We start from the raw sequence: 144,179 nt of genomic DNA, 5'->3' as shown, positions 1-144,179 counted from the left end.
TTTTTGAGGCTCCAAACATCATTTTTTTTATGGATAACACATGATTCAAGTGTGGATTCTTAGTAAATGGAGCATACCCAACACATTTATGGGGCTGAAACCGCGTAAAAAGGACCGAAGAAGCTGAAAACCGCATTTAGCATGCGGTTTAGCACTAAATAGGTTTAGCACAGACCCATTTTTGTATATATATAAAGAGAGATACGTGCTAAATAGGTTTTTCGGCCCTTTCAGTGTTTTTTTTACAGTTTTGACCCCATAAATGTGTTGGCCATGATCGATTTACGAGGAATCCACACCTGGATCATGTGTTTTCAATGAAAAAATGATATTTGGAGTTTCAAAAATTTACAAAGATTTGGGACCTTTAATTCTTTGAAACTTATAAAAACTCACCCATATGTAGAAATCGAACACTTCAAGAGCTAATCCCTATAAAATCAATTACATAAATCATATCTGTACCGTCAGAATTTAAAAATAAAATAAAATAACCCTGAAAAACTCATTTAACACTTATCATTTTACACCTATATATATATATATATATATATATATATATATATATATATATATATATAAGAGAGAGAGAGAGAGAGAGAGACCTTTGCATTTAGTAGGGAAACAACCTTTGGTGTATAGTAGAGGCTTCCAACGCCTCTCAGCTGGCACTTCTCATAGATGGTCCCCTAGGGGTCCTCAGAGCATTTCTCATTCAACATCCCGTTTCCAAAAAACTCTAAATATATTTAGAAATTTTATTTTTCTTACAAAATTTAAGAAAATATCAATATAATATGAACAATGTAAAAATACTCCAAAATTGTTTCTATTGCATTAATATCTTGATAAAAGTTATCACCGGCATATATAAAAAATTTTGCAAACCTGCGATACGCCAGACTGCCCAATCTAAGCCTAACTACCAAAAGCTCGGTCCAGAACAAAAGCATTACATCTTAAAAATAAGTCCCGTGAGTCCAACCTATATTTACATCACCAGGGATCTAGAGCGCGGCTAACAGCTATGACTATTCGACAGCCAATCACACGACAGCATTTCATGTGAGGCATGCACTGTGTAGCTGTGGGCCCTATACAATGTTATCATGTGATTGGCTATGGCACTTAGCGGCTCCTTTGATCTCATCTCATGTTTACATAGGCTTCAAAAGGTTTCAAATCTAAGCAAAGTTAGAGATGCTCAAAAAGCTCATGAAGGCTGCGCGTGGGCTCACCATCGGATCGGATGATACCCCCCTGGTTTTTGGCGCTTTAAATGTTGCATGCAATCAATCTTAAACGGTCAGCGCAAAAAGTTTGGTGCGTACTTATATTCTACACATGAAATGCTGCGCGTGGGCTCACCAAGAAGCAACCGATGAATCCGTTTTGAAGTTGGTGCAAGAAAACATAAAGGAAAAAAAAAACGCCAACAGAAGTTTTCATGCACCTCTCTCTCTCTCTCTCTCATAACTCCCCTGTTTTTTTCCTTCTATATTTTGTCCTTTATACTGTTTTACTGGCGATCCCAATGATGGCTCATGGGTTGCTTCCTTCACCCATCATCTATTACTCATTCCCTATTCTTCTCACTCTTATATATGCGAGCGTGTGGATTTCTTGGTTGTTTCTGGTTGGAGAGGGTGGTGAGGCACCATGGGGATTTTTGTGTCCAAAGGGAGAGTTTACAAACCCATGGAGGACGTGGACCTCACTGCCGATAGCAAGGAACCGTACATGAGATGCAATGTGAAAGGCAAGCAGCGGCTTTCCCTCTATGGCTCTGCTTCACCTTCAGTTTTGCTATGCACGAACTCTGTAAATTGGGTCTCTCGATGGTTGCATGATTCAAATGCATGTGAAATTCCAGACTGTTTTATGCGTAGATGCTATTGTTTGTTGTTGGTGGTACTGCTGCTGGAAGTGGCATTTAGGAGTTGTAGATTGGGAGATGTTATAAATTGTGTAACATATATATTGATTAGGCCATTCCTTTGTTTTTTTTAAAGTTTTGCATGGATGGTTTCATGCAATCTTTCTTTTCACAAAATTCTGACATCACAGTCAGAAGAGAATTGTCCCTAATCAGGAAATGGGAGAAAAAAAAGAAGCACCACTAGAATTTTCAATTTGTAAGGAAGATGAACAATTTCAATTATAGTGTTAGTCTAGTAAGCATGAAACAGAAGGGTTTTCATCTGTTCAACGGACAATGTAGCTTAAGTGAAGGCGATTTTATTGACAAGCCTTCTACCTAAAACTCCTAACCCACACTTCTAATATCTTGTAACTTACAAAGAGACAACAAAGAGATAAAGTATGGTTTATAAGGCTGCTGCTACTGTGTGTGTGTGTGTTTTTGGCATCCAGACATTTAGCAGTTCGTGTATGTTCATAATTAACAATTGAAAAACAAGGTGCACCAAGAATCTTCCAGTTGAACTGTACTCTGTTGGTGGTGTTGGTGTTGGTGTCATCGCTGCTTTTACTGTTCCGTGTTCTGATCTAAGATTTTAGTTGTTAATGTTGTGAATTTTATCTTTTTATAGCTCCAATCATGGATGGGCTCCTGATTCGGATTTTTGCTTGGAGTTTGGAATTAAAGATAGTTGGTTCGATTATGTTGTATATATTGAAAGAGCTGAATCTAATTCATAAGGTATGCTGACCAAATATGATTAGCCATTTAATTGTGCATATTGTAGTGATTAGAGTATTATATATTATTCTTTATTTTCCCTTTTAATAAGTTTGGTGATCTGAAATTTGTATCTCTTTATACACCTCCCTTTGTTTATATTAATGAAATTAAATTGGTAGAATGTGATCGGTGGATAAATTTTATGCTTCATGTTTTTCTTGTATTTTTTTTTCATATCAAATACAGGTTATTTTTCTGTTGCTGTGGAAAATAGGCAAAAGGATGATCATTATTAATCACTGTTTTTGAGTTTTTCAATTTGTCTTTCTTTTCCATCATCATGTTATAGAATTGTACTCTAGATTATTTTGGAATTCTTTGAGCCATTTCAGTTGAGTTTGTAACATCATTGTAATGCTGTCTATTGTGCTACAGCATCATAATCATCACTTAGAAAGTCCCTTGGATTGCTCAAAGCATAACAAACTTCAACCATGTGGAAGTGTAGATTGCCTAAGCCAAGTTCTGTTATGCCGGAATGTTTTGTGCTGTTTCAGTTGAGTTTGTGACATATTTGTGATGTTTCCTATTGTGCTACAGTGTCGTAATCATCAAATAGAAACACACTTTCGTTGTTCCAACCATGTGGAAGTTTAGATTGTCTGGGCCAAGTTAACTTGTCAGTTTTTCTCAATTGATCAGGAGAGCCATTTTCAATAGCTAAGCAAATAAGCTACTTTTGGAACTGTAAAGCTTGTAACATAATGGAACTTGTAACATAATGCTGGTAGCACATAATGAATTCTAAAGGTTTCACCGACTGTCAAATGATTTAGTATGATCTCTTGGATTCCTTTTGCATATTCACTTGTATTGATTACATATCTGTTTTTTTCATCCATCTGATTGCTATTATGTGCTTTTTATAGTTTGCTAATTAAGTTCCCCTTTCCCTTTGTTACAGCTTTTTACATTTGCAGAACTAAAGGAACAGCCAATGTACTTTCCAAACTATACTAATAATGGTAAATCTATTTTACAATGAAAGAATAAGAGTGGATACAGTTGCATAAACTTCCTCAACTTATAAGAAGAAAGTCAGTTTTGTTTTGATAGCCACATTCTTCTTTGAGATGATGTCTTCCTTCTTTTATGTACTATATACTATAATTGTTTCAATTATAACCATTGAGACTGTTTCAGAGCTTAAAGAGAAGGAAGTTAAATCGATAAATTTTAAACTGCCACCACATGAACGAGTCTGTCAAGCCATAGATTGCCTTCCCCAGAAATCATTGCACAAAGCCAGTTGTGAATTTCCTGATTTCCAGTGGTGGACCATAAGGGACTTCTCAAGCGCATACTTATCTGGAGAAATCACTCCACTTTTGGTATTTCATTTCTTTGTTGGTCTTATTTCTCACCTGCATATGTAAAAGTTTCCTATCAATGGATTGACTCCCTATCACTTTTATTTTATTACTTTATGATCACAATCTGAACTATAGTATATGATGGTTTCGTGTTTATTCCATCCTAAGGAATGGTGGCACATTTGATTTGCTATGCCTTGATATCTGATGCCATCATTGTATAGGTAGCAGAACGATTTATTGCTGCAGTGAAAGAGTCTTCAGAGCCTCCTTACCAAATGTCATTCTTTATAAATTATGTCTGTGATGATATTCTAAGAGAAGCTGCAATTTCAACATCCCGATATGAGAAAGGTATATATATAGTTAATTGCAATTCTGAAATCATCACCATTTTGTAATGGCTTCCTTGTTTTACATTTTATGTTACTTTCTTATTTACTAATTCATGGTAACAACTGTCATGAGAATGGCATGAATCCCGATGCACTCCGGAATGGATTCCAAGAACCAAAAATACAATGTATTTGAATACATACTCACCATAGAAGTAACAATGAAACATAAGAATTATAAAATGAATAATTTCATTAATGAAATTCAAATAATAGAAAAAGGAAATGCATAATTACAAAGAGCCTCACTACAAAGACATTCAAATACACTCAACCCTAAAACTACCCATCACTCTCTCAAACCCCACACATACACTCACCCATGCATTTATAGAGTGAGGAGGAGAGAAAAGGGAATAAGTGGATTCCCTTCTAGACGTTGGAGAGTGTCCAATGGCTAGAAATCTATCCGTTGGACAGCCTCTCCAATGGCTAGAGAAGTCAACCTAAGTTGACTTTAGTCAGCATATGTTGACTAACCAATATAATATATAAATATATTTTATATGCAAATATGTATATATACATGAAAAAATTACATTTATCTTAACATCCTCTCTCAAATTTACAGTGACTCACTGTAAGTTTGAAAATAAAAAAGGAATCCCATTACACAAGATATCATGTTCTTCCATAATATAACTTCTTGAAAGGGCTTCTAGATCTTCCTTGATATGCTTGAAAGGTCTCTAGAATCATCAATTACGCCAATACATGTAAATAGAGCAAAAGAACAATCCAACTAGAAATAACTATACTTATATATATATATATATATATTATAAAGAGAGGATGACCAAACACACAAATACAATGTATAGAAAATATCTTAATAAGGCAATTTAAAAATTTTCAAAATCAAGATCATTTAAAAGAAGAAATAATCTTGAAAAATCATTAATTTCAAATACAATAGTCATTTGAGAGTCTCATCTCAATAGATAATTTTAAGAAATCATAGTTCTTAAATCATAATTGCATATTATCAAAAGGGGAGATTCATGCATAAAATATCTCAAGGATAAGTTCATAAATCATTAATTACTTAATACATTCATGAAAATAAATGCATCTATCACGAAAAATTCATTAATGCATAAAAGGTATGAAATATGGATTTTCAAACAATACCGTGAATACATAACGCACAAAGGAGTACAAATTATGAATCATTTTTACACAGCGAAAGATATAGAAAATGATTTTAATCATTCAATAAAGATTTAGGAAAGGACAAATGCACATAGATCAATTAATTATTACATTTTTAGAAGCAGTATTAACCATACAACTAAGAAAGACACTTATGGACCAATTTTAAGAGATAACAATGAAAATCTTTCAAGTAAACATGCTTAGAAAAATGAAACCAACAATATCTCAAAAAAATGTCACAAAGGCTACAATGAGATATCAATACAATAGTGGTCACTTATGGACCAACGGAATACACATAATGAAAATACACATCAACTCACAAGGTAAAAATGATATATCCTTCATTAACAAATACTTAGAAAGCATTAATTAAACTTATGTAAAATACGCAAGATCATGGAACATATTTAAAATATCTTTGATCATGCAACTAAAGCATATTCAATGCAAAATGCATGAACATAATTCAATAACCATTTTTCATACAAGGGCAAATGAGTTTAGAAAAATTGCGAAGAGACTTAAAAATCCCATATAACACAATGAATGATATATGTAAATTTCAACAATAGTTCGTCCATCACAAGCAATCACCTCACTAAACCTTCAAACCTCAAAAATCAAGTATATCAACTACTAGAACAAGAGCATAACGACAATGCCACTAAAGAGTTAAAAAATATACAAAAAGTGCAAATAACCAACATCTTTTGTCTACATATAATGGCACTTAAAAACAAGTGCATCAGCAACTAGATCAAGAGTATAATGGGTACACATAACTCACCACATTAAAGAACAATATCTTTTATTTACATAAAATGATACTTAAAACAAATGTATCAGCGACTAGAATAAGAGTATAATCTCAATGTCACTTACGGACAAAACAAACACACAAAAGTATGGATAAACATCTCTTGTCTACATATAATGACGCTAAAAATGAATGTATCAGCTACTAGAACAAGAGTATAATCTTAATGTCACTTATGGACTAAACAAACATACAAAAGTGTGAATAAACATCTCTTGTCTATATATAATGACACTCAAAATGAATGTATCAGCTACTAAAACAAGGGTATAATCACAATGCCACTTTTGGGCTAAACAAACACATAAAAGTATGAATAAACATCTCTTGTCTACGTATAATGATAATCAGATAAGAGGCATAACAGTAAGAAACACTAGACGTAATGAGAGCTTGTAATAAAAAATAAACTAATGCCATCAAGAAGAATAAAAATATCAATCTTTTGAAACATTTAAAAAACGTAACTACTATTAAAGGAAAAAACAAGATATCAAGCATCTAATAGTGTAACAATGGTTCTACAAACAAATGAGTGGTAAAACACACTCATAGAAATCGAGGTCAATCACCTACAGTTAAACACATACCTATACTGACAAGATAACATGAGGTTCACACACAACTCACCCCAACGACCAACTCAGATTTCCAATAACAATGAGTTCAGAGGCCAATCATCCATCAATCAGACCCAAGACAAATGACAATACGCCATTTATAAACTTGAGAATCTAGATTGATAGGATGACATGAGGTGTACATATAACTCACCTCAACGGCTAACCCTGACCCAATAACAAGGCGAAGAATAAATGATGCATTAGATAAAATTCAGTGATGGACAATCCAAAAGTCATAAAAAAGCAATACATACTCATGAAAATCAATTTTCAAATAGTTGAGTTCATAAAAAATGAACTGATTTGAAAAGACAGTTTTAAATCAAATCCAATAAAGGAGATGAAATCTTAGAATAAATATAGTGAAATCATATGCACAACAATATGTCACATGACAATTTTACAACCTTGAATAAGTAAATAAGAATCATGCTCAATATAAGCAATCTACATAGAGAAAATGAAATCATAAATCAACCAATCAAGAAACAAGTGAACTAAGGCACATCACGCGCCAAAGATCCAATAACTCTCTACAAAAACAATATATATAATCTTATTAAAAAGAAGCTTTTAAGAAGTTAGATTAAATCATGAGTCTACTATGAGACACTTGAAGACATACAACATTAAAGAGGGCTAAAACATGTATAGAGATTCTCAAAGAATAAATAAATCACCATAATGCACAAGAATCTTCTAAGGGTTACAAAAGTGCACAAGCACTCACACACCTCAAACAAGAGGCAAAAAACAAACCCACAAATAGGGTGCAAGTATAATAACCACTTAGGGGCTTAGAGAAACACTCACAACATGAAAAAATAATCTTTATTCACTTAACAAATGCACACAAAATGCATAATACGTTCAAAATTATTTTATGTATGCATGGTGACAAATCATAATTATTCCATCCAATAATCATATAGACTACTTGTGGTATAGACCTAAGAATATAATGCAATAATTCCTTAAATCAACATTATACACAAGCCATCAACTTGAAAATAATTTTTACTCAATAAGATATTTTTCAAAAAAAAAGAAATATCACTTAAACACACATGGAATAATACATTCACATGATGATAGAAGGACCTTATAAACTCATGAAAAATATCCATGTTATCACTAAAGACAATACTATGCAAAAAAAATCTAAGATTCATAATCTTAAGTTCACAAAAAATTCATGCTTGGTCACATAATTAAAATTATTAATTTAACATCATGATACACCAAAAATCCCAAAGATAGGCCATGTATACACATATATGAGCATAAGAACAAGCATACACATACATTAAGAGACATTCAAGGTAGAAATACAACAGTATTTTGAAAAACATGAGACACATATAAGAAAGTGCATACTTTTGTAAGATAAAAATTTTCAACGTTGTTATCCATAATCTAAAATATATACTTTATATATCAAAAGACAACAAATTCTAATTTAAAAAAAATATTTTAATATAATCTTTTAAAAATACCTACCATACATATGAAACCAAAAGAGCCAAAGATACGTATTGGAATGCGAAGACCTTGAATCCATACCATACAAATCTTTTCTAAGACCATGATGCCTTGCTTTGATGCCATGAGAATGGCACGAATCCCGATGCACTCCAGAATGGATACCAATAACCAGAAATACAATGTATTTGAATACATACTCTCCATAGAAGTAACAATGGAACACAAGAATTATAAAATGAATAATTTCATTAAGAATGAAATTCAAATCATACAAAAAAATGCAAAATTATAAAGAGCCTCACTACAATTACTGTAAGACCCATAATTTTTCAGTATCTTTCTGAAGAAATTCACGAGGCATTTTCAAGTAAAAATAGCATCTGAACCCGAAATACGAATCAGATCGATTTGTACGAGCCAGTTACACTTAGGATATTCGTCGAATCGTGAATATATGCTCAAACACTCTGGAAGCCATAACTTCCTATCTGAACAAAATCAAAGGATTCCTGCGAGCCAACTTTCTTAGTGGCATCAATACGAAGATAATGGCGTACTCAGAATTTTTCGGAAAAAAATCGCCGAAAACCCGAAATTCTTGCGGGACCCACAGAAATATGGGTGGGACCCACAGAAATATTTCTCAGAAAATATTCTAGAAGATTCTAGAATATTCCAGCACCTTCCAGAGCCTTCCAGCTCCTTCCAGCACCTTCCATGGAAGGGATTTCTGAAAAGCCAAGGGGTAAAGAGGGGATTCTGAAACTTGGGGCCCAAGTTTCAGAACCTATAAATAGAGGACCCCCCTCCTTTAGAAAATCGCCAACCCCTCTCTCTCTCCTCCTTTTTTCAAACCTCCCCTACCTAGCCTAGCCCACCTGAGCCCACCTGACCTGGTCTGAGCCTGCCTGACTTAGCCTGAGCCTGCTTTGTAATAACCGCAAACTTTATGCAGCATAAAGAAATTATATTTATATATATATATATAAATATATATATATTTAGTTAATTAACGCGAATTGGGCCTGGGATCCGTTAGCGGATCCAGAAGGAAAATGTGCATATTTGAGTATTTTAGTAATATGATATAAATAAATAAATAATAATAATATTTTTTTTCTTCAAACCCACTGTTGGACCCAAGTGGATCCAACCCTTGGATCCACTGCTAGCCATACAACCCGGATCCAAACCGCAATCGGATCCAGCATCGCGGGTCGTGGTTCGGACCCGGATCCGACCCACACCCTGTTAAGAAAATAAAGAGGGGTTAATAGGGGGGGGGGGGCAACCCGATATGGGTTGCCCGATAAAAGTTTGGAGAGGGGAAACCCTCTCCCCTGAGATTACGGGTGTTAGGGTTCAGCCGAACCCTAACACATAAAGAGATGGGAGGTGGGGGGAGCACACCGCAGCCGCCGTGGGGAGAAGGAGCTCCTTCCTTTTCGGGAGGCTACTCACCTACAAAGGAGGGACCCCGAACCCTCTTTCTTCTCTCTCCCTCTCTCACTCTCTTCTACCTCTCTTCCTCCGATCGCAGGCCTGCAACTCGAGAACTTGAAGAGAAGAGCCGACCCCTTTCGGTGGTGGTGCTGTCCGGACCGACTGCCCCTCTCGTGGATGCCGCAACACCCTCGCCGGATAATGGTAGGGTTTCTCTAATTTCTTCTTCAGGTCGATTATGGATTGGGTGGGTTGTCCAAAACCAATTGGGTCGACTAGCAAAGAGGGGGGGGGGGGTCCAGGTTATAAAAAAAAAAAAAAAAAAAAAGATAAATAACATACAATAAAATAATAATAATCATGATAAAATAGATAAAGATAAAGAGGGGACTGTCCGTGTTTCACAGTTTTTGTAAAGCGATGATTTTTGAAGTAGCAGGGGATAAAACTAAATTTAGAGGGGTTGTTTCCAGATTTGTGATGATGCAGGCTGAATTTTTTTTTAGTAATGCTGTATTACAAATTGGGCTTAGAAAGATCTTGTTTAACATATCATATTTTCTTATTCTGAAACCTATATCATGCTTGTACTGATGTATGCTGGCCGATTAGCACAGCTATTGCTTTGTGATTACAAGTTGTCCATATTAAATTCTGACCATCCACTTGATATTCTGGTTATTGCTCAATGTTGATGGTTTAGTCGGTAAAGCTATGCTGAAATATCATAGTTTATGATTTTCTGATGTTGATTATTGTATTCTGTAAAGTTATGTTGAACTTAGCATAGTTTATAATCAGCCCATGTTGATTAAATTATTATGAAAACCTAAGCTAAACATAATATAATTTAGGTGAACAGATGCTATGGTTTCATCCTGTGAAATACAGCATACTTATGCTGGCCGATTAGCACAGCTATTGCTTGGTGATTATCAGTTGTCCATGTTAATTCTGACCAGCCACTTGATATTTTTGTTATTGCTCAATGTTGATGGTTTAGTCTGTAAAGCTATGTTGAACTATCATAGTTATGATTAGCTGAGGTTGAATGTGTTATCCTGTAAAGCTATGCTGAACCATCATAGTTTATGATTGACTGATATTGATTACTTTATTCTGTAAAAGTTATGCTGAATGTAGCATAGTTTACAATCAGCCTATGTTGACTAAATCATTATTTAAACCTATGTTAAACATAACATAATTTATGTGGAGAGATGTTAAGGGTTTCATCCTGTAAAATTACAGCATGTTTGTGCTGGCCGATTGACACTCTCATTATGTAAACCCTAATTTGTCTAGGTAAATTCCTGTTAACCTATTTTGTCTATGTATTATGTTGGGATATATGGCATGCTTATGATAAATCATGTTAACTATTGAAGATATGGGTAGTTACCATGGTTGTGGGGAATTTTCATATTGAGACCCTACATGATAATAAATTATGCTGAACATACATAGAAGTTGTTACACATTAAATGTTGATTCAACACATAACTTGATGAACACTGAAATCTTTAGACCTGTACCTTGCCTAATGGGCAAGACAGATTGGACCACCCGATACGGGCTGAGTACCTAATGAAGGTGGGTGGTCTGATTCTAGTATATTGGTAAGGAAATTAAATAATAAATTGTGTGCTTGATTGGTTTAAAGGCACCGGAGCACTGTGGGTGGGTTATGCAATTAAAATGACAAATGACTAAGACTGGTATATACACCTGGGTAGAATGACTAAGGTTGAGAATCCTACTACTATGATAGTAGAAAGAAGTTGGGGAAAGGCCCCATACTTCGGGGAATTAACTAGATGAAAAAATAAACCCACCCAGTTCTTGGGCTTACCTTAGAGAGGGTAAGTGGTACAAAACTCTGGGGACACGTGTTTTGGTTTCGAGCGTAAAGCGACTCGTTGGTCCCAGTCCTCAGAGTTGGGGGACCCAGACTACCAATTTATCCTAGGTGGTAGTTCTTTTGTTCTTCTGCAGAAGTGAGGGATGCATCCTGTTTTGGTTTTGGCCTTTGGGAGTTTCTCTCGGTCACTGGTCGCTCCCTTGGGATTTCAGTCACAGTTAGAATGTTCGGGTAAATAAACCCACCCTGAATAATATACCCCCGGACATTCTCTTCTGTGATGGTTGCCTTGGCCCGTGTGTACCCGCGGGATAAGAAAAGATAAACACTAACTAGAACAGTTAGGTATCACTGTGTGGGAGTCATTAAAGAGACCATTGCTTACTCTTTCATCATGTTTTATATTTAGTGCTTATGATGAAACGACATCCTAATTTGTGTATTTATTAGTTAATTGACTTCATATTATGGATGTTGTTCATGTTAGTGTAAATTCTGCTTTAATTGCTTAATACCTTACTTGCTCCATTGGCGAAGATGCCTAAAATGCTTTTTGTGCTTAAGTATAGCTGTTACATAATTTACCTTTTTATATAGGTCTGTTATTGCTGTTACATCGAATTACTTATGTGTTTATATTTAGACTGAAATTCAACCACGACACCCACATCACACACCTGACACATGATCCACTTGCAAGAATAATTACAGTTTTCCTACTTAGACGTGGTAGTCTAATTCCTATAATTTCTATTATTTTCAGGAGAAGAATAGTTCTATGAGCGATGCGGGATGAGGCGCTGACCGAGACTTGATCCATTTGTTCCCTGGCGGTTCTGCTTACTTTCAGATTGAGATTTTTGTTTTGAGACTAAATGTGAAAACTCTGATGTTGGACTTTATTATTATTAAAGTGAAAATAAATGGTGTGGTTTGCTTTTACCTCCCTGTATCGTTCTGAAATGCTTAACCCGAGAATTTTTAGTGGTTTCCGCTTGGAAAAAAAAAAGAAAAAAAAAGAAAAAAAAATCCTACAAATTTGGGTTAAATTTCGGGGCGTTACAGTTATGGTATCAGAGCCTGGGAACAATAAATCAGAGTTCACGGTCATGCCACATCCTGAGATCGCTCTGTGAGTATATTTTTATCATTCCTACTTTATTAGGCATGATAATTGCATTGTTTTCTATATAAGTATAGATATATACATATGATGATTTTAGGGACACTACAATTTAAAGATAGTAAAACTGTGTGTATTGAAATGATTATTAGATGTATCGTCGATCCCAAGCTAGTTCGAGCACGGCGAACGAATGGCAGGACCAAAGGGGTTTCGTGATGGAAACTCTCGGTAATCTGGCTCAAACCATGGACACTCAGATGCGCCATCAGGCGGAGTTAGCCGCAGCCATAAGTGAAAGGCATAATACAAACACAATCACCTATGAGAAGTTCTTGAAGTTGAACCCGCCTACCTTCTCAGGCAAGGCTGATCCTGAATTAGCTGAGAGTTGGATTGCCGAGACAGAACGAGCTTTTCGGGTTCTGTCTGTTCCTGATGATAAGCAAACGGACTTCGGCACATACCGCTTGACGGAAGATGCACAGAAATGGTGGGACACAACCCGAACCATCCACTTTGCTGGAGTGGATACTATTCCATGGGAAGATTTCAAACGAACATTTCTCGAGACATATTTCCCCCAGTACGCTCGTGATCAGAAGCATCAGGAGTTCTTGGAGCTTACCCAAGGAAATATGAATTTGGTGGAATACACTACCAAATTTCGGACCTTGGAGCGGTATTGCCCAAATTTGTTCGCGAATGATAAAGCCAGAGCAACTAGGTATGTCCGCGGACTCAAGGACGGATTGCGACCACGAGTGATGATAAATCTTCCATCTACCCTCGCACAAGCCATTGAAGTGGCTACTATGCTGAATGAAGAATGGGAGAGATCAAGGAAGAGTCAAAAAGACACACCGGGGAAACGGGGAGCCGGTCCGCCGCAGCATCACAGTGGCAAGAAGTACCAGCCACCTTACAAGAAGCAAAAGTACAATGGTGGAAATCGTCCTCCGCAGCATCAAGGACAAAATCGGGTGTGCCAGAAGTGCAACCGGTCCCATTATGGACAACCTTGCCCTAGAGACACAGGAGCATGTCTTTACTGTGGAAAGATGGGTCACTATGCCCGTCAGTGCCACAAGAAGATGGCGGATATGCAGAAACGAAATGCCGGGGGAGGACAGCAACACCAACCATCTCAGCCGCAGCAAAATGCACAGAAGAGGGTGCCGGGACGAGTATATGCCACCACTGCGGAAGAGTTGGAGAAAGGAAATCTGGTACAAGGTACGGTATTTGTCAATGGCTGTGCTGCACTTGTTCTATTTGACTGTGGTGCCACACATTCGTTCATATCCGTAGAATTTGCAAAATTACTTGGTGCACATACTGAATCTCTGAAACATGAATTATATGTGTACAATCCGATAGGATATAATTCGATATGTGTAAACTACATCCCTGATGTCATAATTATACTTGAAGGGCAGAACTTACCTGCTGACCTAATCTTGCTCGATATGACTGAATATGATGTCATTTTGGGGATGGATTGGTTATATGAACATTATGCCAACGTTCTCTGTCGACAAGGGAAAGTGGTTTCGTCCCGACCAGGATTGCCAAAGGTTGAGTTTCGACTCTCTAGACCTACAGGGAAGGGCCGAATTGTATCGATATTAAAGGTTCAGAAGTATATGCGACAGGGGTGTCGAGCATTCCTAGTAAATGTATTCTCCGGCGAGTCGAAAGTCACACCATTAGAAGAACTTGAAGTGGTTCGTGAATTCCCGGAAGTATTTCCGGATGAGTTGCCTGGACTACCTCCACAGCGTGAGGTGGATTTTCATATCGAGTTGGTGCCTGGGACGGCACCGATCTCGAAAGCGCCTTATCGTATAGCCCCGGTAGAATTGGAGGAGCTGAAGAAACAACTCCAGGAGTTGATGGAGCAAGGTTTCATTAGACCGAGCGTATCACCATGGGGAGCACCAGTTCTTTTTGTGAAAAAGAAAGATGGTTCTATGAGGCTGTGTATAGACTATCGGATGTTGAATCAAGCAACAGTCAAAAATAAGTATCCCTTACCTCGTATTGAAGACTTGTTCGACCAATTGCAAAAGGCTAAAGTGTTTTCAAAAATCGATCTTAGATCTGGTTATCACCAACTCCGGATAAATGACGATGATATTCCTAAGACAGCCTTTAGAACAAGGTACGGTCACTACGAGTTCGTAGTTATGCCATTCGGACTGACAAATGCTCCTGCAGCATTCATGGACTTGATGAATCGAGTATTCAGAGCATACTTGGATACGTTTGTAATTGTCTTTATTGATGATATACTCATATACTCAGAAAGCATAGAGCAACATCGTGAACATTTGAGGATCGTATTGGGGACTCTCAAGGAACACCAGTTGTTCGCCAAATTCTCCAAGTGCGAATTCTGGCTCGAGAAGGTCATGTTCTTGGGTCATGTCATATCGCGAGACGGAGTCGCTGTAGACCCGGCTAAGGTTGAAGCTGTATTAAATTGGGGTCAACCGAGGAATATCAGTGATATCAGGAGTTTTCTGGGATTAGCAGGCTATTATAGAAGATTCATTCAGGACTTTTCACGAATCGCCATGCCCATGACCAAACTTCTAAGGAAAGGAATCAAGTTCGAATGGACGGATAAGTGTGAGGAGAGTTTCCAAATCTTAAAGAAGAAGCTTACCACCGCACCAGTGTTGGCTTTACCTTCAGGTCATGGTGGTTTTGTGGTCTACTCAGACGCATCAGGTACTGGGTTAGGATGTGTTTTAATGCAGAATGGTAAGGTGATAGCGTACGCCTCTCGCCAATTAAAGATTCATGAGCGAAACTATCCAACTCATGATCTCGAATTGGCAGCCGTAGTGTTCGCTTTGAAAATATGGCGACATTACCTGTATGGGGAACAATTCGAGGTATTTACTGATCACAAGAGTCTCAAGTACCTGTTTTCCCAGAAAGAGTTGAACATGCGACAACGACGATGGTTGGAGTTTATAAAGGATTACGATTTTACCATTTCCTATCACCCAGGAAAGGCAAATGTGGTAGCTGACTCTCTCAGTCGCAAAGCTGGTTGCAGTTTGTCCAGTCTATTGACAAAAGGGTGGAATTTGGTGGAGGAATTCATGGATTGGAAACCGTTTTCAGATGTCGTGGGGAGTATCAAGTTATCTAATTTATCTGCTCATCCGGAGATCCTTACAAAGATTATTGAAGGTCAAAAAGAGGATCCCCAATATGAGAAATTGAAGTCACTAGCCCAACAAGGGAAGTCACATTTCTCACTCAAGGAAGATGGCAGTATTTGGATGAAAAAGCGACTTTGGGTCCCTAGTGATCCCAAGTTGAAGGAAGAACTATTGGGGGAAGCACATAGGTCCAAATACACCATACACCCAGGAGGCACGAAAATGTTTAAAGATTTACAACGTGGGTATTGGTGGAATGGAATGAAGCGTGAGGTCGCAAGTTATGTCTCGAAGTGTTTGACTTGTCAGCAAGTCAAGGTAGAACATCAGAAACCTGGTGGAATGATGCAGCAAATGGAGATTCCACAGTGGAAATGGGAAGAAATCACCATGGACTTCGTGGTGGGTTTGCCCAAAACACGGAAACAACATGACGCTATATGGGTAATAGTGGATCGACTAACCAAATCGGCTCACTTTCTACCCATACGAATAAATCAATCCCTCGAGAGCTTAGCAGACTTATACATCAGAGAGGTTGTTCGACTGCATGGAGTACCAGTTTCTATTATCTCAGATCGAGATCCTCGATTTACTTCTCGGTTTTGGGGTCAGTTGCAACAGGCTTTGGGTACGAAACTGAAGCTGAGTACTGCTTTTCATCCCCAGACTGACGGACAATCAGAGAGGACTATCCAGACACTAGAAGATATGCTGCGAGCATGTATGCTGGATTGGAAAGGTGAGTGGGATAAGCATGTTATTTTAGCCGAATATGCTTACAATAACAGTTACCATGCGAGTAACGGCATGGCTCCTTTCGAAGCTCTGTACGGAAGACCCTGTAGATCGTCGGTGTATTGGGACGAAATTGGAGAACGGTCGATAGAATCACCAATCGTGTTACAACATTACACCCAACAGATCAAGATGATAAGAGATAGACTGCTCACAGCCCAGAGTCGACAAAAGAGTTATGCAGATCAAAGGCGCAGAGAACTCACTTTTGAGGTGGGGGATAGGGTATTTGTGAAAGTATCACCCACCAAAAGTGTGTTTCGTTTTGGTAAGAAAGGAAAATTGAGTCCCAGATATGTCGGACCTTTTGAGATTTTGGAACGGATTGGAGAAACGGCCTATAGTATAGCCCTACCTCCCCAGTATGCTCAGATACATAACGTATTCCATGTATCTATGTTAAGAAAATATCTTCAAGACCCGTCACATGTCATCCAATATGAGGACGTAAATATAAGGGAAGACCTAACCATGGAAGAAAAACCAGTGGAGATATTGGAACGAAGTGAGCGAGTCTTGAGATCAAAGACCATTCCTCTCGTTAAGGTGAGATGGAAACACCATGGCATCGATGAAAGCACGTGGGAACCGGAGGCTAATATGCGGGAGAAGTACCCCAACCTTTTCAAGTAAGCACCTACAGGTAAATTTCGAGGACGAAATTCTTCTTTAGGAGGAAAGGATGTAATAACCGCAAACTTTATGCAGCATAAAGAAATTATATTTATATATATATATATATATAAATATATATATATTTAGTTAATTAACGCGAATTGGGCCTGGGATCCGTTAGCGGATCCAGAAGGAAAATGTGCATATTTGAGTATTTTAGTAATATGATATAAATAAATAAATAATAATAATATTTTTTTTCTTCAAACCCACTGTTGGACCCAAGTGGATCCAACCCTTGGATCCACTGCTAGCCATACAACCCGGATCCAAACCGCAATCGGATCCAGCATCGCGGGTCGTGGTTCGGACCCGGATCCGACCCACACCCTGTTAAGAAAATAAAGAGGGGTTAATAGGGGGGGGGGCAACCCGATATGGGTTGCCCGATAAAAGTTTGGAGAGGGGAAACCCTCTCCCCTGAGATTACGGGTGTTAGGGTTCAGCCGAACCCTAACACATAAAGAGATGGGAGGTGGGGGGAGCACACCGCAGCCGCCGTGGGGAGAAGGAGCTCCTTCCTTTTCGGGAGGCTACTCACCTACAAAGGAGGGACCCCGAACCCTCTTTCTTCTCTCTCCCTCTCTCACTCTCTTCTACCTCTCTTCCTCCGATCGCAGGCCTGCAACTCGAGAACTTGAAGAGAAGAGCCGACCCCTTTCGGTGGTGGTGCTGTCCGGACCGACTGCCCCTCTCGTGGATGCCGCAACACCCTCGCCGGATAATGGTAGGGTTTCTCTAATTTCTTCTTCAGGTCGATTATGGATTGGGTGGGTTGTCCAAAACCAATTGGGTCGACTAGCAAAGAGGGGGGGGGGGGTCCAGGTTATAAAAAAAAAAAAAAAAAAAAAGATAAATAACATACAATAAAATAATAATAATCATGATAAAATAGATAAAGATAAAGAGGGGACTGTCCGTGTTTCACAGTTTTTGTAAAGCGATGATTTTTGAAGTAGCAGGGGATAAAACTAAATTTAGAGGGGTTGTTTCCAGATTTGTGATGATGCAGGCTGAATTTTTTTTTAGTAATGCTGTATTACAAATTGGGCTTAGAAAGATCTTGTTTAACATATCATATTTTCTTATTCTGAAACCTATATCATGCTTGTACTGATGTATGCTGGCCGATTAGCACAGCTATTGCTTTGTGATTACAAGTTGTCCATATTAAATTCTGACCATCCACTTGATATTCTGGTTATTGCTCAATGTTGATGGTTTAGTCGGTAAAGCTATGCTGAAATATCATAGTTTATGATTTTCTGATGTTGATTATTGTATTCTGTAAAGTTATGTTGAACTTAGCATAGTTTATAATCAGCCCATGTTGATTAAATTATTATGAAAACCTAAGCTAAACATAATATAATTTAGGTGAACAGATGCTATGGTTTCATCCTGTGAAATACAGCATACTTATGCTGGCCGATTAGCACAGCTATTGCTTGGTGATTATCAGTTGTCCATGTTAATTCTGACCAGCCACTTGATATTTTTGTTATTGCTCAATGTTGATGGTTTAGTCTGTAAAGCTATGTTGAACTATCATAGTTATGATTAGCTGAGGTTGAATGTGTTATCCTGTAAAGCTATGCTGAACCATCATAGTTTATGATTGACTGATATTGATTACTTTATTCTGTAAAAGTTATGCTGAATGTAGCATAGTTTACAATCAGCCTATGTTGACTAAATCATTATTTAAACCTATGTTAAACATAACATAATTTATGTGGAGAGATGTTAAGGGTTTCATCCTGTAAAATTACAGCATGTTTGTGCTGGCCGATTGACACTCTCATTATGTAAACCCTAATTTGTCTAGGTAAATTCCTGTTAACCTATTTTGTCTATGTATTATGTTGGGATATATGGCATGCTTATGATAAATCATGTTAACTATTGAAGATATGGGTAGTTACCATGGTTGTGGGGAATTTTCATATTGAGACCCTACATGATAATAAATTATGCTGAACATACATAGAAGTTGTTACACATTAAATGTTGATTCAACACATAACTTGATGAACACTGAAATCTTTAGACCTGTACCTTGCCTAATGGGCAAGACAGATTGGACCACCCGATACGGGCTGAGTACCTAATGAAGGTGGGTGGTCTGATTCTAGTATATTGGTAAGGAAATTAAATAATAAATTGTGTGCTTGATTGGTTTAAAGGCACCGGAGCACTGTGGGTGGGTTATGCAATTAAAATGACAAATGACTAAGACTGGTATATACACCTGGGTAGAATGACTAAGGTTGAGAATCCTACTACTATGATAGTAGAAAGAAGTTGGGGAAAGGCCCCATACTTCGGGGAATTAACTAGATGAAAAAATAAACCCACCCAGTTCTTGGGCTTACCTTAGAGAGGGTAAGTGGTACAAAACTCTGGGGACACGTGTTTTGGTTTCGAGCGTAAAGCGACTCGTTGGTCCCAGTCCTCAGAGTTGGGGGACCCAGACTACCAATTTATCCTAGGTGGTAGTTCTTTTGTTCTTCTGCAGAAGTGAGGGATGCATCCTGTTTTGGTTTTGGCCTTTGGGAGTTTCTCTCGGTCACTGGTCGCTCCCTTGGGATTTCAGTCACAGTTAGAATGTTCGGGTAAATAAACCCACCCTGAATAATATACCCCCGGACATTCTCTTCTGTGATGGTTGCCTTGGCCCGTGTGTACCCGCGGGATAAGAAAAGATAAACACTAACTAGAACAGTTAGGTATCACTGTGTGGGAGTCATTAAAGAGACCATTGCTTACTCTTTCATCATGTTTTATATTTAGTGCTTATGATGAAACGACATCCTAATTTGTGTATTTATTAGTTAATTGACTTCATATTATGGATGTTGTTCATGTTAGTGTAAATTCTGCTTTAATTGCTTAATACCTTACTTGCTCCATTGGCGAAGATGCCTAAAATGCTTTTTGTGCTTAAGTATAGCTGTTACATAATTTACCTTTTTATATAGGTCTGTTATTGCTGTTACATCGAATTACTTATGTGTTTATATTTAGACTGAAATTCAACCACGACACCCACATCACACACCTGACACATGATCCACTTGCAAGAATAATTACAGTTTTCCTACTTAGACGTGGTAGTCTAATTCCTATAATTTCTATTATTTTCAGGAGAAGAATAGTTCTATGAGCGATGCGGGATGAGGCGCTGACCGAGACTTGATCCATTTGTTCCCTGGCGGTTCTGCTTACTTTCAGATTGAGATTTTTGTTTTGAGACTAAATGTGAAAACTCTGATGTTGGACTTTATTATTATTAAAGTGAAAATAAATGGTGTGGTTTGCTTTTACCTCCCTGTATCGTTCTGAAATGCTTAACCCGAGAATTTTTAGTGGTTTCCGCTTGGAAAAAAAAAGAAAAAAAAAGAAAAAAAAATCCTACAAATTTGGGTTAAATTTCGGGGCGTTACATGCTTGACCTGGTCTGAGCCTGCCTGACCTGGTCCTAACCCACCTGACCTAGGTCTGAACCTACTTGACCTAAGTCTGAACCCAGTTGACTTGACTTGAACCTGGTTTGGTTCAAAGTCAAAGTCCAAGTCCTTTTTCGTCCGAAGTTCGAAGTTGATCCTTTTTCGAAGTCGAGCCTCGTTCGAAGCGTTTGAAGCAATCGGAGTCGTTTCTTCCTCAAATTGAAGTAAGTTCGCTTCATTAAACCATCTCTCTCAAGTATTTGATTGTTTGTATATAGCATATACTTTCTGAAGTAGTATCTTGCTTTAGTTCTTGGTTGAGCCCTCTAGGACACTTCGGTGTTCACTCGCTCGCCTCGTAACTATCGTCGGATATATATGTTCGAATACGCAGTATATGCGTTCTTCAAAATAGTATCTCACCCTAGTTCTTGGTTGAGCCCTCTAGGACACTTCGGTGTTCACTCGCTCGCCTCGTAACTATCGTTGGATACAGATCTAGGTGTATATCTGTTGATTCTGTCGACGCGTCTTATATCGCACAGGCTATGTAATTTACCTTTGTCGTCGCGTCGTATGATGCCAAGGCTCCTTGCTTTCTGTACTTCCGATTAAAGTACTTTCGATTATGCATTTACTTACGCCGTCGCGTCGAACGATGCCAAGGCTTCTGCTTTCTGCAATGTATTTACTTACGCCGCCGCGTCGAACGATGCCAAGGCTCCTGTTTTGTTATATATGTAGAATATTTCGTTCAGTTACACACCCTGAACAATAGTATATGCATTTTCTTTACGCCGCCGTTGTATAAAGCACAGGCTTCTGCTTATATTACATATATGGCGCGTAAGTGAGCGTTCAAATGGAGATCAACTCCAAAATCGCCCATGCGATTCCCTTACCGCTCCTCGTACAAGATTCTGCTTGACGAATGAAGCCCCTATTGGAAAGGCTTCGCCTTTTTGGCAAAATGTTCTTTACGTAAAGACTAAATCAATTACGTATGGCCTGGCTATGGCCCAAGGTTCCTGTAACCTTGATGGATGCAAAGTACGCACAACGGTGCGCATCCATTTCCCGAGTTAAGCGTAGCGATTTCCCACCAAAGAGGGGAGATGCCGCTGAAATGGATAAAAGAAACGCACGCTTTCTCCGTAAAAGAGAGGAAGTGCTGCTGAAATTCCTGAAGGAGCTAAGAATGGCTCAGAAAGAACGTAGCAGAAGTGCTACTCAGTTATGGAACGCCTTCTACGATGTAGAAAGGTTCGTCGCACCACTGCCGGTAGAGCAGAGAAGGTGTTGACAGAATGGTTGGCAGAAGAGCTGCCAGAACCAGTTAAGTGGCACAATGATGTCCTTTGTTGGAACGATGTCAGAATGACTCGTCTCTCTAGCACCTGCAAGGGCACCATACTTGTAAGAGCCGTTGCGCCAAAGTAGTGGTGGCACCTTGACGAGGTCCTGAGCTCGTTGCGTAAAAATACGCCGAGTAGCCGATCCATAGAGATCGAGTCATGTGCATGCTCATTGAGAATTATCAGACAACCAGACTCGTAAGGGCCGCTGAGCCGGAGTGTGTTGTTTCCACCGAAAGAGGTGAAGTGCTCGTCAAGGCCGAAGTGCCGAGAGCAGAGTTAAGCATGCATATGAATAAAACCTTTGTTCCACGGTGAAAACTGTGTGGTTGATTGGGGTCGGGTACATACTTCTCAAAGGCTGCCCTATAGGCATGCAATGTTCGTCAAGTAATTGTAAGACCGGCAGGCCCCTTTCAGAATTTCTCACCAAGGAAGATGGTGATGGCGCAGCCTTGAGTGACATATATTTCACCCGAACCTGATAGAGTTCATTGATGGCCTTCGTCACTCAGAGGTATGGAGGTCGTGGTTATCCTTAAATATCTAAGGATTGAACCCAACTACTGCAGTAGCAGAATGCATTCGGATACCTAGTAAGGATCTCTTCCGGTATGCTGTACCGTCCTACTAGGGGCATGGGGTCAACAGGCCTCTGGGGTATCTAAAATACATAGAATAATCAACCCCCAGATCGTCGCGTTGTCGCCCAGATATGAGTCCCCTAAGCCCAGGGGGAGGTGCAATTATCGAAACAAAGCATTAGCTTAGGTACAGCGCTACTTTGAATGTATGAGTGGATAACGTTGTTGAGTCAGTCCTGCATAACCTTTGTGAATGTGTCATGGTCGGTATACTACTGGACCGATTGGGAAAGAACCCCATTGATATCTGTACGACTAAGTGAAGCTCGGAGAGCTGTCCTTAGATTCGTAGGATACGGATGTGCCAAGCATAAAGGCTTGAGCTAGACATCCATTCGTGACTCTAAGGAAGTCAAGGCTAAGTCGTAGAGACTTAAGAGGTTATTCTAACTCACAGCCCTGAAGAGGCTTATGCGAAGTCATGAAGACTTGCGTGGATGTTCAACTCATAGCCCTGATGAGGCTTTTGCGATATACGCTAAGTCATGGAGGCTTGAGCGTCGTATTACGAACTGCGACCCTGAGTGGTCCATGCATTTACTTGAGTTGAATAGATAGGTGTTTGCCTACTTACCAGACCATCAGTGGTTCTGACCCCGTTTAATGGGGATTTCAGGTGTTGAACCTGCGTGGCGATATGCGGAGCAAGGCGGCATCGAGTTCCAGGGTTTCTCTAGACAGAGTTGTACTGCTTTCTTTTTATTGAACCTTCACTGTTTTTCTAAGCAGTAGTGTTGTAATAAACATGTGCTTTCGATAAAATGGAACACTTTGGTGGTCAATGAGTTGCTTGGCCACATACCTGCAACGTGCTCGGAGTTTTCTAAAACCGACGACTCATTATCGTCTTATTCCGCTGCTAAAAGCTTTTCTAAGTTCCGCTGCAAAGAAAAAAAAAAGAAATTCATGAAAATTTTAACTTAGCTTTGTTTTGGAAATCCGGGGCGTTACAATTACACTCAAACACACTCAACCATAAAACTACCCATCACTCTCTAAAACCCCACACGTACACTCACCCATGCATTTATAGAGAGAGGAGGAGAGAAAAGTGAATAAGTGGATTCCCTTCTAGCCGTTGGAAAGGGTCCAACTACTAGAAATCTAGCAGTTGGATGGCCTCTCCAATGGCTAGAGAAAGTCAACCTAAGTTGACTTTAGTCAACATATGTTGACTAACCAATATATATTTATATATATATTATATATATGCATACAAATATAATATATATAAATATATATTATATATATAAATATATATAATATATATAAATACATATATATACATATGTATATATATAAAAAGATTACATCTATCTAAACAACAACAACCATATTAGAAATATAAGATATACTTGCAATTAATGCTTACCTCAAAGTCTGGTATCCTATTTAAACTAGTTTGATGTCTCAGGTTATTTATTACTCTAGCTAAAGTGTCGATCATTGGTTTTATTTCTGTAGGTTGAGCGGATCATTTCATTCATATGTGTGAGAGTGTCACCAATTACTAAATTATTAGGTCTGTGTAATTTCTAAACTAGGTCATTCTAGCATTTCTAAATTATCCAAAATAATCTGTTATTTCTACCTTTATTTGAATCCAAATCAAGCACTGCATATTTTGTTTATCATCTGCAGATTTTCACAGATTTGCAAAGTTCCTTCTTGGTTTCATGTATCACGTCACCTATATTGAAAGTTCATAAAAGATTTTTTCAGAAACATCCAGTTTCTGATCAAGCTTATGCTAGTCCTTGCTTGCTATGACATACCGACCTTAAAAAAAATAAGTCAGCAAATTTTTTTTTGCATGATACTCTAAATATTCCATTTTTTTCCTTCTCTTATTTCTTCTATTATTCTTATTATTCTTTTATTCATGGATCCAAACCCATATTTGTCCCTATCTTTGAACTTTTTACCCCAATTAGTCTTTGAAAAATTGAACAATTCCAATTTCCTAACTTGGAAGGGGCAAATAACTCCTTTTATTAGGAGTCAAGATCTCTCTGGACATCTTTATGGGTCCATCGTCCCTCCACCAGAGTATATTCTTAAAGAGGAAAGGGGTGACAAAGGAGTTGTTATTTCTTTTGTCTGCATCATAAATCCATATTTGATTTCATGGATGAAGCGAGATCAGGCATCAATCGCCTATATCATCTCCACTGTCTAAGGAGGTGCTAATTAGAGTGTTTAATGATTGCATTGCATTGCAACTCTAGACTAGACTGTTAAAATATATGTAATTCATATATATGTATATGTTTATATACATATATATATATATATGTATTATCTAAAATACCCGATATGGGTATTTTAGTCATTTCACAAGTACCCGATAGGGGTACTTGTTTTTCTTTTCTTTATTTTTGTAAATTCTTTTTTTCTTTTTACTTTTTATTTTTTGTATTTTTGCCCACCTAAAAGGGCCCCACCATGGAGTCGATGGGGCCCCCAACGACTCCATGGGAGCCCCTAGGTGGCTCTTCTTTTAAGGCCATAAGGCCACTCCTCCTCTCCTTCTTTTGTGTATAAATAGGGGTGAACCCCTCTTGTATTCTTCACTCTTGAGAGCTCTCTCTCTTTTCAATAAAAGGCATTTATATTTTTATGTTGTGTTGTCTCTTGTGGGTTTGGGTGTTTGCCCTTTTGTTTGTTCATTAGTGGATGTTGTAAGTGCTTAATGCACTCTTTGCTTTTCCGCATATTTCATTACATGGTATCAGAGCCTGTGTATGCTCTTCTTCTTAATATAGCTAGTTGTGTAGCTATATTTTTTTCTTGTTGTAGCTCTCTTAATTTATCCTCTTGTGAGTGATTAAAATGGAAGGAGAACAAAAAATTGATCTCTCCTTCAAGCTCAATGGCTCCAACTACATGATGTGGGCCGCCGCCATGGAGAACAACCTCAAAGGTAAAAAACTTTGGGGATACGTTATGGGCACCATTCCGGAACCACAACTCCAACTAACTAAGATGTATGGTGATCAAGAAAAAGCTCTTGAAGGAAATGCCCGCATGAAGGCCATTGAAGATCACCAATCTAAAGTGGAAGATTGGGAAAGTAAGCATGCCAAGATTCTTGCTTGGTTCATGAACAATGTGGAGCTCAAGATTTGCGCCAACATTGCCAAGTTTCGGATGGCTAATGAAGCATGGTTCTTTATGAAAGGTATGTTTACTCAAAAAGACCTTGCTCGTCAATTCTTTCTTCAAGAAAAAATCTGAACTATCAAGCAAGGAGAAATGAGTGTAAGGGATTACTTTAGCACTCTTGGTCCCCTATGGGATGAACTATCTTTACTAGAACCAAAATGGGTTTCTAGTGTGGATGTGGAATTAAGGAGAAAACAAATGGAAAATGAGCACTTTTTCCAATTTTTACATGGGCTTAGGCCCAAATATGAACAAGTTAGATCTTCCCTCCTACATAGATCTAAGCTTCTTCCTTTGGAAGATGCCATAGCCGAAATATGCCAAGAAGAAACTCGTCTTGGCATGATTAAAGGAGGAGATGATGTCTTGGCCGTATCAAAACCCGACAACCATATGAAAGCTTACAAACCTCCACATTTTGGAAGGCAAAATAACTATAATGGCAACTATAGAAAAGCCATTTGCCATCATTGTCAAGAGCCGGGTCATATAAGACCTAATTGCCCTAAGTTGAATGAAGCACCTAAAAATAAGGTTGCTTCCGTTGAAGAAGCTACTCAAAAGAAAGAGGAAACCATAAAAGGGAAGGAATCTTTTTCTCTTGCTAAACTATCGGAAGCACTACAAACTCTACTCAAGATACCATCAACCTCGTGTGCCGCCATAGCTTCTTCCTCTCCTCCAGGTATGTCTTCTTGGATCCTTGACTCTGGAGCTTCCTTTCATATGACCCCACTTGAAAATGAGCTTTCCGATTTGTGTAATAATTATAAAAACTCCTATGTTTCAACAGCCGATGGTACATCTTTACAAGTAAAAAGTTTTGGAACTTTAAACTTTTCAAAAGATTTCTTTGTGCCAAACGTGAGAGTTGTACCTCAACTTAATTTAAACCTCCTCTCTGTTGCTCAAATATGTGATCATGGATGTGAAATCTCCTTCTCAACTAAGGATTGCTCTATACAGGATCTCCGGTCCGGGAAGTAGATTGGGCAAGGCCATAGGAGGGGAGATCTCTATTACATGAGCAACTTGAAACTCCCCACTAACTCTTTTTGTAACCATGTCCAAGATAAAAATATTGAAATTTGGCATCAAAGACTTGGACATCCAAGTTTCTAAAAAATGTACTCCTTTCCATTTGGAAAGAAATTTTGTAATGAGAAACATTTTGTTTGCAAGAATTGCATTTTTGGCAAAATGAAATCCACTCCTTTTCCAAACCGAACTTTTGTGTCCAAAAGACCTTTTGAGTTAGTCCATTCGGACGTTTGGGGTCCTTCCCCGGTTATGTCTAAAGGAGGGTACTCCTATTACGTTACTTTCATTGATGACTACATTAGGTATGTATGGATCTACTTTCTTAATTTAAAATCTGAAGTCTTTGACTTCTTCAAAAAATTTCATATGATAGTTAAAAATCAATTTTCAAGTAATATCTCTACTCTTAGATCCGATTTGGGTGGAGAATATTTATCAAATGAATTTCAAAATTATTTAGAAGTAAATGGAATTTGTCATCAAAGATCGTGTCCTAGGACTCCCCAATAAAACGGCTTGGCCGAAAGAAAGCATAGACACATCATGGAAACCACTAGGACAGTCCTTATTTCCAAAGAAATTTTGAAGAGTTTTTGGGCCGAAGCGGCCTTAACCTCAACTTACTTAATAAATAGAATAATATCTTCATCGTTACAAAATACATCTCCATATGAAAAACTATTTGAAAGAACACCCGATTTCAATAGATTAAGAATTTTTGGATGTAAATGTTTTGTCCTTACACATAAACGGGACAAATTATCTCCTAAAGCTATTGAATGTGTTTTCTTGGGATATGGAGAAAATCAAAAGGGTTTTAGATGTTTTGACTTGAAAAATAACAAACTCTATGTATCCAAAGATGTAACCTTTTTGGAAAATGAAAATGGTTTTGTGAAAACTAAAGATATTGACGAAAGTGAATATGCTTTTTTATTTGATCTTCTATCTCAAGAAGATGAGACTCCTCAAGAAGAGGAAATCTCTAATGAGTCTTTGAATGACCTAGAGGATATTCCTCTTGACAATGTTGTAGATGAAAGTGATAGACCAATCCAAACCTATGTTAGGCGTGGTCAACAAACTCAAATGAGCGCCTTAGAAAAAAACTCTCAAGGATCCAACATAGAAGAAACCTCTTTAAGGAGATCCGGTCGGATCTCCAATCCTCCTAATAGGTTTGTTTCCTATGAGTCCCTAACTCCAAGGTATAGAGCGTGTCTAATTGCGTTGCACTCATTTCATGAACCATCACACTATAATAAGGCCAAAAACATTCCCCAATGGGTTGAAGCCATGAACTTAGAGTTTAGTGTCCTTGAGAAGGCAAAAACTTGGGAAATAACTTCGTTACCCACTGGAAAGAAATCAATTGGATGTAGATGGGTCTTCAAAATTAAAACTAAGAGTGATGGTTCATTAGAATGTTATAAAGCCCGGTTAGTAGCTAAAGGATATGCTCAAGAATATGGTATAGATTATGAAGAAACTTTCGCACCTGTTGCTAGAATGACTAGTGTTAGGACTCTTATTGCTATTGCGTCAGTGAAAAAATGACCTATCTATCAACTAGATGTTAAGAACGCATTTCTAAATGGCGAATTAAATGAAGAAGTTTACATGGATCCCCCACCAGGAGTATGTATTGGTAAAAATAAAATTCTCAAACTTAAAAAGGCATTATATGGTTTAAAACAAGCCCCAAAGGCTTGGCATGATAGATTTAGTAATGTAATGATAAGTTTGAATTTTCATTCATGTTATACTGACACTGTTTTGTTTGTGAAAAGTGCATGGTCTTCAGTAGTTATTTTACTACTTTATGTTGATGATATGATCATCACTGGAAGTGATGAGCAAGGAATTTATGATATTAAGAAAGTTTTAAAAGAACATTTTGACATGTCTGATCTTGGTTTCTTAAGATACTTTTTAGGGATTGAAGTGGCGTACTCTCCTCGAGGGTACATTCTCTCTCAGATGAAACTGGTTGCTGACATTTGTTCCAAATCTGGTATCTCCGATGATAAGAAGACAGAAACCCCTGAAGTCATCAATACAAAATTAAGGTTGGAAGATGGAACACCTCTCGAGGATCTTATTCCCTACCGACAACTTGTTGGGTCTCTAACCTACTTATCCATTACTCGGTCAGACATAGCTCATGTTGTTCACTCTGTCAGTCAGTTTCAACATGCACCTACAACCGTGCACATGAGTGCAGTCTTAAGGATCGTCAGATATATCAAAAACACCATAACTAAGGGAGTTTTTTTTCCTCCTCCTCATCACTTGATTTAATTGCTTATACTGATGCTGATTGGGGAGGAAAACCCAATGACTGAGTCTCAACTACGGGATTTTGTGTTTTCTTAGGTGACTCTATGATTTCTTAGAGATGCATGAAGCAGCACAAAGTATCCTTGTCCTCAACGGAAGCGGAATATCGTGCTATGGCCACCACAACCATGGAACTTGTATGGCTAAGAAGTCTTCTCAGTGATATGGGCATTGTCATCTCTACTCCTTCGAAGATGTGTTGTGACAACAAAAGTGCAATTTATATTGCAAGCAATCACACCTTCCATGAGCGTACTAAGCATATTGAGATGGACTGCCATTACGTACGTGATAAATACCTGAGAGGAACCATAACACTACCTTACGTTACATCTGAGTACCAGTTGGCGGACTTCTTCACTAAGGCCCTTGCTGCTCTTCGTTGTTTGTTTCTCCTTAACAACCTTTCGGTTATATCCCCGTAAAGCTTGAGGGAGGGTGTTAAAATATATGTAATTCATATATATGTATATGTTTATATACATATATATATATATTATCTAAAATACCCGATAGGGGTATTTTAGTCATTTCACAAGTATCCGATAGGGGTACTTGTTTTTCTTTTCTTTATTTTTTTAAATTATTTTTTTCTTTTTACTTTTTATTTTTTGTATTTTGCCCACCTAAAAGGGGCCCCACCATGGAGTCGATGGGCCCCCCAACAGTCACATTTGTGACCATTGGGGGCTCCCAAAGACTCTATGGGAGCCCCTAGGTGGCTCTTCTTTTAAGGCCATAAGGCCACTCCTCCTCTCTTTCTTTTGTGTATAAATAGGGGTGAACCTCTCTTGTATTCTTCACTCTTGAGAGCTCTCTCTCTTTTCAATAAGAGACATTTATATTTTTATGTTGTGTTGTCTCTTGTGGGTTTGGGTGTTTGCCCTTTTGTTTGTTCATTAGTGGATGTTGTAAGTGCTTAATGCACTCTTTGCTTTTCCGCATATTTCATTACATAGACTAGTCCAGACATATTCGCAAATTTCAGAATCCAAGATAATGTTTTTGAAGCAGGAATTTTAGAATTTGAAGAAAGGATCCATGTCAATCATGGAGTATCTGAACAAGATGAAGTGCATCATTGATCAACTTGTTATGGTTGGATACGAAGTATCGAATAAGGATATGGTTTAACAAGCTCTCAACGGTCTTGGTCTTGTTGTATATTTGAGAATTTGAGGGCCAAATCATTACATTATGAGATGACTCTTTCGGCTGATGCAGATGCCTCTAGTGAAACTCAAGAAATTCTTGTCACTAATGTTTCACGAGGCCGTGGAAGAGGTAGATACTTTAGAGGAGGCAGGGGATGTAACGACCCCAATTCATCCCCGTTGAAAAGTGAAATTTTTTTTTAAACAATTGCGAAAACAATCACAGAGACTCGGGGTCTTACAGTCATAACCACATCTACAACCACACAGGATCTTATACTACCATCAACGAAACCAAAACAACTTTATTCATTAAAACCATAATGTCTAGGAACAATGAATATTAATAAAAACAACTCCAAAAGTGGAGCCTCTCTGTCTAAAGTAAAAATTGTTAAGCAGTTGTGCAACCCTCGTAGCTCCCCAAAGCAGTAAGTCTCATCACTGGGTCTCATAGGCTGTACAAAACACAAAAAGTAGGGTGTCAGTATCATAGATCTTACGTATGAGCCCCTCTAATGAATCAAATAAGTAAAAAAAACATAAATAAGATTCAAGCAACATTTTAGAGGGATGCAATTACAACAAATTCATTATCCAATTAACCATTCATGCAATAAAAAATATTCATTATGCAATAGAGAATAATTATTAAGCAATAGGGAGCAATCATTATGCATTAGGGAACAATTATCATACAACCATCAATATAACACAAGAAAGCAGGTAAATATGCATGATCTAATGCATAGTAGGAATATGCATGATATCAATGCACATGCATGAGTAATTTATTATCTTTTATCAGAGTTCTCTTTTGTATACATGTTCCTATTAAATGCACACAATTTTAGTTTTACTTTTCATTAAAACCCGCCGATACTCAAAAATGGGCACAACAATTCTCGAGGTAAAGTTAGGTTCCCAGTTGTAGCTTAACACACAATTTGTATTTTATTACTGGGTTTCACCCTTAGCCCTCGATCTATATGAGGAATCAACACCATCCATCGGAACATTAGAAATCAACATCTAATGTCGGGATATGAGGAAAATCAACATTCATTGATGCCACTTTCTTGGTATACCAATAACAACAGTTGTATCTACACACCACCCCAAGCAAAATGACAGAATCTCTCTAAAACCATGGTCGGGAGGTGAACCACCTAGTTGAGTTCAGGGGCACAAACGCACATGAAGTTTTAGTATCCTCACGGTTCTCCAAAATCGCAGTCCAGGATTCCCACACTAAAGAAACGACATCCAAGAAAACATTAATTACATTATTCTCTTCTTTTTATCTTTTTATTAAAAGAATGACTTATTTCAATTCTTTATTTTGTAAATCAACATGCAAAACATAACAACATCCATTTCGCAAATCAACATGTGAAATACATTACGGGACCACAGTCTATGGCAACAGTGCAATTAGTTTAATAAATATTAAATTGATTTTTGTAATGCATAAGAAAAAGCTAAACATGGAGCAACTCCTGCTCAAGGCCCACACGGCCTACGGTGATCCACTTTTGACCACCGATACATCTAATGCAAAAATCATAATGAGCATGCTACTTGTGCAATCATTTAACATGCTCTCAAATGCACATTCATACATTCTAAACAAGAATTTACATAAATAACAAGTTTCACATGCATATGATCACATGAATATACAAGAATACATTTTTCTTTTCATGGTTCATCTCATGCTCAGTATGCTAACATGCATGTGATCATGCGAGTGAAACAACAATAGATATTTTAAGATTGCACGTGTTCACTATATGCATAACCGACAATTCTTTTGCCATTTCAGCAAACTTGGGGTACAATACTTACCCACCGAGTCCAACCCATGCTGCCCGCACACGGGACAACATTAGTGGTCACATACCACTGTTCCAATGCTCATATAAGTCATGCATAACAATTCAGTCATGAGCACGCATAATCTAAACATTTAACAAGCATGCAGTCCGAACATGTATCTTATGTACATCTGTCAATAAACACGAGCAATTTACATACAACCTGAACTTAACTATGAGCATTTACATACATGAATCTAGACAAAAATCATGAGCATTCAACATACACTCAGCATACATATGTAAATCTGATCCTACTTGAAAAGTAATCTGGACATACATAATATGTAAACTTGAACATACATTACATGTGATTCCAAGCATCCCTGAAGTGTTTATTACATATATATATATATATATATATATATATATATATATATATATATATATATATATTTGTTGAAATCTGCCCAGAATTTCTTGTTAAGTTTCTATTTAACATATATTGTTTATTTTCGGTTTTGTCTTAGTTCTACCTAGCCAACAGCCGGCTGGGCTCTATCAGTCATATGACTGCCTTCTTAAGGGTGCTGCCCAGCCGACAGTCGGCTGGGCTTTACAAGGTGCAATTTGCTCGCCCTTTGCATTCAAATGTAAGGTGACATCCTCATGTGTGTCAGACAAAGCTTGGGGGCCAGCTCCAAGTGAAAGTCGAGTCTGAAGGACATAGCATGACTTTATCCGGCTTTCATATGAGTCCCCACTTGGAGTGGTTGGTACTTTGCACCAAAAAGAAAATACACTCATGTGAATAAGGCCAACAGACCACTTGTCAAGAACCCAACTAGGCATGCACAGACCAATAGACACACACTAAGCCCCATGCATGAGTTACTGTTTGAACGACCCCCTTTCCTTGATGGTCCCCACTTGGAGAGCTCAAGTGGACCCACATGGATGTGCATGGGTCTAAACATGCACCTTTTGCTATTGCTTTTTAACTGTTTTATTGTCTCACCTTTAAAAGAGAGAATGAAGATGCAAGGTAGTACTTGATTCAATAGATTTGGTGCACATGGGATTGGATGGCTGGTCTAGGTCAGTCCCACTTCAGGCTGACTTGTGACCTAATGCTTGGCTCAATGATCTGAGTTGGGTCTAATCTTTGGGAATATTATGGCCATCCTTACATTTTCAAAATATCAGAATGGCATGCAATGAGACATCTAATGGGCCAGGCTCACTTTTAAGTTCTACCGTGCACCACAAATTCTTAAAACACCTTTTAAGCTTTATACATGGAAAGATAAGCTGCTCATGGATACATGCCAACTACAGCTGTTGTGATGCTAACACCATGAGATGCTGGGCATAGAAGAAAAGTGGCTAACAATAACACCAACTTGAACAAGTTATGTAGGAGTCAAACTAAATAATATAGTTGTATCGTTTCTTTTACGAAAACAATGGAGTTGAGGTTTTTTTTGAGAAACCAATACCCCTCTCATCGTAGTCGTACATTTAGACAGACACGACATGTTAATACTATGATGATTGGATGAGAGGTTTGGGGTAACCTCGAAGTGTGCAAATGACACATTATTGAAATCACATAATGGTGATGATCGCTTTCATAGGAAAGATCCTCGAGCGGGTTTGAAAGACCAGAGCATGCATAATGGGTCTTCAATTAAATAAAACCTGACGCACTCATTTGCCCCGCTGTTTTTTGTCAAGGGTGTAACGCCCCAAAAATTCAGGACTTGTAACTTTTTGAATAGTTTAGAAAGCTTTGAAATCATACAATAATCAGAGTTCAAATAGTACTTCAGCGGAAAATGATACTTTTAAAACAAGTCGATGGACCTTGAGCGCATTACAGCGTAAACTTTGCTTTGTCAAATTCCGCACAACTATTGAAATCAAATGGTTTCGAAATGCATTTTCAATAATTGAGAATTTGTTCATGGGATTTTACAACTCGTTATATTTGTTGAAACCAGAAGTTTACTAAAACAGTTTTAGTAACTCAAGGTTTAATAAAAAGAGAAATTTTGAAATACACTTTATACCAAATTTACCAACATGTCCTCAGGAGCGAAACGTCAGGGAAAGAGCTCTATCTTGATCTCATCACGCCATCGTGCCATCGCAGAGTGTATCACCTATACATCACCTGCCCATAAAATGGGTCAGTTTCACTAAAAACTGGTAGGTGCACAGACAAGACAATATAGAACATAATTAAGCAGAATAATTTAATATGTCAAGTAAACAGGCAATTAAATAGCAATTTGCTTTCAGCAGAGTCATAGAGCAAACTATCATGAGCACAATGCTAAAATTATTACAAGCATTTTACTGGCATAAGTAGGCTAACTATTACAAGCAAAGAACTGCATAAGAAATTTAACTAGCAAAGTACAATGCTTCATCAACCACACACACAATTCCATAACTTTCATACGCGCATAACTCAGCAAATTGTGTGATCGGATTTAAATTATGTTTCGATATTAACTGGCCAAGTGGGTACGCACAAGGCACGACTCTAGAAACAACCTAGACTGATCCGGGGGTTTATTATGCTATGTATTTTATGATAACCCAGATAGCTGATTGAGTCCGCACCTAAGGGGACGGTCGGTGACCAAGAGAGAAATCCTCAAAGCAGCATAAACAATGGATGCATCCCAAACATGGAGAGCTACCACCTAGAATAATTATGGTAGTCCCATTCCCCTAACTCCGATGACTGGGGAAGCCGAGTCTTTTGCTCGTAACTGCCATTAATGGCCTGTCCATCAAAGTTTTGTACCTTCCTGTCCTTTCTCCTGACAGGAGTCAGCGATTCGAATGAGTACATCAGGGGTAGTTAACTGAAGACCCATTCTACATACTCTGGTCTTTCGACCAACTCGAGTATCTTGCCGGTGAAGGCGAAAACATCACTTATTTAGGTGATCTCAGCATTTTGTTATTTGCACTCATCAAGGTTGCCACAACCTACTCATCCAATCATCGCAACGTAAGAAGACGTACTTGTCAAAAAGTATGGACGTACTTGTCAAAAGTACGACTACGATAAAAAGGATATGGTTTCACCAAAGAAACCCCAACAGATATTATCTGCATAAGAAGTAACACAACACAATTTGACAAGATAAGTCTTGAATTCATTTCAACAATATTTTGCATATTTCATGATACAAGGTCGTCTCGGATCTCTCGTCCGATCAACAAAGTACTTAACATGTTGTGCATGTCTAAAAGTACGCTATACTGAACCAGGGAGGTGTGTGGGCTTCTAAAAAGGAACACCCAACACACAACTTCATAACGATCCAAAGAATATAGGAGTGCTCATTTGGCACGATTCATCCTTAAAAGCCATAATGTCACATTAAGTCATTCATGCAAGGCACAACACTATCAATCTTACATCCAAAATTTATCTTAGTATCGACATGTGACACTAGATTGATAAATAAAGAATGGGTTCTTCAACAGAACCCCACTCATTCATATGCCCATGCCTCTGATCGGGGTTATTCGAATTGGGTCGCAACTCGAATCGGGGTTATAAAATATTTCTCCCAAGTGTGTGGACCTGGGAGGGCCTATATGTGACTTCGAAATCCGACAGGACTTAAAACTTAACTTTGCAAAAGTTGTGCACTTTGAAGAGCCCTGGGTTTGCAGAAGGAAATCCTCTTTAAAAGAACTATAGCGCACAAGTGCAACTTCTAGTGTTTTGAAAACAAGTGATAACATGATCGGCACAAGACTACATTTATGTAAGTACATATTTACCATGAGTGTGAGCATATGCAGGTTATAACATGTCAACAAATAACTCTCAACTTGCGATGCCGCACATCGAGGGAAAAACGCATAAGTAACACACGAGGTGCCAAAACCATACCTTGACCACTTAGATAGGCAAACACATAAGGTCATAAGTAATTCATGAGACACAAAGTCGTACCTCACTAAAAGGAAACATGCAGGCAAAAATGTATACAAGCAAACAAGGGCATAGGTATTGCACGAAGTACGAAACCACACCTCAAACTCATAAGCAACTATGCAAAATAATGATCGAAGAATGAAATTGTACCTCGACCCATGAGCATGCAAACTAGAAAATACGCAATGCAGAAGCAATATAACTCTAAGCATGTCTAGCATGGGCATCTTAATTATTTCAACATAAATAGGTTTATTTATTACCCTTTGTGCGACTTTACCCTACCTCGGAATGTTATGCAGTTGCGTACGCCTACGCGTGAGGATAATACGAGAGTTGGGCCACGGAACACGAACGGGACCTGTTGCAAAAATCTGCAAGAGTGTGAAATATTCAATTATGCTAATATAATTAATGGTGTGACGGGGGCAAGGGTAGGATTAGGCGGCAGGGAGTGATCCCCCGACTGCCGACGACAACGGGGCGACAGGGAATGAGCCACTGTCAAAAACAGCGAGGCGGCAGGGGGCGAGCCCCCTCAGACAGCACTGAAGCGGCAGGGGTCGCACCCCTGCAGACGACTGCGAAACGGCAGGGGACTAGCCCCTGCCGACAGTAGCGAAGCGGCAGGGGGCTAGCCCTTGCCGACAACACTGAAGCGGCAGGGGTCGCACCCCTGCCGACGACAGCGAATCGGCAAGGGTCGAGCCCCTGCCGACGACAGCGAATCGGCAGGGGTCGAGCCTCTGCCGCCAATAGCGAATCGGCAGGGGCCGAGCCCCTGCCGTCCGGCGAAAGGACGATGGCAGGGGGACAAACCCCTGCCGAAGAGAGAGAGAGATCGGGGCGAGGGGGTGTCGCAGGGGCCATTGGCCCCCTGTCGGCACTCCGGCGAACCCCCATGGAGGAAAAGGGGACGACAGGGGCCCGTAGGCCACCTGTCGAGCCTCCGATGGGCATAGGGGAAGTGAGAGGCATGGCAAGGGTCGTGTGCCGCCTGTCGGCCTTCCGGCGAGGTGATAGAGAGAGAGGCGAAGAGGGAGGAGAAGAGGGAAAAACATACATTCGAGATCGCCAGCGGTGGTCGCAGCGTCGGCGGCGATCGAACCAGCAGGAGGAGGCGTCGGCAGGCAGACGAGGGAAGAGGGCGCGAGGGGGAGGAGGCGTCGGTCGGGGTTGTCGGCGAGGCTGTCGCCTGTAGGGAACGAGAAGGGGGGCGGGGCATCGATCCTCCCCTCCCGCAACACTCTTAAAGAGCTCGGGAAGGGGCGACAAATGGGGAAACCCCGATGGGTTTCCCTTATCGGGTCGAAGGCGCGGTGGGGTGCGGTGCATAGGAGAAAGACCTCCTGTGTTGGGTTTTTAAAAAACCCTAACGACGATGGGCCTGGGTCGGGTCCGGACCCGACCCGGCCCGGGTCCGATAATTTTTTTTTTTTAAGTTTTTATTTTTTTTTAAATGCGGGTTTTACAAAGGGAGAGGGTGGGATGGTACAAAAGCTCTGATTGACAGGTTGTTAACAACCACCCCTCTGGCAAATGACTCAGTGTCCCCAGTCATCGGAGTTAGGGGACAAGACTACAAAAAATTATCTTAAGTAGTAGATCCCATGGACTTCTGCAAAAGTTGGATGCATCCCTTGAACGAGTGGTCTTTGGAAAATTCTCTCTCGGTCACCGACTGTCCCCTTAGTCACGGACTCAGCTAGCTACCCGGGGTATAAAAAATACATGGCATAATAAACCCCCAGATTAGTCTTAATTGTTTCTATGTTTCGCGCCTGTGCGTACCCGTAGGACAACTAATATCGAAACAAAGTTGTCTTGCTCATATCACATGTTGAATTGCGTATCATGTATGAATTAAATGCATATGCTAGAATTGTCTACATTACTTGTTGAATTACGTATCATGTATGAATTAAATGTTTATGCTAGATTTGATCTATATTGTCATACTTGTGCACCTATCAGTTTTTCATGAAACTGGCCCGTCTTATGGGTACAAGTGATGATTAGGTCTGTACGGCAAGCGATGGCACGATGGTGTGATGGTATCAAGATGAGACTCTTTCCCTGACGTTTCGCTCTTGAGGATATTTTTGTAATTTTGCATAAGGGTTTCCTAAAAAATTCTTCTTTTGTATAAACTATAAATTACTAAAACTACATTTTTACTCTATTTGGTTTTGAATGTACGGAGTTTTAAATCCGTTGTGTAAAGGAAAGGTTTTGCAAGTAATGCACTCAAGGTCCATTGACTTGTTATTTTAAAAACACCATTTTCTGCTGAATTGCTATTAAAAAATCTGATAAATGATCGATTACAAGGCTTTCAAAAAAAATCTAAAAAATTACAAGTCCAGGATTTTGGGGGCGTTACATCGAGTCTAGCTTTATGTCATTTACATTGCCGCCACTCTGAAATGTGCACAGGCTTATGCTTTGATATATATGTATCATATATACATATATATGACTTTGTAAGATACACAGTTTTGCATACTCCTGCCTACTTTGCATTACACTTGCATTTAGAGGCGCAGATTTGTGCATACTCGCTAAGTCTTTAAAGAAATGGGATTTCACATGTAAAACCCGACTAAAAAAAAAACGGATCTAGGTTGGATCCGACTAGATCCAACCCAAATCCAGACCTGGTACCCCCCTCTTTGGTGTCTTCTATTTAAACACAAAGGGGGTCTCCCTTTTACGAAAAAGGGAAAAACCACCCCCCGACGTTCTTTCTCTTCCCTCCCCTCGCTCGACCTCGACCCACCGACACGGCAGGACCCTCGCCGGAGCCCACCCAGCGTCGGTGACATTCTAGGTATGCCAGCCCTCCCTTCTCCCTACATTCGCTCCCTGTCTCAGTTTTATAGGGGAGGGGCGCAACCCCCCCCCCCCCCCCCTCTTGTTAAATTATGTATCGATATTTGTAATCTTATATATATATATTCATATATATATAGAGAGAGATACATATACATATGTACTATGTATATATATATATATATATATATATATATATATATTATTTTTTTCTTATCCACCTGAAAAAGGTATTTCTGTAAATTCTTGTTTTACGCATATTCCATTTTGGAATATGCTTGTAACATTTCCTTTTATTTTATTTTTTCCTTTTTTATTTTTCTTTTTTTTTGTATTTCGTGCCACCCAACCTTTATCCAATGATTTACATCTTCTTAGACAACTTATTGAGAGAAATAGAGAGAGGAACAAAGATTTGCATATGGTTTTTATTGATTTGGAGAAGGCATACGATAGAGTACCTAGGGACGTTCTCTGGTGGAAAATGATGAAGAAAGGTGTTTCTCTCAAGTACATTAGTATAATTAAAGATATGTATGAAGGAGTAGTAACCAATGTCCGCACTTGTAGAGGGGTGACAACCAATTTTCCTATAACGATTGGGTTACATCAAAGATCTGCTTTAAGCCCTTTCCTATTTGCTATAGTGATGGATGAGCTTACGAGATCAATTCAAGAAAATGTGTCGTGGTGTATGTTGTTTGCTGATGATATTGTTTTGATTGATGAGTCTAGAGTTGGGGTTAATGCTAAGTTAGAATTATGGAGACAAACATTAGAAGCAAGAGGTTTTAAGTTGAGTAAGAGTAAGACAGAATACATGGAATGTCAGTTTAGTAAGCAACGAAGTAGTGATGAGAGTGTAGTGAAACTTGGTGCGCAAGAAATATCGGTGGATGATTGTTTCAAATATTTGGGATCTATCATTCAAAAGTATGGAGAAATTGATGGAGATGTAAATCATAGGATAAAGGTTGGGTGGATGAAATGGAAAAGTGCAACTGGAGTGTTGTGCGATCGTAGAATGCCATTGCGGTTGAAGGGAAAGTTTTATAGGACGACTATTAGGCCCGCTTTACTATATGGTACGGAATGTTGGGCTGCCAAGAGACATCATATTCAAAAAATGAGTATAGCTGAGATGCGTATGCTGAGATGGATGTGTGGAAATACAATAAAAGATAAGATTCAGAATGAGGAGATACGTAAGAAGGTAGGCATTGCACCCATTGAAAATAAGATGAGAGAGAATCGTTTACAGTGGTTTGGACATATTCGGCGAAGGCCTAATGATGCTCCAGTTAGAAGGATGGAGAAATGGGAAAATATATTAGTTAAAAGAGGTCGGGGTAGGCCTAGGAAGACATGGATAGAGGTGATAGGAAAGGATATGAATGCTTTGAACCTCACCGAGGACATGGCATTGGATAGAAATGATTGGAGGAGAAGGATTCATGTGGAAGACCCAGAATGATTTTCTTTTTTGGTTCATATCGTCGACCCCAATTGTTTTGGGATGAGGGCGTAGTTGTTGTTGTTGTTGTTTCGTGCCACATAGGGAGGCTCCCCAAAGAGTCGTTGGGGAGCCTCCAACGGTCACATGTGACCGTTGGGGGCTCCCAACGACTCTCTTGGGAGCCCCCTATGTGGCTTCTTTGCTTTCTTATAAATAGGGGATTCCCCCTCTTGTATTCTTATGGCTTTGAGTCAAAGCCCAAGTGCTCAATAAAGTGATTCCAATATTTTTTATGTCATGCATTTGTGATATTTTGTGAGTTGTGCTTTTGTGCACAAGTGTTCTAAAGTGTTCTTATTGTGCATGTGTGTCAAGTTTATTATCAAGAATATTAAGGTCTTGATCTTAGTATCTTGTTGGAGATACTTTACCCCCCCCCCCTTTCTCTTCTCCTGGCCTTTCCGCCCCTCTCTTTTTGCTTGTCAGAACCCCCTGTCGAGATCCCCCCGAATGGCGAAAGGTAGCTTTGTGGCAAGATCCCCTTCGTGGGTGCACTGTCGACCGACCTTGATCTTCTGAGAAGGGTTCAAGTGGGAGCATGCCTATTGGGACCCATAGGATGGTGAGCAATGCCTAAGCGTGGTAAAGCCAGAGGAAACTCTGGTGGAGGCCCGCAACAGTACTGACATGCAAATCGTTCGTCTGACTTGGGTATAAGGGCGAAAGGTTAATCGAACTGTCTAGTATCCAGTTCCCTTTGAAGTTTCCCTCAGACAGCATCGGATGGGTGTCGCCCCTCCCTACTTCTTCTTCTTTCCCCTGGCAGCAGAGAAGGGGCGTCGCCCCTCCCTATTTCTTCTTTTTCCCTCTGACAGCAGGGAAGGGGCGTTGCCCCTCCCTGCTCCCTGTTTCCTCTCTCGTCTCTCTGATTTTGGCAGGAGGGCACACCCTCCTGCCCCCTTCCTCTTCACGGTAAGCAAGCAGGAGGATGCACCCTCCTGCCTTCCCTCTTTGGGTTGCGCAAGCAGGGGCCCCGCAGGACCGAGCTTAGGCTCGACCCCATTTAGGTTGGGGGAGGGTCGGGTCTGGCTTGGTTTGACTGTCGAGCCTACCCCTCTCCCTTGCTTTTTGTTGTTTCTTGTTTTGAGAATCCAACCGAGCTCGGCTAGCACTGAGCCTAGCTTGGTCCACTCTTTGCTTGAACCCGGCTCAGTCCGATCGGCTCGAGCAGGGTCAGGTTCGACCCCTGTGTCACATACCTGGCACACTTGTACTATTTTAAAAAGAGTTCTTGCGTTCTTTTTATGCAATACGATGAACCCTTTAGTGCACCCCATCAGCGCAATGGATGCGGCATGCACAACAAAGCATAAACCTTTTGTAATACCCGCAATTTTTATCAGATAAATAAACTTAGATTTTAAGTCATTAAGGTGATACAAGAATATTTTATTGTTTTAATTATTTATTCGTAATTGGATCTTGGATAACCTATTTGGATCTTCAATGTTGGATCCCAAATATCCTGTTTAGAAATCCGATATTCCATTCGGATCTTAGATATCGGACCACGAACCTTAAATTGAATATTTAATAATGGATTTCGGTCAAATGGATTGGATTTCTGGTAATGGATCCTCATTATCGGGATCAAATTTGATATTGGATCCAGGATGAATGAAGCGGATCAACGAAGTTTAAATCAAAATTTTAATGGTAAAATTTCTATATTGGGTCTACAACACTTTAGTGGGATTGGTATAGCCTAGGTGATGTTCGGATCCATAACATTTCATTTGGATCTTCGTCGGAACTTCAATATTAATCTGAATCCTTGTATGAAAACCGTAAGGATCAATGCATATTTAGTTGGATCCATAAGAATTCATTTGGATCCATAGTTCCAAATCATATAATTAAAACTCTAGATTTCTGGATCCAAATTTATTAAAAAGATTTACCAAGCACAATGGATCCTGGATCCATATTAAGTTATGTCAATTTTTGATTAACGTAAACGGATCCATATCAATTGGGGGGTACATATATATAATATCATACATATGTATTAGAAAATAAAATAAAATAATAAATAATAAAATATATTTGGATCCACAGTTAGATCCATATGGATCCAACCTGCAGACCCAAACAATGGTTGGGTCACGGATGCAAATCGCGATCGGATCCAACTGTGGCGGGTCACGGGTTCGGGTTCAGTCGAACCAAACTTGCACCCGTCGGTGCGTTAAAAACCAAATCACGAAAAAAAAAAGGTTTTAAGTTAAAAAGGGGGTGGGGCTGCTACAGGCCCTACCCGATAAGAAGGGGCGTTAAGGTTCTCTCAGAACCCTAACGCATGCTGTATCATGTAGAGGAGGAGGCAGTGATGGTGCGCAGCTGCCGGCAGCGATGCTGTCGTTCCTTCTTCCCTCTCGTACTCCCTCGACCTCCTCGGCTCGTCGGAGGAGACCCCACGTCGGCAAGCTTTTCGTTTCTCTCTCACTCTCCCTCTCGATCGGTGTCACAGTAGTGGAACAACAAGGCCGACCGACCATCGTCTCGACAGCAACCTCTGATCGCCGGTTGAGGTAGGGTTCTGTACTTTTTTTTTTGGGCTATGGAATGTGCTCGGGTGTGTGCGTGTGAACCCAAACGGAAAATCCCCAAATTTGGGGGTTTCTGTCAACCCTAAACCGAAACCCCAAATCTATGATTTGGGGGTTTTCGATTGATGTTGTAAAAGGGGGATTTGAGGGTGGAGGTGCCTGGAAATCCTTAAATTAGGATTTTCGACAGCAGGATTGACTATGGTTTGTAGGGTCTGGGGTCTGTCTTGCGTTGAATAAGCAAAGATTCTCTTTGTTCTTTTTTTTGGTGTTCTTGATAAAATTACTTACCCGTTTTGGTATAGTCCACTATCATTGTTTTCTCCTTCGCCATGATCATCATCATGAATCGTTATCCTTTTTTGATATTATGATATGCAGTTTAGGTCTATCACAACACTGTCATTTTAAATTTAGTTATGGGTATGAAGTCTCACACCCCAAGTTAGATTTCCAGAAAAATAAATAAATAAATAAAAATAAATAAATCTGTTTGGAACATATTAGATACAGTATGGCCTATATGCATTCTTGTAATGTAGCTTACCTCCCGGTGGTGGTCCCTGAACCTGCAGAACATAGTGGACAGAGGTCCAAAATTTAATTCATTTAGTTGTTGGTTACATATGATTTGAGTTATTGGTTGCACTGATTATTTGAAGTTAAAAGATTCTTTAAGCTCAAAACTAATAGAAATAATCATTCTTGGAAGGTTGGGAGTTTTCTTGATAAATCCCATTTCTTGAGCCTGCACTTGTTCTTTTTACCTTATGTAAACTTATATCAGATTCTCGATTCCTCAGATAGCTAGCAGGAAATGTTAACTTCAGATTTTGGTTTTTGTCTTACCTATTCTTTTTAGAAAAGAAAAAAAAACATATAATAAAACTATATCAGGCAGGTTTTCTTGATTAGCGTTATGAAACATAATGTCGACTGGTAATTTCTGATTTGCTTTACAAAAAAAAAAAAGAAAAGAAAGAAAGAAAAAAGAATATATATATATATACGTATAAAGAATCTGTAATATGCATACTTCCTTGATTGGTCTTTAGTTTCTTTTTTTTATTGACGGTTGTTCTTGTTGGTTGATGACATTTCTGTGTAAGAAGCTACTCCAGTTCATGGAAGAGTCAAAGATATTCACATAATTCTGCTGTTATCAGATTGCAGTTACTTTCTTTAAGAATAGCTTAAGTCTTGCATTAGAAATAGTTATTTGTTAAAACAAATTTTTGAAGTTAGTCTATGTTTAATCTGCACTCTGTATTGAACGGTCATGTTTTACAGAATAGCACGATATTGTAGAACCCCATTTTTTTTTATGCTAAGTTAGGAAATTCCTATGCTACGGTGAATTTGTGTAATATCATAGTTGTATAGCACTTGGTTGGCTTTCTTGATTAATATTATAGTTGCAAAGGACTTGGTTTGCTGGACCTTCGTAATCTGTCTCTTTATATACACGTAATGTGTAGGAGCTACATTGATCCATGTGTATGCAAAGTTAAGTTGGTTTCTTTTAAAAATTCATGTTGCTGGCAAACTAGCAATTATGTTCGATGATACTGATTGATCTAATTTTTTTTCTTATATTAACCTAAAGTAAAAGGAAAAGATATCCTACTTATATGCTGCACTCTATATTATGCCAATAGTTTATGTTTAGATTTTATTAATTAAAGGTATGTTCAATTTCGTACAAAGCTGCATATCAAGCTGATATTCAATGCAAACTTAACTGCATATTAGGTTGTTATTCACTGGTACATGAAGTCATATATTAAACTAATGCTCAAATGCATATTTAGCTGCATAGTAAAATGATATTCAGGTCTATATACTAAGCTGCATAATTTAGTATGTTCAATTGCATATTTCCTAAAATATGCAAATTGCCATTAATTGTATATCATCTAAGAGGTTCAAATGCCCATTAAGATGTTTATTCTCCAATGTTCTTATGCATGTTAAGTTGTATATTCTTCTGAAGTACTATTGCCTAACACTACATATTTACTGGAAGTATCAAATGCCAACTAAGCTGTATTATCTTGTGGAATGTTCAAATGAGAATGTGTGGAGAAAATTATTTAGTTGTATTACCAAATCTCTAAGATTTCACTGCATGCTCAATAAAAGACACCAACAATGTCTTTGCTTGTTGGCAGAGCTTTTAATACATGCCACCCTTTTTAATACATGGGGGCGTTGTGGCAATTTGCTACTAAAGAATAATAATGAAGATGAATGATGATTTGATAACCGAACCTATGGGTCGGTTTGTTGTGGATATATGAATGTCCAGCCAGTGTATTGAGGGTCTTGCATAGACCATCGAAGTTATGATGTGAATCCACACGAAAATGAAAATATAATATTGTTGTCCGACTGGTTTAAAGGCACCGGGGCATTCGTGCTTGACTGGTTTAAAGGCACCGAAGCACATTGAGTGGGTTATGCAATCAATATGACAAATGATTGGGACTGTTATATACCCTTGGTAAAATGACTAAGGTTGGGAATTCTACTGTTGTGGTAGTAGAAGGAAGTTGGGGAAATGCCCTATACTTCGGGAAATAAATTAAATGAAAAGATTAACCCACTCATATTTTGGGCTTACCTTGGAGAGGGTAGGTGGTACAAAACTCTGGGGACGTGTGTTTGTTTTCGAGCATAAAGCGACTCGTTGGTCCCAGTCCTCAGAGTTGGGGGACCCGGACTACCAAATGTGTCCTAGGTGGTAGCTCCATGTTCTTCTGCAGAAGTTTGGGATGCATCTTTCTTTGGTTTTGGCCTTTGGGAGGTTCTCTCGGTCACTGGCCGCTCCCTTGGGATTTCAGTCACAGTTAGAATGTTCGGGTTAATGAAACAACTTGGAATAATATACCCCCGAACGTTCTCTTCTGTGATGGTTGCCTTGGCCCGTGTGTACCCGCGGGATAAGAAAAAGATAAAATCAATTAGAACATGTTAGGTATCACAGTAGAGGAGTTATTAGGGGGGGGCATGTTTATATTCTCCCAGCATGTTCTGAGCTTGTGATAACATGACATCCTGCAATTTGTAGATATGAGGTAATCAAATGCATATTGCGATTACCACATGTATGTTATGCATGACTGTTATTGTTGTTGTAGAATATGTTTTAATTGCTTAATGCCTTCCTTGCTTAATTGTTGTCTTTGCGTTAAATGCTTTAATTGTTGCCGCATAATCTGCTTACTTGCTTAGATTTATGTCTGCTACTGTTGTTACATAGCCTTCTTTGTGTGAGTCTTAATAGGCTGAAAATTTACACACGACAACCACATCACATACCTGACGCATGATATACCTGCAAGAAAATTTACAGTTTTCCTACTTAGACGTGGTAGTCTAATTCCAATCAATTTACTTTTTTTCAGGTAAAGACTAGGGTTTATGAGCGGCTGCTGGATGAGGCATCGGATCGAGATTTTTGGATTTATTGTTCCAGGGATAGTTGAGTTCCTTTTATGTTTTTAAAACTCTGATGCCATTATTCCTTGATAGTGGAATAAAATAAACGTTTTGGCTTTCTCTCCACTGTAATGTTCCAGAATGTTTAACCCCATAATATTACTTGTTTCCGTTGTTATAAAAAAAAATCCTCTTAAATTTGGGTTAAAATTTTGGGATGTTACACCTTTAAAGACCTACGCTGGGAATCGTCAGCAAGTTCGACCATCTCTGATGTAGGGAAAAGTTGCATAAAAGACAATGGACGAACAAATCATAAAACTTGCAATTAAATATATATATTTATATATATATATTATTTATATGTACGCATTTAATTTAAGGACGCAATTTTGCGATCCTTGTCCTCTTTCCTTTATGTCATTTACTTTGCCATCGCGTTTTTTACGTGCACAGGCTTCTGCTTACGCATTTATTTAGCTCGATATGTGGTTTCTAATATCAAGCACTGTTTTATGTCATTTACTTTGCCATTGCGCTTTTACGTGCACAGGCTTCTGCTTACGCATTTATTTAGCTTGATGTGTAGTTTTGCACATCGAGCCTTGCTTTATGTCATTTACTTTGTCGTCACGCTATCATGTGTATAGGCTACTGCTTACGCATTTTTGGTTGAGATACGGTTTCGTACCTCGTGCACTGCTTGCGCATTTATTTGGCCAAGGTAAGGTTTTGTACCTCATGCACTGCTTATGCATTTATTTAGCTCGATGTGCGGTTTCGCACATCGAGCATTGCTTTATACATATGTGGTTGTGCTAAAATGTGCACAGGCCTACATGATGTAATATATGTATTATTGGTACATATATCCAACCTCATAAAGTACGCATTCATCACTTTTTTCGTCAAGGGAGAGGATGGGATGGTACAAAAACTCCAATGAACAGGTTGTTAACAACCACCTCTCGGGCAAATGACTCGACGTCCCCAGTGATCGGAGTTAGGGGACGGGACTACCAAAAATCTTCCCATGTGGTAGATCTCAATGACTTCTGCATAAGTTAAATGCATCCCTTGCTATGAATGCCTTTGGGGAATTCTCTCTCAGTCACCAACCGTTCTCTGAAGAACGGACTCAGCTAGTTGTTCGGGGTATAAAAAATATATAACATAACAAACCCCCAGACAGTTTCAGTTGTTTCTACGTTTTGCTCCTGCGCGTACTCTCAGGATAACTAATATTGAAACAAAGTTATCATGTTCACTTTACTTATTTTAACTTGCACACCGCAAAAAGAACGACGTACATATTAGTTTGGGTTCTGAATTATGCGCATTGTGCTAATTATGCTTTGTATGCTCATTTCTGCATGTTCTGAATTACATATCATGTATGAAATAAAGCATGTGTTAGCTTTGTCCTAAATTGTTATACTTATGCACCTACCAGTTTTTCATGAAACTGACCCGTCTTATGGGTACAGGTGATGATTAGTTCTGGACGACGAGCGATGACACGATGACATGATGAGATTAAGATGAGACTTTTTCCCTAACATTTCGCTCATGAGAACATTTTTGTAATTTTGCATAAGGGTTTCCTTAAAAATTCATTTTTTTATAAACTCTAAATTATTAAAACTGCAATTCTTTTTAATCTATTTGGTTTTTAATGTACAGAGTTTCAAATTTGTTGCGTAAAGGAAAGGTTTCGCAAGTAATGCACCCATGGTTTGTTGACTTGTTATTTCAAAAATACAATTTTCCGTTGAATTACTATTTAAAACTCTGATAAAAGAATGATTACAAGGCTTTCAAAATTTTCCTAAAAGGTTACAAGTCCAGGAATTTGGGGCGTTACATCACATGCGAGATTCCAATGTTTGTAATATTCATTGTTTCGAAAGCAAAACTGAATATATGGCGGTTGCTTATTCTCTTACCCTCAACCCTGCGTAGCCCTAAGAGGTACGTATGGTCTTTTGTTTTGATATCCAAAAATGACTCGGATATCCTCGGCCTAGAGCACGAGACATTGAGATTTTCTAAACAAAGTTGGAGTTTCTTCCTGAGAAACTGATACCTTTTTCATCGTAGCGGTACTATCAGACATGCGTGGCATGTTAGTACTATGATGATTGGATGAGAGGTTTATGGTAACCTCGTGGCGTGCAAATGCACAATGATAAAAAGAAAATAACATAAATGGTGATCATCGCCTTCACAGGTAAGATGCTTGATTTGGTTTGAAACACCAGAGCATGCAGAATGGGTCACCAGTTAAAATAGAACCTAACGTACCCATTCGTCTCTTGGTTCCGTCAAGAGAGAGAATGAGATGGTACAAAAACTCTGATGGACAGGTTGTTAACAACTGCGCTCCTCGAGTAACAATTGGCTCGGTGTCCCCGGTCATCGGAGTTAGGGGACGAGGCTACTAAAAATTATCCTAGGTGGTAGTTCCCATGGACTTCTATAGAAGTTGGATGCATCCCTTGCCACAAATGCCTCTGGGGAATTCTCTCTCGGTCGCTGGCCGTCCTCTTTGGAACAGACTCAACTAGTTGTCCGGAGTATCAAAATACATAAAATAACAAGCCCTCGAGCAGTCTCAGTTGTTTCTATGTTCTCTCCTGTGCGTACCCTCAGGACAGTTTAATATCGAAACAAGATTATCATGCTCATTTTACTTATTCTGAATTGCACATCACAATAGCAACAACACATATGTTAGTCTTGTTATGAATTTTGTTATATCTATGCACCTACTAGATTTTTATTAATCTGACCCATTTTATAAGTACAAGTGATGATTAGGTTGGAATGACAGGCGATGGCGCGATGACGTGATGATATTAAGATGAGACTATTTTCCTGATGTTTCGCTTCTGAGGACATTTTTGTAATTTGGTATAAGGGTTTCTTTGAAATTTCATTTTTCGTATAAACTTTAAAACCTTGTTTTGAATCTATTTGGTTTCAATGTATGTATGGAGTTACAAATCCGTTGTGTAAAGGAAAAGGTTCAGCTGTAATGCGCCCAAGGTCAGTTGACTTGTTATTTCAAACACCATTTTCCGCTGAACTGTTATTTTAAACTCTGATAAAGAAATGATTACCAAGCTTTCAAAATTTTCCTAAAAGTTACAAGTCCGAGATTTTGGGGGCGTTACAGTACATGTATGTTATTTTGTGTTTTTTGTGGGTGTAATTTTGTACTCAATCTTTTCCTTTTCTTCTCATTGCTCTAATTTTTTTGGTAGTCGGGCATCTGCAACATCCAAAATGTAGCCAAAAAGAGCTTAATATTTCTTCCTTTATTCTTATATGAATGCACGAATTCTTCAATCATGCGTAAGATTATTATTTTTGTTGATGTTGTGGCAAGAGAACGTAAAAGTTTGAACACTGTTCTAGAAGGTTTTTCTGTTGTATTGAATTTTGGTGTATTTCATACCATGGATATTGTTCATGATTGCTGTGGATATGGGGATCAGGCCGTTTTTGTGAAGCTTTCAATATGACTAGTTTACAACGGGACACGATACGGGGGCCAAAATGTGGTACCCATGTGATAGATTTTTTGTTGATGGATTATCCTTGTAACGCCCCAAAAGTAGACTTGAAAAACGAAGATTTACATAATATTTTCCTTTGAAAGTCAGAGTTTGCAGCAAATATTTTTTTAGGATACCAATTGTTTTTAGTTACACGCAGAAGTCAATTCTTTTGAGCATGTTAGCAAGGAACCCAATAAAACCCATTTCCTAACTGAACTAAGCAATTAACAAAAGATAGAAAAGATTTTATTTACAAAAAGGTTTAGTTTGTACAAAACAGGGGGAAATCATCCACCCTTATCAACATAAGTACAAAAACCCCCAAAAGAGAAGCAGCCAGAACGCCGAGAGAGGTGAAGCTTGGATCATGTAGCATTGCACCGCCGCCTGTCAGGAGAGCCTACTTGTCACCTACACCCATAAAAATGGGGTCAGTCCTGAAAACTGGTAGGTGCACGAAAAGAATAAAATGAACAACAACTAAGCTAAAGCATGCTCAAATCTAAGCAGATAGAAACTGATACAACAGGCAGTAAACAGGTGAAAAGCAAAACCAATCAGTATATCATCATGAGCTCAAGTAAGCTAGTGGCAAGGTAAAACAGGCAGTCAAAAGCAAGAACGAAGAACAACTATGAGCATGCCATATTGTATTCTGATTATTATCTGATCATTGTGGGTACGCACAATGTATAAAACGTAGAAACAGTCAAAATCCATTCGGGGGTTCATTATGCTATGTCTTTTATCATACCTCGAAGGACTGACTCAGTCCGCTCCTAAGGGAACGACCAGTGGCCAAGAGAGTAAGTTCCCAAAGGCAAAACAGGGCCCAAGGATGCATCCAACTTCTGGAGAAGTGTCGGGCGACTACCACCTAGGATACTTATGGTAACGCCATTTCCCCTAACTCCGATGACTGGGGAGGTCGGACCTTTGCCCGTAATAGCCATTAATGGCCTGTCCATCGGAGGTTTTGTACCATCCATCCTCTCTCTTGATGAACCGTCCCGAACAAGCACGATGAGGAGTTTTTTCTTCATCATCGCCTTGCTCTACATGCTCTGATCGATTCGACCCACTCGAGCATCTTGCCTGTGAAGGCGCATGATTATCATTTAATGCAATGTCCACAATTATGCTTTCTTGCACACCATAAAGCCTATCCATCTTGTGCTACTCATCGTAGCATCACATATTATTGCCAAGAGATGCGGCCAGGCTAATAGCCACGGACCACAAGGAAGCACTCAAAACAAGCTAAAAAACTGTCAGCAATCTCTAAAGATACCTACGAAATAGAACAATAGCATGATTGCAATTTATATAACGCGGGCAAGAAGTAAAGTAGTAAGAGTATAAACAACAAGCAGGTCAAACACAAGACCAAGGCGCATAGAGCGCGAGGCAACAAAAATAAAGTACAAAAACGTAAACAGGACAAGGATCGCGAAACTGCGTCCTTGAATTAAAAGAACATACATATATAACTTATGTATATACGTATATAATTGTTCTCTCGTTTGTTTATCTTTTCTTTAGTTTTAGTTTTGTTCATTCAAAAGTCCTTCCACGCAACTTTCCCCTACCTTGGGGGGCTACGGTCTCCCAAACGCCTGCGGGCGTATGTACGAACGGTTTCAGGCCACGAGACACGTGTGCGCTCCGTCGTGCAACCTGCAAGCGTTAAGAGTTAGCGTGCAAGAACAAAGATGAGGCAAATACCTAGCTACGAAAGAGGGATTGGAAATCAGTCCTTGTCGAACAACAAAGCAGGTGACAGGAGCTCCGCTCCATGTCGGCTAGGCAGATGGCAGGGGCTCCGCCCCTTGCCAAAAAAAAAAAAAAACGAGGGACAGGGGGACGGAGCCCCCCTGTTGAAACAACAGTGGCAGGGGGCGGGAAAACGAGGAACAGGGGGATGGAGCACCCTGTCGAAACAACAGTGGCAGGGGGCTCCACCCCCTGCCAGAAAACAAGGGACAGGGGCGGAGCCCCCTGTCGAAACAACAGTGGCAAGGGGCTCCGCCCCCTGCCGGAAAAGACGGGACAGGGGGCGGAGCCCCCTGTCGAAACAACAGTGGCAGGGTGCTTCGCCCTCTGCCAGAAAACGAGGGACAGGGGGACAGAGCCCCCTGTCGAAACAACAATGGCAGGGGGCTCCGCCCCCTGCCGGAAAACAAGGGACAGGGGGCGGAGCCCCCTGCCAAAACAACAGTGGCAAGAGGCTCCGCCCCCTGCCAGAAAAGAAGGGACAGGGGGCGGAGCCCCCTGTCGAAACAACAGTGGCAGGGGGCTTCGCTCCCTACCGGAAAACAAGGGACAGGGGGCGGAGCCCCCTGTCAAAACAATAATGGCAAGGGGCTCCGCCCCCTGCCGGACAACGAGGGACAGGGGGACAGATCCCCCTGTCGAAACAACGGTGGCAGGGGGCTCCACCCCCTGCCGAAAAACAAGGGACAGGGGGCGGAGCCCCCTGTCAAAACAACAGTGGTAAGGGGCTCCGCCCCCTGCCGGAAAACAAGGGACAGGGGGCTCCGCCCCCTGCCGAACAACGAGGTTCAGGGGGACGGAACCCCTTGTCGAACAACAATGGCAGGGGGCTCCGCCCCCTGCCAAAAACACAGGGAAACAAGAGGGCGAAGCTCCCCTGTCAACACAGCTGACGAGAGGGAGAGGAGGGTCTTACCAGGGAGGCCACCGACGATGATTCTGGTGTCGCCGACGAAAACAGAGAGACAAAGGCGTGAAGACGCTGGAGGTGTCGACCGAAATAAAAAAGGACGGTGGTTGGTCGCTGGCACCCACACAGCAAGGGAAAAACAGGTGGTCGTTGGCGTCGCTCGCTGGCAGCCACGGCTACTGTAACGCCCCAAAATTTAACCCAAATTTTTTTAAGGATTTTTTTTTTTTTTTAAAAGCGGAAACAACTAATAATTCCCGGGTTAAGCATTTCAGAACGATACAGGAAGGTAAAAGCAAACCACACCATTTATTTCCACTTCAATAATAATAAAATCCAACATCAGATTTTTTACATTGTGAGTCTCAAAACAAAAATCTCAATCTGAAAGAAAGCAGAACCGCCAGGGAACAAATAGATCAAGTCTTGGTCAGTGCCTCATCCCGCATCTCTCATAGAACTACTCTTCTCCTGAAAATAATAGAAATTATAAGAATTAGACTACCACGTCTAAGTAGGAAAACTGTAATTATTCTTGCAAGTAGATCATGTGTCAGGTGTGATGTGGGTGTCGTGTTTAAATTTCAGTCTAAACATAAACATATAAGGAATTCGATGCAATAGCAATAATAGACATATATCTGAATAGAAAGGGTAGATTATGTAACAGTGATACTTAAGCACAAAAAACATTTTATGCAACTTCAATAATTAAGCAAGTAAGGTATTAAGCAATTAAGTCAGAACTTACACTAACATGAATAACATCTATATAACATCCATAATATGAATTCAATTAGCTAATATATGCACAGTTTAGGATGCCGTTTCATCATAAGCACTGAATATAAAGCATGTTGAAAGAATATGCAAATGTCTCTTTAATAACTCCAACACAGTGATACCTAATTGTTCTAGCTGATGTTTATCTTTTCTTATCCCACGGGTACACGCAGGCCAAGGCAACCATCTCAGAAGAAAACGTTCGGGGGTATATTATTCAAGGGTATTTTATTAACCCAAACATTCTAACTGAGACTGAAATCCCAAGGTAGCGGCCAGTGACCGAGAGAAACTCCCAAAGGCCAAAACCAAAACAGGATGCATCCCTAACTTCTGCAGAAGAACATGGAACTACCACCTAGGACACATTTGGTAGTCTGGGTCCCCCGACTCCGAGGACTAGGGACCAACGAGTCACTTTAGCTCGAAACTAAAAATTGTCTCCGGAGTTTTGTACCACTTACCCTCTCCAAGGTAAGCCCGAATCTGAGTGAGTAAATCTTTTCATTTAGTTAACCTCTCAGGGTGTAGGGCATTTTTCCCCAAACCCCGCTACTACCACAGTAGTAGATTCCCAACCTTAGTCATTTTACCCAAGTGTATGAATCAACCCCATCATTTTCCATATTGTTTTCATAAACTCACTCAGAGTGCTCCGGTGCCTTTAAACCATTCAAACACAAAAGTTAATATTTAATTTTCTCACTAATATATTTGAATCCAATCACGTACCTACATTAGGTACCTAACCCATATCGCCCATTGAGCAAGGTTTCCCAAACAACACCCCCCCCCCCTAGTAGAAACGGATAACCATGACTTACTTAATCATTTACCCATTTAGGTTACCACTAGATTATTTTCTTTTTGTTCACAATGCTCCAAGGAAAAGAAATTCACATACTCTGAGTACGGGCAATATACAATGTCAATACATAACATTTCCTTGATATGTCTCACTCATTTTCTATATGAAAAGATCAAGGAATTACCTTAAGAATTTAAAACTATCATTGGTGTACAGCTGCTACTCTAAGGTAGAAGTTGGAATGTAAGAGAACTTGCAGTTTTATGTGGAATCTAGGCCAAAAATAACAAAGACTGAAAAACCCATTCAGCCTAATTCAGTAATACAAACACAAGAAAGTTCGTGCACAAGAGAAGCGACAACTAGGTATTAATCAGCTAGCATACTGAAAATCTAAAATCCAACATGAACCACTCAGTCATTCTATTGTATCCCACAAGTTAACTAAGTGATGCACAGCACGCTGGGTTACACAGAAATCTAAAAGACAGAACTAGAATTCATTCAGCCGCATGAACTAAACACATTTTTTTTTTCAGTTCAGCCATCATACAGCATATACATCAAACAATGATTTCAGCCATTCTACTGCATTTTACAGGATTATTAAGTATTAAACCGCATGTCGTATTATGCAGAACCAACAAACAGAAACAGCTACTGGACCTATACCAGACTCAAACATGAAATACATTGGTGATAACGGATCAAGCATCGGCTCTTTTGCATGAAATTTCCAGCAGTATCAATTCTGTTACTGGGAATTTTCTAAAAACATAAAACACCAAATTTCCTATTCAACACAAAGGATTTGCACAACATAGATTCTAAAATTCAAGAAAATATAGTCCCAGCCAAGTCATGCAGTCCCAAAGGTTATATACGACGCTAAATCATAAATTTACAGGAATGTATATATATATTTATATGCATATATACATATATCAGAAATTTCAGAGGAATGTGTATACAACTGAAATCATAAATTTCAATAAGGTAGATCCACTAAATCATGAAATTCCCAGAGACATACGCAGGTAATAACCCATAAAAATAAAAATAAAAATTGAAAAGGGACAGATCATGATTTCCCCCTAACTGCATAAAAGTCTTTTTTTTTTCCATAATAATATGAAACCCCCAAATCGCAGATTTGGGGCTTTCGGTTTGGGGTCGACAGACGACCCCAAATTGGGAATCCCCTTGAACCACAATGCACATATACAACTATTTAGGGATTCGAGAATCCCCTGACAGGACTCAGCCAAAATTTTATCCCATTCGCAGTCCCTCACACTTTATTATACGCACCCCCCTCCCTTAAACCAATCGATTTGGGTTTTAGACAACCCGCACCCGACCAAAACCCATGATTAACCGGAAAAACAATCACAAAAACCCTACCATTATCCGGCGAGGGTGTTGCGGCATCCACGAGAGGGGGTCGGTCGGCTTCTCCCGGCAAATGTTTCGAACAACAGGCCCGAGCTCGGAGGCGATTCGAACGAGAGAGAGAGAGAAAGAAAGAGAGAGTGGGATTGAGAGAGAAAGAGGTTCGGGGGTCCCCTTTTGTAGGAGGGTGGCCACCCGAAAAGGAAGGAAGCTCCTTCCCCCGGCGGCTGCGATCTCCCCCAACTCCCAGACTCCTTGCGTGTTAGGGTTCCATTGAACCCTAACAGGTGATTTATCGGGGGAGGGGTTTTTCCCCCCCTTTGTTGTTGTTTTTTTTTTTCTTTTCTTTTTATCGGGTTGCCCCTCCTTTTTAACCCTGTTCCTGTTTTCCCTTTTTACAGGGTGTGGGTCGGGTCCGGGTCCGGGTCCGACCCGCGACCCGCACTCGGGATCCAACCACGTGTTGGATCCGGGTCTTATTTAAAGATGTGGACCCATAATTGGGTCCAAATCCCACCTAATAATCTATTTATATATATATATTATTTATTTTCTTATTTACGTATATATAGATATTTAATAGGTTTATATGTATAAGGGTATCACTTAAGTATGGTTCTGGATCCGAAACTTGGATCCGTGCCCAATTCAACCTATTTTACGCATAAAACATTAAAATTTTTAATGGAAAAATTTGCAGTTATTACATTCTTTCCCCCTTAAAGAAATTTCGTCCTCGAAATTTACCTGTGGTTGCTTACTCGAAAAGGTTGGGGTACTTCTCCCGCATATTAGCCTCCGGTTCCCACGTGCTTTCATCGATGCCATGGTGTTGCCATCTCACCTTGACGAGAGGAATGGTCTTTGATCTCAAGACACGCTCGCTTCGTTCCAATATCTCTACTGTTTTTTCTCCTATCGTTAGGTCTTCCCTTATATCTACGTCCTCATACTGGATGACATGTGACGAGTCTTGAAGATATTTTCTTAACATAGATACATGGAATACGTTATGTATCTGAGCATACTGGGGAGGTAGGGCTATACGATAGGCCATTTCTCCAATCCGTTCCAAAATCTCAAAAGGTCCGACATATCTGGGACTCAATTTTCCTTTCTTACCAAAACGAAACACACTTTTGGTGGGTGATACTTTCACAAAGACCCTATCCCCCACATCAAAAGTGAGTTCCCTGCGCCTTTGATCTGCATAACTCTTTTGTCGACTCTGGGCTGTGAGCAGTCTATCTCTTATCATCTTGATCTATTGGGTGTAATGTTGTAACACGATTGGTGATTCTATCGACCGTTCTCCAATTTCGTCCCAATACACCGGCGATCTACAGGGTCTTCCGTACAGAGCTTCGAAAGGAGCCATGCCGATACTCGCATGGTAACTATTATTGTAGGCATATTCGGCTAAAACAACATGCTTGTCCCACTCACCTTTCCAATCCAGCATACATGCTCGCAGCATATCTTCTAGTGTCTGGATAGTCCTCTCTGATTGTCCGTCAGTCTGGGGATGAAAAGCAGTACTCAGCTTCAGTTTCGTACCCAAGGCCTGTTGCAACTGACCCCAAAACCGAGAAGTAAATCGAGGATCTCGATCTGAGATAATAGAAACTGGTACTCCATGCAGTCGAACAACCTCTCTGATGTATAAGTCTGCTAAGCTCTCGAGGGATTGATTTATTCGTATGGGTAGAAAGTGAGCCGATTTGGTCAATCGATCCACTATTACCCATATAGCGTCATGTTGTTTCCGTGTTTTGGGCAAACCCACCACGAAATCCATGGTAATTTCTTCCCATTTCCACTATGGAATCTCCATTTGCTGCATCATTCCGCCAGGCTTCTGATGTTCCACCTTGACTTGCTGACAAGTCAAACACTTCGAGACATAACTTGCGACCTCACGCTTCATTCCATTCCACCAATACCCTCGTTGTAAATCTTTAAACATTTTTGTGCCCCCTGGGTGTATGGTGTACTTGGACTTATGTGCTTCTCCCAATAGTTCTTCTTTCAACTTTGGGTCACTAGGGACCCAAAGTTGCTTTTTCATCCAGATACTGCCATCTTCCTTGAGTGAGAAGTGTGAATTTTCTTGTTGGGCTAGTGACTTCAGTTTCTCATACTGGGGATCCTCTTTCTGACCTTCAATAATCTTTGTAAGGATCTCTGGATGGGCAGATAAATTAGATAACTTGATACTTCCCCCGACATCTGCGAACGGTTTCCAATCAATGAATTCCTCCACCAAATTCCACCCTTTTGTCAATAGACTGGACAAACTGCAACCAGCTTTGCGACTGAGAGAGTCAGCTACCACATTTGCCTTTCTTGGGTGATAGGAAATAGTTAAATCGTAATCCTTTATAAACTCCAACCATCGTCGTTGTCGCATGTTCAACTCTTTCTGGGAAAACAGGTACTTAAGACTTTTGTGATCAGTAAATACTTCGAATTGTTCCCCATACAGGTAATGTCGCCATATTTTCAAAGCGAACACTACGGCTGCCAATTCGAGATCATGAGTTGGGTAGTTTCATTCATGAATCTTTAATTGGCGAGAGGCATATGCTATCACCTTACCATTTTGCATTAACACACATCCCAACCCAGTACCTGATGCGTCTGAGTAGACTACAAAACCACCATGTCCTGAAGGCAAAGCCAGCACTGGTGCGGTGGTAAGCTTCTTCTTTAAAATTTGGAAACTCTCATCGCACTTATCTGTCCATTCGAACTTGATTCCTTTCCTCAGGAGCCTGGTCATGGGCATAGCAATCCGTGAAAAGTCCTGAATGAATCTTCTATAATAGCCTGCTAATCCTAGAAAACTCATGATATCGCTGATATTCTTCGGTTGACCCCAATTTAATACAGCTTCAACTTTAGCCGGGTCCACAGCGACTCCATCTCGCGATATGACATGACCCAAGAACATGACCTTCTCGAGCCAGAATTCGCACTTGGAGAATTTGGCGAACAACTGGTGTTCCTTGAGAGTCCCCAATACGATCCTCAAATGTTCACGATGTTGTTCTATACTTTCAGAGTATATAAGTATATCATCAATAAAAACAATCACAAAAGTATCCAAGTACGCTCTGAATACCCTATTCATCAAATCCATGAATGCGGCTGGAGCATTTGTCAGTCCGAATGGCATAACTACAAACTCGTAGTGATCGTACCTTGTTCTAAAGGCTGTCTTAGGAATATCCTCGTCCTTGATCCGAAGTTGGTGATACCCAGATCTAAGATCTATTTTTTAAAACACCTTAGCCCTTTGCAATTGGTCGAACAAGTCTTCAATGCGAGGTAGGAGATACTTATTTTTGACTGTTGCTTGATTCAACATCCGATAGTCTATACACAACCTCATAGAACCATCTTTCTTCTTTACAAAAAGAACTGGTGCTCCCCATGGTGACACGCTCGGTCTAATGAAATCTTGCTCCATCAACTCCTGGAGTTGTTTCTTCAGCTCCTCCAACTCTACGGGGGCCATACGATAAGGCGCTTTCGAGATCGGTGCCGTCCCAGGCACCAACTCGATATGAAAATCCACCTCACGCTGTGGAGGTAGTCCAGGCAACTCATCCGGAAACACTTCCGGGAATTCACGAACCACTTCAAGTTCTTCTAATGGTGTGACTTTCGACTCGCAGGAGAATACATTTACTAGGAATGCTCGGCACCCCTGTCGCATATACTTCTGAACCTTTAATATCGATACAATTCGGCCCTTCACTGTAGGTCTAGAGAGTCGAAACTCAACCTTTGGCAATCCTGGTCGGGACAAAACCACTTTCCCTTGGCGATAGAGAACGTTGGCATAATGTTCATATAACCAATCCATCCCCAATATGACATCATACTCAGTCATATCGAGCAAGATTAGGTCAGCAGGTAAGTTCTGCCCTTCAAGTACAATTATGACATCAGGGATGTAGTTTACACATATCGAATTATATCCTATCGGATTGTACACATATAGTTCATGTTTCAGAGATTCAGTACGTGCACCAAGTAATTTTGCAAATTCTACGGATATGAACGAATGTGTAGCACCACAGTCAAATAGAACAAGTGCAGCACAGCCATTTACAAATACCGTACCTTGTACCAGATTTCCTTTCTCCAACTCCTCCGCAGTTGTGGCATATACTCGTTCAGGCACCCTCTTCTGTGCATTTTGTTGTGGTGTTTGTTGCAGTTGAGATGGTTGATGTTGCTGCCCTCTTCCGGCATTATGTTTCTGCATATCCGCCATCTTCTTGTGGCACTGACGGGCATAATGACCCATCTTTCCACAGTAGAGACATGCTCCGGTGTCTCTAGGGCAAGGTTGTCCGTAGTGGGACCGGTTGCACTTCTGGCACACCCGATTTTGTCCTTGTTGCTGCGGAGGATGATTTCCACCATTGTACTTTTGCTTCTTGTAAGGTGGCTGGTACTTCTTGCCACCGTGGTGCTGCGGCGGACCGGCTCCCCGTTTTCTCGGTGTGTCCTTTTGACTCTTCCTTGATCGCTCCCATTCTTCATTCAACATAGTAGCCACTTCAATGGCTTGTGCGAGAGTCGACGGAAGATTTATCATCACTCGTGGTCGTAATCCGTCCTTGAGTCCGCGCACATACCTAGTTGCTCTGGCTTTATCATTCGCGAACAAATTTGGGCAATAATGCTCCAAGGTCCGAAATTTGGTAGTGTATTCCACCAAATTCATGTTTCCTTGAGTAAGCTCCAAGAACTCCTGATGCTTCTGATCACGAGTGTACTGGGGAAAATATGTCTCTAAAAATGTCTGCTTGAAATCTTCCCATGGAATAGTATCCACTCCAGCAAAGTGGATGGTTCGGGTTGTGTCCCACCATTTCTGTGCATCTTCCGTCAAGCGGTAGGTGCCGAAGTCCGTTTGCTTATCCTCGGGAACAGACAGAACCCGAAAAGCTCGTTCTGTTTCTGCAATCCAACTCTCGGCTAGTTCAGGATCAGCCTTGCCTGAGAAGGTAGGCGGGTTCAACTTCAAGAACTTCTCATACGTGATTGTGCTCGTATTATTCCTTTCGCTTATGGCTGCGGCTAACTCCGCCTGGTGTCGCATTTGAGTGTCCATGGTTTGAGCCAGGTTACCGAGAGTTTCCATCACGAAACCCCTTTGGTCCTGCCATTCGTTTGCCGTGCTCGAACTAGTTTGGGATCGACGGTACATCTAATAACCATTTCAATACACACAGTTTTACTATCTTTGCATTATAGTGTTTCAAAAATCATTACAGGTATATATTTATACTTATATAGGAGAAACAATGTAATTATCATGACTACTAAAGTGAAATAAATAAAATATACTCACAGAGCGATCTCAGGATGTGGCATGACCGTGAACTTTGATTTATTGTTCCCAGGCTTTGATACCATAACTGTAACGCCCCAAAATTTAACCCAAATTTTTTTAAGGATTTTTTTTTTAAAGCGGAAACAACTAATAATTCCCGGGTTAAGCATTTCAGAACGATACAGGAAGGTAAAAGAAAACCACACCATTTATTTTCACTTCAATAATAATAAAATCCAACATCAGAGTTTTCACATTGTGAGTCTCAAAACAAAAATCTCAATCTGAAAGAAAGCAGAACCGCCAGGGAACAAATAGATCAAGTCTTGGTCAGCGCCTCATCCCGCATCTCTCATAGAACTACTCTTCTCCTGAAAATAATAGAAATTATAGGAATTAGACTACCACGTCTAAGTAGGAAAACTGTAATTATTCTTGCAAGTAGATCATGTGTCAGGTGTGATGTGGGTGTCGTGTTTAAATTTTAGTCTAAACATAAACATATAAGGAATTCGATGCAATAGCAATAATAGACATATATCTGAATAGAAAGGGTAGATTATGTAACAGTGATACTTAAGCACAAAAAGCATTTTATGCAACTTCAATAATTAAGCAAGTAAGGTATTATGCAATTAAGTCAGAACTTACACTAACATGAATAACATCTATATAACATCCATAATATGAATTCAATTAGCTAATATATGCACAGTTTAGGATGCCGTTTCATCATAAGCACTGAATATAAAGCATGTTGAAAGAATATGCAAATGTCTCTTTAATAATTCCAACACAGTGATACCTAATTGTTCTAGCTGATGTTTATCTTTTCTTATCCCACGGGTACACGCGGGCCAAGGCAACCATCTCAGAAGAAAACGTTCGGGGGTATATTATTCAAGGGTATTTTATTAACCCGAACATTCTAACTGAGACTGAAATCCCAAGGGAGCGGCCAGTGACCGAGAGAAACTCCCAAAGGCCAAAACCAAAACAGGATGCATCCCTAACTTCTGCAGAAGAACATGGAACTACCACCTAGGACACATTTGGTAGTCCGGGTCCCCCGACTCCGAGGACTAGGGACCAACGAGTCACTTTAGCTCGAAACTAAAAATTATGTCCCCGGAGTTTTGTACCACTTACCCTCTCCAAGGTAAGCCCGAATCTGAGTGAGTAAATCTTTTCATTTAGTTAACCTCTCAGGGTGTAGGGCATTTTTCCCCAAACCCCGCTACTACCACAGTAGTAGATTCCCAACCTTAGTCATTTTAGGCAGCAAGAGAAGGTCGGCGGCGTCGCTCACCGGCAACCGCGGATACGAGAGGCGAGAGGTGGTCGGCGACGTCGCTCGCCGAAAACCACGGCCACGGAAAGCGAGAGGAGGGCGGTGGGGAACACAAAGAGGAGAGAGAGAATGGGTGAGGGCATTAGCCCCTCGCCCAAGGCACCCGTGCCTTTTTACAAGGCACGGGCTTCTCGATTCTTCGAGAAGCCCTATTCGGGCGAGGGCTCGGATCTGAGTCATGCCCAGTCTCAGATCCCGGTCCGACTCGAGCTCGGATCCGAGCCAGCTGAGGGCGCGGATCCGGGGCAGCCGGGGGGCTTGGATCCGAGGCAACTGGGGCTTGGATCCGAGCCAGATGGCTAGCCGAGGCACGTGTCCGTCACGCACCTAGCGCGTGTCTGACACGTGTCAACGTCATCATCATTTTTTTTTTTTGGACTTTACAATCCTCTTGCAGTTGCTTTATGAATAAGCTGCATTTCATATTTTCTGCATCCATGTAAAGTTATTTTTCGTTTGTAATGTAAATTTTAGAGTAAAATTTCTTAATTCTTTATCTAGGTGAACCAATTTCCATTCTAGATGGAATACTTATTGCTGTTAAAGATGAGATAGATTGCACACCATATCCAACTACAGGTACATTTTCAATTTCAAATGGGTTCTTTTGTTTCTAGTAACTTACTAACTATTCTTAATAATTGATTTTGTTTTAGGAGGCACCAAATGGCTGCATAAGGTCAGACATTGCAAAGAGGATGCATTCTGTGTGAAGAACCTGAAGTCTTGTGGTGCTATAATTGTTGGAAAGACCAACATGCATGAGTTTGGTTTGGGAACTAGTGGGATAAATCCACATTATGGGTGAGAGAACTGGCTGAATTATTGGTTTTAACATCTAATTCAGGTTAATCATTTATAGTGAATTATATCTACATGTCTATTAATGCAGTGTTGTCAGAAATCCTTATGATAACAACAAGGTTTCTGGCGGCTCTTCAAGTGGATCTGCTGCAGTAGCATCTGCTGGATTATGCCCTGTTACGATAGGCGTTGATGGAGGTGGTATGTATCTTATCATTTTTTGTATAAAGAGTAGTACTTTTTTAGCCATTACCAACATCCTGATTGATAACATGTATATCACTGTAGATAGGATATTCATACAAATAATTTTTCCAGGATAATTGTTAAAGAGACTAAAGTCTATTTTCTCCAGACTTCAGTTGATCAATGTACAAGGACTTGACCAACAGTTGTTTTTGATGTAGAAGTGTTGATGTTGCCTTAAGAGAGATGGGTCATTCTCTTATAATATGATGTAAGACTAGTGCGAAAGAAGGAAAGGCATATTGTCTTCTTGTTCTTCTTCTTAGTGAGAAAGAAGAAAAGACATATTTTCTTCTTCTTGTCTATTTCTTTGGACCAAATAGCCCATTCTTCTATCCTTTCACCTTACATAATATAGCATTCATAAGGATATTTATTTTCAAAAAATTTCTCACAAGTTTAGGCTTTTTCAGTTTATTCATTGTGGGACATGAACTCTGCCTGACTTTTTGGAAGCACCCACTAAACATATTGAAAACAGTAGAATACACATGTTTTAACATTTCATCACACTCCACTTCCTTTTACTTTTCATCTTTGCAGGATCAGTTCGAATTCCAGCTGCTTTGTGTGGAGTAGTTGGCTTTAAGCCAACCTTTGGACGCCTTCCTGATTCAGGGTAAGCCACACCTCTGCTTCAGAATAGAATTTTAATGAGCCAGTTATTCTATATAAAATTAAAAAAAAAATGCAATGCTCAAATTTAAGATGTTGATCCAAATTTCAGTCTTCTTCCATTGAACTGGACGGTTGGAATGCTTGGAATCATTGCAGGCAATGTTGAAGATGCTGCCATAGTGTTTGTTCCTCTTTACTCACAATTCCTTGGAATCAGTTGCTTTTATATACATCTGGGGTTTTGCGATGCATGGAAATCTGACTCATCATATTTCAGTTATGCAGCAATCACTGGCCAGCATCCACGCAGTCCTCTAATTCATTTACCAGTATGCTTGCAGGCAAATATATCACTCAGTTATGCCTGTGGTTTCTGATATTTGGCATGATTGTGTCCAGTTGATTCACCAGTGCTTAATTTGTTTGCTGCTTAGTTTCCTAATTTATCCAATAGCTTATTAACTATAACATAGGAATGAAGAGCACAAAAACAGGCTCTATCAACTGTTAGCCCTTTTTGTGAGCACAAATCTTGATAAATAAAAAATGGAATGGATCTTTTGAATGCATGTTCCTTGTAGCATTTCAAAGTCATTTTAAATCCCTGCCATAAACAATGGTCAACAATATTAGATGGGCCTTGGTTGATGTGTACCGGGCAAGATGAAGTTCATGTCCTCATTCCAGTATTACATACCAATATGCACAAGTCTTTTTTTACCCAACACTATAGCACACTGCAGGTAATCATGGTATGGGTTCTTTCAATGGCCTACTAATGGGACAACCTATTACTTAGTTCTGAATCCACTAATATCCCCATTGCTTATTCAATAAGCTTATGTCTGACTCAGTCAACACAGCCCCACCTGATTAGGATTATCACCAACACAATGGTGGCCAGTTTTATAGATATAACTGCTCACGCAGAATATTTATCAAGTACAGGTGTTTCTTAATATACATGAAATATCTCATTGAGGTCACCACAACCTATGTCGTTATTGTGCTAGTACGCAGCTAGGTCAACCTACAAAGACAGGTAGATGAAAGGCAAATGGCCCTCTTCTCCCTGTTCCTGCACTAGAAAGCAAGAGCAAATACAACTGTTCATAGAACATATTGTCACAACTTAAGAATTGAAAAATGTGCACATAATATCAAATGATAGTGAGAGATTAATTAAATTAAAAAGTCACTCATGAAAGTTGCATTGATCCACGCATCCACTTTGGTTTATGTAACATGCAAATTGTGATTGCCTGAAGTTACATTGGTTTATATTGCAATCTTGTAAAAAAAAATGGTGAATTGTGTGTTAAAACCCTCTTGAAGTTATGTCTGATTTGATGTATGCTTATTTCCGTACTGTTGAATTTTGAGAGGGTCTCATACGAGAACTTCGGTTCTTATCTTGTTTTTAAAAAACCTTTTTCAGATACTGAGGCTCAATCTTAGCTGAGTAAAGTAATGGAGGGACCGAGTTGGAAGAAGGAGCGACGGTTTATGATTTGGTGGCCTGGATTCTAACCACCGTAGGAGTTGAATGTTTTGAAACTTATTGAACTTAAAATTTGGTCTATTAAGTTAATTATATTTAATTTGAATTTAGTGGATTGAATAAATCTACGTTTGGAATGGATGATGGTTTGCTAGATATAAAATCTGTAATGTGCCTCAGATCCATGGATTATCTTTCTGCAATGATTTAAAAACATTTATTCATTTCAAAAAAAGAAATTCTGTATTTTTTTAGGGTTAGCTTGGGGTCGTTACACTATATATATGAGGGTCTCTCCCTTCTTTTGTTTAATACTTCTCTTAGGTATTTATATTTAATAAAATTAGTATTTTTACATAGTACTCTTGTGTGCCCTTAGTGACCTATGTGCTTTGCCCTTAGTGGTGTAACGACCTCAACTTGTACCCGTTAAAAAGTGGTAATTTTTTTTTAAAACAATTGCGGAAATATTCCCAGAGACCCGAGGCCTTTACAGTTATAATACATCCACAACCACAAGGGATCTTATACTACCATCATCCAAACCAAACCAACTTTATTAATTGAATTCATATAGTTTGAAGACATAAGCAAATGAATATAAATAAAGTAAAAGAAGGAGCCACGTTGTCCCAAGATAAGTCAGTCAAGTAGTTGCGTAGCCCTCGTAGTTTCTTGCAAAAACAAGTTTCTTCACTGAGCCTTAGAGACTTTCTTTCACTGAGCCTTAGAGACTGTGAAAAACACAAAAGTAGGGGTGTCAGAATCAAAAATCTTGCGTACAGATCCCTCTAATGAATCAAATAAGTAAAAGAATACAAATAAGATTCATGCAACATTTTAGAGGGATGCAATTATGACATATTGATAATCAAATTAATCATTCAAGCAATAGGGCACAATTGATAAGCAAGAGAGAACAATTATTAAACAACATGGTACATCAATTAAGTATTAGAGAACATCAATTAAGCAGTAAAGACATTTATCATGCAATAGGAAGCAAATATCACACAATTACCAATACATTACAAGGGAACAAGTAAATATGAATGATCTAATACATAACAGGAATATGCATAATTTCAGTGCACATGCATGAATAAATTATTATCTTTTATCAGTTTTTTTTATATGCAGGTCTCTATTAAATGCATACAAACTTTAGTTCTTCTTTTTATTAATCTTGCTCGCGGATACTCAAAACGGGTAAACAATTCCCGAAGTCAAGTTAGGTCTCCAGTTGTAGCTTAACATACAATTTGTATTTTATTACTGGGTTTCACACTTAGCCCTCGATCGATATCAGGAATCAACACCATCCATCGGAACATTAGGAAACAACATTCAATGTCGGGATACTATGAAAATCAACAACCATAATATCATTTTCTTGGTATACCAAAACAACAGTTGTGTCTACACACCACCCCCAGGCAAAGTGGCGAAATCTCTCTAAAACCGTGGTCGGGAGGTGAACCTTAATATCGGGTTCAGGGGCACAACGCATACAGAGTTTTAGTATCTTCACGGTTCCCTAAAACTGCAAAGTCCAGGATTCCCATACTAAAGAAGGAACATCGAAGAAGCATAGATTATACTGTTCTCTTTCATCTTGTTATTAATTCAACTTCTTTATTTTGCAAATCAACATACAAAATTAATAACATTGGTTCACAAATCAACATGCGAAGCTCATCACGGGACCATAGCCCGTGGTAACATGGAACAGTGCAATTAGAATAATAACATCAAGTTTGATTTTTGCCATGCATAAACAACTAAATAAGGAGCAACACATGCTCAAGGCTCACACAGCCCACGATGATCCACTTTTGATCATCGATGCATCCATATGCAAAAATCATGAATGACATGCCACTTATGCATTCATTTCACATACTTTACAATGCACATTCACATATGCTAATTTAGAGATATGCATAAGCAATTATATTCATATGCATGTGTCCACGTAACCATGCCAATTGCATACTTCTATAGTCTAACACGAATAGCCAGAGTTCTATAAATTAACATGCTAAACTAAATTTCATTAGCGCCGTACATGTATAAGAAATATGCATGAACAAAAGATTCAATTATGTAGAAATTTACCTATCATTTAGTCAAAGTCTGGACAATTAATGACAAGAAGAGTAGCATTCATTTTTCATTTCTTTAACAAAACTTTTTTTAAACATACAACTCAGCTGACCCAGTCGACTGGGTCTGGTACACTGACAGACCCACCCAGTCTCAAGCCCCCTGCCCAGCCAACCCAGTCTGCTAGGGCTGACCTGGCCAAAATAGCCCAACCGACAGTGGGTCGGCTAGGTCCTGAATTGCTTAACATAAAGAAACAGAAAAAAAAAAGAAACTTCTGATTAAAAAAATGTTTTCCTGTTGTTGTTGTTTTGAGTTTTTTTTTTTTAAATACCATGCAGACTGGGCCTGGCAGAGGTCTGTCAAGCCTGCACCAGTCCAACCGAGTGGTTGGACTGGGCCTAACAGCCAAGGCTTGCCCAGCCGAGACTCTGCTGGGCTGCCCAGCTGCAGCACACACGATGCAAAAACATATATATATATTTTTTTACAACATGCCCCACCAACAAAAGGTTGGGCTAACACAAGAGGCCAAGGCCTGACAGGCCAGCCGAACTCAGTTCAGCTGGGCTGCCAGTCGGCTGGGTTTTTTAAAACCCTACACTACCCTGCACAAGCTGAACCTGTGCGGGTCTACCAGGGCATGACATGCCTGCCGAGTCATACTCGGCTGGGCTGCCAGCCAGCCCAGTAATAATGCAAATACATGAGCAAAAACTTTTAATGTGAAGGAAATAAATCTGTTCTATTTCGAACATACATGCATAACAATTTCATGTGGCCAATGATCATGTAACTTTAGGCTTTATGCTCAAATATGCATGTGAATACCTATTTCTAGTCATGCATTAGCAGATCCACCATCAAGAACCTACTTATATTGATTTTGCATTCAGGATTTCACATGGATCCAAAAGAGCAGACTAAACAATACATTGTTTCTAATATAAATCAAGAAACACGATTTATGTTTTAATCATGGAAATAAACTTACCCATAAATTATTTTAAAGCAATAGCACACTAGATCGACTGCTCATCAAATATATATATATATATATATATATACTTATACGTATTTCCTTGTATTCTAAAATAAATTTTGAAAAAAGGAAATTACATTAATTTCAACCATGAATCTTAGAGTAAATATTCAGATTTACTCTTTTCTCATTTGTTTTCACTAAAATCTTGCATGGAATACAAATCCATGCTCTTTTTCTCATTCGAAATAAGAGAAAGACCCGTACCATAACCATAGATTGAAAAAAAACTAAGAAATTGTGGGATGGCTGAAGGCAAAGAGAGCTCCCACTATGCTCTTCTTCTTCTTCCTCCTTCCCTTCTCTTTCTCTCTCTTTCTTTTTTCAAAGTTTCTATTTTTAAAAAGTCTTTCTTATTTTTGTAACTCTTTTAAATCTCTTATCTCTCAACAATTCAAGGACTCTCTCAAGGAGTCCAATAAGTTAACAAAAAGTGAAATTTGAAATTAATTAAAATTTATTACTTAATTAATTAGTTATTAATTATTTATTAATAATTAAATATCTAGAAACTTCCAGAGGGTACCTTATCCCTCTGGGAGTCTTTTTAACTCTAAATAACCTCAATTTAAATATAAAAGTTGAATTAAAAGCTGGATTTTCGTTAGACATGGGTTTGGATATGGATATGGATCCAAGATCCAAATCTATATCCAAAATCCAATTGGGTCATGGGCTGGATCAAATCCAGATTAATATGGGTCTTGGACAGATTCCATATCCATATTAATTTGGATCATAAGCATTGGATCCAGTCTGATCCACATCCGAACCCGGCCCATCGAGGCGGTCCTTTTTTAAACAAATACGATTTTCGGGTCAACCGTAACCCGAATTTAGAAAAGTAAAATATCTTGATGCTCAGAATTTTGAGACGCATCCAACGATATATAACTCGAATGTCGCTTCTGAATTTCACTTGAATTTAAAGGTTGAAAATAAAACTTTTTCTCATGTTTTAAGTGGCTCATTTAGGCCTTGTCGATGAGACCTGGGTCAAGCCCAGACTTAAAAGCATCAGCCTAAAATCGAAAATCTACTGATTTTTTCCCTATACTTAGCCAAATTTTTGAAAAATCTCAAAATGACTGTGTGAAAAATACACGATATTACAAGTGGCTCTTGTGCTATTAATTTGCCCTCAGTGGCTTGTGTACTTTGCCCATTGTGGCCTTTGTATTTTTGTGCTCTTTGATTCCATTACAAGTCACCAATAATCAACTGCTAAGAAGAAGTTTCACCAATTAATTTTACACTGCTGATATAGATCTGCATGGAATTGCCAAAGGTAATAATGAATTTTGAGTAGCGTTATTCAAAATGACATTTTAAATTGTATTGATTTAATATACTTTATTCGTCATGACACTTCACATTTGTTTGTATCTGCTTTGTTTATTTTAATATGTTTGGCAGATTGAAATCATTGCTTCATTTTTCAAATAAATGAGAATATTATGGAGAATTCAATACCTCAGTTATTTCCCATTTATTTTGCTCTAATTCCTTCACCACTTGAATCTTGTACCATGTGAAATAATAAAGCCTTTTTCTGATGATCAGCATTTTTTTTGTGTAAGATTTATTTGACTTTTTACCATGTAAGATTATAAAGCTATTTCCAGTGACCAGCAATGTATAAGGTTTATTTGATTCTAATGATTCCAGTGGGACCAAAATTGTATTAGTTGGTGCTTTTGTTTTTTTTTGCCCTGTGAAACATAAATGGTGTTGGAATGTCTCATCTTGTGAGGTTTTTCAAAATTCTAATGATTCTTATGTGCTTTTATCAAATTGACTTCTACTGATAAGTTTCTCCATTACGATCTTTCCAGCCAGGGTTGAACTTTCCTCTTCTGCATCATACCGACTCTATTTCTAATATAATACTGGCAAAATATCCTGAGGTTTGTTACAAGTACCAAAACTCTTCAACAAACAACAACAACAACTACGCCTTCATCCCAAAACAATTGGGGTCAGCGATATGAACCAAAAAAGAAATTCATTTTGGGTCTTCCACATGAATCCTTTTCCTCCAATCATTTCTATCCAACGCCATGTCCAACCAAAACTCTTGTGTCCAGAATTTATTTTTAGTTTTCACAGTATGAACTGTGCATGGAGATTAAATCAGTTTTTTCATTAATCTGAGGTTTGAATGTCGATTTTCATTTTTTTCAATTTTGCTTTAATTGATAGTGGTTCAATGATTGCAATGATGATATACGATGTTGCTGTGATCATGCTCTCAATCAGCTCTGCAAGACATTTGGATGGCAGGTATTTCTAGTGTATGCTCATTGCATGTTTTAGTATGCCTTTTTGGCATTGCATGACTTGAATTTATGAATCGACAGTGCTCCATCTTTTTATTACTAACAGGATGACATGGATTTGCTGCAAATTATTTCCAGTAGCATAAAGAATGCAACTTTGCCACTACTTTTCTTTTTTTCTTTTTTCCACTAATGTTGATTATATTTCTAATAAGATCATTCTGTTATTTCTGTGAAAGACCATAGAAGTGACTTTGCCAGAAATAGAAGAGATGCGCCTGGCTCATTATTTAACAATTGGCTCTGAGTGCCACACATCATTTGGTCCTGTTATTGAGAAAATGTATGCTGGATATGCTAAATTTTGTATTCATTAGAATGAGTGCTTTACTTTGTTTCAGAAAACTAATCATTGAAGTTATTGGACTTTAAATGCATTAGGGATGTTGAAGAATTAGGATGGGAATGTAGGGTAGCAACAAGGGTCTATGGTTGCTTCACTTCCAAAGAGTATCTAAATGCTCAAAGACTTAGGTACAATTCATGCTATTGACTCTGTATGTTATCTTCTACTAAATTTGTCAGTGTCTGTTTGGCAAGTTTATCTTGGCGGTATATGGCTTGTCTATAGAACTAAATATGTTTTTTAGTAGTGATCAGATGGCTTTTGGCTCTAAAGTTTAGGGCATATTTTGCAAGTGCCATTTTTTTGGATAAACTACTTGATTCTTTGTAGGTTCACATTTGTTGATATCAATGCCTGCTTATTTTAAGGATCTTGTCGAGCAATCTCACACTTTGCAATATTTTGTCTGATCATTTTTTTGTTTGAAAATAAATTCAAAATATTGTTCAACCACAGATCATTATATTTGAGCAATTTTATTTCTAATTTTAGGTGTTTAAGTGTCAAAACTTTTTCATCATTCCTCTTGTTTACATACCTGTTAATTGAATTTTAGATGTCAACAATGAATGATAAAATAAATAGTTGGGTGCATTATGAATGAAAATCAAATATGTTGAGATGCATCCATTTTTGTGATAAGCCATCATAATGACTACAAGTCTACAAGTAAGTCCGACAGCATAATATCAAAATGCTGCATAATTAATTAGAAAATCAGATTTGACTTGATACTCCCAAACTCATAATTCATAAATATGTTTACTTGGCCTTCTTTAAATATGTCAATAAAGATTTTTAAATGAGCAAACATTGAGGTCACAGGATAAAGAAAATCCTAAAGTTAAATCTTATTTCATGCATGTGGCTGCACACCAAACTGAGAGGAAAGATTTCCTGATATTGTCCTTAGGGTCACCCAAATCAATTTTTTCTCAAGAAACGTAATAGTTTTAGGAATATAGAGTTATCAATTTTAGGATCATAACATCTAAATCCTTTCTCATTTTCAGCATAACTAAGAAAAACATAGGGAATGGCTTTGGAAGAAAGTTTCTCTTTTTTCTCAACAAAAAAAGGCATTTGCAACAAAATTTTCTTAGTTTTTCATCATCTTGACATACTTTAAAAAAGTGTTTGGACAGAGGATATATTTTTAAGGATAAACAAGCATCCTATTGATAAGATACATAATTGTAAGAGTGCTTTGAGCCCAAAAAAAAAATCTTTGGAACATTATTATAGATCATGAGTCCTAGTAAATTTTATAATGCGCCTATCTTTTCTTTCAGCCCAACTATTTTGTAGTGGAGTATGTGGATGACCTTTGGTGAGCAATTCCATTTCAGTTGAGAGAGATTTTAAACTCGTTTGAAATATATTTTTCCCTTAAATTGGTGCGAAGAATAGAAATATTTGAACTAAACCGATTTTTCGCTAAGTTGTGGAAGTTTTTTGTAACGACCCCAACTAACCCTCAAAAAATAGTGGAATTTTTTTTTAAACATTTGCGAAAAAACTCCCAAGGACCTGGGGGACATCACAGATTTAATATAACCAAACCACAAACCATTTCATGTATTGAATCAACTTGAAATAATAAATTGAACTTTATTAATTAATCAGTAAGTCGAGAAGTCCAAAAATATAAAATCGACTATATAAAAAATCATGTGCTCTAGTTAGAACCCAAACACCCAATCATAAGTCTTGCATCCTCTAGCTAGTCAGTCCTAGACATCACTGAGCACCTCTTCCTGTAAAATAGTTTTAAGAAAACAGGTAAGAACCGAAGTCCTCTAAAATCCAACAGTAATGGAACTAGCATAAATTTTAGAGAAAAATACAATAACTTACCACAAATGTCTCACTATTCAAGCATCCAACCAAATATCATGCAAAAACAAACATGCAGAGATTCATGAACTAATGCTAAATAGTAAAATGTGCATGAATAACTTATTAAGTTATTTATCATAGTTGCTTTTGCATGTATGTCCCTATTAAATGCACACAAATTTAATTTTTACTTTTCCTTAAACCCGCAGATACTTAAAACTGGCACAATTCTCGAGGTTCAAGTTAGGTTCTTAGTCATAGCTTAACACAATTTGTATTTTAATTACTGGGTATCACACTTGTTCTTCGACCAATATCAGGAATCAACACCATCAATCGGAACATTAGGAATCAACACCTAATGTCGGGACATCAGGGAAATCAACATCCACTAATGCCACTTTCTTGATATACCAATAACTACAGCTGAATCAACAACACTACCCCCAGGCAAAGTAGCTGAAACTCCCTAAAATTATGGTCGAAAAGTAAACCACACATCGGGTTCTAGAGCACAATTGCACACAGACTTTTAGTATCCTCACGGTCCTCCATGACTACCATCAAAGATTCTCACACTGTGGAAGAGACATCAAGGAAGAGTATAATTACACGGTTTTGGTCTTTTTTATCAATTAAATCAACTTTAAGTTCTTTACACAAGAACCATTTTGTAAATCAACATGCAATAACAATTTTGGGCCTTGGCCTTCACAATTTAAGTGTAATTAATTTTTTTTTTGGAAAAACAATAATTTCCAGAAATTATTTTGCAATGCATAAACAATTCAATAACATTGGAGTAACACATGCTCCTGGCCTACATAGGCCCATAGCGGTTCACACATGACCACTAACATATCTTAAAAAGTGATTTATGCCAATTGCAAAGTTTCAGTGACCATAAGTGGACACAGTTTCACAATTTATGTTCACAATGCACATTCATAACACAAAAAGAATGCACATTAAGCAAGCATATACATATATATAGAGAGAGCTTGCAGACCACACTATTCATGATCAAATTTATGCATACGATCAATTAAACATGCATATAATCATGGTCATGCAAGCATCTAATTATATTCAAATTCATGTGTATGCTAAGAAAAGTGCAAATTGATCGGTTCAGGATTAGATTTATGTACCAAATTAGACAATATGTATTCCGATCAGATTCATGTATATGATTAGTTGACTGCAAATCATGCATACGATCAGCTTCATGTGCATGAATCGGCTAAACAGGAATAGGCACATAATTTCTTATCAGATTCATGTACATGGATCGGCTAAGCAGGAACATACAAGTATTAATCAAATTCATATACATGAATCGGCCATGCAGAAAATTACAAGTACCGATCAAATTCGTGTACATGATCAGATTCATGTACACGAATAGGCAGTTCAGAAAATAGAATGTATTGGTCAGATTCATGTACATGATCAAATTCATGTACATGGATCGTCCAGTTAGAAATAACATCAGCTGGTCGGATTCATGTACATGGATCGGTCAGTCATAAAATAACATCAGTTGATCAGATTCATGTACATGATCAGATTCATGTACATGGATCGGCCAGTCATAAAATAACATTAGTTGGTCAGATTCATGTACATGGATCGGCCAAACATAACATAACCACAGTTGGTCAAATATATGTACATGTATCGACCAAATAAAAAAATACCCATTGCTAGTCAGATTCATGTACATTGATCGGCCAATTAGAAAATATCTATTGCTGGTCAGATTAAAGTACATGATCAAATTCATGTACATGTATTGACCATATCAGGAAGTACACAACTACGTGTCAGATTCATGTACATGGATCGACTAAATCAAGAAACATACAACTGTTGTTGGCCAAATTCATGTACATGGATCAGCTAATTAAGAATACAAACAGTTGCTAGTCAGATTCATGTACATGATCAGATTCATATACATGGATCGACCAACACCAAATACTCAGTTGTTGGCCAGATTCATGTACATGGATCGGCCAACACCAATTACTCGGTTGCTGGCCAGATTCATGTATATATATATTTCAGATGCATGAGTAATGAAATCGATAAATCAGAGATACGCACATATATATTTATTTCAAATACTTGATCATGTAATCGACAGAACAAATATATATATATATATATATATATATATATATATATATATATATATATATATATATATATATATATATATATATATATGCATGAGCATGAAAATCAGAAAAACTGAAATATCTACATGTATATGATCAGATTTATAAAATCGACAACCTGAAAAATATATGCATATATATATATATATATATATATATATATATATATATATATATATATAATTTATAAAATCGACAACCTGAAAATATATGCATATATACATATATATCAGATTCATAACTTCGACAAACCTGAAAATATATGCATACATACATATATATCAGATTTTCCTTTTTTTCCTCTAAACCCCATGCTTGAATCGATTTATACAAAGTCGTTTTTCATGCAAATTAATAGAGAAACCTGTACCACAATTCGAAGTAACGAAAAGCTAGAGAAAATCGACAGATGTTTGTTCTTCTTCTCTTTTCCCTCTTCTCTCTTTTTTTTTCCCAAACCTTATGATTTTCCTCTTTCTTTCTTTTTTTCTATCAACTAGCACACGATTTTTTTTCTTTCTTCCTCAACTCTCTCTCTCTCTCTAGAACACGAGTTCTAGAGGCAGAGAGGATCTAGCCCTTTTTATATATATTTTTTTAATTCTTCTAGAGAGGGGGTGTGACGCCCCCTTCTAGACTCTCTCCATATGGGTAGAGTTCTACTAAGTGTAGAACTCTACTCCCTTATCCCTTCTAGATTTTTAGGATTTTATTATTTTATTTATTTTATATTCTTAAAGAATATTCTAGGGGGGGACACCCCCTTCTGGAAGTCCATATGGGGTGGAGTTCTACCCCATGTATAACTCTACCTCATCCTTTGTCTATATTTAAAGTTAGTTGTTTTTTAAACTTTAAATTCATGTTAGTTTTAAAATTGTCATGGATGGATTATGGATCCAAATTGGATCCATGATCCAAATCCAAATGGATCCCAACCTGGATCGGATCCTAGTCAATATGGATACTAGACCCGATCCAGATCCATTTAAACTTGGGTACAATGGAGTGGGTCTAGTCCGATTCAACCCAGAAAAAAACTCAAAAATATAGGCCGGTCATTTTTTAAAAATGCATTTTTCGGGCTAACCGTAGTTCAATTTCAAGAAAACAGATCTCCTACGAGATCTACATTCTGAGGTGAATCTAACGATGGTCTTAGCTAAATTTCATTTTCGAGTTTCACTTAAATTTAAAGGTTAAAAACAACAAATTTCTCAAATTATTCTTAACACAATTAGATCTAGTCAGTGGGCTCTTGACCACGTCCAAACCCAGCTGGTGTCATCTCATATATATATATATATATATATATATATATATATATATATATATATATATATATATATATATATATATATATATATATATATATATATTCCATGATTTTTATCACTTTAAATATAAGTATAAAATTTAAAAATTAGATTTTTTGGGCTCAAAAATCATGGAAAAATTATGAGATATTGCATTTTTAAAGTTCATAAAAGCTTCAAATTTTTACCTAAGGAAGTACATCCAAGTATATCTAGAAAATAAATCCATAAATGTCATATAATACAAGAATCCTCCATTGGAGGGAACATGAGACGAACTCCAAACACCCTAGTGCACCAATTCAAAAGTCTTAGAGATAAAATTTCTACATTCATAAGGTAATGATGTTATTTTTTTCATGATGCAATCAATATAAGTGAAATTATTAACGTTACAAAGTTTTTCCAAATTCAAAAAATAAAAAAGTTTCAATAAACTAGAAAGTCTTTGTTAACATGTGTATGTTTATCTTTGATAATTTTCTTTACTGTATTTGAACCGGTTTTGGATATCTTATTAGGTCTTATATGGGTATCTTGTAATAGTGGCATAAGTTGTAATTTTTATGTATGTTAATGTTTGTTTGTAAACTGCACCAATTAGGGTGTTATTGTGTTAACCTGAAACTACCAGGTGACGCCTCTCACCTTGATGAATTTTGAGGCTAGGCAAAGTCTATTGCTATCATTTCCTTCATCGTCTCCTTCTCATTCTGATACATACCCGATTAATAGTCTTAGTCATCTATGCCACAAACTCACATCAATGCCATTAACAATATTACAAAAAGAATTATTGAGCAAGTTAAAAAAAGTTCATGTAATATAGGCCTCCTTCCTTATGGCCTTCCCCAATCAGCGTCCCTAATTGATGATCCTACACTCAACAGCTACTAGATGAGAAGGAATACTACACTCTGTTAAGGATAGAGATGTGAAGGGTATTCTGGTCATTTAGGCACACTAGTTCTATTATGACTCAGACTCTAGGTGGCGTCCCAGCTAAGGGTACTTTGGTCATAGTGTTGCACCAGTTTTAGTGAAACACAAACTCTTGTACATTTTCTTCTATAAATAAGTACATAGGGACGTCCTCTTATATATGAAAAACAGAGGAACGTCCCATTGAGTTCTCTACACACTCTCTCTCCTTCCCTTCATCACATAAAGGCTGAGCCTAATCTGACATGGTATTAGTGAAGGGACGAGAATAAGCACCTCATCAAATCAAAAGTTGCTGGTAAGGTGATCTACTTTCTTCTTCCTCAAATCTTGTTTCCTTCTTTCTTCTGAATTGAAGAATGGCAAACTGACATAAACTTATGCTAAATCCAAACTTCTTTATATGGTCTAAAAATGACCAAGTTCTTGTAGCCTATATTACGACTATTCTCTCTCAAGATGTCTTACTTCATATCCCCACAAGCGTTAGCGCTTGAGATCTTTGGCAAATTTTGCATCGTTGGTTTGGGCAAATCTCTACACCAAAAATCTATAATCTCAAAGGAGAATTTGGGAGGATTGGCAGAGGAGATCCCAGTGTGATAGATTATCTGAGCGAAGTAAAATCTATCACTGACCAACTTGCAATGATAGGTGCACCTATTGCCGATGAGGATATATGTATGCAGACCCTTTGAGGTTTAGGGTTGGAATTCAACATGTTTGTTACCATGTACACAGGACAGAGACCATGACCTCCTTTTGATCAGTTGTTTTCCATGTTATTAGAACACAAGGATATGTTTGATCTTGATAACTCATCTGGAAAGAAGAATATGGATTATGCATCTAATGAGGTTCTTTTTACCAATTCATATTCTGGATCTGGTCATGGTGGAAGAGGTAGAGGACGTGATAGATCTAACTCTTTTGGCAGAGGTGCAAGACTTCTACCGACTCCCATCGGTGGACCATGTCCAAACAGCAACGTAACATGTCACATGTGTGGCAAACGTGGGCACATTAGTTTGGACTGTTACTAGAGGTATGTGCCAACGTTTTGCGCACCAACGATTCCTATTTCAGCACGTTTTTTGTGCCCTCTCAGGTGTACCTTTTGGGGGTCCATGGTCCCCGTCTTCTTCTCCAACACCACGTCTTATTCTGCATCAGTGGCATCATATTAGGATCATGATACACTTAGCACCGCATTCAGCCAATCGAACTTGCAACAATCCCAATCAGTGAATCTGTGGTCTACAGGTACGCATTCACAACACAGTATTAAAGGGTAGCATGTTCCTTCCTCCTCTCAGGCTCCTTCTTCCTCTCAGAATACTTGGTATCTCGATTCTGGAGCAGCACATCATGTGACAGGAGATTCAGGTAATTTCGTACTTGTTATGCCTTATCGTTGATTGGGTCGTATTATTACAGGAGATGGTAAACATCACCCCATCACTCATATAGGTACTGTCTTGGTCCCCTTTATTTGTCCAATACTCTTCTTTCTCCCAGCATTAAACGTAATCTTATTACGTTTAAAAGGAAAACATAACAAGGTCAAAAATACCCCTAATAAAAATGTTATGTACAAATGAATGCTAATAAAGGGAAAGTACACAAATGGTAATACAATATTTTACATTAACTCTTAACAATCTTGACAATTCTCTTCCAGCTATGTGGTGTTTCATAGAGGAGGAGCAAACTAGATAGTTGTAAGAGTTGAGCTTAAAAGAAATAATGGTGACCTTCTCCTTGTTTTTCATGATAAAGAGGACAAGAAGATAGAAGGAACAAGCAAAGAATAATGAAGAGTGAAGGAGACCACAAACACTTGTAAGTCTGCACCACATGAGCAAGAAGATCACTAATTCACGAACATGAAAGATCACAAGGAGTGAAGACTTGATCAAACAATAGTCACAAAGACTACAAGAGCCCTGGTACCATGTAATCAAAGGCCAAGCACAATATCTCAAACACCCAAGACATCAAATTCCAAATAACAAAGCAAAGGCTCAAAGAGCACTCACAATAACCACAAATCTCATAAAAGAAACAAAAAAATAAATAAAATAATTTTATTTAATCTCTTGAAAATGCATAAAAATTTGCATGCCATTATAAAGGGGCAATGGCCTTTATTTATACAAGAAGAAGGATGCTAACCATTAAGCATAGCTAATGGCTAAGTTAAAAGGATACTAGCCATTAAGAATAGCTAATGGTTATTCAACTCGACTAACCCTTAGCTATTCCTAATGACTACCTAAGCTGGCCAAACCTATGTATATGACAAAAAACAACAAGCTATATACAAAGTGTATGTAACCTACGACCAAAACAGATGGGCATATATATATATATATATATATATATATATATTATAATACCATCTAGGACAAAAAAATAAATTTATCAACAGTTTAAAGTTACAAGAATAGTTCCTGGAAATTTCATATTTGTAGGAAAAGATGTTCCATATTCACCATGCCTCCTTATATACTTGATTATATCCATTCCTTCTAGCAATAATAGCTTTGGGAATGCTTATCTATTTTCTCCTGTAATTTGTGATAGTGAAGTTTCTTAACAATGTTATCTAAGGCTAATAAATTGCACTAGTGACATCATTGTTTAGCTTCAAATGATACGATCTCTTGTGAAGTAACTTCTTATAGTAATATCCTTTTAGTAAGCTCTCATATTTTTATGAATGGAACTCAGAATGCAAAAGTTTTTATATCCATTGGTATAATTGCAGACATCGGCAAATGTACTTCCATATGGAGATCCTTAAAAGAGCAGATGTAATTGTTACCCCCTCCACCAGGTGAATATGACATTATTGTGCTCTTGTAATGTCTTGTGATGATTGCTTTTTCTGATCCATTTTGTTGACCATTGCATGTCGGTATGCTATGTAACAATGCCCATGTTGATGCATTTTGTGATAGGTATAACTATGGGTCTGGCTTTGGGTGTGGTTCAATATCACAAGGATACTTAGCACAAATATCCCATGTTAGCACAAGGCACTCGGAGAAGCTAGGAAACTTCATGGACACAATAAAAAAAAGTGTCTAATTAAGCCAATACTGTATCATTAAATTTGTCTATTTCCTTTAATAATCTTTGATTATTTATTTTGTATTCACCTGTGTTCTTTTTCTTTAGAATTTGTCCTGAATGGCATTACATTACATTTCTATTTCAACTTGATTTTATTTTTGAATCTTTTTAATTATAGTGATTTAGAATTGTTGTTCAATAGTTTGCACTTGAGATGATATTCATGTTTTATTGCTTTAGGTTAAGAATTTTATATTATAAACAACCCCCCCTCTCCCCCTCCTCCGTGCGCACATACACATGTATGGTGGCTCACTGACTTCCCATATCCTAATTTTTGGGAAATGTTCTATTGTACCAAGCATATCCATATGATGTCCTGTTCCCACATCCATATCCATGTGATATAGGTATGAGTTGGGATGGACCGATGATGTAACGACCCCAACTCATACCCAAGAAAAAGTGCAAAATTTATTTTTTTTAACCATTGCGGAAATCTTCCCAGAGACCCAGGGTCTTTACAGTTCCAACTCAATTAGGAAACTCGAAGAACCACAAGGGATCTCTATAACGACGCCTTCACAGTTTCACTCCCAATTGGATAACCAAACACACCATAAGAGATCTTACATTTATCACCTCAAACCATAGCAACTCATTATTTATTAATTATGAAAGAAAGAGTGTTTAAACCATAATTTGCAAAAAACATATCAGAGTTATTTAAATGACATAAAAGTAAATAAAGGAAAATTGAGTCACGCTGTCCCTCTGTGAACTGTCCAGCAAAAGTGTGACACTCGTAGCTCTCTCAGAAGCTAGTCGCTTCACTAATCCCCTGCAGCTGCGAAAACTACAAAAATAAGGGTGTCAGAAATCCGAGAAATTCTGCGTATGAATCTCTCTAATAAAATAAATGAGCATAAATAATACCAATAAGATTTCATGCAATAATTTAGAGAAATACAATTATGACATTTACATAATTCAATTTAAGCATTCATGCAGTAGGGAACAACTACTAAGCATGAGAGAACATTAATAAATAACAGGGATCACAATTTAAGTAACCAGGACATTTAACATGCATTAGGAATCAAACAACATGCATCCACCAACAGGTAACAATTAAGGGAACAAGTAAACATGCATGTTCTAATGCATAGCAGGAATATGCATGACTTCAGTGCAATGCATGAGCAAATTATTATCTTTCATTATAGTTTTCTTTTATATACATGTCCCTATTAAATGCACACAATTTAAGTTCCTCTTTTTAATTACCGTTGTCCACAGATACACCAAACGGGTAAAAATTTTCGAGGTTAAGTAGGGTTCCCAAGGTAACTTAGCACACAAGTTGTATTTTATTACTGAATTTCAAACTTAGTTCTCGACCGAATCACCTTTGGAACATTAGACCTCCACATCTAATGTTGAGACACTAAGGACCTCCACATCCAATAGTGTCACTTTTTTGGTATAAAAAAACAACTGTGTCAAACACACCACTTTCAGGTCAAGTGGCGGACTCTCCCTAAAACCGTGGCCAGGAGAAAGAACCTCAATATCGGGTTCAGGGGTAATATTTAGTGCACACGGAGTTTTTGTATCCTCGTAGTCCCCCAAATCCGAATCTCTAAGATGCTCATTCTTTCAATGGGAGATCTTAAAACGTATATTACAGTGTTCTTATTCATTATCTTTTAATTAAAACCAATTATTAAGTTTTGCAATTCAACATGCAAAAGCAAAGGCAAAAGTTCGCATCTACCCCTGCGAGAGCCATCACGGGACCACCGCCCGCAGAAATACATAAAACAATGTAAACACAATGCAATAAAAATAAATATGATTTTTGCGATGCATTTAAAAGTAAATAAAGAGAGAGCACCCAGTGCTCGAGGCTCTCCAAGTCTGCGATGATTCACTTGGATCATCGATACACCATATACAAAAGCCATAGCAATATGTCATGTATGACTTAAATCACATGTTTCAAATGCACATTAATATATGTAAACTTTCATCATGCGTATGGAGCAAAAATATTCATAAGCATGTATTTACTTAATTCATATGCATAATTATGTCAAGTGCATTCTTTCATTTGCATACACGTATTCACGCCAATGCATGCTTCCTTTGAGTGTACGTGCTCATGTAAATGCATATACCCATCAAGTGTGCATATTCATGTCAATTGCATGATCTCAATAAATTTGCATATACATTGCATGTTCTCATTCAATTATGCATGACCATAGCAATGCATGTTATGATTAAATTCTGCATATATTTAGTAAATGCATTTTTTTTATTATCAAGTGTATGTGTATATGTACATGTCAATGCAATGTTCCACCTTAGAATAAACATATACACACCTCAATGCACACACTTTTAATGAACTGTCTCACTGAAATGAACATCAATGCATACACAACACATGCAAAAGAAATTTTTGTAATGAAAGAATTAATCACCTGTAGACATGTATAATTTTCTTTTTTTTTTCTTTTTTTATTCTTTTACACACTGCTGCCCAGCCGAGCACCACTCGGCTGGGCCCAACGATTCAGCCAGGCCTGGCAGACCAGGGCTGGCAAGGTTGAATCATGCTGGGGCAGGTCTGACCAGCTTGGCCAGACCTCACAGGTCCCCACAACACAAATATATATTTTTATTTTTCAAGAGGTTTGCACCCAACCGACTGGGTCGGCTGGGGTTTCAAACATGCCCAGCCGACCAGGATCGGCTGTGTCTGGTCTGGACAGACCCTGGCCGGGCCTGGCAATGGGCTGCAAGGCCTAACCCAGTTCAGCCCAAGGGCTGGACTGGGTCCGGCCAGTCCCTGCCAACATGGGTTAGCCGCGCCAGCCCACTAGTATAAAAAAATTTCTTACCTTTTCTAATTAAAAAGAGACTATACCTATATTAGGCAAGCCTCCATTAAAGAAGCACATTGTAAATATTTCCAGGATCATGCGTATATATAGTTACAGATTAGGGGCTCAAATATGCAGGTTTAACATATGTTCATATTTACATGACTGTAAACCAACCAAGCTATATGTGCATGTTAAAAAAAAAAAAACTAACATGAACCTTAAACCTATTTGCACATACTTATTCAACAGTGCAATTCATTCAATGTTTACAATAAGCATGTCATTACATATATATTTTCTGAAAAATATATGCATATAACATTGTTTCTACGCCTATATGCATGCATATACACAGCCCACATCAAAATCCACCATTGGAAATCAATATTTAGCATAGGGGTCCCTCATGGGACCACTCCTTTCATGAGTAAAAAATCTGTTATACATGGACAGAATTTTCACTTCATGAAAAGGTGTAAAATACACAAAAAAAATTCAGCCATGGAGGACGATCCATGGATCACTCTCCATGGGTTCAAAGGAAAGCATGCACCTACATGTTTTTCCATAGATTTTTCAACCAAAATCTTGCATCGAATCCAATCGGCATTCGATTTCTCACTTAGGATCAAAAGAGGAGACCCGTACCTTTGCATGGATCGAAAGAAACGAGAAAAACAATGGTGAAAAAGGGGTTGGGCTAGAGAAAAAATCTTCTTCTTCTTCCCTTTCTCTCTCTTTCTCTCTCCTTCCGTCTCCCTCTTTCTTTCTCTTTTCCTTCTTTCTTTGTTTTTTTTTTCTTTATATAATGAGTGGGAGAGGGGGTGACGCCCCCCCCCCCCCCCCCCTTCTCCAGCCCTCTTTAATAGAGTTCCCAAAAAGGGAACCCTCTTTCCATATTGTTTTTTTTTTTCAAACTTTTTGAAACTCTTTTAAGTTGACTTTTTTTTTTAACTTCCAAATCTTTTAGAACTCTCATTCTTAAGTAAGAATAAGGACTCCTTTAAAGAGTCCCACTCAGCCCAAAAGAATAAAAATTAGGAATTGATATTAATTAATTAATAATTAATAATTAATTAAAATTATCTAAAAACTTTCAAAAATAACCAAATTAACCCAAAAGGCTTTTCAACCTTATTGAACTCCAAATTAAGGCTTTATATTGAATTTAAAGTTGGAAAAACGTTGGGCGTGGATTTAGATCTAGATCCGGATCCAAGATCCAAAGCCATACCCAAAACAAGAATGGATCAAGACATGGATCAAATTCAGATTTAAATAGGACCAAAATCCATATTAGTTCGGATCATAGGCTTTGGATCCAATCCGATCCAACTTTGGATCCATTTCGACAAACTTCTCAATTTTCAGAAAAATGTGATTTTCAGGCCAACCAGGACTCGAATTCAGGAACGTAAAATATAATTGCGCTCAGAATTTTGATATGCATCCAACGATATATTACACAAATACCAAATTCTAAATTTTGCTCGAAAATAACTCGAATTTTGCTCGAATTTCGCTTGAATTTAAAGGTCGAAACTAAAACTTTCTCTCATGTTTTGATTGGCTCGTTTGGACTTAGTTGATGAGACCTGGGTCAAACCTAGACTCAGAAACATCAGTCTAAAAATTGAGCCTCAAATGATTTTTCTTCCAGACAGCCAAATTTTCGACAAAAATCAAATTTGACTAAGTATGAAAATACGCGATATTACAATCTCACACCCATCTTCCAAACCATAGTAAACCAACTTTATTAATTAATAAATAATAGAGTCATGAGACAATTACAAAATATCAGAGTGCATAAAAATTAAATGTAAAGAAAAGAGCTACGTTGTCCAAGAGAATCTATCAAGCAGTCATGTAATCTCCTCGTAGCTCCTCTCATGAGCAAGTCACCTTACTGGGCATTTGAGGCTGCGAAAAATACAAAAGTAGGGGTGTCAGAAATTTAAAGAATTCTGTGTACGAATCTCTCTAACGAAACAAATAAGCATAAAGAATACAAATAAGATTCATGCAATAATTTAGAGGGACACTACTAGAATAATTTTGATAATTTCATTTAAGTAGTAAGGATATTCAGCATGCAACAAGATGCAATAACATATTATCAACTGTACATCATAAGTAAGGAAACAAGTAAATATACATAATCTACTACATAACAGGAAAATGTATGATGTCAGTGCATATGCATGAGAAAATTATTATCTTTATCAAGTCCTCTTATTATATGCATGTGTAAAGCCCGTTTGAAAAAAAAATCATATCAGACGGGCCCAGATCCGAGTCTGACCCGGACTGAGCCCGATCCGCGACCCGGCTTTTCAAATACTCGAGAAGCCTGTGTCCTTAAAAGGACAGGTGCCTCGGGCGAGGGGCAAAAACCCTCGCCCCTTCTCTCTCCTCCGCTCTGCCTCCTGTCTCTGGCCCTTCCTTGCAGACGTCGACGATCGAAGCTGCCACCAACCTCCGAGCGCCGACAACCTTCGAGTGTTGGCGGTCCCTTATCCTCACTGCCTCTCACCCTCTGAGCGAGCGCCGACGACCGAAGCCGCCGGCCACCACTTTCTTCGCCTTCTTCTGCAGCCGTTAGCGGTCTTCGAGCTCTGGCAACCCACTGCCTCTTCCCGTCCGACCGTCGGCTGTGCCAGAGCCCTCGACACCGGAGTCTCCTTCTCGTCGCCTTTCCCGACTCGTTGTCTTCGGCGAGCACTGCCACCAAGTGACAACGCCACCACCACTGCCACTGCTTCCCATTCCTTCTCCCCTTTCTTCTGCAAACATCGACGATCGAAGCTACCGACGACCTCTGAGCGTCGACAACCTTTGAGCTGTCGGCGACCCTCACTGGAGCTTCGGTGAACCACCTCTTCGCCTCCTCTCCTTCGTCAGCTTCCTTGCAGACGCTGGCAACCCACGGTCGGGCTCCCCTGTCGACAGCATTGTTCCCCTTTTTCCCGTTGAGTTTTCTTGGCGGTCATCGCCTCCGACGACAGTGTTGCCAACATCCTCCCCCCGGCCTTCCACCTGGGGTTTCGGCAAGCCCCGACAACAATTGCCATCGTTGGCAACCACCCCAACCCGACAACTCCCGGCGAGTCTCGACGACCCCGTTACCCTCTCCCATTGCTATCGACTTTTGAGGTAACTCTCTCTCTCTCTCTCTCGCTGTTTTTTGGAGACGTCGGCAGGAGGTTGCCGAAGGGCTCAACCCCTCCCTGGCATGAAGAAAACACAGAGAGGGAGGGGGAAAGCACGACAGGGGGCCGCTGGCCTCCTGTCGGCTCTCCGAGGGAAAAAAGGGGGGGGGGGAACGGAAGAGAAAGAAAAGAAAAGGGGAAGAGGAGGGTGCGTACCTGGGGGTCGCCAGAGGGAGCTCACCGGAGAGGAGCTTGCTACTCGGTAGACGCGAGCTACTCGGCAGACGCGAGCTACTCGACAGACGCGAGGAGAGTGGGAGAGGGGGTCGGGGGAGAGAGAGAGAGACGAGAGAGCGAGAGGGGAAAGGGGGGTTTCTCTTTGAAACCCCACCCCTGCCTCACTGTCTTTAGAAGGCACGAGAGGCGGTGGCCTCAGGTTGGGTCCGGGTCGGGTTCGGATCCAACCCGAATCAATTTTTTTTTTCAGGTTTTACAGCATGTTCAAGACTGCAAAAATTCACAGACTTGTATTCCTATTCAAGAACACAAAAATCGCGAACTTATGCATGCAGAAAATAAAGAAACCATGTTTAAGACTGCATAAAATCGCAGACTTATGCATGGAGAAAATAAAGAAAACAGCATTTTCAAGACTGCATAAAATCGCAGACTTGATTTTCCGTTAAACCTACGCGATTTAGCCCATGCTAAGCCCTCGTTCTATCGGAAAAAGAGAAGAACCTATACCTTTTTGCTGCAAATACGCAAAAAATAGAAGAAGGTGGAGAGGGTGACACCCCCTCTCTCTCTCTTTCTCTCTTATTCTCTCTCTTTTTTCCTCTCTCTCTCTCTCTTGTCTAGCCCTCTCCTCTCTCTCAAAATTTGAGAGAGAGGGACTGATGGGGTTTTATAACACATAGGGACTCCCCGTAGGGGGGATGTCCCCTAGTGTTTTAAAATTAGAAGAGTTTTATTTAAATAAGAATTATTCTAATTCCCCACCTAATCATATATATATATATATATATATATATATATATATATATATATATATATATATTAAAATATATATTTTTTTAATACTATAGTTTACCCTAATCATACTTGGATTATGGATCTTGGCAATAGATCCAAGATCCATATCACTAATGGGTTATGGATCTTGGCATCGGTCTAATATCCATACCGTGAATGGATCATAGATCTGGACATCAGATCCAAGATCCATACCATAAATGGACCATGGATCTTGGCAACAGATCCAAGATCCATATCACAAATGGATCATGGATCCAAGATCCATATCAAGATCCACTAATGCCAGCATAGTATATTTATTTCCATATAAAAATTACGTTCTTTTAATAAAATCTACATTTATTAAATTTTTATATTTAAGGAAAATTTGCGAGATATTACAATTGTCTAGTTAGAAATCATAGATGTAGGCTCTGTCTAGTCAATCGGACCCCATAAATGCATTTGCCATGGGTTTTTTCTTAAGGATTGTATCTTGGATTTGTCATTTTGATGTAAAAGCTTGTTTTTCTAAGTCACAAAAATTTTGATGCACTGTGAGCTGTTGATTTTTTAAGCCCTTGAAAAAAATGCTTATACAGCACAATCACATGAGCTGAAACATGTTTTCCACTAAACAAGCCATGCAGATCACTCTGTCTGTCTCTCTCTCTTCATGCAAAAATGTGTGTGCCGATTATTTTGATGTAGTGTTTAATGAAGATAAATGGATTTTAGGGCTTTAAATTAGGGGCTTTTGTGTGTTTGTTAATATTCTGGCATTCTTTTGTGTGTGCGCTAATTTTTTGGCATTCTATTGTGTATATACATGCAAAAATGTATTGGCTGACAGCCTGACCCTTTTGATATAGTGTTTGGTGAAGATAAATGGATGTTAAGGCTTTAAATTAGGGGCTTTTAAGTGTTACAATTTTGGCATCTTATTACATATGTGCATGCAAAAATATGGGGTTTGGTCAAACCCGACTAACTCTATTATGGTGATGAAGCAGTCTTAAAATTAGCTCTTGCTTTGCTGTTTCAACATGGAATTCCTGGTGGATGTTTAATTGGAATTCTTGTGTAATATATGTTGATGCTTATTGAGTATGAATCTGAATTCGTTGGATTATATAAAACATTGACTCAAAAAATTTTACCTCCTTATTTGTATTTTTATATGTAATTGTAATTGATTGATTGTTTTTATAACTCTTTGTTTATGCATTATATTTTTAGATAATTCTTTAAAGCTTTTTTTAAGTTTTCAAAAAAAATTTGAGGCTTACGCTTTACACCTTGCCTCAGTTTTTGGTGGAGCGCTTCACTACGCCTCAATGCTTTTCACAACATTGGTTTGGTATGAAGTATGATACCATCTTTAGTGCCATGTTCTTGTAAAAGTATCTTCAACAAGATACTTTAGTTGATAACGCAACAACCTTAAGAATAAATGTGTGAACATACACACCCAAGAACACTTGTGCACAACAAGCACAACACACCGAATCACAAATGTGCACTTGCACCCATAAATTTCATAAACACTAAAGAGGTTGGGCTATAATCCCAAATCCCTTAAGAAAATACAAGAGGAGCTGCCCATATTTATAGGGCTTTGGAGGAGGCCTTGGGAGGGGCTCCACATAGTCGTTGGAGCCCCTCCAACGGTCACAAATGTGATCGTTGGAGGGGTCCAACGACTAGTGGGTTGGGCCCCTCCCAATGCATGTACAATGCATTAAATGCAAAAAATAAATAACGAAAAAGAAAAAAAGAAAATACAAAAAACATATTCTCGAAAAAAAATATGTGTAAAATTCCTAAACTACCCTTACTATGACTATATATATTTTATATATATAATTGGTAAATACATATACATATATTATATATATGTATATGTATTACCTTATATATATAAAATATATATACGAAATTACAAGTTTGATTACATAATTTAACACCCCCCCTCAAACTTAGGGCAAGATGACCGATAGTTTGCCAAGAAGGAAGTTGAACCGCGGAGCGCACAAGGCTTTAGTAAAGAAATCTGCCAACTGATATTCGGACGTGACATAAGGAAGATCGATAACTCCTCGGAGATATGCTTCACGAACATAGTGACAGTCCATTTCGATGTGTTTAGTCCGCTCATGAAAGGTGTGGTTCTTTGCAATGTAGATTGCACTTTTGTTGTCGCAGCATAGTTTGGTGGGTCCTTCAATTTTGATCCCCATGTCTTCTAGCAGTTGGTGAATCCAAACAATCTCCATGGTAGTAGTGGCCATGGCACGATATTCAGCTTCAGTTGAGGAGAGCGACACCTTTTGTTGCTTCTTGCATCTCCACGAAATTAGTGAGTCTCCTAAGAACACACAAAAACCAGTGGTGGAGTGACGGTTATTTGGGTCACCTCCCCAATCTGAGTCAGTATAAGCAATCAATTTTAAGTCAGAGGAAGAGGACAGAAAAACTCCCTTATTTAGAGTACCCTTTATGTATCTTACGACCCGTAAGATGGCACTCATGTGAACGGATGTAGGCGCATGCTGAAACTGACTTGCAGTATGAACTGCATGGGATATATCTGGTCTGGTAATACTCAGATACATCAGAGACCCTACAAGCTGTCTGTAGGGTGTAGGATCCAACAGGGGAACTCCATCATCAATTTTCATCTTTGCTCCTACTACCGCAGGAGTTTCACACAGCTTCTCATCTGTAATACCTGACTTGTCAATGATCTCAGAAGCAAGCTTAGTTTGAGATAAGAAATATCCTCTAAGAGAGTATGCCACTTCAATTCCCAAAAAATAAGTTAAAAAACCCAAGTCAGACATTTCAAATTTATCTTTTAAGATAGATTTTATACTTTTAACCCCGTTAGAATCACTCCCAGTGATGAGCATGTCATCAACATACAGATGTAAAATTACAATCCCTGCATTGGATTTTCTAACAAATAGAGCAGTGTCAGTAAAACAAGAGGAAAAACCATTCTCAATCATAACAGAGTTAAATCTATCATACCAAGCCTTGGGAGCTTGTTTTAAACCATAAAGTGCTTTCCGAAGACGAAGCACTTTTCCTTTAGGATACTCCATTCCAGGAGGAGCATCCATGTAGACTTCTTCGCTTAAATCGTCATTTTAAAAGGCATTTTTCACATCCATTTGATAGATGTTCCATTTGTTGATAGAGACAACGGTTATAAGACATCGAACAATGACCATACGAGCTACAGGAGCAAAAGTTTCTTCATAGTCAATACCATATTCTTGACTATATCCTTTTGCAACCAAGCGAGCTTTATACCTTTCAAGGGATCCATCACTTTTAGTTTTCACTTTGAAAACCCATCTGCACCCTATTGTTTTCTTGCCTTTAGGAAGATTTTGGAATTCCCAGGTTTTGGCTCTTCTCAGAGCCTCAAGTTCATTGTCCATGGCATTAATCCATTCAGGGCATTTACGTGCTTCTTCAAAATTTCTAGGTTCTATATAAGAGTGGATGGCACTAAGACAGGCTCTATATCTTGGTGAGAAAGAGTCATAGGAAATGAACCTAGAAGGAGGCCTTCTACTTCTCTCAGTTCTACGAGGGATCACTTCATTCTGAGAGGCACTGGGACTGGCATCATTATATCTGTCAAGAGCACTCCTAAAGTTGTTTTGATCTCTATGAGAGTAGGTGATAGGGTCTCTAGGTAATTCAATAGGTTGATGTGACGAAGGAGACAAGGGGATGTTTTCCTCGGTTTCAAGTTCATTTGGGTTACTTTGATCTGACTCATTATCACTAGTACCATCGTCCTTATTCAATAAATCAAATAAAAAAGAATAATCCATATTTTCATTATGGGGGTCATAACGTTCAAATCCACTAACATTTTCCAAAAAACTCATGTTTCTGGAAACATACAATTTATCACTTTTGATATCATAACAACGAAACCCCTTTTGGGTTTCAGAATAGCCAAGAAAGGCACAAGGAATGGCTTTTGGAGAAAGTTTGTCATTCTTATCAGTAAGAACAAAACACTTACACCCAAAGACCCTTAACCTGCTATAATCAGGTTCCTTATCATACAGTTTTTCAAAGGGAGAAATTTTGTTTAAATTTTTTGATGGAAGTCGGTTTATGAGATAGACAGAGGTAAGGGCTGCCTCAGCCCAAAGATTTTTTGGAATGTTTTGATAAATGAGCAAAGTCCTAGTTGTTTCAATGATGTGCCTGTGCTTTCGTTCGGCTAACCCATTTTGTTGAGGGGTTTTCGGACATGATTTTTGGTGAAGAATTCCAAAATTTTCAAGATAACTCTTAAATTCATTTGAGAGGTATTCTCCTCCAGAGTCAGACCTAAAGATTTTTAAACATCCATTGAATTGATTTGAAATCATTATGTGAAAACTTTTAAAGGTTGAAAAAACTTCATGTTTATGTTTAAGGAAATAGATCCAACAAAACCTAGTATAGTCATCCACAAAGATCACATAATATGAAAAACCTCCTTTTGACATTACCGGAGCCGGTCCCCATACATCGGAATGGACAATTTCAAATGGTTTTGTCGTAAACATGGATCTTTGAGGAAAAGGCAAACATTTCATTTTCCCAAGAATGTATTCATTACACAAAAAGTCACTTTTACAAAGATGTTTAACAAAAGGCAAATACGAGATTTTAACAATATTGGGATGACCCAATCTCTTATGCCATACATGAATGTCTTTGTTTTGGACGACGTTGCAAAATTGACTCTTGGGAACTTGAAGAAAATCTACGTAGTAGAGGTCTCCTCTTCTAGAGTCTTCCCCAATCTATCTCCCGGACTGGCGATCCTGTATCCAACATTTATTAGAAGAAAATTTTATATCGCAACCATGGTCCGAGAGTTGGGAAACGGAAAGAAGATTTAGGTTAAGGTTTGGGATAAAACGAATTTTTGGAACAAAGAAATCTTGTTTTTCAAAATTACCTATTCCTTTAATCTCAAGAGATGTACCGTCCGCGGTTGATACAAAGGATGGAAAAGCATTTTTAGAAAAATTTGAAAAAGTGCAATAACTAGGGGTCATGTGAAAGGATGCCCCGGAATCTAAAAGCCAAGATGTCTTACCCGGGGAAGAGGATGACATAGCGGCTCCGGAAGTACCTCCCTTGAGAAGAGGTTGTAGGGCTTCCACGATTTGTTGAAGAGAAAGAGACTCACTTGATAAAGAGGGTCGTTCTTCAACTTGAGATGCCATAGCCGTTGCAATCAATTTCTTCCATTTAGGACACAAGGGTTTGATATGTCCGGGTTCTTTACAATGATAGCAAGTTACTTTGCTATAGTCTCTTTTGCGATACCGATCATTTCCTCCTTGACCTTGATTCTTGAAATGAGGAGGTCTATAGGTCCTCATGTTATTTCCCGGTCTTGACACGGCATTAGCCATTTCACCATCTTCTTGAGTAGAGGAAGTAACAAGAATGCTAGGATTATTTTTGCCAATCCCCATACGGGTTTCTTCACCACTTAGCTTGGTGATAACATCTTCGAGTGAGGGGGATGTGAAGGCGGAGAGAAGAGAGGACCGAACTTGTTCAAATTCGGGTCTAAGGCCATTTAAAAAATTGAAAAACCAGTCTTCTTCAAGTTGTTTGTGCCTTAATTCGATTGCCTCACCACTCCATTTAGGTTCAAGGATTGCGAGCTCGTCCCAAATAGAGGATAATTCGGCAAAGTACTCCCGAATGGTCATGTCATTTTGTTGGAGAGTCAAAGCCCTCTTTTGGAGAAAGTACTCGTGGGATAGATCTCTTGAGGTGTACATTTTCTCAAGATATACCCAAGCTTCGGAAGCCCTTTTAAATTTGATGATGTTGGCATTTATCTTGGTCTCAACGGATGAGAAAATCCAAGATAAGATCTTGAAGTTCTTCATTTCCCAATCATCATGTTTCTTAGAATACTCTTCAAGGGCCTTTTGTCTTTCATCCCCTTCAAGGATCTTAATATCCCCTCCTTCAACAATGGTAATTTTGGGTTCCGGTTCCGGTATGGATCCATGAACGTAACCCCAAAGCCCCTTTCCTTTAATATGGGCTTCCATATTACCGGCCCAAACATGATAGTTTGAGCCATTAAGCTTAAACCCAAGAGAGAAATGGGAATCTTTTTCGCCCATTAGAGAGGAAAGAATGCAAGAGATAGTATGTACCTTAATTACTTTTTGCGTCTTTCTTGACAAAAGAGGCTCCTAAAATATTGCTCGAAGAAGATGGTCCTCTTTGATTTCAAAAAACTTGAAGGCACGTTTCCCGAGGAATGCAAAAGAAGGCGAGTCGCAATCCTTCTTCTTCAACGAGGCTTTGATACCATGTAAAAGTATCTTCAACAAGATACTTTAGTTGATAACGCAACAACCTTAAGAATAAATGTGTGAACATACACACCCAAGAACACTTGTGCACAACAAGCACAACACACCGAATCACAAATGTGCACTTGCACCCATAAGTTTCATAAACACTAAAGAGGTTGGGCTATAATCCCAAATCCCTTAAGAAAATACAAGAGGAGCTGCCCATATTTATAGGGCTTTGGAGGAGGCCTTGGGAGGGGCTCCACATAGTCGTTGGAGCCCCTCCAACGGTCACAAATGTGATCGTTGGAGGGGTCCAACGACTAGTGGGTTGGGCCCCTCCCAATGCATGTACAATGCATTAAATGCAAAAAATAAATAACGAAAAAGAAAAAAAGAAAATACAAAAAACATATTCTCGAAAAAGAATATGTGTAAAATTCCTAAACTACCCTTACTATGACTATATATATTTTATATATATAATTGGTAAATACATATACATATATTATATATATGTATATGTATTACCTTATATATATAAAATATATATACGAAATTACAAGTTTGATTACATAATTTAACAGTTCTTAGGCATTAGCTGCTTGATTGTCATTAAAGCACTAAATGACTCCAAAAAGAACTTTTGTGCAGTCCCATATCATAAATTTTGAATTAAAATGCTTAATCATTACAATTCTTTTTCATAAAAATGAGCTGGCACATCACTAAATCAAGTTTATTATTAGAAAAGTGATGTTCAAAACTGAATTGAATGAACTCTTATGGATTGACAAGAAATTTGATATTGTTGAGATTAACTGATGGCATCTTCTTATAGTTCATTAGTTTAGCATAATTTCACACCATGAGCTGGAAACAAGCCTCTAGCAAGAATATGATAGTACAGCTTATTTGTTCCCATAAGGGATGTTGAATATTTGCAAACATAATTTCCAAATGCCAAATATTCAAATGAAATTCCAATTATCAATATCGGTGAAATACCTGTTAATGCAAAAAAAAAAAAGCAAATATAATTTAAATCGAATTTTGGATAATTGGGCGTTCTCTGGTGGACAATGATGAAGAAAGGTGTTTCTCTCAAGTACATTAGTATAATTAAAGATATGTATGAAGGAGTAGTAACCAATGTCCGCACTTGTGGAGGGGTGACAACCAATTTTCCTATAACGGTTGGGTTACATCAAGGATCTGCTTTAAGCCCTTTCCTATTTGCAATAGTGATGGATGAGCTTACGAGATCAATTCAAGAAAATGTGCCGTGGTGTATGTTGTTTGCTGATAATATTGTTTTGATTGATGAGTCTAGAGCTAGGGTTAATGCTAAGTTAGAATTATGGAGACAGACATTGGAAGCAAGAGGTTTTAAGTTGAGTAAGAGTAAGACAAAATACATGGAATGTCGATTTAGTAAGCAACGAAATAGAGATGGGAGTGTAGTGAAGCTTGGTGAGCAAGAAATACCGGTGGATGATTCTTTCAAATATTTGGGATCTATCATTCAAAAGTATGGAGAAATTGATGGAGATGTAAATCATAGGATAAAGGTTGGGTGGATGAAATGGAAGAGTGCAACTGGAGTGTTGTGCGATCGTAGAATGCCATTGCGGTTGAAGGGAAAGTTTTATAGGACGACTATTAGGCCCGCTTTACTATATGGTACGGAATATTGGGCTGCCAAGAGACATCATATTCAAAAAATGAGTGTAGCTGAGATGCGTATGCTGAGATGGATGTGTGGAAATACAATAAAAGATAAGATTCGGAACGAGGAGATACGTAAGAAGGTAGGCGTTGCACCCATTGAAAATGATGAGAGAGAATCGTTTACGGTGGTTTGGACATATTCGACGAAGGCCTAATGATGCTCCAGTTAGAAGGATGGAGAAATGGGAAAATATATTAGTTAAAAGAGGTCGGGGTAGGCCTAGGAAGACATGGATGGAGGTGATAGGAAAGGATATGAATGCTTTGAACCTCACTGAGGACATGGCATTGGATAGAAATGAATGGAGGAGAAGGATTCATGTGGAAGACTCAGAATGATTGTAACGACCCCAATCCAGACCCTTTAAAAATGCGGAATATTTTTTTTTTTTTAAGAGTTGCGGAAAACTTCCCAGAGACCTGGGGTCCCTACAGTTCCAATTTCAGTTGGATAACCACACACCACAAACCAACTTACATTTATCATTCATAACCAACCTACTGAACTCTTTTATTAATGAATCAATAAAATTCATATTCAATGACAAAAAGTGAAATAACAACTTGCAGCAATTAAGAAGACTAAAAATAAATAACAGTAGAGTCACTCTGTCCGCAAGTGAAGCCGTCTGAAACAAATGTGACCCTCGTATCCCCCCAGAAGCGAATCGACTTCACTGATCACCTGTGTTTGGGAAAAACCAATAAAATGAGAGGGTTAGAAATTCGAAGAATTCTGCGTACAGGTTTCCCTAATGAATCAAATAAGAAAAAAGAGCATAAATAAGGTCCATGTAATATTTTGAGGAATATGGTTATAATCAATTCATAAGACAACCATTCATGCAGAATTAAACTTTGAACATGAGGGAACACGAAGTAAGTAACATTGATCACAACTTAATCAATAAGGAAATTAAATGCATAAGAGATCAACATCCTCCAATGATCAACATATAATAACCAAGTGAACAGGTAAACATGCATGAACTAATGCATAGCAAGAATATGTATGATTTATGTGCGATGCATGAACCATTTATTATCTTTCATTTAAGCTTTTCTCTTTCCATATGCATGTCCTATTAAATGCACACAATCATTAAGTTCCTCTTTTTAATTTATCATTGCCCGCGGATACACCAAACGGGTACAATCCTCGAGGTCAAGTAGGGTTCTCGGGGTAACTTCACACACAATTTGTATTTTATTACCGGGTTCCAAACTTAGCCCTCGACCGATATCAGGAAACAACACCATCCATCGGAACCTTGGAAAACAGCATCCAAAGTCGGGGACACCATGGAAAACAGCATTCATTGGCGCCACTTTCTTGGTATACCAAAACAAACTCACAGTTGTGACTAACACACCGCTCCCGGGTAAAGTGGCGGATTCTCCCTAAAACCGTGGCTAGGAGAAGAACCTCAATATCGGGTTCAGGGGCAACAAATCACACACGGAGTTTTTGTATCCTCACGGTTTCCCCTAAACCGCAATATCCAAGATTCTCACGCTAAAGCAGGGACATCAAGGAGAAAGTGAATTACACTGTTCTTTACTTTCTTTTATCTGGTTATTAATTCATTTCTTTTATATTTGCAAATTTACATGCAGAATTAATAACATAAGCTTGCACATCAGCATGCTAAGCTTTTCACGGGACCACAACCCGTGACAACATAGAACAGTGCAGTAAAACAATAAATTCACATTTGATTTGTTTCAACGCATCAAAAATAACTAAAATAGAGAACAACTGGTTCTCGAGGCTCACCCAGCCTCTGATGATCCAATTGACCATCAATGCATTCATAAGCAAAATCATCAATCACATACCTTTCTGCATAATTTTCCACATGTTTTTCGATGCATATGTATGACAAATTTTAAGGATGTGCTTGAAACAATAATATATTTATGCATGTGCATGAGTTCACTATTCATGTGTATGTGCTTTTATGAAATCATTTCATACACATGCATTCATTTATGATTCATAAGTACATGTGGACATTCAAGCAGTATTGTACATGTTACACACGCATCGATTTCATGTATGTATATGCACTTAAACAAACTTTTCGATAGCATAATACTTAGGCATGTCAGATCAAATCAAAGCACAAGAACAATCTCATTCATAACATGTATTAAAATTACCATACATGCATAACTAAATCTGGAAATTTAACTTGCAAATTTAAAGATTTAGCTCTAGAATCAAAATAACACTAAGTGTTAAAGTATACACTTAATATATATATATATATATATATATATATATATATATATATATATATATATATTTCGTGTAACATTTTATTCATGCACCCAAACCAATTCCTTAATGACATGTCATGCAAAGGATCTCAAATACCTGTAGAAGAGTTGGTGCTTGGCTTGTAGTGGATAATACCTATAAGTGAGGTTTTTCTTTGTAATTATGATGTATGGGCATAGCAAGTCATTGGTAAATATACATGAACACCTTTATTTTTCTAGTAATATTCCCTGAAATGAGTGAAGCACTGAAACTCCTCATGAAAACCACTTCAATCAAAGCATTCATTAGGCATTTGGAAAATTGAATGTGTCAGAGGCAGCTGCTGTTAGCCATTAGAGACATACTTCAACAGTTTGTGAAAAGAAAATCTGTTAGTAGGACAAACAAGCCCATGAAAAACAAAAATTTCCAAGACACTTCTTTTAAGGTCTTCTGGTCTGGTCTTACTAGAAGAGGTGTTACATGATGTATCTGTTGTGCATCTCAAATGGATAGTTAAGGGGATTTTCCATTGACTCATGAAGAAAAAGTGTCAAGGTCTGCTTTGTTCTCCAACACCTAGTGAATATTACAGATCATGCTGCATCATCTTATGTCTGGGAACACCAAGACTAATTCAATCATGCTGATGTGTGGCCAGAAGATGGCACGCAATATGCACAAACGTAAACTGATTATTGGGTCAATGCACATTATCTTTTTGAGTGTTATCATATATATATATATATATATATATATATTCAACATCTCAAATGCATAGTGGAGTCATGAACTTTTAGTTACTATTCAACTGCGGTGTAGGTTCTCTGTACTTATCAAGGTATTTTATGTACGATGGACTAAAGCACTCCAGATAGCAACCTACTATGCTGAGGGCAAGTTACCAATTCTCATAAGCAAACGATAGACACCTCAACTCCTCTGCCCCAGCAAAACCAAAATCTGGGAAGGTTTCTCCATCACACATCATGAAAGGCCTCCCAACATAATAGAAAACATATAACAAATTGTGCACACAACAGAGAACCTTTTTGTAGTACAGGTATAAACAGTCGATATCAAGAAGCATACATGAAACGAAAGATGCCTCAACCAAGTGTTGCACATAGTTATAAAACACAGTAATAGCACCACTTATGCTAAACAACGCTAAAACCAGCCACACAATCTCAACATATGCAACTTGATACTACAAAAAAACTGAAAATCAGATTACTAGACTATCGATACTGGAGAAACTTTTGCTGGACAAGCCTATCAGCCACAAAACTGATTTCAATAGCATCTTCAACCCACCCAATAAGGTACCAATAAAACCCATAGCATCAAATTTCACAAAACTGACGATTTGGGGTTCCGGCGCCTCAAACCCCCAAATCTGCCCCTCTAACGATTTTCCTAAAATATTCCATGGAAAACAAATTTGCACCCTCTTTCTCACTCGAAATCAAGAGGAAAACTCGTACCTTTTTAAGTTTTTTTTTTTCGGCGATCTCTCCGGCGATCGGAGGCTGGGAACGCAAAACATGATTTTCTTTGTTGGTTCATATCGCCGACCCCAATTGTTTTGGGATGAAGGCGTAGTTGTTGTTGTTGTTTGGATAATTGGGCGCACAATCATTTGCTATACATAGGATAAATATATGTTACTACTCTTCATATATCTTATACCACTTAAATATCTTGTTTGTTTGAACATGTTATATATAACTTTGATACCCTTGAGAGTAGCATACTTTCCAGTAAAATTATTGATTTTCTAATGCTTGCATTGAATGCTCTATGGATCTGACTATATAGATGTGACCTCTATAGTCTTTCTAGTGGAGAACATGCATTAGATTAAGAGTTTTTTCATGTAGAGGCAGGTTTTCAGAGAAATCTAAAAATTGATGGCCCGTAATGCATCAAAATTACATTGAAAAAGGATCAAACTTTGCATCAAAACAATTTGATCTAAAGCATGTTTCTTACTAAATAAACCAAGGCAGACACATCTGCAACATCTGATTGACTAAATAATACCTAGAACCATGACTTTCTACTACATAAAGAGATGCCTTCGAGGGCACCAGAGATATGCCCAATAAGCATGCACGCATGCATACACACAAGCACATGAACGCACACTCCAAGTTCATATTCATTTCCCTGAAGAATTTTTTAGAGGGCTCCTGTTTCTCTCCGCATTCTTCCCCAAGTTTTTTACATATGATTCGAGGATCTTGATAATTTCTAAGAATCTTATGTATCTAAATGTTTTCTTGTAATACTTTACCTATATGGAGCTTTTCTATATTGACAGTGTAACAGCATATCCTATCCAGAAAAATGCCATGAAGTATGGGGAGCTTGACTACATAAATGGAGGTAGTACTCAAACTAATACTCTTTAGTATTAGCTTGCTAATTTATAACACTTGAATTGTTCCAATTGACCCTTGTCATTTTTCAAGCTGCACTTATGAGGTACCAAATAGCGGGGAACTTTCTGGGATTGCCAGCAATAACTGTTCCGGTATTGTGTTATTGCTATTATGTGTTATAATTGATTAGGCATGCAATCATTCTCTATCATACATGTTGCTCTGCAGGTTGGATATGACAATTTCGGAATGCCAATAGGCCTTCAATTTATTGGAAGGCCTTGGTCTGAAGCTACATTACTTCATTTAGCTTATGCTATGCAGGTTAGTATCTGTTATAGCACCACTTTATTTGCAATTTTTTTCTGAAATACTTGCTGAGTATGTGAAATTAGCAGTAGCAGTCCATATACTCGCTGATGATTAGCTTTTTGTTTAAGATGAAACCTTTTATCCTATCATTCATTTCATTTAGTGTGTCAATTTATAGACTCTGCCATTGGTAGTGTATGATGTTGATGTTGCATCTGCCTTGAGCAACTTATGTCAATATTAATCAACATAGATCTTGGAATTAAAAAGAAAATAGGTCAGAGAAGCTTGAACAACTACCCACAGGCGCAGATGTCTTTCATAACTGGTTTATCTAATAGCAGTACCAACCCACGTCCCTTGATGATGATTAGTATTTTGTTTAAGATGAAAATTTTATATTGTTATTCATTTCATTTAATACATCAATTTTGTTGTTTTTATAAATTGTCATTTGTATTGTATGATGTTCATGTGGAATCTTCCTTGAACAACTTGTGACTAATACTGATCAACATAGATTATAAAATTAAAAAAACAGGTCAGGGCAGATTGAACAACTATCCACATGCACAACTGTTTTTTGGACTCGACTTATAAAAGTTGATCCGAGACATGTTTTGAGTGTTTATAAGCATACACAAAACCAACAAAGATTTGATTAAGATCTGAACTGTTTATGTACAATATTCAAAAAATAGGAATTTACTTGATTAATCTTGGTTTGTTCATTATTCATCTTAATAAAGACCCATTTAAGCTAAAGTTTTGATTTAATCTGGATCCAAACCTAGTAGACTAGTATAAACACATCAATCCAATCATGGTCTAAATCATAGTATATCCATCTCCATCCAAGTCAAACATAGAGGGAGCTTCCATTTTGTTGATAATTTTAAATAAATTCATGCTTAATAGGGTTATCAATAGGTGGAGTCTTACTTGAATAGACTCATAACTCACTATTGAACCATATGGACTTGGAACCACCAATGTTGGTCCAATTTAGATAATCAGCTGGGTCTACAGGGTTTGGGTCAGAGTTACCGGAAACGCATATGCATAAGGGGAAGCGCGCTTCCCCGAGACGCGTTTCGGAAGCGCGAAACGCGGCGCTTCCGAAACGCACACGGAAGCACACGTAAAAAAGAAGAAGCACGTCCCCCTTTAAAGGGAAGCGTGTCCCCCTTTAAAGGGAAGTGTGTCCCCCTTTAAAGGGGGATGCGCTTCTCTTTATAGGGGGATGCGTCTCCCTTTAAAGGGAGACGCGTCCCTCTTTTAAAGGGACGCGCTTCCCTTTAAAGGAAGACGCGTCCCCCTTTAAAGGGAATTGTGTCCCCCTTTAAAGGGGGACGCGTTTACGAAATACCAATTTTACCCTTTTTCAAAACGAAATTGACACGTGAAAAACAAGAAACTAAAAAAAAATTCTGAATAAGGGCAAAACAGACATTTTAAAAAAATCGTGAAAACTTAAGAACAAAGGCTCAGGGTTTTGCTTTTTCACCCGACTCCTCTCTCTCTCTCTCTCTCTCTCTCTCTCTCTCTCTCTCTCTCTCTCTCTCTCTCTCTCTCTCTCTCTCTCTCTCTCTCATTTTCGGCCACCGACGACCGGCGACCTCCGACGATCTGCGACCTCCGACGATCGGCGACCTCCGACGATCTGCTACCTCCGCCGATCTGCTACCTCTGACGATCGGCGGCCTCTGACGATCGGCGACCTCCTCCTTTGTTGACATCCGAAGACCTCGATCGACGTTGGCAATGTCTCTGTTCAGGTATGTTCCTCTCTCTTCCACTGACGTCCGGCGACCTCTCGATTCGCTCGAGGTCATCCAAAATTTGTTGTGAGAGGAACTGAGGCGTACGCCTCTCACAACAAATGCGATGAGGCGAAGCGAGGTGTTGAGCCTGCGCTTTGCCTCTAAGGCGTACGCCTCAGGTACTGAGGCGTAACACTGGTTCGGGGGCAGCGTCCTCGATTTTTTTTTTTTTTGGACATAAAATAAAAAATGGCTACAATTATTAATAAAAATCTATTTCATATGGACAAATCGAACTATTTGCTGCAGTCAGGGCTGGGAAGGACTGGGCTGGGCTACAAAAATGGATAAAAATCTATTTCATATGGAACTATTTGTACATTTTCAGCAGGGGCCATCGGCCCCTGCTTTTGTGCTTTTCCAGCAGGGGCCATCGGCCCCTGCCTTTGTGCATTTTCAGCAGGGGCCATCGGCCCCTGCCTTTGTACATTTTCAGCAGGGGCCATTGGCACCTGCCCTTGTACTTTTCCAGCAGGGGCCATCGGCCCCTACCTTTGTACTTTACCAGCAGGGGTCGATGGTCTCCTGCTTTTCTTTCTCTTTTCTTTTAAGATTTCCAACAGGGGTTGTCTCTTTAAAAATAACCTGCGGGGGCCGATGGCCCCTGCACCTGTTCTTTAGCAGCAAGGGTTATTTGGCCCAGCCCTATCTATCGGAGAAGTCGAGTCTTCTCCTTGTTTTTGCTTTTGTTTGGGTTGCATATTAATATCGCATAATTGCAGCTACGACGGATCCCACTCGCGCTTCGCGACTCGAGCCATCAATCGTGTACATCCGCAGACGCCAGCGAGCTCGTAACTCTCCAAGGTAGGGGAATATTGCACGGAAGACTTGGATAATTGAATTAAGTTCAATTAAACTAAAAGGAATCATTAAATGAATATATATATATACAAATATATATATTTATACGGGTATGCACTTCACTCAAGGATGCGGTTCCGAAATCCTTGCCCTTTACCTTCTATCAGGTTACTTGCTGTCACACATCGTGTCGAGGTTTAGCGTTGCACTTCTGCTTACCGCCTTTACCTTATGTCGCACTCTGCGCCCAAGCTCTTGCTTTTGCATAATGTTGGCACAAGGTACTGCTGTTTTAAAAGATAAAGTAAAGTTGATAAACTTTATACCTTGGTGAAACACTCCTGTTGAGGCCTCCATTGAGGAACTATACCCCCTGTAACGCCCCAAAAATTTCGACTTGTGATTTCGAAAACCTTATCGAAAAACCTTTCAAAGATTTAAAGTTTTAACTTTTAAAAACGACAGCGGAAGATATTTAGAAAGGAGCACAAGTCAACAATCCAGGGTACGTTAGCTGAAAAACCATCATTCACATGTACAACAACTTAAAGGAGTTTAAGAAATAAGGCAATAGATTAAAAATCTGCAGTTTATTACAAAATGAGCATTTTGTTCCAAAGTTCAATAAATCTAAAGAAAACTCCAAAAAGACTCAGAGTCAAGCTGCCAGCAGAAAGAAGATAAATCTTGATCCATATTGCACCACGCCATCGGCCACCAGTGAAGTCCTACTCCTCACCTGCCCATGAAATGGGTCAGTTTCATAACAAACCAGTAGGTGCACGGACAAATAAGTAGAATGAAAGTAAAACAGGACATTCATGAGATAAGCAGTTATGATATTTAAGCAATCAATACAATTGTAATCTATTCTAACAAGTGTAATATGTGCAAAGAGTTGTTAGTTGAAGCATTTCCAGCAGTGTAAGTTTCGATCATCTACAACTATCCATGAAGATATTCTTTAAGTTCTGATATTAACTGGCCTGTGGGTACGCACAGACGCGAAACATAGAAACAGCCGAGACCGATCCGGGGGTTTATTATGTCAGGTGTTTTCATTAACCTAGATGGCTGACTGAGTCCGATCCTAAGGGGACGGTCAGTGACCAAGAGAGTAAATCCCCAAAGGCATTCGTGGCCCATGGATGCATCCAACTTCTACAGAAGTACCTGGGAGTTACCACCTAGGATAATTTATGGTAATCCCAATTCCCCTAACTCCGATGACTGGGGAAGCCGAGTCTTTTGCCCGTGGGTGGTTGTTAACAACCTGTCCATCGGAGTTTTTGTACCATCCATCCTCTCCCTTGATGAACCGTGAAGGTCGAATGGGTAAGACGGGGGTTTCATAACCGCTGCCCCATCCTACATGCTCTGGTCTATTAGACCCACTCGAGCATCTTGCCTGTGAAGGTGAATGGTCACCATTTATGTGATCTAAGCATTTTGCTAAATGCATGCATCGAGGTTGCTACAACCTCATCATCCAACCATCGTAACCCACATGGGACGTACTTGTCCAAAAGTACGATTGTACCTTCCTAGAGGTACAACTACGATGAGAGGGCAACATAATGTTTTATGATTCTTTTAGTTCATACATGACATGTATTGCTCTTTGAGCAAATGGGCCTGTGGAGGCCGGTATTATCTCATGGATATCAACAAGGAGTTGTTTAATCACTTCGAGGTACTCAATGACCTCCCGTACTATTTGTATCATATTTGTCTTCAGGTCTAATTACGAAAGTAAATTTGTGGGTTCTCGATAGATAACCCATCACAAGGTTTTATAAATGTATGTATTATACTTGGCATGCTCGAATACTAAGAACCAAGAAGTCACATACAAGATTCATCATGCAATAACCAATAAGGCATTTATAGTAACTTATAACAGTGAGCAAGGCGAAAATACAGTAATACGGTCTTTCTAGCAATGAGTCTACTCGTAGAACTCACAATAAGCATGTAATTTCAAGAGAATACGGATGCAGAAACACAACACAGACAATCACCAATTAGGAAATTCTACGAGTGAGAATGCATGCCAAATAAACTACTCTATCGCAGAATCCTTATAATTTTATTTCATTCATACAAACCCATCGTGCGACTTTCCCCTACCTCGGGATGTTGTGCAGCTGCGTGCGTCTACGAGTATAGATGATACGAGGCTCAGGCCGCGGAGCCAGAGCGGGGTTCGATGTGAAGTCTGCAAAAGTGTGAGTATTCAATTGTGATAATTTAATTAAATGGTGCGACGGGAGCAAGGGTAGGATTAGGTGACCGGGGATTTCGACCCCTTCCAGACTAAACACAAATGGCAGGGCCCTCGGCCCCTGCCTGACGAAGTAGTGAATGGCAGGGGCCTCGGCCCCTGCCTGACAAACTAGTGTATGGCAGGGGCCTCGGCCCCTGTCAGACAAAAGTAGCGAATGGCAGGGGCCTCGGCCCCTGCCTGACAAAGAAGCGAAGGGCGGGGGCCTCTGCCCCTGCCACAAAAAGGTCACGCATGGCAGGGGCCTCGGCCCTACCTGATGAACAGGGAATGGCAGGGGCCTCGGCCCCTGCCAGGCACAAAAATGAATGGCAAGGGCCTTGGCTCCTGCCTGACGAAAATGGGGAATGGCAGGGGCCCCAGCCCCTGCCTGACGAAAATGGGAAATGGCAGGCGCCCCAGCCCCTGCCTGACGAAAATGGGGAAATGGCAGGGGGCCCTGCCTGACGAATCAAGGGACGGCAGGGGCCTTGGCCCCTTCCTGAAGAACCAACAAATGGCAGGGGCCTCGACCCCTGCCTGGCAAATTCACGGAGCCGCAGGGGGTGTCTGGCCCCCTGCGTGCCGATAATCAAGGGCAGAAGGGGGAAAAATCCCTGCCCACCCAGAAGCCAAGAGGCGGCAGGGGGTGAGCCCCTGCCTGCCGGGAAATAGGAAACGGCAGGGGCATTGCCCCTGCCTACCAGAGATCGAGAGGCGGCAGGGGGGGGGGGGGGGGGGGGCTAACCCCTGCCAGCGAGAGAGACCGGGGCGACAGGAGCCACCAATCTTCTGCCGACCCCTTCGCAAGCCACAAAGGAGAGGGGAGGGCGCGGCAGGGGCCGTGCGCCGCCTGTCGGCCTCCCGGCGAGGTGACAGAGAAAAGGGGGGTGTCGTAGGGGCCATAGATCCCCTGCCGGCACTCCGACGAATCCCAGAGGGGGAAGGGAACGACAGGGGCCTCGTAGGTCACCTGTCAGGCCCCCGATGGGCACATGGGGTGGTGGGAGGTCGCGGCAGGGGCTGTGAGCCGCCTGTCGGCCTCCCGGCGAGGTGACAGAGAGGGGGTGAGGAAGAGAAGAGGGAGGACGGTGTACCTGGGAGGCGGTGGCCGGCGACGGCGGCGTGCGCAGCGAGGGAGGAGACCGACGCGATGGGGGGCGAGGGCTACGAGAGGGAGGCGTGACTCCCCTCGCCCTCCAACGTCTCTCTTGAAGGCACAGGGGGCAACGAATGGGGAAACCCTCGATGGGTGCGGCGCTCGAGAGTGCTTGGGTTACTTAAAACCCTAATGAAGACGGGGCTTGGGTCGGGTCCGGACCCGACCCGGCCCGGGTCCAAAACATTTTTTTTTAAATGGGGGTTTTACATCCTACCCCCCTTAAAGAATTTCGTCCACGAAATATTTATTACCTTGAAGAATCACAAATACAGGTCAGGATATTTTTCCCTGATATCGCTCTCAGGTTCCCAAGTACATTCGTCAATTTCATGATGTTGCCACCGAACCTTTACAAAGGAAATGGTCTTTGATCTTAGCACTTGGTCGCGACGGTCGACGATCTCCACTGGTCTTTCTTCGAATGTCAAGTCCCCTCTAATGTCCACATCATCATAATGAATGATGTGCGATGGATCGTGAACGTACTTCCTCAACATGGATACGTTAAAAACATTATGGATCTGGGCGTACTGAGGAGGTAACGCCACGCGATAAGCTGCTTCTCCAATCCGCTCCAGGATTTCGAACGGTCCAACGTATCTAGGACTTAGCTTTCCCTTCTTCCCGAACCGAAATACGCTCTTTGTCGGCGATACCTTAACAAAAACCATCTCGCCAATATCGAAGGTAAGCTCGCGTCGGCGTTTATCTGCATAGCTTTTCTACCGACTCTGAGCGGTACAGAGTCGTTCTCGAATCATCTGCACTTGTTGAGTATAGTGTTGCAAAACTATAGGTGCCTCCAATCTTCGTTCTCCAACCTCGTCCCAGTAAACAGGTGATCGACATGGCCTCCCATACAAAGCTTCGTATGGGGCCATCCCGATGCTCGCATGATAGCTGTTGTTATACGCGAATTCCGCCAGACTGATGTGGGAATCCCACTCTCCCTTCCAGTCCATCATACAGGCTCGAAGCATGTCTTCCAAGGTCTGAATCATACGTTCCGACTGCCCGTCAGTCTGAGGGTGAAACGCAGTACTGAACTTTAACTTTGTGCCCAACGCCAACTGAAGTTGTCCCCAAAACCTTGAAGTGAATCTAGGATCACGATCGGAGATAATCGAGACTGGAACACCGTGCAATCTCACAATCTCTCTAACATAGAGATCAGCGAGACTATCCAACGATTGGTTGAGACGGATAGGTAGGAAGTGAGCCGACTTGGTGAGTCTATCGACGATCACCCAAATCGCGTCATGCTTCCTCCGCATCCTCGGAAGACCGACTATGAAGTCCATGGTAACATCCTCCCACTTCCATAGAGGGATCTCTATCTGCTGCATGACCCCACCGGGTCTCTGGTGCTCGATCTTGATCTGCTGACACGTTAAACACTTCGAGACATACTCAGCCACGTCTCGCTTCATACCGTTCCACCAATAACTACGTTGTAGGTCCTTGAACATCTTCGTGCTACCAGGGTGAATTGTGTACCTAGACTTGTGGGCTTCCGCCAAAATTTCATTTCGAAGGACCGGGTCGTCAGGAACCCAAAGGCGCTCCTTCAACCATATACTTTCATCCTCCTTCAGACGAAAAGGTGTATCTGCCAGTATCGCTTGAGCCTTCAACTTCTCGTAGCGTGCATCAGTTTTCTGCCCATTGATGATCCTTGCTAGTAGCTCAGGTTGAGCAACAAGGTGGGATAAACCGATTGAACCTTGAGTGATAGCGAAAGGTTCCCAAGAGGCTAGGTCTTCGACCAACCTCCAACCAGCAAATAAGGCATTAATCGAAACTTCCGGCGCTTTGCGGCTGAGAGCGTCAGCCACGACGTTCGCCTTTCCTGGGTGGTAGGAGAGGGTGAAGTCGTAATCCTTGAGGAATTCAAGCCAACGCCGTTGTCTCATGTTCAATTCTTTCTGCGAAAATAGATACTTAAGACTCTTATGATCGGTGAATGCTTCAAACTGCTCCCCATACAAGTAATGTCGCCAAATCTTCAGTGCGAACACCACCGCAGGTAACTCTAAATCGTGAGTTGGGTAGTTCTTCTCGTGAATTTTAAGTTGTCGAGAGGTGTATGCGATTACTTTCCCATTCTGCATCAGCACAACCCCTAGGCCTGACCCAGAGGCATCAGTATAAATCACGAATCCGCCCTTACCAGAAGGTAAGGTCAAAATAGGAGCACTGGTAAGTCGCTCCTTCAATAACTGAAAACTCGCCTCGCACTTCTCGTCCCATAAGAATTTAGCCTCTTTCTTCAGGAATTTCGTCAAGGGTAACACAATTTTTGAAAAATCCTGAATGAATCTTTTGTAGTAACCTGCTAGTCCAAGAAAACTTCTGATATCACGTGTGTTCTTTGGTTGCTGCCAACTAAGTACAACCTCAACCTTTGCAGGGTCCACAGACACTCCTTCCTTAGAAATAACGTGTCCCAGAAACATGACTTCCTCGAGCCAGAATTCACATTTAGAGAACTTGGGATACAAACGTTCCTTTCGCAAGGTCTCCAACACAATGGTTAGATGCTCCCGATGTTGCTCTCGACTTTCTGAGTACACCAAGATGTCGTCGATGAACACGATCACGAAGGTGTCCAAAAATGGCTTGAACACCCTATTCATTAAGTCCATGAAAGCTGCTGGGGCATTGGTCAATCCGAACGGCATGACTGTGAACTCATAATGACCGTATCTCATCCGAAAATCCGTCTTAGGAATATCATCATTCATAATTCTGAGCTGATGGTATTCCGACCTAAGATCGATTTTCGAGAAAACCTTAGCCTTTTGTAATTGATCGAACAAGTCTTCGATACGCGGCAATAGGTACTTGTTTTTTATCGTGGCCTGGTTGAGCATTTGATAGTCGATGCACAAACGCAAGGTCCTGTCCTTCTTCTTCACGAAGAGCACAGGAGCTCCCCAAGGAGAAACGCTGGGGCGAATGAATCCCTGATCCAACAACTCCTGCAACTGCTTCTTCAGCTTCTTAAGCTCAGCTGGCGCCATTCTGTAGGGTGCTTCGGAGATTGGCGTCGTACCTGGTAGCAATTCAATATTGAACTCTACCTCACGAGACGATGGAAGTCCCGACAGCTCTTTAGGAAAAACGTCGGGATAATCGCGAACATCTAGCTCACAGATGGGAATAGGCATTGGATCTGACTGGATAACACTAACCAAAAAGGCAGTGCATCCCTTCCACAAAAAGTTTTGCGCCTTAAGCACCGAGATCGTCCGGCTTGCTCGAACAGGTCTGGGAATTCTGAATTCTACTCTCGGAGAGCCTGGAGGTGATAAAACGATCTTGCCATCTCGGCAAAATATCTTGGCATGATACTTGTGCAACCAATCCATGCCTAGGATGACATCAAATTCTGCCATCTCAAGCAGGATAGCACAAGCAGGCAAGTGCCTCTCTGCCACAACTACGTCCAATTCAGGTATATAAGTGGTGCAAACTGTGTTCTTCCCAACGGGGTTATACACGTCTAAAGCATTATCAAGTGGGTTTACAGTTATGTGCAATTGCTCTACGATTTTTTCTGAAACAAACGAGTGTGTGGCACCACAATCAAAGAGTGCAAAAGTTGTTTGACCAACAACAAGAATGGTACCTTGAACGAGATCCCCTTTCTTCAATTGTTCGACCGTGGCTGCATAAACTCGACCCAGCTCCCTAACACTGCTTGGTTGTGCTCGCTGCTGATGATGAGGTGGTGGAGGAGGCTGAGATATGTTGCCGGTTCGCTTGAGGTCATCAGTTGCTTTCTTTCGGCAGTCACGAATGAAGTGGCCCATCTTGCCACAGTACAGGCATCCGCCGGTGTCCCGCGGACAAGGTTGTCCTTCGTGAGTCCTCTTGCACATGGGGCAGTTATCTCCAGACGGTTGCCTGGGCGGTGGATGGCCCTGCTGTCGTTGGCGCTTCGCCGGAGGGAACTGCTTCTTCCCTCCCTCAGTCTTCACTGGAAATGGTGGTCGTTGCCCTGGGCCGCCGGGATAGGTCTTCTTCTTATCACCACCTGACGCGGGTGACTTTTTGGCTTGCACACTTTTTGAACGCTCTCAATCCTCGTTCAGTAGGGTGGCTGCTGCTACCGCCGCAGAAAAAGTCGCGGGCATGCTGGTGAGAACCCTATGCCTGAGTCCTTCCTTCAGTCCGCGAATGAACTTTCCAGCCCGCTCATGATCATCCTCGAATAGGTGAGGACAGTAGCGCTCCAACCGTTGAAATTTGACGATATATTCATTCAAACTTAAGTTGCCTTGGCACAGCTCCAGAAATTCCACCTTCTTCTTTTCCCTCGCATGAGGAGGAAAATAGTTTCCAAGAAAAGCCCTCCGGAAGGCCTCCCACGGAATTACCTCAGCACCTGGAAACTGCACCTCCCGGGTAGTGTTCCACCACTCGCGAGCGTCGTCCTTCAATCGGAAGGACCCAAACATCATCTTCTTATCGTCAGGGACGGACAACACTTGGAACACCCGTTCCACCTCTTTGACCCAACTCTCCGCCAAGTCAGGGTCAATCTTGCTAGAGAAGGTAGGAGGGTCAAGCTTCAGAAATTTTTCATACGTGGCGGTTGGTGTATTCCCAACAAGAGAACCCGGATCCTGATGGGGGCGACCCTGGTTACGAATCGCCTCAGCCAAGGAGTTGAGGGTATCCATCATGAATCCCCTATGCTCACGCAACTCATTGGCCATGCTGTGGCTTGAGTTTCCCGCCATCCTTAAAAAGCAACCAAGATTAAGGTAAAAAATACTGAAGACGTACAAGTAGACATAAGTATAGGAGCAAAGGCAAAAACATAAATCTTTATTACGAAAGTCAAATATTTAGAATCCAGCTGTGCTGGTACATAAGCAAAAGTTCTATTCCGTATTTATAAATGAGTTCACAGACTCCAACAAAACTGGGTAAGTGCTACCTCCCCTTAGGGACGGCTAGAGTACTTCCTAAGATATTCCCTTCTATTGCCTGTGCGCCTGAATCTGCGCTTAGGGGTGAAGGGAAGTGGCTCCCCGTAGGAGGTCTCCTGTCCATAGAGACGCGTCGCTGGAGTATATTCCGGTGAGCTAAGACTATAACTTGAAGAATCCGTCGCAGGCGTGTATGTGGGTGATACACCGCCCACTGGGTCAGCTGGAGGTGGTGGTTGCTCGGCTGCAGTCGAAATTGCGATCTTGCTGTCATGCTCGGCCTTGTGGAGGCAAGCATCCATGGTGTGCCTTGTTTCTCCGCAGAAACCACACTCCTCTGCTAACTCAGGGGGAACAAAATCTTCTGATGACTCCTGTGGTGTCTGATGGTGCACCCGAACGTGTGAAGGCGCGAAACCGCCTTCTCGAGCATGCACCTCAGCCCACGTTGCTGCCAAGGGTATCTGGTAGGCGATCGGTAGTGGGAAGCCTTGCTCATCCGTAAAAACGGGTAGAGGAGGGCGGTTAGCCCAGTAACCAGCCCCGAACATCCCATGTCCGCCCCTCTCCCTTACGGAACGGCCACGCACTCTACGCGTGCCCCTACCGCGACTACTACTAGAACCAGTAAACGGATCCATCTATCCGACGGTACTACGAATAAAACAAGAATATAATTTAGTCTAAACATGTTATGAAATATCAAAGACTTACTTACTGCGCGATGGGATGCTCAATTGTCAAGATTCACCTCTTTCTGATCTGGCTCTGATACCAAGTTGTAACGCCCAAAAATTTCGACTTGTGATTTCGAAAACCTTATCGAAAAACCTTTCAAAGATTTAAAGTTTTAACTTTTAAAAACGACAGCGGAAGATATTTAGAAAGGAGCACAAGTCAACAATCCAGGGTACGTTAGCTGAAAAACCATCATTCACATGTACAACAACTTAAAGGAGTTTAAGAAATAAGGCAATAGATTAAAAATCTGCAGTTTATTACAAAATGAGCATTTTGTTCCAAAGTTCAATAAATCTAAAGAAAACTCCAAAAAGACTCAGAGTCAAGCTGCCAACAGAAAGAAGATAAATCTTGATCCATATTGCACCACGCCATCGGCCACCAGTGAAGTCCTACTCCTCACCTGCCCATGAAATGGGTCAGTTTCATAACAAACCAGTAGGTGCACGGACAAATAAGTAGAATGAAAGTAAAACAGGACATTCATGAGATAAGCAGTTATGATATTTAAGCAATCAATACAATTGTAATCTATTCTAACAAGTGTAATATGTGCAAAGAGTTGTTAGTTGAAGCATTTCCAGCAGTGTAAGTTTCGATCATCTACAACTATCCATGAAGATATTCTTTAAGTTCTGATATTAACTGGCATGTGGGTACGCACAGACGCGAAACATAGAAACAGCCGAGACCGATCCGGGGGTTTATTATGTCAGGTGTTTTCATTAACCTAGATGGCTGACTGAGTCCGATCCTAAGGGGACGGTCAGTGACCAAGAGAGTAAATCCCCAAAGGCATTCGTGGCCCATGGATGCATCCAACTTCTACAGAAGTACCTGGGAGTTACCACCTAGGATAATTTATGGTAATCCCAATTCCCCTAACTCCGATGACTGGGGAAGCTGAGTCTTTTGCCCGTGGGTGGTTGTTAACAACCTGTCCATCGGAGTTTTTGTACCATCCATCCTCTCCCTTGATGAACCGTGAAGGTCGAATGGGTAGGACGGGGGTTTCTTAACCGCTGCCCCATCCTACATGCTCTGGTCTATTAGACCCACTCGAGCATCTTGCCTGTGAAGGTGAATGGTCACCATTTATGTGATCTAAGCATTTTGCTAAATGCATGCATCGAGGTTGCTACAACCTCATCATCCAACCATCGTAACCCACATGGAACGTACTTGTCCAAAAGTACGGTTGTACCTTCCTAGAGGTACAACTACGATGAGAGGGCAACATAATGTTTTATGATTCTTTTAGTTCATACATAACATGTATTGCTCTTTGAGCAAATGGGCCTGTGGAGGCCGGTATTATCTCATGGATATCAACAAGGAGTTGTTTAATCACTTCGAGGTACTCAATGACCTCTCGTACTATTTGTATCATACTTGTCTTCAGGTCTAATTACGAAAGTAAATTTGTGGGTTCTCGATAGATAACCCATCACAAGGTTTTATAAATGTCTGTATTATACTTGGCATGCTCGAATACTAAGAACCAAGAAGTCGCATACAAGATTCATCAAGCAATAACCAATAAGGCATTTATAGTAACTTATAACAGTGAGCAAGGCGAAAATACAGTAATACGATCTTTCTAGCAATGAGTCTACTCGTAGAGCTCACAATAAGCATGTAATTTCAAAAGAATACGGATGCAGAAACACAACACAGACAATCACCAATTAGGAAATTCTACGAGTGAGAATGCATGCCAAATAAACTACTCTATCGCAGAATCCTTATAATTTTATTTCATTCATACAAACCCTTCGTGCGACTTTCCCCTACCTCGGGATGTCGTGCAGCTGCGTGCGTCTATGAGCGGGGTTCGATGCGAAGTCTGCAAAAGTGTGAGTATTCAATTATGATAATTTAATTAAATGGTGCGACGGGAGCAATGGTAGGATTAGGTGACCGGGGATTTCGGCCCCTTCCAGACTGAACACAAATGGCAGGGCCCTCGGCCCCTGCCTGACGAAATAGTGAATGGCAGGGGCCGAGGCCCCTGCCTGACAAACTAGTGTATGGCAGGGGCCTCGGCCCCTGTCAGACAAAAGTAGCGAATGGCAGGGGCCTCGGCCCCTCCCTGACAAAATAGCTAATGGCAGGGGCCTCGGCCCCTGCCTGACAAAGAAGCGAAGGGCAAGGGCCTCTGCCCCTGCCACAAAAAGGTCACGCATGGCAGGGGCCTCGGCCCCTACCTGATGAATAGGGAATGGCAGGGGCCTCGACCCCTGCCAGGCACAAAAATGAATGGCAAGGGCCTTGGCTCCTGCCTGATGAAAATGGGGAATGGCAGGGGCCCCAGCCTTTGCTTGACAAAAATGGCAGGGCCCCCAGCCCCTGCCTGACGAAAATGGGGAAATGGCAGGGGCCCCTGCCTGACGAATCAAGGGACGGCAGGGGCCTTGGCCCCTGCCTGAAGAACCAACAAATGGCAGGGTTCTCGACCCCTGCCTGGCAAATTCACGGAGCCGCAGGGTGTGTCTGGCCCCTTGCGTTCCGAGAATCAAGGGCAGAAGGGGGGAAAATCCCTGCCCACCCAGAAGCCAAGAGGCGGCAGGGGGCGAGCCCCTGCCTGCCGGGAAATAGGAAACGGTAGGGGCATTGCCCCTGCCTACCAGAGATCGAGAGGCGGCAGGGGGGGGGGGGGGGGGGGGGGGCTAACCCCTGCCAGCGAGAGAGACCAGGGCGACAGGAGCCACCAATCTCCTGCCGACCCCTTCGCAGGCCACAAAGGAGAGGGGAGGGTGCAGCAGGGGCCGTTCGCCGCCTGTCGGCCTCCCGGCGAGGTGACAGAGAAAAGGGGGGTGTCGCAGGGGCCATAGGTCCCCTGCCGGCACTCCGGCGAATCCCAGAGGGGGAAGGGAACGACAGGGGCCCCGTAGGTCACCATTTCAGGCCTCTGATGGGCACAGGGGGTGGTGGGAGGCCGCGGCAGGGGCTGTGAGCCGCCTGTCGGCCTCGCGGCGAGGTGACAGAGAGGGGGTGAGGAAGAGAAGAGGGAGGACGGCGTACCTGGGAGGCGGTGGCCAGCGTCGGCGGCGTGCGCAGCGAGGGAGGAGACCGGCACGATGGGGGGCGAGGGCTGCGAGAGGGAGGCGTGACTCCCCTCGCCCTCCAACGTCTCTCTTAAAGGCACAACGGGCAACGAGTGGGGAAACCCTCGATGGGTTTCCCTAATTCGCCCGATATCGAAGGGGGGGGTGTGTGCGGCGCTCGGGAGTGCTCGGGTTACTTAAAACCCTAATGAAGAAGGGGCCCGGGTCGGGTCCGGACCCGACCCGGCCTGGGTCCAAAACATTTTTTTTTAAATGGGGGTTTTACACCCCCTTCATACTAGAGTACTTGTAGTCGTGCACGACACGTCTAGTACTACGATGATCGGATGAGACGGTCGTGCGACCTCGACAGTGCTAAACGCACAATGCTGTAATCACATAAATGGCCTCACATTCGCCTTCACAGGCAAGATGCTCGAGTGGTTTAAAGACCACAGCATAGAATGGGTCGTTAGTTAAGCAACCCCTAACGTATCTATTCGTTTCTTTGTGTCTGTCAAGGGAGAGGACAGAGCGGTACAAACTCCAATGGACAGGTTGTTAACAACCACCCTACGGACAACGATCTGGCCTCCCCAGTCATTGGAGTTAGGGGAAAGGGGCTACATTAGTTAGCTCAACGCTTCTGCAGAAGTTGGATGCGTCCGTGGCACAGCCTTCTTTGGGGAATCCTCTCTCGGCTAAAGCCGTCCCTTTGGAGCGAACTCAACTAGTTATTCGGGTTATTTAAAATACATAGAATAACAGACGCTCGAACTAGTCTCAGTTGGTTCTACGTTTTGCCTGCGCGTACCCGCAGGTTCGTAATTATCGAAACATAAGGTCTGTTCACACTGGTCGTTGAGTCGTGAGATTCACTTGCACTACTGACTCGCATGCGCTACTGATTCGCTTGCACTACTGACTCGCTTGCACTATTGATTTGCATGCACTACTGATTCGCTTGCACTACTGATTCGCTTGCACTACTGATTCGCATGCACTATTGATTCACTTGCACTACTGATTCGCATGCACTACTGACTCGCTTGCACTACTTACGCGCTTGCACTATTTTACCTCATGCATTGCTTATTTGTTTGACTGCATATTCGTTTTAAACTGCGTAACCTGCTGAATTAAATGTACATAATTCAGTTTCCTGCAGTCTCTCTTGTGCACCTACTAGTTTTTCGCGAAACTAACCCATTCTATGGGTACAGGTGATGATTAGGTACACCACAGGTGATGGCGCGATGGCAAGATGGCTCCAAGACGTTCTTCTTCTTGCTCTTAGCTCGCGTCCTGATGTTTGGGTGTTTTGTAACGGATTTTCCTTGGGATATCCGAATTTTGTACTATTTAGAGAACTTCTTAAATGAAAATGGCTTTTCCAAGTGTATACAAGTAGCATGGGTTGTGCATTTTGGTCCTTTTAGCTAGCGCGCCCAAAGTTGTCAGCTTGTCTTTCTGAAATTAATAAAAAGAATAGTCTTCCGCTGATTTCATAAACCATCTCTGAGATAAAGAGATCTCTTTTTAGTCTCTTGTCTGTTCTTCTGAAAGGTTTGCAAGTTAGAAATTTTGGGGCGTTACAATATGCATCTCAATAGTTTGATGAGATCATCCAGAAAGGGGTGTAGTTGTTTGCATCTTCTGATCATATCTATGGTGGTAGCGAGGATGTCGAACAAGTCTGCAAGTTCCGTCATGAACCAGTCGTATCACGGTCTTGGTATTTGTCTATGGTAGCAACTGTTGAGTAGATCAGTTTGGATTAGTGTTGTGGATCTGATCTGATTTTATATCAGATTGACTGTTGTGGTGGAGAGTTGAGTATACCAGTGTTAGCTGGAAGTGTCGCAGTTTCAGGTATGAACCAAACACATTTGTATCATGTTGGTTGTGTGGTATTGATATACTCTCTATAGCATTTTTTTTTTTGTTGAGGTGAAAGGTTTTGGTCAAGTTCCTTTAAAATTATACTTGAAGTGTGGATCTAAACAGGCGGCAATCGTGCATCTCAGATTTCATTGGTAAAATCCAATCGAGATATAGTCGGTTTCATAGTTGGTTATTGGTGTGCACATGTGACTGTACCTGTTCATTTTTAACCCATTACTTTTTCTTATGGCTCAAGTGGTTAAAACAGATGCAGATTACTCAAATGATTATGTAACTCTAAGTCGGGCTGAATATAACAAGCTTCTTGCTTTATGCTCATCCTCTTCGAAGTCTTCTGTTACTAAGGTTGCATGCTCAGCAGAGGATGGCCTATCTGGCCAAGGTGGTAGGTGGATCATTGATTCTGGAGCATCCAGACACTTGTGCGGAAATTCAAGTAACTTTTTAAGTGTAAATCCTGTGAGTGATCAAAAAGGGGTAGTTCTTGCTGATGGGTGCTCTTCCTCGATTGTAGGGTAGGGAAACATATCTATTTCCCCTACCCTTCTATTGTCGCATGTTCTTCATGCTCCTTCGTTTCCTTAAAATTTATTATCCGTCAGTCGAATGACAAAAGAGTTGAATTGTAGGATGATTTTTTATCCTATGGGGTGCACAATTCAGGACTTGCTGACGGGGAAAAGGATTGGTAGTGGCTATGAGGAAGGTGGTCTGTATTATTTACATCAACCAGAGGTTTCGACCTATTCTGCTGTTTCATCATCCTCGAGTCCTTTATTGTGGCATCATCGTCTGGGTCATCTTCCAGTGCCAAAACTTCATCGAGTTATTCCTCATATACCTCCCTCAGTTTCTTTTCAATGCGAAACATGTCAATTGGGAAAACATTGCCGAAGCTCTTTTCCCTCTAGTCAAAGTCCATCGAGTCAAAGATTGTTTGACCTTCTTCATGTCGATGTATGGGGTCCTAGTAGGATTCCTAGTAGGTCTCAGTGTCGTTATTATTTGGTCATTGTTGATGACTTCTCAAGGTTATCGTGGGTGTTCTTGTTAAAAGATCGGTCTCAAGGCCCTGTCATTCTTAAATCTTTGATTGTTAAAATAAAAACTCAATTTGACGTGTGTGTTAGAATTGTTCGCACTGATAATGCTCTTGAGTTCAAATCCAAAGACTTGCTTCAATTCTATTCTGATAAAGGGATTCAACCTCAATTTACATGTCCTCATACATCCCAACAAAATGGTGTGGCTGAGAGGAAACATAGACAAATTCACAATGTCGCTCGGTGCCTAATGATTCAATCCAATATGCCTGCGTCATACTGGGGAGATGCAGTTTTGACTGTTGGTTTTCTTATAAACCGCATGCCTTCAAGTTCTGTAGAAGAACAAATCCCAATCCAAATTCTCCATCCTGAGGTTCCTCTTTTTCCTATCCCCTCTAAAATTTTTGGATGTGTGTGCTTTGTGCATAAGCTGGGTCCTGAACGAGATAAACTTGCTTTACAGTCTATTAAATGTGTTTTCCTTGGGTATCCTAAGAATCAAAAAGGATATAGTTGCTATGACCCTATATCCCATAAAGAGTATGTCAGTGCGGATGTTACCTTCTTTGAGTCTACTCCATATTTCACGAGTACTACTCCAAGGTTACAGGAGAGTCAGGGTGATGTCTTTCCTCTGCCAATTCCTCATTTTCCTTTAGAGTCTGTCACTCCACAGCCTGTGGCTCCATCCTCTGCCGAGTCTCGATATAGAAACCCTCCTATAGTGTATACTCACAGGTTACCACCTACCTCCATGCCTCCATTATCTCCTTCTCCTGAGGTAAGTATCTCTGAGCATACTGAAGTTTCTGCTCTTGATAAGGATCTTCTTATTGCTCTGCGAAAAGGGAAAAGACAGTGCACCCTTCATCCCATTTCTCAGTTTGTTTTTGAAGTTAATCTTGGGGCATCTATGAAGAATTTTATCTCGACTTTGTCTGCCTCCTCTGTTCCGCTTCATCACAGTCAGGCTCTATTTGACCCCAAATGGATGCAGGCTATGCAGGATGAGATGGATGCCCTATGCTCTAGGGGCACTTGGGACTTGGTTGATCCTCCAACTGATGCAGATATTGTTGGCTGCAAATGGGTATATACCATTAAATATAACTCGGATGGGTCAATTGAACGGTACAAAGCCCGGTTGGTTGCAAAAGGCTATACTCAGACTTATGGTGTTGACTTTTTTGAAACTTTTTCCCCAGTCGCTCGCCTTGGCACTATTCGTCTCGTTCTCTCTGTTTCATTGCACTATGGATGGCCCTTGTCTCAGTTGGATGTCAAGAATGCCTTTTTGTATGGAGATTTGCATGAAACAGTCTATATGCAACAACCCCCAGGATTTGAGGTTCAGGGGGAGTGTCAGAAAGTGTGCAAGTTGAAGAAGGCTATTTATGGTTTGAAGCAGAGTCCTCGGGCATGGTTTCAAAAATTATTTGAGGTAATGTCGGATTTTGGATTTGTCAGGTCAGCCTCAGACCACTCATTGTTTATCAAGAAAACTAGTTCTGGAATTGTGGTTATGGTGGTATATGTCGATGACATCATATTAACAGGAAACAGACTCCTTGTTTATCAAGAAAACTAGTTCTGGAATTGTGGTTATGGTGGTATATGTCGATGACATCATATTAACAGGAAGCAGTGCCCAAGATATTTCCGCAACAAAGGATCATCTTCAGAAACATTTTGTTACTAAATATCTTGGTTCCCTTCGATATTTTTTGGGTATTGAGGCTGCAAGAAACAAAGAGGGCTTAGTTTTGTCACAAAGAAAGTATGTGATGGACTTATTAAAAGAGACTGGAATGCTAGGAGCGAAGCTAGCTAACATTCCTATGGATCCCAAAACTCATATGTTCGATGAGAAATCTGAATATGTGGATAGTACCAGTTTTAGATCCTTGGTGGGTAAGTTGTTATATGTGACTGTTACTAGACCTGACATTTCATTAGCTGTGAGTAAAATTAGTCAATTCATGGATAAACCTACCAAAGCTCACTGGGATGCATCTATAATGGTTCTCAGGTACTTAAAGTCATCTCCTGGTAAAGGACTGTTGTTTAAACAAAATCCTTCCTTGGACGTTGTTGCTTACACTGACGCAGATTATGCGGGATCTATCGAAGATAGAAAGTCAACAACTAGATTCTGTGTTTTTATGGGAGGAAATCTTGTTACCTGGAGGAGTAAGAAACAAACTGTTGTAGCCAGGTCGAGTGCTGAATCAGAATACCGAGCTATGGCTCAGACCACATCTGAGATCATGTGGGTAAAATCAGTTTTGACCGAACTTCAGGTGAAAGTATCCCTACCTATGGTGATAGTGTGTGACAATAGGGCTGCTACATATATTGCCAACAACCCAGTTTTTCATGAAAGGACTAAACATATTAAAGTTGACTGTCACTATGTACGTGACTTGATTCAGGCTGGTTATATTTGTACAGATCATGTATCTTCCGAAGATCAAGTTGCTGATGTCTTTACCAAGGCCCTTGCGAGGCCTAGTTTTTCCCATTGTTGTGACAAGCTGAGCATGATCAATATCTATGCTCCAGCTTGAGGGGGAGTGTTGAGATAAAGAGGTTTTATGGTTAAGTTTTTCTAAACTAGAGGTCATTTGAATTTTTATTTTAATGAGGGACTTATGTGTAATTTCTCCTTTTGGCCTCTCTCTATTTAACATAGAGATAAGCCCTAATAATTGTTAACGATTTCTCTTATTGAGCAGCCATCTCTCTCTCTCTCTCTCTCTCTCTGTCCAGTGTTCTCAATCTTGGTTTCAACATATATATATATATATATTTTGTACCAGGTCAGCCAACAAAAGGCTAGGTCTGGAATGAGGTGCCAAGGCCTGGTAGGTCAGCCGAACCGAGTTCGGCTGGGTTGTCAACCAGCCCACAGAGCCGACTAGTAGTCGGCTGGGATTTGAAAATCCCAGCCAAAAACCCTGCACAGGCCGAACCTGTGCAGGTCTGCCGGGGCCTGACAGGCCAACCGAGTATGACTCGGCTGCGGCTGCCAGTCAACCCAGCATAAGCCTGACAAAACTGTATTATATATATATATATATATATATATATATATATTAGAGAAGGAAATCTCACACATAATTGTCTGTACCCGCTCCCATGTGACATAAGTTTGTATGAGCATGTATTAGCAACTTAAACAACATGAACTGGTCAATTCAGCTGTCGTGGTAGGCTGTATTGATAGCAAATCTTAAAAAGATAAGTCATGTGAAGGCATAATCTCACACATAATTGTCTTTCAAATGCTTGGTCATTGAAACTATGATTATTATGGTTGTTGTCAGCATATATTAGCAACTGAAAGAAGGTTTGACTAGCCTAGTAGGCTGAGTTGATAGCAAATCTTAGAGAAGGAAATTCATGTTCATGTTATGAATAGCTACGTATTGCAATGTATTGGGCTGTATTTTTTTTTTTGTATTAGAATATATTGTTGCCACAAGGGCATCCATTAGGTGAGAATTGGGTATATGTTTGTATAACCAGGGGTGTTCTTGTACAGTTGTACTTTGTTTTTTTTTTTATAAATTGCACCCAGCCGACTGGCTGGGGTTCTGCTCTAGCCCAGACCAGAAAAAATCTATCTTTATATATATATATATATTGTCACACCTGCTCAAATACATGCTTCAGCAATGAGTCTTTCAATTGAACATGTAGCTAAGAACATATTCTAAATCAAGCGTGCATGCATGTACAAATTTATATTTAGCCTATGCATTCCACATGCATGTCTGCATATTATACTTAGATGAATATATGCATTCAACATATGCATATTATACTTAGATGAACATATGCATGCCTACATGTACAGATTTATATTTGAAAAGATAAAGAGAATCAAGAACCGATCCATGGAAAGCGATATTTTTATCCAAAGCAAACACTAAATCATGCTTTTATTACCAATGAAAATTCTGTTTTCGCATATACAGAAATTTACTCTTTTGAAAAATGTGGAAAGGGTAAAAAACACACACATGGAAGAGGATCCATGGATCCTCATCCATGTTTTCTATAGTGAACATACAGATTCACTCTTTAGCCATGGATTTCCACCAAAATCTTGCATGAAAATCCAATTGGTATTCGTTTTCTCACTTGATTCAAAAGAGGAGACCCGTACCTTTTCATAAATCAAAAGAAAAAATATGAATTGATGTGAAGAACGTATGTGGTTTTGGAGAAGATGGCTTCTTCTCCTCCTCTTCTTCCTCTCCTTCTCTCTCCTCTTCCTTTCTTTCCCTCTTTTTTTTTTTTTTGTTTAAGTAGACCAAGAGGGAGGTGATGCCCTCCCCCTTCTCCAGCCCCTTCTAGATGGGCTGGAGAAGAGAGTTTCCTCTTTTGAGGATTCTCTCTCTCTCTCTCTCTTTCCAAAAATGTTCCATCTTTTTTAAAAAATGACTTTTTCAAAGTTTCTAAATTTTTAAAAGTCTCTTCTCTAACCCTCCTTAGTTTTCTTAGGTACGTTTAAGGACTCCATTTATAAGTCCTAAACAACCATAAAAACATAAATTCAGAATTAAGTATAATATATTAATTATTTAATATGGAATAAGATAGCGGGTGGCATGAGAAAGGTGGCTAAGGAGGTATTGGGTGAGTCTAAAGGCGGTGCACCGCTAGGTAAGGATACATCATGGTGAAACGAGGATGTCAAATTAGCTAGTAAGGTTAAAAGAGAGCGTTATAGAAATCTAAGTAAGAGTCGTGATAATGAGAATTTGGAAAAGTATATGATAGCAAAGAAGGAAGCTAAAAAAGTAGTTCGAAACACGAGGGATAAGGTATATAAGGAGGTTTATGACAAGTTGGATACCAAAGAGGGCGAGAAGGATATTTATAGGCTTGCAAAGATGAGAGATAGGAAATCGAGAGATCTGGGTATGGTTAGATGTATCAAAGATGAAACGCAAAGGGTTTTAGTCCAAGATGAGGAGATTAAGGAGAGATAGAAAGATTATTTTGATAAGCTATTTAACGGAAGTCATGCTCAGGATCTTGGAGACTTCTTCATTCCTTTTTATGAGATGAATCGTGACTTCATGCGCAAGATTCAAAAGAAAGAAATTGCAGAGGCTTTGAAGAAAATAAAATCAAGAAAGGCAGTTGGCCTAGATGGTATACCTATCGAGGCTTGGAAATACTTGGGTGAGAAAGGTTTAGAATGGTTGACAAATCTTTTTAACAAGATTTGGCAGACAAATAAAATGCCTAATGAGTGGAGGAAGAGTACTTTGGTGCCTCTATATAAGAATAAGGGTGATATACAAGATTGCACAAACTATCGTGGTATAAAACTCATGAGTCATACTATGAAACTTTGGGAGAGGGTGATTGAGTATAGGTTGAGGAAGGTTGTCATGATATCCGGGAATCAATTTGGTTTTATGCTTGGAAGATCAACTATGGAAGCTATACATCTTCTTAGACAACTTATTGAGAGATGTAGAGAGAGGAACAAAGATTTGCATATGGCTTTTATTGATTTGGCGAAGGCATACAATAGAGTACCTAGGGATGTTCTCTGGTAGACAATAATGAAGAAAGGTGTTTCTCTTAAGTACATTAGTATAATTAAAGATATGTACGAAGGAGTAGTAACCAATGTCCGCACTTGTGGATGGGTGACAACTAATTTTCCTATAACGGTTGGGTTACATCAAGGATCAGCATTAAGCCCTTTCCTATTTGCTATAGTGATGGATGAGCTTACGAGATCAATTCAAGAAAATGTGACGTGGTGTATGTTGTTTGCTGATGATATTGTTTTGATTGATGAGTCTAGAGCTGAGATTAATGCTAAGTTAGAATTATGGAGACAGACATTGGAAGAAAGATGTTTTAAGTTGAGTAAGAGTAAGACAGAATATATGGAATGTCGGTTTAGTAAGCAACGAAGTAGTGATGGGAGTGTAGTGAAGCTTGGTGAGCAAGAAATACCGGTGGAGGACTGTTTCAAATATTTGAGATCTATCATTCAAAAGGATGGAGAAATTGATGGAGATGTAAATCATAGGATAAAGGTTGGGTGGATGAAATTGAAAAATGCAACTGGAGTGTTGTGCGATCGTAGAATGCCATTGCGGTTGAAGGGAAATTTTTATAGGACGACAATTAGGCCCGCTTTACTATATGGTACAGAATGTTGGGCTGCCAAGAGACATCATATTAAAAAAATGAGTGTAGCTGAGATGCGTATGCTTCGATGGATGTGTGGAAATACAATAAAAGATAAGATTTGAAACGATGAGATACGTAAAAAGGTAGGCGTTGCATCCATTGAAAATAAGATGAGAGAGAATCGTTTACTGTGGTTTGGACATATTCGGCGAAGGCCTAATGATGCTCCAGTTAGAAGGATGGAGAAATGGAAAAATATATTAGTTAAAAGAGGTTGGGGTAGGCCTAAGAAGACTTGGATGGAAATGATAGGAAAGGATATGAATGCTTTGAACCTCACCGAGGACATGGCATTGGATAGAAATGATTGGAGGAGAAGGATTCATGTGGAAGACCCAAAATGATTTTCTTTGTTGGTTCATATCGCCGACCCCAATTGTTTTGGGATGAAGGCATAGTTGTTGTTGTTGTTTATATTAATTATTTAGTATTAAATAATTAATAATTATTTAAAAGTTTCCAAAAATAGCCAAATTAACTAGGGAGGCTTTTTAACCTTAGTTAACTCCATTTTAAAGCTCCTAAATGAATTTAAAGCTATAAAATTGTTGGGCATGGATTTGGATTTGGATTTGGATTTGGATCTGGATCCAGATCCAAAATCCAATTCCATTTCCAAAAATCCAAATAGATTTTGGACTAGACAAAATCCAGATTAATATAGGTCTTGGATAGAGTCCAGATCCATAATAATTCGGATCAAACCCATTGGATTCAGTCCGATCTAAATCTGGCTCTAATCCGACAAACTGCTCATTTTTTGAAAAAATGTGATTTCTGTGCCAACTGAAACTCGAATTTGGAAAAGAAACATATCGTTGCGCTTGGCGTTCTGAGACGCATCCAACGATATATCACATGAATATAAATTCTGAATTTTGCCCAAAAATAACCCGAATTTCGCTTGAATTTAAAGGTAAAAAATAAAATCCTTTCTTACATTTTAAATGGCTCTTTTAGACCTATCTGATGAGATCTAGGCCAAACCCAGACTCCAAAGCATCGGTTTAATATCAAGGTTCAAACAATTTTTCTTCTATACTTGCCCAAATTTTCGAAAAACCTGAAAATGACTAAGTATGAAGATACGTGATATTACACTTAGAGCTCAAGGTTCTATGAATCCTAGGGTTCTAAGAGTACTGGAATCTTGGAACCCTGTTCCAAAAACCTGATTCCCAATAGGCCCAAATATAGAATTGTGTTTCCCTTGTTCCAAAAAGAGGCATTATGTAGTGATTACTATTTTTTTTAGTTAAGTGATTTGGTAAATTACTAATATGGTTTGTGCTTTCATTTATAATCGTTTTTGTTTTCTCCACCCTTTATCACTTCCTAATCACTTTGTCAATTATTATTAATTCTCAAACAATTTCTTTGTATTGATTCTTTATAGCTTCTTTTGTTGATTGGTCTATTGCATGGGACATTTGGCACTCAAACCAACCTGAGATTGTAATTACATTCTCAAACAAGTGAAATTATACTGTACTTTGATACACTGTGTGGGAAACTCTGGCCTAGAACTTATTTGAGATTGTAAAATTATTGTACAATATAATTTTACATGCTGGTATATCCAATTTTAAGCTTGTGCATCATGCACAAGCACTTAGACCAGCTTGAAAGAGGAACAATAATGCTGTAAACACATTCTCGTAAAAGCGAATGCTGTAAACACCTATTCTTGTAAAAGGGAAAGCTCATATATATATATATATATAATTCTTTCATGTGTTACGGCAGTGTGACTAATTTTTTACATGTTATAAGTTGTAAATGCTTCCCTCCAAACTGGTGCTTTGTTGAACTTGTTCTTCTCAAATTTCTTTTAAAATAGTTTCCCCCCTAACTTTTTGTTTATGAAATTTGTCCTGTAGAGTTTGTGTATTCAAAGCTATAAGAGGCCAAAGATTTTCTATGATCTGCTTCGGGGATGTGCAATGAACGGATCTACAGAAGGTTAGCAACTTGTTGGGATGGCCATTACTTGTTTTATTTGAAGAGTGGCAAGCAAGTATTTGGGCTTCACCTGGTCTAGAAAGATGGATAAATAATGGACTATGTTGGTATTACAGTAATATAATGAAACAGTTGAAATTTTATCCCTGTTTAATAATTCGCCTTGGGGATGTCTTCTAGTTTATGTGATGAGTAGGATGTGTTTGATTCCATAAATGAAGCCATATACAAATAAAGTGGATTCCAAGAAGCCAAGCTTGCTTATTACATATTTGTGGATATCTACTTGGCTTGTCGGAAATTTGATTATGTTCCATGGCCCCGTTTGATTGCAGGTAAAAATTTTGGAAGAGAAACTTGCAGAACGTGTGGAACCCACCATTTTCCAATGATTCTGGCAAGCATGGAAAAATTTTAACCCAACTTTTTTTGTCAGAAAGAGTTAAATACAAGGACATCTGACTTTTTCCTCATAAAAAGTTTATCCTGAATTTTTTTTTCCAATTATTTTTCAAGGTTGCAAACAGGCCCTTAATGGAAATTTTTTTTTGTTGAACGAAAATTATATTCTTTTCTCTTGTTGGCTAGATTATTATGGCCTTAGCATCAATCTACCTAGTGAGAAGTCTTAAGTGCAAGGGTTGAGCTGCTCAATCTGAACTAACAATTGCATGCAATATAGTTCGTTTAGTAGGAAATCTGCTAAACACATTTTTTAGCAGGAAACATGCTTTGGATCACGCCATTTTGACATGAAATCATGGAAATTTTAGTACATTATATATGCCTTTGATTTTTTAATCTCTTGAAAAAACTGCTTGCAAATCATATCCATGCAATATATTTCTTATTAACCAAGCTGTGTAGGTTATTGCGACAATAACTGGTGTGTGGTCTATTAGATGGTATGGTGTTAATGGCAATACCAAATATTACCCCACTTTTATTATTTGTATTGCTGAAATCTAGTGTTTGTTCCTTGCTCCACTCCTACAGCATTGGAAACAGATAAATAAACATTTCTCATAAGCTGACCTGAAGCTTTTCTTGAGCTGATCATCCTATGTCAACCGGTCGGATTCGGATAGAAAAAAGATAAAATCTAATGGGATCCGAGCTAATCGGATTTGGATTTGGATTCAGAGTATGATGGAAAAAAGTTAAAACTGAATCCAGATCCGATTAGCTTAAAACCCGATATTTACACTTAATCAGTTTCAGGTTTTAGTCTGATTCAGGTCAGGTTTCAATGGAAAACTCAACACTGAACCCGAATCTGATTTCTAATCCGTTGCAGATTTGGCTACTGAATCTGACTAATTGGATTTGGATTTAGGTCAAATGTCTGTTTACATCTGACCCATTGACATCCCTACCCCAATGGTTTTACCAACTAGAGGCCTTCCAATGTGCGGTCCGTGATTGGGGAGTTCTCCCTTGGCCTAGCAAAAAACTACACACACAAACATGTTTCTACAGTTTTTCAAGCATCCAGCACCAGACAACACCAAGGATCTGGTTTTCAATCCAATTTTGATAGCATCCAAACACACTGTTGGATGTGCACATCTTCACATATCATGAAGAGAAAAACAATATTTTAACTTGAATTTTCAGAAAATCCTTCTTTTTTGAGATCCATAATCGAGAAAAAAAGGGAATTGGACATTTGGATGTAGATATAAAATTAAATCAAGTCTGGTTGGTCCATTCTCACCCTACTCCTATTTAACCATCTTGATCAACATGTTAGCTCTATTATATTTATTTCTTTTTTCTTTTTAGTAAAACAATTGCCTGATAAAGAAGCTAATTTGGAAAACGAAAGTCGTATCAATTTAACCATATTTTATACTATTTTTCACCCTAAAGATCCATTTCAATCTTTTTGTTAGAAGACCTGACTGTTTTTTTTTTATATTTACACGGAGAAACTGCCCCCAAGATCAGAGACCTAGCCGCACTGGCTCTGTCTGCCGTACTTATGATCACTGTCTTGACAATTTAAAACACTGCGGGCTTACCCCTTGCCCCCTAGGGAGTGGTCACTCTTTGGCTTGTTCAAGGGGGTAATGCCCGTGAGATTTGAACCTACATCGCCTGCCTAGTGGCCTAAGCCCCATCCCACTACGCCAAACCCCTTTGGGGGCAAGACTTGACTACTTAAAATTGCAGAATTAATTTGCCATTATTTTGCTAAGTCACAAAATATCCATGACTAAGGATGCCAATAGATTGGATTTGGGTAAAGATACCCAACCGAATGTGAATATGTTTAATGGAATTCTGCAGAACAAACAACATTTTAATCGGATGTGGACTTGGTATAAGTGTGTTACATCCGAATCTGATTGTATATAAAAGTGTTATCTGATTATCTAATTGGATCTGGATTCAGTGTCACCTTTTCTCATATAAATCTGCATCTAACTCCAACTCCGGATAGGCGAAATCCAATCAAGTTGGCTTCAGTATCCGAACTAAATCTGACCCATTTACATCCCTACCCACTCTCGGGTTTGGATGCAAGCCCAACTGGGTGGAAAGGGGATGGGAAGCATCTAAGCACGTAGCTCATCAGAGATTTGGGAGGAGAGGGGACCTTGGATGCCGTCCATCATCAAGATGAATGGCACCCAAAGGTTGTCAAAAAGGATGGTCCCGACCTAGATGGGTCCCACAAAAAAATTGGATGCAGTCTACTTTCTAGAAGAGTGGCATCAGTGGTTGAAAAAATGGATGGCTGGAATTTGTTCAAAACAAGAAGCTTTTGACGGTTCTTGGGCGCTGTTCATTTTGATGATGGACGGCATCCAAGTACTTAGCTCATCAGAATTTTCGGAGGTAGAAAAGCAGGTTGTCAAAAATAGTATGTAGAATCATCGATAAATCAAATCAGCGCCCGTGGCCTAATGGATAAGGCGTCTGACTTCTAATCAGGCGATTGTGGGTTCGAGTTCCACCGGGCGTGCGTTTGTTGTGTTCTTTATTTTATATACTTGATCTTTTGTTTTTCTTCATTTTTTTCCCTTTCTCTTGTTTGGTTACATATAGTTTGCGCTCACTATTTCTTTATCGATTTGTTCTCATACACGAAGTTTCAAATCCAAGCCAAAGCAAGCAATATTCTTCTCCTTGTGTCTGTTTTTTACATATATTGGTAATTTAATTCGAGACAAGTACTTAAGAAGAATTCATGTATAGTCGCCAAATTTTTTATGATAAGTGCTTTGCTTTCTCAAGAATTGCTCAGATTTGATGTTTATCAAAATCCGTTTGTGAAGTGAATCGGCTTTCTAAAAGATTCAGGGAATCGGCCGATTCTACCTCAAATCGAATGGAGCTGAACGATAGACTTAATTTTTTTTAATTAAAAAAATATTAAAAGTTACAAAAAAATCAGAAATAGGGCAATTTGACCTCGATTCAGCTCGAAAGAGCTGATTCAGCGGCTTCAAGGTTACATCAACTGGCTTTTTCATGGCGCCCCGTAACCCGTTTGACCCTAAAGTTGAATCAATTCTGAGTTGAGTCAGCCGATTCAGGTTGATCCGATTCGATTTTAATAACATTGCTCATATTGTTGCCTGGTTTACTTTTTCGTCACCTAGTAATTAATTTTTGAAAATGTTAATTTTAACCTTTTTTTTAATATTTCTCTCTCTCTCTCTCTCTCTCTTCTCAGATTTCTGGTGATTTTTTCATATTTGGCCGGTGTCAACTTCGTGATACTTCGGGGAAACGATCTTTGTTATATGATTTCGGATTTCGGGTTCCTGCAATATGGGTCGCAAGAGTCATTGGTTGGTGCAATGGTAAATCATTTGGACCATCAATTTAGAAATGTGGGTTCAAAAGCTGAGGGTGGTTACTTGTTGCTAGAAAAGCAAAAGAATAGGACCGACCCACAGATGGAATCAATGGATTGATGTGGTGTTCTGGGTTTCGGGCCAAAGATCCTCTAATCTCGGGTCCTTTTTAATTTTGTATCAAAAGGATTGAGAATCAAATGTTTGCATAATGCATACTTTTGGCATGGGACCCTCCGATTTGAGATATGAAGCATTCAGGTCTTTTGCTGGATCACCTTTTTTTTTTGAAAGGCAAGCTGGGGTTAAGCAGACCCCTACCAGTTAAACAACTATGCAACGTCCCAACACAAGGTGATGTCCACTAGCTGCTCCTACCTGACAAGCGGAGTCCCGGTTGGTTGGATCACCGTATTTTTTTTTTTATGTTTACACGGAGAAATTGCCACCAGGATCAGAGACCCAGAGCCGTACCTGTGTTTTATGGGGCCTGAGGCGGAGGGAAAAAATGGGCCCCCTATTAATAGTATGAGTTCAGGGGCAGTGACTCAGATTTTTTTTTAAAGAATCAAAATAACAATAAAATGGGCCCCTAAAATTTTTTTTTTTTGGGAGCTCGGGCCTTAAAAATGGGCCCCTAAATTTTTTTTTGGGCACAGGGGCCCTGAGGCCCAAGCCTCATTGGCCTCTTTACAGGTCCGGCTCTGCAGAGACTTAGCCGCGTTGGCTTTGCCTGTCGAGCTTGCGTTCGCTGTGCTGACAGCATAAAACTCGGTGGGCTTTACACCTGGCCCCCAAAGAATCGTCATGCATCGGCTTGTGCAAGGGGTGGCACCCATAAGATTCAAACCTAGAGCACCTGCCTAGCGGCCTAAGCCCAAACCCACTACCCCAAACCCTTACTGCTTAGTTTTTGCCATTTCCCAAGCCTTATGGTGTTAGTGGCATTTTTGCTACATCATATTATAATCTTTCTTAACTTCGGTTGGGTTCGCATTATGCTGCTATGTATGCCTTTTCTTGTTATTAATGATATAAAACCTGGCTTCCAGCATACCAACATCAGGGCATTTGGTCTAGTGGTATGATTCTCGCTTAGGGTGCGAGAGGTCCCGAGTTCAATTCTCGGAATGCCCCCATGCTTTTTACCTTTTGGTACGGTCCCGTCCCCATCATGTCATCTGTCCATCTGCTGCCGTCCATTGTTCAGATGAGCGGACGACCACACGATTGGCATTGGACTGGGGGAACTTCACTGATGAACCGAGCAAAGCTTCATACTTGAAAAGAAAAATGCTCAGTTGCTCACGCCTCAACTGATCCCTTTGAGTAAATGCCACTAAAAATATATTTTTAATAAGATATTATTAAAAAAATTAAAACGATTAAAGATATTAAAATAATATCCATACGTGTCTATGTATGTCTGAGTCATAACGTGTCAGATCATATCAACAGGGACACGACCAAAATGCCATATTATTGTAATGCTATGGGGATAAACTCAAATATCAAAATAGACGTGCCTCCACATTATCAAGACCGAAGCCACGTTCGTTGCTTCCATCTTAAGATCGGCGTTGCCCTAAGGTGCAATCACATTGCACGCTTTAGTGTGCCGCTGCACCTGATCTGCCCTCCATCTTCTGTTGAGCCCCACAGCTGATATGGAGGGCGGACCGGTGCAGCGGCACACTCAAAGTGTGCAATGTGATTGCACCTGATCCGCCCTCAAGGCACCACCCATTTGTACTATGCAACTTTAATTAGCTATGTTTGGGAGTCACGTATTGGAGGTGCGTTGGGGTTTGCCTAACACCTTCTGTTGTTTGGGAGCAGAGCGTTGTGGTTTCCTTAACAGCCTATATTGTTTGGGATATCAGGTGTTGCCAAAACACTTCAATGGGGGAGGGGATGGAGGAGGCAACCCCGACATTACGCTTCAATGTCATTCACACAAGGACGTCATTCGCAACTCCATCCCCACTACAACATTTTGGCAACACGACTTACTACCACATTTTGGCAGCACAAGCCAGACAGATATGCTATGACACATTTACACGACTCCCATGCATAGACATTATTTTAATATGTTTAATATTAGTATAATATTTGCTCATAAAAAATTTTTATATATTAAAATATATAAATAAATTTTATTAATTAAAAAATTTAGAAAAACATGCCGTCGTGCAAAGAAATTTAACTCGAGTATGGTGTTGGGGAATGAAAACTTCCCAAACCTACCTAATAAGAAACTTTTATTGGATTTACGGTGTTTTTTCAAAATAATGACCTTACAGATGTAATATATGTGCATATTTTTATAGGAATCAGTTCTTGAAGCATTTGATTCCGGTCCATGGATATATTTTTATAAGATTTAAAAAATTAACTGCCTACAATTTCATAAAATTTTGAAGCTCCATATACCATTTTTCATCCAAAATACATGATGCAAGTGTCGATTTCTAGTAAATCAATCATGCTAAACACATCTGGTCGGCCAGAATTTTGAAAACATACAAAAAATCCGATAAATGTTTCTTATTGGGTAGGTTTGAGATGTTTTCTATTGGATAGGTTTTCATTTGCCTGGTGTGGGGTATACCCGTATCTTTGTGACAAAGATCATCAACATGTCCACAATATCATGACTACAATCACCACAAATCACCATTCATAATCATTATCATTGTTATCTTCTTATTCACATTCACCATCACCAACAACCAATCTTATTTCACCACCAAATATCAAATATCCACAATACTTTGAAATTGCCCTAAAAACATGGGAGGAATAGATAGTGTTGTATGGAGTTCTGAACCAAGCCGAGCTACATAATAGGAACAAATTTTCTGGATGACATTTTTGGGAATCATGACTGGAAAGAAAATCAGTAGTTAAAATATGCTACATTGCTTCAGAAATTATCCTTCATTAAAATTAGGCTCTGTTTGAGAGCCTTGAATTGGAGGTGTGTTGCAGTTTCCCCGGCACTCTCATGCTCTCTGCTGTTTCGGAGCTGTAGTGATGCAAAAACTGCAATAGGAATAGGGATGGCAGTGGACCGGGGGAAAGCGGGGCCACACCCAACCGGGGATGAAGGGTATGAAACGGGGATGGAGGCGGGGACGAAGGTTAAAATCCATCCCCGTCCGGGGGTGGAGGTGGACGTGCACTTTCCCCGCCCCGCCCCGCCCCGCCCCCGCCCCGATCCCCGCGCCAACCCCGCCCCGACCACTTTTCCCCGCAATATCCCCGCCCCACCCTGCCTCATCCCCGTTTGAACCGTGGATGGAGGACATGAAATGGGGATGAAGGCGGGGGTGGAGGATAAAATCCATCCCCGCCAGGGAGGCGGGGCGGGGGTGGAGGATAAAATCTTGGGGTGGGGGCGGGGGTGGAGACCTTGTCCCCTGCCCCGCCCCGCCCACTGCCATCCCTAATTAGGAATGGAGTTGGCAGTCCCAACACCACATTCCATCACCATTCGCAAGAAGATGTATTTGGCAACTCCATCCTCAACACCAGATTTTGGCAACATATGGAAATGGTATTTCCTTCTCAATGCAAGGGTCCAAAATAGAGCCTTTTCTGGAATTCAGGTAAAACTCAGGAAAAAGGAGGCATAGACAGCCAGTATCACAACCACTTTGCCTAGAATGCCAATCATGTTTGCCTTTGTTTAGGAGTCATCATGAAACTGTATACTCCAATATTTAATCTCTTACACGTTTGCTTGGCCCCCAATGTGAATCTGAATGTTACAATTGTGAGATTCTGATTCACACAAGGCCATTTATCCACAAAGCATGTGATTCCGATTCATGCGGGAGACCTCATGAATTGGAATCATATTCACATTTGCATTATTTACACATTTCACAAGGGCAAGCAAACATGCATCATTTACTTACATGGTCTTTCATTCTCCATTCTTAATGCATGAGACGGTTTTAAGCAACAAAACCAAATTTCTAAGAAACATGTATGCGAATAAAGACTGGCAAGAATAAAACAGATTAAAAGTTGACATATATCTCATACTGCTGCAAAAATTATCCTATATACAAATTAACCGTGGATAATTGTCTGGAATTCAAATCAAACTCTTGGAAAAATACATTATCAATTACTAGAAAAGCCACTTTGCCTACAATGCACATCGTTTGTGACTTAACTAGGCAGACTCTTTTCTTACATGGACTTCTATTTTCCAGTCATAATTCATAATTTATACCTGTAAAAATAAACAAAAATAATGTTAAAGCATGTCAACCAATACGCTTAGCCATATAAGTTTTATAGTAACTGAAACAGACAGCTCAGTTGTCATCACCTCAATGGATATTTTGGTAGGAAAAGGGAAATTAGCTCAAGTCCTTCATATAATGAGTTAAAAAGGTTGCCCTCAAGCCTTCAGAATCAGATTTCAAACTCAGCAACTCCTCCATCTTCCTCAGTGTGGAACTTCCATACTGCAGCCATAATTCCCCGAGAGCCTGAACATCTTGGTTTGGTTACCCTACGAACCTGCAGCATTAGACCATCATTACCAATCAAAGTAATGGGATATCAGACTGTGAATTTGATACTTGATCAGATTTTGTGGTTATTTGGTTCCCAGAACTGAAAAGCTGGGTAGTTAAGATGGACAGAATCCTGCAGTGATACAAAAGAACATAATTAAAGATAAGAGAAGTCGATGTTCGAAATACTATGAAAGAGCAAACTAGTATGGTGATGGAAACTATGTCACAGGGATATTACCCGTGTCATGCCCCTTGTACACCATTCCTAATGGGAAATTACATGAATGGTATCTTCCAGTGTCCTTTAGCCATGACCTGTATTCCTGCAACATTTTAGCTATGTCACAGGAAATACTCAAGTTTGCGTCCCTGTCATGTCCCATATGTAGTGTTGATAATGAAAAACTGCACTAACAAGTTGTATCCCATGTCCTTTTGGACATGTCTGTGCGACATAGCATTTTAAGAACATGATAACATGATAAGTTAAAGAATAGGTGCACACTGGATGGTAAGGACATGGGGAGGAGAACATCACAATAGGATCATCAAGAAAAGAAAGTTGAACAAATACAAAGGAGATGTATCTTCTTGTCCAGAAAATTAGGACAAGCCAGGACATTGCCAAATACCTTATCAGGATTACCTAGGCAAGCAGGTTAATCCAAACCATAGTCACAGTTATCGAAGATATTTTCAAAATAAAGTGCTATTATTGCTGTATTTTCAGCGAACGATATGAAAGGTAAAATATCGCAATATTTTGAAAATATTGCCAATTTAATTACATCATGATATTATCACGAGAATATTGTAATATTCTCATGATAATATCGAGATGTTATCAATTATTTTGACTTTTTTTATTTATTTTATACATCTTAAATATGTTCTTTCTCTTTCTTTTACACTTTTTACTTATTTCTTTTATTACATACACTACAAGAAAAATGCTAATTAGCGACGGATATTTGCGACGGATTTTTTCCGTCGCAAAGTTGCGACGGATTAGCAGAAGAAAACTATTTGTCGCTAACATTCGAAATATTTGCAAAAGTAGCGACGGAAATATTTCCCTCGTTAAATTCGTCGCTACTTAGCGATGGATTAGCGACAAAATTTTTCTGTCGCCAAAACACTACAAAAAATACTAATTAGCAAGGGAAAAATTCCGTCGCTAATTTTCGATTTAAACCATCCCGCCTGAGGCACGAAATTTTCCCTCCCTCCGTCCCCCCCCCCCCGTTTGATTTAAACCACCCTTCCTCTGACGACGTGCAGCGGCCCTCCGAGCGTCCTCCTCCTTCCGCTACCTCTCCCCCGCGCCGTCCTCCTCCTCCCGATGGTGCCCCTTGCCGGACTCCACCGCCCGTCCTACCTCTCCCTCGCCTAAGGCCCTCCGAGCGTGACTGGCGTCGGCCCCGGACCGTCCTCCTCCTCCCGCTACCTCTCCCCCGTGCGTCGTCCTCCTCCTCCCGGTGGTGCCCCTCGCCGGTCTCCACCGCTCGTCCTGCCTCTCCCTCGCCTGAGGCCTTCCGAGCGTGATTGGCGTCGGCCCCCGGACTGTCCTCCTCCTCCCACTACCTCTCCTCCGCGCCATCCTCCTCCTCCCGGCGGTGCCCCTCGCCGGTCTCCACCGCTCGTCCTGCCTCTCCCTCGCCTGAGGCCCTCCGTCGTGATTGGCTCGCTGCGGAAGAGCGTCCCGACGCCGGAACCCGCCTGTGCAAAAAAATTTGCTCCCTGTCGGAGAACGCGCTGGCAGAGAGCAATTTTTTTATTTTTTTTTTTAAATTTAACGACGGATTAGCGACGGATATTATCCATCGCTAATTTAAAATAGCGAAGGACTCGCGATGGATCATGTTCGTCGCTAATCCATCGCAAATTAGCGACGACAGTAGCGACGGATAAGTTCTGTCACTACTTAGCATCGAAAAATTCGCGATGAAAGTTATTCATCGCTAATTTGACGCTAATCTATCGCTAAACCATTTAGCATCGAATTAGCGACAGATTTACGTCGTCGCTAATCCACAGGTTTCTTGTAGTGATATGCATTTTATTGTCTAAACATGATGTTTTCTTACTTAATTTTGTTATTTTTACATTTATAATTTTTTAAGCCTCTAGATCTTTTCGAGATTTATCAACCTAACCTATAATATAGCAAGAAATTGCCTCACCAAGATATGGCTGAGACTCGTATTTGTGACTATGATCCAAACCAGTCTAAAAAAACTCACTTGGATACATAAACACACAGTAGCCCTTTTAAGTAGACATATCACCGGTAAATGGAAACCTACAAAATGGGCACGGTGCTAAATGAAACATATGTAAGGCCATGTGGCCATAAGGTGACTGTTGGGTGTCATTCCAACGTCACAATACTCAAATGCAAGAGACGTGTCTCTTGGGGGATGAAGAGATTTCTCCCAAAGGTGTGTCCCAAAAACTTGAACTATTCACAACTATAAATGCAGTGAAAAGGGTATGGTACATAGATGATGAATCATTCAATTAATCATACAAGCATTTATAGAAAGTAACAGTTTCAGTTACTAAAGGCATTCAAACTTGTTAAAGGGTTGAGAGTGTCGACTCCCTGGTGATTTCGAGCATAACAACGACATCTTCACCACCGCTGCAATTCTGCATCCGTGCATAAAGGTCCCAACATTGGTATCTGACCAGGTTCGACAGGTCCCTGACGGTGCCAAAAGCAATTTGTGTATGCGGGCGTGTTGACGCAGAAATTGAACGCTGGTGATGGCAGCGTCTCATCGCTAGAAAAAGGCATATAAAGAAAAATCAAAATTCAAAACAAGAGGTCAGTTTTTATTTTTCTGATTTAGATAAATCGGCGAACCAAGTGTTCCTGATTTGCGTAAAATTGAAAAAAAAAAAAGAGAAGAGGAAGAGGGTTTGGTTCCCTCTTTCCTCTCTCTCTCTCCTTAGAGGCGTTACCGAACGGAAAACGCCTGCAGAGGCATCGACTAAAGCCATTGAAAGAAAAAAAAGGAGGCCCAGAATCGCTCACCCTTTTCGATCGGAGGCCGGATTTGCAGCCAAATTTTTGCCTGCAGTGGTAGACAAAGGTCGTGGAGGCCTTCAGAGGTCATACGGCGACCACCAGTCACTTAGTCTAGTGTGGCATACTGTCGTCGGACTAGTAGCCGGGTGCGGTGTACTGTCGCTGGACCGACGTCAGATTGCCTCCTGTAGCGACAAACAGATAACAAAAAAAAAAAAAACAAACAAAAAGGGAAGAAGAAGAAGGGGAATAGAGTCTTCACCTCGTCGGGGCATCGCCAGATAGGCCGGAGGAGGTGATCGTTCCTTGCCAAACTATCGAGCACTGAAAAACCTGATGCCTCTGTCGCTCCGGTGGGTTCCCCTCTTTCTTAAAACAAAAGAAAAAGTGGAACCCTAAACGAGTTCTCCTTTTGTTTTAATGCATAAGCCTTTTTACATAAAAAATAAAATAAAATAAAATTTTCAACTTAAACCTAAAATTTCTTATAAAATTTGAAAACAGGGTTGGTTTTTCTGAAAAACAAAAAACAGTATACCAACTTTTCTGACATTGCAAAAAGTGATTCTTTTCTTTTCTGTTAAATACAAGAAATTTCATGTATATATAGTTTACTGAATAGTTAAGAAAAGGCTACTGATCTTTTTTAAAATTACAAAAAGAGAGTTAAATCTTTCTGTTTAACTGAAAAAAAAATCTTTTTGAGGTTTATGTTTTCGTTTTTGCTTAAAAAGGCTTCTGCCTTTTTAGAAATTGTAAAAAAGTGGTTTATCTTTTCTGATAAACTCAAAAATTTCATAAAGTATTCTGCTTTATTATAGAAACAGGTTTTTGTGATTTTTGTTTACATAGAACCTCTCATATTACTTTCTAAAATTGCAGAAAAGTGGTTCTGAGTTTTTGAAAATCACTTGCTACTTATTTTTGTCAAATAGTGCTTAAATTTAGCAATTTTCGATAATTTCTTGCGTACTTAAAGACCATATTGCATGCTAAACTAGTTTAGAAGGATTAAAACTAGTTACATTTATAAATATTAGTTGAAATAAGCTTTATTAATTTCAATATTTGTTTATAATTAGGAATATGGCAAATCAAAAAAATCATGACTAAGTTATCCAAAATCAAAAAACTCAGTGGGACGAATTTTGGAGTGTGGAGAAGGAAGATGGAATATCTATTAACACATGACAAGACCCTATACGTATTGAACAATGTAAAATCTTCACTAACTGATAAATCAAGTGAAGAAGAGAAGAAAGATCATAATAAGTTTATCGAAAATGATCAACTTGCTTGAGCAACTATTCTAACATTTATGCAAGATGACCTCATCCGAGTGTTTAATGATATGACTTCAGAAACCCACATTCAACTTCTTCTTGAGCAATACAACTCATGCAGGATAAAAGAGTCAGACAACGTGGTCGATCATGTGAATCGAATACTGGTAATAGCTAAGGACTTAGTCATAGCTGAAAATGATATTCCCGAGCGCATGCAAATCTCCACCATACTAAATAGCCTTCCTCCAACTTGGAAGATGGTGTCAATTGCCATGATATTAAATTAGAAAAGTCTTACTTTAACTGAGTTCCCTCTGCAATTAGCCCTTGAGCAAGAGCACATGTCAAAAGACAATAAGGGAGAAGTTATGAATATCCAAGAATCCTTCCCAGCAACCGCTCACAAGTTCAAGCCTAAAGGCACATTTTTCAAGAAATTTAAGAAGAATAAATTCAACAAGAAGCGTCCAGTGTAAACAAAAAGCTCCAAGACTGCAACCAGGAGAGCATGTTTCTCTTATGAAAAAGTTGGGCATTTCAAGAATAATTGCCCAAATAGAACAAAGAAAGAATCCAGGAAAGCAAATAAATGGAGAACGAGAATTAGTATGCACTATGTCTCAATCATTGATCGCAAATAGTGATCTCCCAAGGTGGTGGATTGATTCAGGGGCGACGCCACATGTGTCTAAGACAAAGGAAGGACTTATAGAGATGAAAGAATCGAAGCATGTATATCATAAGGTGTATATAGGAAATAACACCTATAGTGGTGTGGTCGGGATAAGGACCTACAAGCTTCAAGTAAAAGGAACCAGTCTCCTACTAATAAATGTACTTTATGTACTTTCCATGAGAAGGAATCTTTTAGCAGTGAGACATTTTGCTAAAAAGGGATTCAAAATCTGCTTCCGGGATGACAAGGTCACTATTGGAAAAGAAGAAAAAGTGAAACTCAGGGGTCACTATGATACTGACCATGGTCTCTTTTGTCTTAATGTAACTCCTTCTATAAATAATACAATAAATATTTCTGGTTATATTGATTGTACATTTAATGTCGATGCATATTTATAGCATTTAAGATTAGGACATGTAAATGTCAATAAAATAAAAAGAATAATTCGTATGGGATTATTACCTTCTCTTAAAAATGTGAACCATGCATATTAGGTAAAATGACTAGAAAACCTTTTCCTAAGGGTAGTAGGTCACGTAGTCACTAGTTTTAGTATACACAGATATTTATTGACCTTTAACAGTAGAAATACATGAAAGAAAATCATATTTCATCACATTTATAGATGACTACTCAAGGTATGGCTACATGTACCTAATCTCTAAAAAATCTAAAGCTCTAAAAAATTTTAAGGTATATAAACATGAAGTTGAAGGATTACTAGGAAGAAAAATTCAAGTTATTAGATCTGATAGAGGAGGTGAATATAATTGTTATGAGTTTAAAACCTTTTGCATTAATAATAATATAACTCTTCATACAACTATTCTTTATACACCATAACAGAATGGTGTAACAGAACAAAGGAATAGAACCTTAATGGATATGACAAGGTCTATGTTGGCATATGCAAATCTTTCCAAAAATTTTTGGCAAGAAGCAATTTGTACTGCCATGTATATCCTAAACAAGGTTCCTTCTAAGGTTGTAGAGCTTACACCCCATGAATTATGGATTGGTAGAAAGCCAGACTTGAGTCATTTGCGAAAGTGGAGATCACTTGCTCATGTGTTGATTCTTAGTCAAATAAGAGACAAGTTAGATAGCAAAATTATCAAATGTATCTTCATGAGATACTCAAAAGGATCAAAGGGATACTAACTATATAATCGTGGAAAAAAATTTATAGAGAGTAGAATGGTAGAATTCCTAGAAACTCAAGAAAGCAATTTTGATCCTGAATATGATAGTGTCTTTCTTGATATCATAAATGATCTTGGAGTACCAAGTCAAAAGTTAGAGCATAATAATCCAGTTGTGAATAATAAGCAAAATTCACAACCAGTAATTGGACAGAAAAGAACAAGAACTCTTTCATCCTATTTGAATGATTATTATACATTCTTGAGTAATGAATTATGCTATTTCATAGACTTGTATAAAACTCTTGACAACATGAATTTTGAAGATGCAGTTGCTTCTAATGAGTATGGACTATAAAAGAAAGCAATGAAAGATGAGTTGAACTCCATAGAAAAGAATAAAGTTTGGGAACTAGCTACTTTGCCTAGTGAATATAGGGTAATTGGTAGTAAGTGTGTTCTCAAGAAAAAACTCAAAGCAGATGAATCTATTAATATATTCAAGGCAAGATTAGTAGCAAAAGGTTATTCTCAACGAGAAGGGATTAATTATGAAGAAACTTACTCTCCTGTAGCCAAACTGGCATCTATTTGTATTATTTTGGCATTGGTAGCTTATTTTGATCTTTACCAATATCAAATGGATATGAAAACAGTCTTCTTAAATGGTGAATTAAATGAAATTATTTTCATACAGCAACCAGAAGGTTTTGAAATTAAGGGTTAAGAGGATAAGGTATACAAGTTAAATAAATCCTTGTATGGACTTAAGCAATCATCAAGACAGTGGTATTTGACTTTTCATAATGCTATAACCAAATTGGGTTATGAGGCAAATAGTTTGGACCACTGTGTATATGCCAAGAATAGTGGGAGTAAGTTTACTGTATTATCTCTCTATGTTGATGATATATTAATTGCAGAAAATGATATAGACATGATAAATATGACTAAAGCATGGTTAAGTTCTCGATTTGAAATGAAGGATATGGGTAAAGCTTCATATATCCGTAAAATTAAGATAAAGAGAGATAGAAAATTGAAATTACTGTCTAAGTCAAGAAAAATATCTTGACCACATTCTAAAAACAATTAGAATAGAAAGTACCAAGGCAAAGGGTACTCCTCTAGTAAAAGGCCAAAAGCTAAGTAAGAATGATTGTCCAAAAGATGGACAAGAAAAGTTGAATGTTCCCTATACTCAGGCAATTGGAAGTCTGATGTATGTACAAATATTTCATGCCATTGCATTATCAAAACATGATTAGAGTCTTCTACCTGCCACCACAGAATCAAATATTTTCTTTCACTTTTCTAAATAATATAATCATTTATGTTTCATTCTCAGAAATTCAAATACATACATGTGATTATTTACTTATCCTCACTCATATGTGTTCTGCACAGGTTTTCTCAATATTTGCTTTTAAGCAATGAACTTTTCTCTTTTACGCTCTTTTTTTTCACACATTTTTTTCTATTCTTTTTATGAGCACTATACCAAATTTCTAGTTTTCGTGACTCGTGTAATGAGCTTTGGGTTAGTGACTCCCATGCGAGATGACCTTAGGGCACCAGATACAAAGTATCCCTCAGACTTAATTGCTCGAGTCACTAGACCTTCAATTTTTTATAGTTTACGTATAGTCTACTTCTCTGTCATGTGCAATGTCAATATCTATTAGGCTCTTTATAAAGTTCATGTAACGGGCTTTCAGGCCGATGACTCCCAAACCAGATAGCCTTAGGGCACCAGGTGTAAACACCCCTCAGACTACTTGCTCGAACAAAATAGGCCACAGATATCAACGTAGACAAAGAATTGACTTCCTTCATTATCCTTTTCAACATGGAACTCAAACACTTCAACTTGTGTCTAAGCCCAACTACTAGAGAGTACGAAGATATCAAACAACTAAACGTATGCTCGTTTCACTTTTTGAGCTCTTTTGCAATGTTGTTCATTTGCTTAGTTTTCAAAAATAAAATTGTGCATATTCATACTTGTGATTCAAAATAAACTCTAACATCATCTATAATCATTTCTTTGAAATCCATATAAACAACCACGATTTTCTAGATTCGTGTCAAAAAAAGTTTTTCGTGGGGCTTAAAAATTCTCTAAAAATATTAGATTATGTAAAGCATTCATATAAGATCAAACTCATTCCTTAAAAGCCTAATTCTTATGAGTTGACATCAAACATGCAAGTACTAAAACATAAAAAATTTGGGTGTGCCAACTACACCCTCCCCCATGCTTGAATGGCACTGTCCTCAGTGGCACTCCCCCATGCTTGCATGAAACTAAGTAAATGCATATGAAAACAAAATGAATGGGAGAAAAGGGTAGAGGTCATCTGATCCATACTATGGAATCTTACCTGATACGATATGTGAATGAGTCTGCATAGGTTCTACCTGTCTCACAGTTCACAACTCATAGAAATATACAAAAGAATGCAATGCACACATGATTTAGGCTTGACGCTCATGAAGAAAAACTACCTAAAAA

General features: G+C 39.6%; 3 protein-coding genes and 2 non-coding genes across 5 annotated transcripts; all 5 read left to right on the top strand.

Annotated features, from left to right (window-relative positions):
• Positions 1-2,520: 2,520 nt before the first annotated feature.
• On the top strand, positions 2,521-4,633 carry LOC149848772 (fatty acid amide hydrolase-like). Its single transcript, XM_089997346.1, has 4 exons — positions 2,521-2,662; positions 3,609-3,669; positions 3,848-4,035; positions 4,242-4,633. The coding sequence occupies exons 1-4, from the start codon at positions 2,561-2,563 to the stop codon at positions 4,416-4,418; spliced, it is 528 nt and encodes a 175-aa protein (XP_089853472.1). The 5' UTR covers positions 2,521-2,560; the 3' UTR covers positions 4,419-4,633.
• Positions 4,634-63,225: 58,592 nt separating this feature from the next.
• LOC149848771 (fatty acid amide hydrolase-like) lies at positions 63,226-64,825 on the top strand. Its single transcript, XM_090005213.1, has 6 exons — positions 63,226-63,359; positions 63,437-63,584; positions 63,673-63,785; positions 64,374-64,449; positions 64,558-64,629; positions 64,726-64,825. The coding sequence occupies exons 2-6, from the start codon at positions 63,538-63,540 to the stop codon at positions 64,823-64,825; spliced, it is 408 nt and encodes a 135-aa protein (XP_089861339.1). The 5' UTR covers positions 63,226-63,359; positions 63,437-63,537.
• A 14,626-nt stretch (positions 64,826-79,451) lies between these two features.
• On the top strand, positions 79,452-127,423 carry LOC149848770 (fatty acid amide hydrolase-like). The gene is made up of 5 exons (XM_089997356.1): positions 79,452-80,901; positions 100,880-100,944; positions 101,031-101,092; positions 101,169-101,264; positions 127,092-127,423. Exons 1-5 carry the CDS (start codon positions 80,843-80,845, stop codon positions 127,176-127,178), a joined length of 369 nt encoding a protein of 122 aa, XP_089853482.1. The 5' UTR covers positions 79,452-80,842; the 3' UTR covers positions 127,179-127,423.
• A 2,648-nt stretch (positions 127,424-130,071) lies between these two features.
• Positions 130,072-130,144, top strand: TRNAR-UCU (transfer RNA arginine (anticodon UCU)). Its single transcript has one exon. It is a non-coding gene; the product is annotated as a tRNA-Arg (tRNA).
• Positions 130,145-132,047: 1,903 nt separating this feature from the next.
• On the top strand, positions 132,048-132,119 carry TRNAP-AGG (transfer RNA proline (anticodon AGG)). The gene has a single exon. It is a non-coding gene; the product is annotated as a tRNA-Pro (tRNA).
• The last annotated feature ends 12,060 nt before the right edge of the window (positions 132,120-144,179 follow it).

The sequence above is a fragment of the Nuphar pumila genome, chromosome 1 (assembly GCF_984573655.1).
Source record: "Nuphar pumila chromosome 1, dmNupPumi1.hap1.1, whole genome shotgun sequence".
Taxonomy (NCBI): domain Eukaryota; kingdom Viridiplantae; phylum Streptophyta; class Magnoliopsida; order Nymphaeales; family Nymphaeaceae; genus Nuphar; species Nuphar pumila.
This window is presented reverse-complemented; position numbering and strand designations above follow the sequence as displayed.

Coding starts and splice junctions, on each gene's coding strand:
- LOC149848772 (XM_089997346.1), top strand. CDS start 2,561: ATGGATGGGCTCCTGATTCGGATTTTTGCTTGGAGTTTGGAATTAAAG. Junction 3,670..3,847: donor TCCAAACTATACTAATAATG/GTAAATCTATTT, acceptor AGACTGTTTCAG/AGCTTAAAGAGAAGGAAGTT. Junction 4,036..4,241: donor GAGAAATCACTCCACTTTTG/GTATTTCATTTC, acceptor ATCATTGTATAG/GTAGCAGAACGATTTATTGC.
- LOC149848771 (XM_090005213.1), top strand. CDS start 63,538: ATGCATGAGTTTGGTTTGGGAACTAGTGGGATAAATCCACATTATGG. Junction 63,786..64,373: donor GATAGGCGTTGATGGAGGTG/GTATGTATCTTA, acceptor TCATCTTTGCAG/GATCAGTTCGAATTCCAGCT. Junction 64,630..64,725: donor GTTGAAGATGCTGCCATAGT/GTTTGTTCCTCT, acceptor ATCATATTTCAG/TTATGCAGCAATCACTGGCC.
- LOC149848770 (XM_089997356.1), top strand. CDS start 80,843: ATGTACTTCCATATGGAGATCCTTAAAAGAGCAGATGTAATTGTTACC. Junction 100,945..101,030: donor GCTTGACTACATAAATGGAG/GTAGTACTCAAA, acceptor TCATTTTTCAAG/CTGCACTTATGAGGTACCAA. Junction 101,093..101,168: donor TGCCAGCAATAACTGTTCCG/GTATTGTGTTAT, acceptor GTTGCTCTGCAG/GTTGGATATGACAATTTCGG.